This window comes from Pezoporus occidentalis, unplaced genomic scaffold (assembly GCF_034315485.1).
Source record: "Pezoporus occidentalis ecotype Australia unplaced genomic scaffold, CSIRO_AGI_Poc_V1 ctg171, whole genome shotgun sequence".
NCBI lineage: Eukaryota > Metazoa > Chordata > Aves > Psittaciformes > Psittacidae > Pezoporus > Pezoporus occidentalis.
In genome coordinates, this window is record NW_026913543.1 from 1560871 (window position 1) to 1675115 (window position 114245).

General features: G+C 41.0%; 1 protein-coding gene across 1 annotated transcript; it reads right to left on the reverse strand.

The window, feature by feature from the left end:
* Window positions 1–38415: 38415 nt before the first annotated feature.
* On the reverse strand, window positions 38416–91404 carry BCAS1 (brain enriched myelin associated protein 1). The gene is made up of 13 exons (XM_062613963.1): window positions 91301–91404; window positions 90623–90729; window positions 85863–85936; window positions 85677–85758; window positions 76246–76802; window positions 70724–70879; window positions 70137–70181; window positions 66589–66729; window positions 63451–63486; window positions 62926–63129; window positions 54313–54480; window positions 44941–45207; window positions 38416–39499 (listed from the first exon to the last, which is right to left on the reverse strand). Exons 3-13 carry the CDS (start codon window positions 85929–85931, stop codon window positions 39425–39427), a joined length of 1800 nt encoding a protein of 599 aa, XP_062469947.1. The 5' UTR covers window positions 85932–85936; window positions 90623–90729; window positions 91301–91404; the 3' UTR covers window positions 38416–39424.
* Window positions 91405–114245: the final 22841 nt, after the last annotated feature.

Below are 114245 nucleotides of genomic sequence, written 5' to 3' on the forward strand. Positions count from 1 at the left end.
TGAACTTCTTTATCTGAGCACTTATGTTTTTATTACAGGAAATTAAGAGGCTGAATGATGTGTGATTCAACTGTGGATCCCTGGACATGAAATGAAGCCATAATAAAACATTTTAATATGAAATCAAAACCATAAGCTTGACTCTCTCCTACATCTGACCTGTGCTCTGTGCAGGGGCAAGTACATAGTGGGAGCCAATGATTGCTCCTTTGTTGTATTTCACCAACAAGTCTTTAGACAGGTTATGTGCTGCTTTAAATTATAACACTGGCCATGGAGTTTCAAAGAGCATGTCTCTGTTGCACAACAGAAGGCAGCTCAGGGATGCCTGGCCAGTGTATGCCAAGATAGGATATTAGTGTGGTTCCCCATTGGCACATACTGCATGTGCACTCATGTGCCTGGCTGGTCTTGAAGCTCAAACCTGTGAGTCTTAGTCTATTAATTTACTTTGCCTCCTCCTGCACAGTAGGATGAGATGCTGAGGAGGTCTGAGATACAGATTTTGGTCTATTCTTCAGAGGGATAAAGTCAAGAAATGAGATTAGCCAAGAGAAGGTCGCTTCAAAGATGTTTTTTTGCTTTGAATATTGCTACTTAGGAAGAACAAATGCAGTCAGTCGGTGTCATGCTGCTGCTAGCTGAGCTGGCAGAGAAAAACATGTGAGAACTGTAACCATTAGTCAAAGAAATCAAGCTAATGCTCTAATCAAGTACAGCTAAAATCTGTAATGTCCAATAAAAACCAACCAGCATAACTGGAAGAGTGCCAAACAACTGAACAATACACATCGAGTTTTCCAGGGAGGGCCTCTCACAGTAAACTAAGAAATCAACAAAGACTGTTGTCTGATGTTACAGCCCAACCAGCCCAAAGGCTCATCCCACTGCAAGCTCCCTTCCCTTCCCAGTGCCAGCCTCTCTGACTGCAGAGATCTGGTTCAGAGGGCAAAAGAAGCCAGATGCTAACCATTTTTTCCTGACATTCAAGCCCTGTGAAATGACAAGGTGCCAGTGCCAACACAGGGAAGTGGCAAGAATATACATCTGTGCACCGCTGAGGAAAACCTTATCGCTAGATTGGGTACGCTTTGATGTTACTGGTCAGGTGAAGAGCAGAACTGAAGCATCCTGCCTGTACTCTGCCTGGAGAACTGAACTAGGATTTGCCACACAACAGGCCACAGCATGTGTGCAACAGCACAAATTTACACCGACTGCTTTGGATTTCTAATTGAATTACAGTTATAAATCTGAATAACCAATGGTAGAAGCAAAACCTCACGTCTGGACTTCCAGAACAGTTCTCCAGTGGGTCGTTTACTGCTGGCCTCTTGCGCTGCCTGACCTCCAAGGGAATTTTTGGAGTCACGCTAATGTTTAAATCCTGAACTGCTTCCAGCAGCCAAACACAGTGTTTCTCTTGGTCTTTGGAAGTCTGAACAAGCTACTCCAAGGTTTCTCTGGCAAATAAATCAGGTGTATGTCTGTAAGCTGGGTCCCTTTTATTCCAATTTTAATTATCCTACAGTCCCATGAGAGTGTTCCCCCCCCCCCCCCTCTTTGCTCACAACAGCTACTTTGGATAGAAACTATTCACCTGCGATCCTGGAGAAAAAAGCTCTTCCACCCTGCTCGTGCAAGTCAGTGAGGCATAGAGTGGTGATTCGGGGCACCTTTTACCAGCATGGCTAGCTAAATGGGACACCTTGCTCCTGCTCTCATTCTTCATAGGGCATCCCCCATTTTTCATGTAAGGCTTATGCTCAGAGATGCTGCATATTCATGTACCAGATCTTTGGGATAGCCCCATCCTTATTTCTTTATTAAAATGGAAATAACAAGGGTAAACAGGGATAGCAGTGTTAAGCCAATTTTATAACACGTATGTTGAAGAGGCCAGAAAGTAACAGTTCAAAACACCCAGAACAAAAGCCACTGTCTGGCACTCTAAAATGAAATAGTAATCTGGGCACACTGTAACGGGAATGTAAATACAGATGATGCAATGACACAGAGTAGGACAAACTATCCCTTACGCCAAAGTCCATACTTCAGCCCACGTGATATCTAAAGAAAATGTACATTAGCGACACCACCAGACTTGTCAAACCTGGGCAACAAAGGCAGACTGTACACTCACCCTGTGTGGGAGGGATGGTGAGGTGTGAGAAAACAACCTGAGAGAGAGATTAGTGATACCCAGCGAGGGCAGAAACAAGACATGGAGAAGTGATACAGAAACAGAGACAAGGAAATAGAGGAAAATAAAATAAAACCCAACCCCCAAAGGTTGATTTTCTGTGACTCAAATCTGAAGTGAAGTATTTGCTCTTGTTCTGTGGGGTCTTTGCCTTCTTTTACACTCCTTTCATCACATACGCTACTCAGAGCGCTCACATTTATGGTCAGAAGGATGCAAAGGACATGACAGCGACTGTTGGTTTTGGTGCAGCACCTGCAACAGTGCGTTCCTGCCCTGTGACCAACAATTAACAAAAAATAATTGAAAGACACATCTACTGGAAGAGCTGATACACTACAGCATCTTTGTCACTGCTTCAGAATCAATTCATCCACCTGTCGTGTTTAGCTTTCCATTTCCATTTAAAAGGATGTGAAATATACGGTAACAAAACAGTATTAGAGCAAATAAGCTCAAGAAGACAACGAAAAGAGGAAGTGAAAGGCTTAAAATTAAAAATAGGAATGAGAAATAGCATTTGTCTCTGCCAATATTTGCTGGTATGTCCAAATTGAAATGTCAGATGGAAATGGTGGGATTTTTTGCCTTAGATATGAGCGAATTTGTCTGTCAGATGCTTCCCTCTCATCCTTGGTAGGCCACAAAAGAATGAAACCAAGGACTTCTAACAGGATAACCTGTTGTCAGCCTTCCAGACATAATGCCATGAAGCCAAGGCTCTTCCACACTATGGGAAATTTTGGAGTAGTTTTAGTTTCCATTCCAAATTACAGATAAAGGAAATTTGAGAACATCAGAACTCTGCCCTGAAACCTAATAAATTGTCTATCAGCCAGCTGCGCTAGAAATGTTTTTCCAGCCATCTAACCAAGAAGTTCCCAAGTGGAGCTCACTTAGTTATTTTCTCCAGTTAGTTATTTCTTCTTGTGTTAGACCACAAGAGCAGAAGTAGATGGTGCTGTGCTGGTTTGCATGACTGAAATATGCCTTCCTCCAAACCTCTCCTCTCATGTGGCAGAGAAAACAGTGGCAGCTACTGAGCCATATGGCCAACTCTCATCTCTACAGGGAGGAAGACAGCAGGATATATTAATTCCTTGGTGTACTACTTCAGAATGGTTTGTGTATCACCAGCAGATCTGGGCTTCTGTTCAGACATTCACAGTTTAGTTTATAACTTATGATAGTCCCTGGAAGCCCTGAACTTGATTGATCAGTCATAAGATGTCCCAGATCTTTCACAATCCAGGTAAATGACTCATAGAGAAAACCCAGATAGCAAGTGCAGATACCAAACAAATGGTGAAAATCAGATAAGCAGGAATAGGAACCTGGCTTCCCCAAATCCCAGACATCCCATGTTCACTAGACAATATCACCTGTGCACCCAGCTTGCATGGACCAATCTCTGCAAGACTCTTAGTTCATATTAAAGCATCTACAACCTGTTGTGAAGTCTTTATGGCTTCAACCAGGCTTCTGTGCAATGCAAGCAGATTGTTGGGTATTAGAGTTAATTTACTTGGCAGCTGAATTCTTCAAAGTTTGGAGAATGCTTCTCCATTCATCATCAAAACATCTCCTTGATTCATACTGCATATTTGAAGCCTCCCAATGAATTATTGGGATTATCAGAAGCCCATTGCCCTTTCCTATGCACCGCTAAATCTATCAGCAACTCAAGAACAGAACAATGAGAATTATGACAGTTGTAATATAGGAGTTGTCTTTCCCTAATATATATGTCTTTCCCTGGATATATGCAAGGTATGTGGCCTTTTTATTAAGAAATATATTCTAGCAAGAGTGCTGAAAGGGTTTTTTTCCTAGTAGCTGATTTTATGTAGAAATGCGACTGCTAAACCTGAATGCTTTCTGATAGAGACTTAATGAAGTAACAGTGGCGCAATAGACAAGATGAGCAAAGCGTAACAGTGAAGAAGGGATTGTTACCTAAACAGCATACAACAAACAGTGTTAATGTTGTTAAATACTGTAAATAAAGTTATTGACTTGCATGGTAATGAAGGGACATTCTGGCAACATCCAAACTGTCCTGCCACTGCAAGCAATGCAAGAAACTACAATAAACATTTTCACACTTCTTCAGAGAGTACAAAATCTTTGTTGCTGTTAAAAGCAAACAAATACCAAAAGACACAAAAGAGAAGAAATCAAAGGCAAAATAGTTTTCAGAAGTGCCTAGCTCTTCTCAAAAGAAACACAAGCTCAAGCCCAACAACCCCCCTTTTGCCAACTGCCACTTTGTAGGCCTTTATAATTAGAAAGAACAATTTAAAAAGCCACAAGAAGAAATCCTTCGCTGATCTTTTCAGAGTCTTTTCAGTTATAGTGTTCAAATCTCCTGAACAAATCTCCTACGTTGCCCACCATCTTTATTCAGGGAGCCTTTCTGAGGTTATTTCTAGGAAAAAGAAACCAGGAAATTACAATATTTGCTGTTGTTTCAGTACCTTTTTTTTCCTTCTTCTCATGTGGTCACCCTGAGATGTCTGGAATGACCAGGAGCAACCCAATGCTCAGAAGAATTAAGTTCAAAACCAATTTTATCACAGACCCCCCAAAAATGCAAGCCTCGTAATTTTTCCTAATTCCTCCTGCCACAAAACAGAAATGCTTTCTGGTTCATTGAGCAAATTGGTGGGTCTGAATTCCAGAAATTCAGATATCCTCACAAAGGCAGCATTATGACCAAACAGGTTACGTGTTCAGAATTCTGGCTGGGTGCCACTTTCTTAATAAATGCAAGTGTTGAATTCAGCTGGATTTAAAGATTGTGTCCTTTGCTTGAGCAAGTCTGAAAGTGTCAGAGCTGTAAAATCATTGTTGTGGCTTGTGCTTTGAAACACGGAGACACCATCGTGGATAAAAACTGTCTCTGATCCAACAAAGAGAATCAGATGGGCAGGTCTCGCATTGACCCCAGCTGACTTCAGTGACCTAAAGCAGCGGTTTGCTGCATGGAACTATAAAAAGATTGCCCAACCTGTAATAAATTAAACACTCAGATAAACTGTGAGACATATTTAATCTGGATTTTATTATTTTAGTTCTAATTTTAGAAATAGAAGACAAAGCAGAAAAAACAAATCAGAGCTGAAGGTGATTATTTTGGGGTTGTCTGTGCTTTGCTTCATTAAAAAGAGTTTGATTTTCTTCAGTAACATGGATTATATTCCATCATCAACAGCAACAATTGACTAGAACTTTAGTTTTAGTAAAACCCTCCCAGTTGTTGGAGGTTTCTTTTGTTTGTTTGTTTGGGGCTTCTATTGCTGTTGTTTTAAGTTACAGCACAGTTGCCTGATTGCTCTAAAGAAAAAAACTCCTCTGTGTCTTAATTACACAGAGGAACGTTTATATTTTATATTATACAATGGCAGTCATCAGAGCTGAACAATTGCAGGCAAATCATTTATTTTCCTATTCTGCTCCAGTTCATAGAAAAAAATCTGAGTAACTCAAAATACATTTGTTATTCAAAATCAGTCAGTAAATACTGTTTGCAATTAGTGGTTAATAACTAGGCAGATTTTCCTTTTCCTGGGTGCAGAATTACCAGATCCATTTCACAGATTAAAACCTGAGGCAAAGCAAGGCCTCTAACCCTGCACAAAACCAGCAACCATCTTCCTGTTGAAGCACTGGACCACACCGGCCAAGTATGGTCAGATTCTTTGAAGGCAACTGCCTGTGTGCGCATTTACTTACCTGGATTTTATGCATGCAGGTACACATATATACATCTGTATCTAAGACAACACTCCAGTTTTACCAATACCAGTTTCTACATATGCAGGACTGTTAACAACTCAAGCTTTGTTTTGTACAAGGGCCAAGGAACTGCTATCACTCAAACAGCCTAGAGGCAATCCCTCCTTCATAGTACATATTAGTTCTTCTAAGTCCTTTATATTCCCTTTTACTCTTCCTAAAAATTTGAGACTGCGCTGGTGTTAACAAGAGGAATTTTTGCCCATCCTCCCCCCAGTTCTGGTACAGGGAGAGACAGGGAGAGACTCAAACTCGAGTGAAAACCTTGTTTCATGAGAAAAAGTATTATTTGATTTGAATGACTCAAATAAGAATTTTGTTCTGAATGGCTTCAGGGAAAGCTGTTCATAAAATCCTCCTGTTATTAGCAAAGATAGTTTATTATTGGCATAGTGCAATAAAAAAACCCAACACATCTGGGCTGTCACTGTCTGCAAGAGAGCTGTATGGCTCTCCCACCAGGTGCTGAATGCTTTCACCTCTGGATTAAAGCATGCTCGACATTGCATAGCTCCTTGTAGAAAGCAGAGCTGAATCTTTATAACCTGTCATAGCAAGATGCAGACAAGTATCTAGTGGGAAATACAGAAAACTCCTACTTTTCCTTACCCTTTAAATGCTTATGTATTACAAATAAGGGATACCAAGCATCTCCTAGAAAATTATGCTGAAAACTCTTGCGCTGAATGGGCCCCATAGTAAGGATGCTAATGTAGTCTTCTTTTTTTGGCTTTAACTGTAGCTGCAAACTTAGCAGTGCCCAGAGTCCTCGGACACCTGATCTGGCTACATCATCCCAAAGCCAGCCAGAAGAAAAAGAAAGGTTTCTTCCGGTGCTGGAAGTGAGTTTAGAGGAGGAGTGAAAGCCCAGTTTGAATGCTGTGCTACAGGGAGAGCTCAAGCCATTATTAACATCTCAGAGGTTCCTCAGAGCACTGAAGGGTTTCGTTGCAGCAGCCTAATGAAACTCTGCCATGCCCCCTTGCTTCTTCCTAGGGTGGGACACATGGGGCTGGGGAAAGGGAAAGGGAGGAAAACAAAAAGATCAGAAGCACATTGCTTATCTGAACACTTGGCTAGGTGCTTTTCATTACATTGTGGGAGCTAATCTGGTCGGAATAATCCAAAACATCTAGCGAGAGAGCTCACTGCTTGCACAATGGAACCTTGCAAGACATTTGCTCTTCTGTCAGGAGATTTCCACACGTTGTCCCCAAGGAAGCACGTTTAAAGTCACAGGTCCTCCAGCTGCACCTCATCGCTTACATCGCTACTTGAAATCAACACTGTCTTTGTAAATGTAAATATATTCTCACACGTACTTCCGCACAAAATACAATGTGTTTGCAGAAGTGCACCACGTATTTACCAAGCTGAATGTTTTACTTCTGTATTTGTACAGCTTAGAAAAAGGAACAGTGTAGCTTTAACATGGTTATGCTTACAGTTTTGATTCAAATACTTGGGAGATGTGTATATTACAACATCTCATCGCAGACATGTTGTACTGTCTAAGAAGAGTGGGGAAGCATTTTTATCCATAAAAATGTCACCCATGAGGGCTGTCTCACTGATGTGTTTTGTGCTTTCTCATGTGAGAATCAGTCACAAATAATAACTGGTTTGATATTTAATCAATGTCAAGATGCTGCTAGAAGTTTGTGTCTGTCCGCGTTAGGGATCTAATGGATCTATTTCAACATTAAAAATACATGGAGACACTTCTCTTACTCTAAGCTACAACAAAGCTTTTAATTGCTTTACAGATGACTTGACAGTGTATACCACATCAGTGGGCAGAAAAAAAATCCCTGTAATGACAGCTCAGTGTCTATTTTTGTTCCAAGATACACTTGAATCTACAGGGCAAAGTTCTCAGATCTTGCTTTTTCCTTCCAAATTCACCTTGTACTGCTCAGTCCTCGCAGAAGGAAATTGAAAGGGGAATCAGATATTCTATGCAGCCTGGATGAAGAATTTTGCTGTGGTGTACCTATAGATAGAGCTTTTATGGTTAACCTTCAAAAATCTCTCACTTTCTCCCCACTTCTTATCCTTAATAACATTTTCAGTATGATTACCCTACGTTTAGTTGCTGTAGTCAAAACAGAACCACAAGGATCTTAACACAGACTCAGAAGAGCGGTTCTTCCTCTTTATCATCTAAGTAGCAAAATGTCCTTAAACTAGTCACAGATCATGTTCAGGGATGTAACAATGTTCTGAGGTTAAAACAGCTTTTGCCTTCTCTTAATTTGAGAAAGATCAGATCAATTTGGTTCGATTCACTGTGAGAAAAAAAAAGAGTTCTGCAATGATTACACAACTGCAGACCTCAAGGTCTTTCTCCAAAGTACTTCCTTCACCTCAGAGCAGGCCCCTAGCTGCAGCCTGCTTGCCCAATGATTTGTTATGTTTACCTTTTGCTCTTTTCTTCCATTTTTCCCTGAAATTTAAGCTGCTAAACCCAGAAAAAAAGGAATTGAAGTTATGTCTCTTTTGAGAGGTTTGCCAAACAGAATGAGAGGTTCGCCTCCCAAATATTCAGCCCTTAGCCAGCTGAGCACCAAGCTTATGGTTTCAGCTGCTAGGCTTTTTCTTCAGCAGGTGCAGATTTTTAAAGTTTGGCAGATAATAATACACAGACTCGGGTATTTTTTTTTACCCAGTGATACAAAGGAAGTGGTTTTGCTGCTAGCAGGTACCTCATTTGGGATATGAAGATAATGAAAGTTCATCACCACAAATTGTGACCTGAAGCTTGCGTTACGGAATGAGGAGACATGCATTTATACCAGCCCTCCTAACCCTCCAATAAATCGAATTCACACACACACCCCCAAGCTGTTAGAAGAAATTAAGCTTCATATACACAGGTTTAGAGGGGAAACAACAAAAAAGTTCTCTGAGAAAGAGAGGTTTCAATGGTGTTTTACGCATGCAAATGAAAGGCTGGTTCAAACTTTAATCAGATTTAGCTTTTTTTTTCTTCCAGCATTTGCTCATTACTTTTAACAATCAAGTTTCTATAAAGGATGCATGGGGAGAGGTATCAAGAGGCAAATTTACTCGAAGAGACAGGAAACATTACACATTGACTCCCAGTTCTGCAAGGCCAGTCTCCCACCAAGACTAGCTGCTTCTACAGAAATAGTAGATTTTAAACTAGCGTAGGGAAATACAAAAGCAAAATACAAAAGCATGGGTACTTGTCTTAATCACAGCAACTGAATAACTGCACTGAATAAATACCAATCAAAGCCACTCCTAGATTTTGCAGGCACACCTATAAAAGGTCTTCTATACAGTCACTACTTCTAGTTGTTTCACAGTATGTTTAGTGCCTTGCCACTTCAGTGGGTGTGTTAAGCATGTTGTAATCTGGCAGGATAACCTGGTCACCCTGCTAAAGACACTTTCTCTCTAACCTGAAATGTTCACTTTTCCTGATTAAATTGGGTAAAAAAAACCCTAATTTATGTTGGTGGTTACAGATTAAATAGTCTGGTATACTTCAAAAGCCTGTTTATCTGTGATTTAAAACCAGTATCTTTTGATCAAAGAGATAAACTGTCTCCATGCTGTCTGGTGATCACTACTTTCCTAAGGCCCTTTCCCCTTTTAGCTAACTACTTCTAGTTTTACTGAAGTAGGAAAAGACGCAGGTTTCAAATGTTTCCATGTAAGTTTACATACGTTTTTGCTAGGGACTATCATACTGCATCGGGATAATGTTTCAGCAATTTAAGATTAACAGCTGCTGCTAAGGGCTGCAATTGGATAATCTCATAGCTGCTGCTACTTTGAAGTTGCCAATTCACAATAAACCTCACAGCTTCTCGTGAGTGCTGCGTTTGGGATTATTATGGGTGAATTGGAAGTTCTTTGGAAAATACTGAAAAGAAAACATGAAGATGTAGTCATTTTTTTTCTCTTCTAAATTCAGCTTGAAACCTGCAGCAAAACAAGCCAAAACTTTATCCTTTGTAATGACAGTGGAGTAGAAGAGATGAGAGTTTGACCTGACATCCTTTGGTGCTTGTTTATACCATTGGAGCAGAAAGAATCTCAGTGCTTGGCAGCCCACTTCCTGAGGCAGAAAAAAAAATAACCTACATTTACTACAAATTGCATTGAGATCTTGAAGCTCTGATATCACAAGTCATTGATCTGGTCAAGTGTTAAATGATAGATGTGAGACTTCCCCTTTCCAAATTCCAGAACAGGCGACAAGAAAACAACTATTTGTCACCAGAATGTGTTAAGTACTAAAGGAGGGAACCCTCTCTGAGAGAAATACACGGGTTATTTTTTAATGATTACAACAAATAAGTTGCTAAATATAAAAAAGCTGCAACTGAGCTATTGTGAGGGAATCAACTCTGATAAATATTGACTTGAAAATATGGGCAGAGTTGGGACTTAATTGAAATGCTAAAGCTTTGTTTGCTTCCCCTGCTCCAGCACAGCTGAAACAACAAAACCAGTCAGACAACTTTTTTTCCCTTTGGTCAGGTATGTGCCGAATTACTGACAAAAAGCTCTGGGGTTCTTAGAGGAGCTGCACCACCCAAGGGATTTCTCCCAGCTCCAGACAGAACGACTTCATTTAACTATCTTGGGTGCTCTTTTTGTTATCGCCTTTCACCGGCTTGGACTGAATGCATATCTGTTTAGTGGGCAGACACAGCGTTTAGTGTGAAAATACTCCTGGCACAGCCTTTTCCAAAACATTAAAAGATTTACAAATGAGAGTTTAAGACTCTAATTTGTGAGTGTAAAGGGACTGGGGTTTGGTTTTGCTGTAAACCTCCCCCTTCCCATAAATTGAGGATTGTGGAGATAAAAACTGCTCTTTCTACTGCACCCCCTTTGTTTGTTTTCCGGATAAAATGAAATTTCTGAAATTCCACGGTGGGTTGTAACATTTTGTAGAATCCTCATATTCAATAACTTCATTTTCTAAGCATTTAAAACTAATTTTTAAGCTCTTTAAAGAGGTGTCTTGAGTTGCTGTAACTACCCAAGTACATACTTCCATAAAGTACTTTTACACCTTTACTGCATAAGTGTGTTAGTGTCAAATCAGTGCTACTGTCTCAATTTTACAGATAGAAAACTTTGACACAGATCCTCAGAAACTACCTAGAGCATTTATCTTCTCACCTACTTCCCAGGCTATATGCTGTGAGCAGTAGGCAAGCCTCCGCTGAGCTCACCCAGGCAGATCCCATGGGTAGGCACACACCATCATAGAATCCCAGGCTGGTTTGTGTTGGAAGGGACCTTAAAGCTCATCCAGTTCCAACCCCTTCCACGGGCAGGGACACCTTCCACTAGAGAAGGTTGCTCCAAGCCCCTGTGTCCAATCTGGCCTTGAACACTGCCAGGGATGGGGCAGCCACAGCTTCTCTGGGCACCCTGTGCCAGTGTCCTCCAACATCCTCCTGGCCTTACCTGACTCTTTCATTGAGTCTGAGGGCTCCAGCTGGAAACAGAGCTTAATGTACTCAGGTGGAAGAAGAGGTTTCAGTGTGTAAAAAAGAAGGAGCAATGCTTTAGAGCATCCGGAATACACAGAGTAGTTTTTTCTTCCTGCTGATTCTTCACATTGCTATTGTTTGCCTGTGTTACATACATATACTACAGATGGTATATATAGTCATACTATTCCTTCACTCCGGCCTAAATTTAGACTTAAATTTCTACTGCTCCAATGCCTAAAAGACTTTTCTATCTTAGCCTAAAGTAATCCAAACTGCAAAAAATTTATATTTTTCCTCAAGATTCAGGAAAATTAAGAAGCCTAAATAAATGAACTATTCCCAGGCAAACTGACCCTCCAACTGAGATGCTTGAAGTAAACCTTGAGCTGACCAAGTTCCACAGCATAGGAAAAACATGTCACCCTCTGAATGTGTTCTACATCCTGTCTTCACGTTTGCAAGTTTTCCTTTTAGCTCTGCAGTACTAGAAACATACATAAACAACACACAGACATAGAAAAACCAAACCAAGAAGTAAAAAAGATGTCTCAGCAACAGCAGGCTTGCTTTAAATTAAATACAAAGAGCTTCTGAGATGGTACAATAGTCATGAAAACCATAGCAGCTTGAAAGATAGCAATTGTTTGCAGAGCTAATGTGGGGCACAGGGTGGGGAGGGCTACAGCAAAAGAAGTTGTTCTACAGCAGTCACAGTAGGTGAGAAAATGAAGAAATTAGAGAAATACAACATTTTTTAAAGAACACTTTTATCTGAATAGCACAAACTAAACAGAGTGAAGAACATGCTGTGTTCCATAGGCAGTGCTTTTCCAGGAAAGAGTTTGTGTAAGACTTTCCCAGTGCAGGTATCTCACCCTCTTTGCAGAAGGGAAGAGAAGAAAAATGCAAATTATTGCTTTGTGTGTGCCTGGTAATACATAAAAAATTCTCCTCTGTTCTGTACAGAAAATACTGATGCATACCAGGATGTGGATGACTCAAAGAGTAGTGTTAATATTATGCAAAAAACACATGTAAGAGATGGGGAAATAAAATCTACAGAAAAGATGCACAAAAACCATTCTGGAACTCTCATTAGAAATTCTCACCCACACAAAAGCAGACAAATATTCATGGGTTTGCCCATTTTGCAATAAGCTTTGTTTTTTTCTGTAAAGAGCTTTAAATGGCTGACAGCATAATAACCACCATCATCAGAGTGTGCCTCTTTGATTGCTGTTCCATGAGTTCTCAGGTATGGGTTTCAACTAAAGCACAATGCAGGCATTCAGAGTTTCACAAGGCTACACTCAGTACAGTACAAGACAGACCAGTAGACTCTGACCCTACGATATGAAATCATAAATCGAGATCATTTAGAGACAAATGTAGCATCTTATTCCACATTTATGGCCACCAACTACAGCAACTTAGTAAAATGATTAATGGCGGAGATAAAGGGCTTCTGTTCTGAAGTGCTGATGATATCAATGCCTTAATGTTAGGCAACATCATCTAAACATCTAAAGAGTATGACACCCACAAAGGGCAGCAGAGGTGTGCAGAGGCAGGGGATGTGTCATCTGCCTTGCAGACAAACTTTTGGTACATTGAGAACACTTAGTGTGTGTATATATATATATATAAATATATAAAATGTCTTTAATTCTCTTCCTCTTAGGGTATTCACACCTCATTCTGCAGATTTACAACCTTCTGTATTTAAAAATGAAACTACAAGATTAATGCTATCTCTGTGGCAATTTTTCATTAGCAAACAGGTTGTGCTGGGACACATTAGAAACTCGAGAGCAAATTTATAGAGCTCTGAGTTTCTAGAGTTGTGATCATAGGAGACTCTGACGTGTGTAGAAAGGGGAGTAAGTGCCTTGCTGTGTTGCAGGATAGCTGTAGAAACCCCCTGGCATTTTGATATGCATAAATATATTTGTTCTCTTGAAACACTTGTCTTGAAACACTTAGGGTTTCTGAAATAGTGGTGCAACAGTGGAAACTGGAGCTTTCTGTTGTCTTTTCAGCCAAGGAAAAACTAAACCCAAAACTGTTATTTTTTGGGGGGTGGATGTTCTCCATCTACCCAATATACCAGGGAGATTATGATGATATTATATAGTATGCTGGAAGATTCTCCACCTGCAAGTAAAACTCCTAAAAGTAATAAGTAGGTGAAAAGAATCACCAAAGTAAACACTGGACTGTAGAGAAGGAGAGTCCATCTTAATGAGGAAAAGCAAATAAAAAAGCAGCAATTTCTGAGGGCTAAACTGTGCAATCTGAATCAAAACCAGCGTGTTGTGACACTCTGAACGCCGGCCACAAACAGGGAGCTCTGTACTGCCCACCTACATTCTTCTCCTACCTTCTATTTTAAAGCATTTTATTTGCTGTTCTTACCAGAGTGAAAGCTTGTGAAGCGCTCCTGCAAATCAGTCCCCAAGCTAAATACCACTGAGAACCTTACACACCCGGTAGCACAGGGGTGAATTTCGCTCCTGTTGCTGAGCTGATCAAATAGTCTGGCACAACTGGAGGCTCAAGAAAAGTGTTCGGGCTCCTTTGTGACATACAATTTGTCACCAGGGTTCATGTGCTTTTGATGTTACGAAGACATAGCTAACAGGATGAGGAAGGCAGCGAGGACTTAATGATTTACTTTTCTTTATTTGAGAATGTCAGTTGTACCTCTTTTTTCCCATGAGTGGGAATCCATTATTAATATTTACAAGCAATTCTCTAGTAAGCAGGCAAAAGCTCATAATCAGAATCAAAGGACTGTACTCCTGATGGTACTTCATGAGAAGAGCACTTTATTAGGAAACAAAAGCTTCCAGAGAGATTATTTAATAAGTGCATCTGTTTCTTTAATACTTTAATGGCAATTGCTGGTGAGACAATTATTTTTCTTGCCCAATGTTTCCCCCCCATTCCCAGTGAGAATTGTTGTACTCAATGCTTAGAGCATAATATAATTATTCAGAGATCATTAACAGACAACATTGCTTTTCCTTTCATTAAACCAGAAGTGTGCATCTGTTTGAATAAGGACACAGAAGTCATCAACCATGCAATACATAGGTTTTAATTTTTTAACTCTTTAGGAAGGAATAGAGTGAGCCTGGCACTTACTATTCAGTGAATAGAGAAACCCGACTCCTAGATACAGCTTGCTGTTCATTGTAGCATGAGCAAGTCTATCACTCAGCACATCTGCTCCACTTCAGTTTCCCACATGTCAGACAAGGACAATTCTTCCCCAGCTTTGGGAATTTAGAGATGAAGGACAGTAAATGACTTACACTATTTTAAACTTCTGTCATGGTACTGAGGACAACAAGCATGATAAGGCATGATAATATGGCTAGAATGATGGCAAACGCCTTGTGGCTCTGTAGTCCCATTGGCTTTTTGGAACCAGGAGGAGAAAAGCTGTAGCAGTAACCATCATTTTGGAGTGCCTTTTGCCAGTGACATTCCTTGCCAACCCCAGGATTTCGTTATGAAATCTTCCTCAGCTAGATGAGCCCTTTACAAACACAGAGGTTAAGTTTCTGCATTCGATTTAGGTAAATGGAAGTAATAGTCAAAATTTTCTCCCTTGGCACACTGACTCACTGTTGGTCAGGGTGATACTAATGAGAAGCAAGGGCTAAGTAAAGCAGTGTCCAAAAAGGCAATAGGCAAATCAGGAAAGCACTGTCCTGGATAATCTCAGCACAATGTGCCTCTCACTGGGGCAGGAACAGGAAAAAACATCAGCTGTATAGGTAGTTTAAGGGCCCTGCTTTACCTTGAAATATCAAAACAGCCTTCTTCCCTTGTCTGCGCTCTCCTTATGGCACTGCAGATTAGCATTAACTCCAGTGTATGATTAAAGAGAGGATGTAACAATTTTTCTAAAACCTTATAAGTCTTCTTAAAAGAAATGCATTAATTCTGAAGTGCGATGATTCAATTTGGCCTGTTTGCCCCAGAAAGCCCTAGTCTTATTTCAGGTCCAGTTAAGCAATCAGAGTAGTGGGAAAAGAATTCTGATGCCGAGCAAGCAGACTGAGGAAAGTACTTTTACTGAATGTTCAGTGTGGTGCCGGTAATTGCTGCCAGTAATGAGGGAAAACAAGCTAACATCCATCTGCAGTTGTATTCTAGTACCACAGCACATAATACCGTTTGAGTTTCCCTTCTGTATGTTTTTGCATGCTAGGTGCTGATAAAGATCTTTACCTCTAGTTTCATGTTTGCATGGTATTCTTGTGTAATGGCCAAACCTGTTTGGTTACAGATTCCTCTGTCTGTCCTGATTAATGTCCTCCTCTTTGGACCCCATGAGGAAATCTGGGAAGCTTTTGGTGTTTTTTAGGCCATTTGTTGCATTATCTGGGCTGTCATTCTCTATTTCAGCTGTGGATTGCTCAAACCTCAGTGTTCTACAGAGAGCAGTGCTTGAGGTTTTACTCCAGAGCAACTTCTCTTTGAACTGGTACTGAAACCAACTTTACGAGTAGTAACTGTTATGAGAGTATAATGTAGATATCCTAATGCCTCTTCAGTCAAGAATCTTAAGTCTCATATCTGCAGGGAACCAAGAAAAGCACATCATTTACGAACTCCATATGATTCTGGGCTTGTGAATTCCCTATCAGCTTGTAGTAGTGAACAAGAAATTCGGGGTGCTTGTCAAATTTTTAAATGAAGAGACAACGTATAGTACACAGTACTAATAGCAATGAAAAGAGCATAATGTGCAGGCGTTTCAGTCCCAGTGTGGGGCAAGGCAGTTGTAGCAAAGTTCTCTCTTGGGGGCAAACTAACTACCAGAGTGGTTAGACAGTCATTAATTCCTATCAGCCCTAAAAAGATTAGCTCATTGCAAAATGAGTTATACCTGTCCTGTGGAGTACTACTACTTCAGCCTGAAGAACTTGGCTGTATGGGAATGCTAGGCAGGAAAAGGTGAATTAAATAAAGTTACTTTGATGTGACATCCCCATGGAGACTGTTGCTACAGCAACAAGACCTTTAGTTCCTCAAGTCACTTAAAGAATACTAGTAAAAAGAGACTTTGCTTCCCAAGTCATTATGAAGTTCCAAAAAAGAAAAGTTAACCCAAGAAGAGCCTGGGATGAGTGCTGTTATAGCTGCTCATAACCCATCCAGCAGGTGTACAGCATTCCCATGCTATAATCACAACCTTCTGCCTGATCCTTGTTCTGAGGGAATTCATCATCCTTTTAATTAACAGCATATATTATGTCCCCTTAAATATAAGAGGAAAAGAAAACAATGCATTTGGCTACCAGGTACTATTTTGAATGGCTAATAGAGAAATGAGGGAGGGTGCACGTGTGAAAAATGAAAAGTATATTTACTACTGATGCTCACTATTAAATTTGACAGATAGCATTTGCCTCCAACCTTTCAAGCCAGAAGTGGAACAGATGTGCATGAAAAGCCAGTTAATTTCCTGCCATTTGTGAACTGATTAGAAACTGAAACATTAGCACACTGACACTTCTTTATTTTTAATCTTGCTCATGTTTTGAAAGGAAAAGAAAAGAACCACCGGGAGCTAAGGTCTGGTTTTCAGATAGGAATGGCTGCACATTTTTGTTTCCTCTTTTAACTTAAACCCTCTCTGTTAAACAGAAAGAACCAAAACTGACACCACACAGCCAGTAGTGACTTGGTGTTGCAAACTGTTGCCTTCTGCATAGCTGATGCAGCGCTGCAGGACGGCGAGTGAATGAGGAAGAGCGTAGCTGCTGCTTTCTCACACACCTAGCTGCTGAGTAAATGAACAAAGAGTCCGAAGCCATTTTCCAACACGGTGAGCAAACAGGCAGCTACACTTGTACAGGTCATTGTCAAAAACTAAGTGCTCTGCCATATGAGGAACAAGGAATGGGGGACTTTTCCAGTTTTAGCTTTCAGAAGCGGTGTAACTGAGCTGCATTCATAAGAGGCCAAACAGCCTCTGCTCTAATAGTTCCCAGAACAGAAATTCAGGCCCAAATACAAATCTGATATAAGCAGGTTCAATTCCATTCCAAAGTGAACGGTGTCTCCAGATCTAATTCAAGGACAACTCACTTTTGTTATAAATATTTTTGCACTATTATTAATTCCAGTGGGAAAACTTTGGGCATGCATTATCAGTTATGTATATACTCCCTGCCCCAAGAAAGCTGAGCTTTTACTGTCTTGGGTCAGATGTAGGAAGTTAGTCAAAAGTAAAGCTGGTGAGAAACTGTCTGACAAAGTGAGGTTTTGTTGGACAATCACAATTTGCTAAATGCTATTTAAAACATCCCGGGGTTTGATGAACAGCCACTGAGCCTGGGACAGGGTCCAGCCCAGCCAAGCCCCACTGGGGCAGCTGCTGGCCAGCCTGGCTTCAACCCTGTTCTTGTCCATTTCCCCAGCAGGCTCTGGAGCCTGGGGTGCCGCTTGACAGTGGATTCAGCAAACTTCATTGTCCTGGGACCCAGAGCAAGTTGAAAATGAGCAAGCAGACAACAAGAAAAAATAGAGGAAAGAAAAGCTTGCAAACTGGAAAGCCTGCTTTTCAAGCCAGCTGTACTCAAGAGCAATTAAACCAAAACTAAACAAGATTTCTGTATCTGAAACCAAGATTTAAGAAGAAAGTCAGGCAAAATTCTCCTCTGGGTCAGCACAGCTGTCAGTATTATATCTCCTTTGCTTGTGTTGTGCATATATCTAATAACTGGAAAAACACATGCTTTCAAGCATGTAACGTATGCTTTGCTTATCTTTGCTTATCGACAGCCTGAGCAGCGTGACTGCGATTGAACAGAAGATTCAGCGAGCAGTAGATGCTGAGTGTGTGCATGCACGCGTGTCTGTGCACATGTGTGTGCATGAAGTCAGAGAACAAGAATCACAGAAATGCAAAGCTGGCGTCCAGTGAGAGCTGCTGGAAACGCTTCACGTTGAAAGACAAAAGCTGATGTGTTCCCTGACTGTTTTCTTGGCTCTGCGAGTGTTTCACCCAAGGTGCGCTTTTCTGTATGCCTCTGGAAAGGTATGCAATTGTTTTTTCTGACTGAGTTTCATGTGTTAGTAACAGGTGGTTGGACTAATCCTCCGAAAAAAAGCATGCAGCACACAAAGCTCCACTCATTTTGAATACTGCTTTTACCATACTGAATCAGCACACACCCAGCTTAAAGGTTATGAAACCTCTTGAGTGAAACTATCCAAGTTACTTACCTCTCCCCTAATATATGAACAGCAAGGATGTTACACAAATAGTCTTATCTGTGTTTTATCCTAAACCTTTAGGCCACACCTTCTGCTGGAATAAACTGCAGTAACTAAGCTGGTATCAGCAGGACAATGCATATGCTTAAAATTAAATGCTTCCTAAACCCAGAATTTTCATTATCTCCCAGAATTTAGCTCTCTTTCCAAAGGTTTGCTAAAAAGTGCACAGTTCCCCCTTAAATTCCTTTCCTTAATCCACTTTCAAGTTTTCTTTACTTTTTAATTCCTTTCTTCTTCCTACTTCTACCACCACTCCTCTGCTTCCTCCCTCTTCTGGGGGAGGGGAAAGGGAAGAATAAGTGCTTTGTTGTTACTCCCCTCCCCCAGCTTGTAAAGTTTTCTTCTTGTATCCCACTGGAAAATAGCGTTTCCCCAACCACTTGAACAAATACTGCAATTTTTAATTGACAATTAGATGTTTGGAAAGGAGGGGGAAAAGTAAAGAAGGAAAAAAAAAGGCAGGCTTTGTGGGGAGGAAGAATGCATCAGGTTTTGTTGTTGTTGTTGGACACGTGATGTGACTGTGCAGCGGGACTCTGCATCCCAGCGTCTACATTCGCAGTCATATCACTCCCACCAGTGAGAGCCCAGCAAAGTGAACTGATTGAAAACTGAGAGAAGCCACTCCCGCAGCTCCTGCAGCTCCATCTTCCTCCAGTACTCACTTCTGAGGCATTTTAGGGTTTACTTCTCTATTCTCTATTCTGCAGGAATTTCCTATTCCCAGCTATTTCGGTCCCTTCCCCTGCCCTTCCACTTTATAAAGTGATCAGCTGTTAAACAATTCCCACCGACAGGAAGTGCCATTACTACACTTGAATACTCACTCCAGACACGGAGGAAATGCAGGGCAGCCTGCAGCAGCCTCTGCCTACTCAAAGAACATCCTAATATTAGTTTAAAAATCCAAGCAGTCTCTTCAGTATTATCTGCTTACTCTTTCAGCCTTAACTACCCTCCAACAGCCAGTCAGTTGTTTGAAAGGGGCAATTTATATGAGGTCAACTGCATAATTAATGATTTCACGTAAATCATAAATGTGCTAAATCAAATCACCATTGAGACTCTGGAAAAAGAAGTAACATAAAATTACCAACTAATTTTAGAATCCTACAAATCCAGCAGCTGAAAGGAGCTCTGAGCTGACAGGGAGGAGACTGCTAGAAACAAAACAAACCACCACCAATGAAAATCACAGACTTAAGTTGCACAACTGCTGTGACCTTTACACAGAGCCTTCTGTCTAACCCCCTCAAACTTAATCCTTTCAATTAAAGAAAAGTTTATTACATTGTTGAGTATATTTTAACACTTCTGTATGAACTCACTTTGATTTTCAAACGCTCCCCCTTCCCCCCAGTGTCCATCTGTTTATAGGGTTCTATTGCTAACTCAGGGAATAGAAAAATAACTAGGCTCTGGGTAAGTTATTAAAAACAAAAAAAGGAAGAAAAAATGGCAACAGAAAGGTCGAGTACATGTAATTCGGTAAAATTATGACTAAAGGAGGATATGATAACAGCCTGAAATATTTGACATGTGTAAACATTAAAGCTTGGCATGAAATAGCGTGAGCCGAAATGAAATAAGGCTGAATAGCAGACGGTATCCTAGACTATGGAATATTTTGCTAACAGGAGTGGTGTTTGAATCACTTGAAACTAGACTGGACAAGGAACTGAAGAACATACTACATGGTTAGAGACACAGCTACATCAAAGGGTGATTTTCAGTCTATGAGTCACCGTGACAGCTGTGCCCCGCTGGGAAAATGCAGATCACAAAGCTCAGGATGAAGCACATGAGAGCCAGAGACAAAGCTTTCTCTGTCAAGGGGAGCTGGCTACGCAGCCGTCCTCACCGAAGAGATCTGGCAAATCCAGGGTCTGAGCATCACTGCAAAACTGTCTCCCTCAAATAGTCTCTGTGCTAGGAGAGGAGCACGGTGCTGACAGACCCCTGCTACTCAAAGCGCAACCAACTGACTGAAATGAAGAAAACAAAACCCAAATACACCACCAGCCTGGCTCCTCTATAAGCACAGATCTTACCCCAGAACAACTTTGATCCTGAAACGCAGAACTGACCAACACTCTATGCACTCCACTACAGACTCTCCTTCTGTGCAGTGGTGCCCACATACTCATCTCTGAATAAAACTCCTTATGCCAAAAGAAGTTATTCCAGCAAAATTATTAAATATATATTTTCAGTTTATTTTCTCTTATGATTAACCTCACAAGTCCCAAGCACAGAATACCGAAATAACAGGGAAGCAAGCTGACCATTTGACCAAACTTCTTTCTTTAAATGGCCATTTTGAAATAAAAAATGAATTGCACACTCTGCCCAGTAGAAGCTGCTGTTTAAAATCAGGTTATTGAATGAAGATAAACTGAGGCATATACTGATTTAAACTCAGAGTTTAAGTATAGTTCACAAAATCAAAGTTTACTAACATTGTTCTATTATATTTATGCTATGTAAATCCAACCTAGTCAGCCAAGCCTCCCACAATCAGTAAGGTTTGCTGTGATGATTTGTGATGCTTATATACTTCAGGTAACAACCTCTGTTTAAATGACCAGAATGAAAGCAACGGCTCCAAACAGGCTCCACGAAACTACAAGCTATAACAATAGAAATCTTCTTTCTTCATCCAAAATAACTGCATGACTGTGACCAATTTCATAATGATGAAATTCACTTTCATCTGCAAATGGGAATTTAGAGACAGACAGTGGTCATTCTTACAGTCTTACCGAGACAGAGCTGCTCCTGGTGCACTTCTAGGAAAGCTCACCCTGCTATAGCAGGGATAAACATGGCCATGAACCAGGCATGAAAATGTGTGAAAAATAGTTCTTGTGTACAAGCAAATTCACCTAGAAATTAGAAATATTTATTTCATACACTATAGTTTTAAATGACAGTATTCTTGTTCTAACGCAGTTATAGCAAAATTCATATAGTCCTTCCCCCCCTTCCCAGATACACCTAAAACCAGAAAATAAAACTACGGTTCTGCAGGAAGTTTGACTTCACTTTGGATTGTGACACACTGAATTACTGGATTTACTCCAAATGTTAAAAAAATCTTACATTGTTAGACTTGGAAACTCTGGACTTTTCTTTTTAGAATAGATAGCACTGTAGTCTAAACTAGAAACTAGACAGACAAAACCAACAACCCTGTTTTTCTTCTAAAATTAGTTTACATGTAACCTTGTCAAACTTTTCTGGTTTTGACCTGAACACAATTCTGGTTGCATTGATGTGATTTCATAAAGCACTTTAACTCCAAGAATCCTGCATATAATCAGCTCTTCCTTTCCTATGGGTGAATTGCTCAATCTGCAGATTAAACCAGATTCTGCCACCTCCCAGAACACCCCTTGCTGCTGAGGAAGTAACAGAGTATGTGCTATACTGCCTGGCCTTATTTATCGTTTGATAGCCTACAGGGTTTTAAATCAGAAACTTAATGTATATTATCCTTATAACCTGACACCTATATGATGGGGTTTGCCTTATGTGCATGTCTCCCCCCTAACCCTCTAACCCTCTTAATTTCCAAAGGTAACTGAAAGTGAACTACAATCAGCCAGTACAATTTTGCCAAGTGACTGAGTTCACTGACAGACACTGCTTGAACATTCGCTTTTGTTCTCAAGTATCTTCTTACTAAAGATGCCTCTATAAATAAAGTGTTTTATTAGCAGGCACAGAATTACTTTAGCGACCTTTTGGGGTTTTGTGTGATCTTATCTTGTAGTCTTTCATTTTCATTTAAACAAATGTTAAACGTTGTGGCTGAGATTATTAAAAAAAGCGTTATGTAGGCTACAGGAAACAAATGTGTGATTGTTTTCAGTCTCTTCCTCAAGCATCATTCATTTGTACTACTTTTTTGGTTCAATTACTAATAGACACTGATGCTGGGGCCATAACAGCACACTCACTGCAACCCAAAAGTACTATTTTTGTCCAGTCTGACAGGCCTGCAATGTTCCTGTGGCCTTTGCACAAACAGCTTCATGTCTAACTTAAATGATATTAGTGTGTGCAGTTAGTGCCAGTGTGGCAATACAGATGTGGCCCATATTGATACACCTAATGAACAACTGTCCACCTTCAAAGTTTTGACGTAGCTTTTAAACCAAGGATGCATAAAGCATTACCAAGGTGTATAAATGCAGAGAAGGATTTCTGCATCTTCTCCAGAATACCAAGGAAAAGCAGCTCTATCATGAGTACTGATGCAAAACACATGTTGGGTCAAATAGAAGAAAAAGTCTTCTTGGGACAGTTCTCAAAAGCTGGGGTTCTATTTGCATAACAGATCAGATAATGTGCAAGACCTGCCGACTCTCATTTCTGTCATCAAACAGGAAACAGAAATAGCAGAATGTGACTTGTGGCCAATCATGTGACAAAAAACTGAACAACATGAACCTCCTGGACTGTCTATGGAAAAATCACAGGGCACTGTTTGTTTGCACAAGCTATTTGATGAATCATTGTGAACAAACAGACTTGTATCAGGTGATTTAAAACCAAAAAAGGGTTAAATTAGATTATTCATGATGACTGCGATCAAATCTAAGTGGCTTATTTTATCTAATTCCACAAAGTTTTATCTAAACAGACTATCCAGTGCCTAGGTTCAAGGCTTTTAAGAATTTTGTGATAAAGTGAGCCACACTGAGTAATATTTTGGGTGAAGAAGAAGAAAGTTTTGACCCTCTTGCAGTTCAGATTTGGGTTGCTTGTTTTATTCTGCCTAGTCTGCTCATTCCAAACCCAAACCAGACTCTCACTGATGTTATAAATGCTGCTTGCCCTACTCCAGACGCTGTGAATCTCTTTTTCTTTCTAAGCACACTAATACTCAAACATCTTCTTTGTGGAAACAAAACCAGCAGTTTCTCTTTCTGTAACTATCTCTGACACAGATAGCACCAACGGCTTCTGGCACAAACAGGCAGGAGCTTTCAGATAGGTTATCTGTCACTGCACACAGGCTGAGTATAGAACCCCAAATCTTCCTGGACATATAGGGTTCCAGAATTAGGGTTTATGGCTCGATTCCATTGTCACTTGGTAGCTTTAAAGAAGGAACCACTGTTCCTGCTTCACAGAATAAATCATCCTGCAAAATATTGATCGCTCAGTTCCAATAAACCACTCTGTACCTTGCAAACTGTATTCTTGGCTGTTCTTGGTGGATCATTCTTCTTTCAGTACTCTCTTTCTCCGTCTCTCTCTCCCCCTCCAGAGTTTTATTGACAAGCCTAAAATAAGTGATTCCTCAGAGAACAGACATGCTCTTTCTAAGAACACAGATATCTCTGAAGAAAATCTGCGCCAAGATGTTCAAAAAAGCATTGCTGCATGTGGGAAGTTGCATTTCACAAGCCTCTCACGACACTGCCTCCCTTATGCAAGCCAATAAAAGAGGGCATAGCCCCTCGGAGGCAAGCACTGCATTTATTTGGGCTTTAAGCTTTGATAGAGTATTAGCTGCTGTGTGATCCTTATTAGAAGTAAGGAAACACTACTTAGTTTGTCAAGCAGTAGCAGACGCAAAGTAGTGTGGGTGAGGCTTTTGCTTTGTTACTCCTAGCATGTTCTGACAGCCCTACAAACAAACATCGGACCATACACTGTGTATCAGTGTATAATGTGCATTTGATCCCACTTTTTATTTCAAGCTTTCATTCACTATAATGGGGTTATGGTCAGAAAAGAACTATTGAAAACATGCCCATCTTCACTATGTTCCTTACTGTCTCAATCACAACTTTTATTGTATCTGCTTGTACTATGCAGATACATGAACACTGAGAGGGAAGCATATAAACTAGATTTATGCTGGTTGCCCAGATTGACCCTGGTGACACTCCCCATTTTATATAATAAATAAATACCTCCCAGAGGAGGAAAATCTGGAAGTGGCTTATAGCTGAACCTTAAACCACAGGCAGGTCTCTGTCCCCACTCAGCTGCTCATTGCTGCCACCTCAGAATTTACTGGCAATCTGCTTTTTATGACTGCGCCTGGCTCATTTGGCCTGGAACCAGTGAACTTGAATACAAAAGTGAGCAGGTTTCTGCCAGACTGGCTCCTATTGCCTGTGGTGGGCTTAGAACCAATCCCATAAGCAACTTTTGGCCCCCTGATTGGGCATGGGGCAGCAATTCTTCAGCCTCAGCTAGGTGAACACATGTATCTGTGGCCCTCTTGCCCATGGGCAAACATCATCCTGCAGTGGAGGCAGAATGTGTCCATCCTGAACACTGCTCCATACTCCCCAAGCACCCTAAAAACTCAGAGCTCTGGCCTCTGCCACCTCTTCCTCTCCAAGAGGATGACTGACTGACAGGCATGGCACTACTGATGCAAAGTAAAGCTAAGCAGGTTATCCCAGCCTTCCTTATGCTGGTCAAAGCTGTAGGGAAACGTTATACTCTTTACTAGGCCAAATGGCAAATTATTTTTCTCCTTCTCCTTCCAGACTTGTTAAAAAGAATAAATAAAAATCCTTCTGGCCCTGGTAACGACCTTTGTCCATTATAGGATTCAAATGCATGCAGAGTAGGAAATATATACACCAAACTTTCATCCAGGGACGAAAACACAGCAGATGTAAGCACAAGGACCTCAAATTAAATGCAGGTTTTCTTGCCCTATTATCTAGGTATCTGCCCCCTTCCAATAACTTCTCTTTTAACCTGGGAGTTACAGTTCAAGGGTAAACTGTTAATTGCTTCAGCCAAAAGGCTTAAATGCTTATTCTTATCACCACAGAAATCTCAGTGCAGTGATGTACCTGTCAGAACCGACTAAAGAACCTGAACATTTGCCTCATTTACACAAAAATTTGATCTGGATCCATGACTCATATCTGCCTGAACCAGAATGCTGACACCAAATACCAGGAACTTCAGATACCCCTTCGAGTAGGACCCATCCTTTATCTTTAAAGAGAGAGTTCAGAACACACTTTTTCCGTTATTAAACTGAAATGTGCATTAGTCAGTTTTAGAAAGAGTTTCACCATTTTCAGTCTCAGGAAATATCATAGCTCCTAAGAGCTGCAGCCACAAACTAGAATCCTGGTGCGTGAACTATTGTACAAAACGACCAAGATACTTTCCAAAGACAATGCCTTCTCCTATTTATAATGAAACTAGGAAATTAGAAGTTTTCCTTTATCCTAGAGGAGGGTAACTGCTAATGCGCATTCTATAAGGGCCCTGCTGAGCGTGCTTTTAAACCCAGATGAATTTGCACTAGAAATATTACCGGAAATGCTGGCAAATTATTTTTTAGCTTAGGGCAGGGACTGTGAACACTCTGGACTGGTGCAGACTGTGGGATAAGAATACTTCCTTTTAAAAGCAACTGATTCTGCAGCGGCTGCTCTGCTGAGGTTACACAGATGACAGCTAAGGATCCCAGTCATCCCAGTCTACGCAAGGCTTTCTCTGTAATAACTCAGCTGTCTGCCCAAGCTCAGCCTCTTGTGACAGGTATGACTGCACTCCTATTTTACTCATGCAGTTATGATTGCATACAGTATTTAATTAATTACATACATAACTAGGCAATTATGGATCTCACAAAGCAGTTATACTGTTATCTGACTTTTACATGAACTGAAAGCACAGAACTGGCTGTACAACTGGATATATATGGCAGATGTAAATCACAAATCAGTTGGCTTTGCTTAACTGTGTGCAATTTTAAGCCATCAATCCCAGTTATATTTTGTATGAGACATTCTTTGGTTACTTCTGTTAGGTAACAGCTTTCCTGATTGGATGACAGTGTTAGGAGGGAAAGGTTTACAGTAAGAAGTTTCATAGGTCTCAAGCAAAAACTGAAAGTTGCTTTCTGAGAAGGATATGGCAAGAGTAAACAGCACAGTTTTTTCTTCAAAGCACTGTGGTAAAGTACACAGGTAAGCATGTTTCCCCTCCAACAGCCATCTGGCCCACCACAGGCTTTGTCCCTCTCTCACCATTAGCATTGTTTTTATTTCATTCTTAACATGGACAAGGCAGTAAGAGAAGAACAATAATACATTCACAATAGCACAAGAAGTGACTTCCGTGTTATGGTGCCGACCAAATCTCTCTTGACCTTTTTGTTTCTTCTGCATTTGAAAGACAAAGAGAGAATGGAGTGGGGAATATGGCTTTTCATATACATAAGGCCCTTATTCTCATTTATCTTCTCTCTTTTTAATTTAAAAGCACTTCTGTGGCACTTGCTTAACATTCATGTCACCCACCCTGTGCACAGATAAATTTTTGGACAGAAAAGAAATAATACTGTGCCTAAAGCACATTAGGTTTTTTGCAAGGCAGCAGATGAAGAAGCCTTGCAAAGCTCTCTCACTTCCCCGTTATCATCCCCCCTCTCCCATTCAGTGACACTCCATCACTTTTGTCTGCCCCACTCCCACATTCACACACCCTACATCACCTTTTAATCAGTGGGATCCCAGAAAAGGTACCAAATGAAACCCCATCTGCAGTAACACCCTCAGCAGTGATGAGCAGGGGCTCTCCTGAGCCAAACATTAGGAATTAAACCACACTGCGGCATCGTTACACTCTTTGTGCAGGAGGGTGGGATTAACAGGAAACCTGAACAGAGATTACTGGGAGCAACATCCACTTTGAGCTGTAAATCCTGGAAAAACGAGTAGCCAGCAGCAGAATCAGGGAGGTTTGGAGGTGAGCAGTTGTCCTGTGCTCAGCACTAAGCTGTGCTTAGGATAAGGCACCATTTTGCTGAGGCTGCAGAAGCATTATTTACCCAGAGCACTGCTGTGAAGAAATTGCTCTCAAAACATTTTTGTTTTGAGACTTTCATTAGCCTCCCTCCATGATCAGAAAGATCCCCCTAAAGAAAACAGACGACTTGGAGCTCACTAGAATTGTGTGTGTCCCCAGTGCAGAGACATTCCCATCCCACCAGCACCTTTAGGCACCACTCTCCACTCCCTGGTTTCTGTGTATGTTTTGATTATGTAGATTGGTTTGTTTGGTTTGTTTGGGTTGCTTTTGTTGTTTTTTTTTTTTTTTTTTTTTTTCCTCCAGGTTTCTGTGAATGGGACGATGGGAAAAAAACAAACAAAAAACAAACAAACAAAAAAAAAAAAACAAAAAAAAACCAAACCTGCAAGCGCAACTGCTTGAATAGTTTTAGCGATTGAAACATCCGAGAACCTAAGTCCAAGTGCCCTCTACTGGCATTAGAGAGGCAGATGTGGCTGGGTGAGGAGGAGGCGTTGCAGAAGGAGGAGGGAAGTGATATTAAGCAATAGTAAAAGGAAGCTGTGTCAATAAAGTGGGTACGGCCTGAAAACTATAATCGCACAGCAGAGCTATTAAACTGTTGGCAAGCTGGGTTGTTAGTGTAATGTACAGTACATGCCAAAAAGCATATTACTGGTATGAAAGAACTAACAAGCCAGGATGTTGAAACAACTTCTGTTTTAGGGATGGGGAAGGGGAGATAATGAAACTCTTTAATGTAAGATTATGTCTGTACTCCTGGTACAGAAGATGTCTTTTTTACTTTAATTATTCTTGGCTTTTAAATTTCATACTGAAAAAAAAAATGGAGTTAAGGAAGAAAACCTTTCGGTTATTTTAGTACTTAACGTCTTTATTTTAAAGCTGAGAAAACCAGTTGTGCAACACTGACATTATCACATGAATCTAGTCCTGGAAGAAATTATATCATGTGTGCTTATGGGAACTTAATCCAGGAGGTCCCAGGAATGCTGGGATTGTATGTGTGTACATGCACGCACACACACACTGACAAAACAGTTCATGGAAAATCTGTTTCAGACAGTCATTTTTGGATAGAACAACTCATTCTTGCCCTGCAAGGAAAGCAGTGTGTACAGTTTTATTGGTACCACTGTGCTGACATTTAGTGAATTTGCAAGATCAAGAAGTACTTTGTAGTGTACACTTGTAGGGTGTACAGATTTTACTGGGCTCAGTAATCCACAGGATCTTATCAACTGCCTCAATAAAAGTTGAAACAACCCTAACGTTATTGCAGACAAACAGATTAACTGCAGTAGAATGGGAGGGCTACTTAAGAAAAGAGACTTTAACAGAAATTCAAGTGCAAGCTCTGGTAAACCAATGGTTAAAAATATATGTAATTCTGGGAAAGTGCTTTTCAAATCCTGTAGTAAGAGCAGTGACTTTTTTACTGAAGAGAGCATGTCAAGAATGGAGAGTCATGCAGCATTCACAAGACACAAAGGCGCTGGGGTAGCAAGCCCAGAACAGGAGAGCTGGACGGAGATGGGATTCAGCTGCCGCATGAGGAAGCAACTTGGGGAAGTGACAATTTTGTCTGTTTTTCTGCCAGGAAGGCAGGGGAGGAGCCTGCTCTGTACAGGCTGAATAAAGCTGGATGGGATTGCGATTACTCACTGGAAGATTGATGTGACTATTCCAAATATGTGTACAGTGTCCTTTTCCCCCTGCTGTGTCCAGAATCTGTTTCAGAAATGCCATATTCCAAGTGTTTCAGTAAGTAGCTGCAATATTTACCCCACTGGGAGAGGACGAGCACCACTCCAGATTTGCGGCATTGCCTGTTCTGCATTCTGTGATTCTGCTAAATTCACTTTAGGTAAACCTAATGTATACCAATTTAATTAGAGTACAAGCAATTCAGTTTTTGACATCTATATTATGCTAGCACAGGTTTAAACACACCAGAAATGGTGCCAAGGCCTTGTGTGAAATAAGGTTCATGCATTGTACTTTCTCCCACAAAACAAACCAAAAAATAATGTATTATGCTTTTGTTAGACTGGAACTTGAGGTAAGATCTAGTTCCCAATACGACCACCAGATCAGTCACACAATGTCAGCCTAAAAAGCCTTAAAATCCTGGTCACCTTTCTGATACAAACATAAATAAAGACAAAATTTCTCCTGCTAGCCAGTTAGCTTAGGATCTCTTTCTGTATGAAACACATGTTGATATTTGATTACTCCCTTTAATAGTGTCCATCTGTGGAAAGGACTGCAGTGCCAATACACAAAGCAGTAATCTTATTTTCATACCAAAGATTGTTTTATCTGCTCCATCTTTAACATTTTACTGCTGAGAACAGGTTGTGCATATGGTTCTGCAGCAGCTTGTTTGCAGTCCATTTCATTGTGAGCACCTCCCTTTTCACACCTTCCCTTTTCCACCTGAGCTGATGCTTTACAAAGTGCAGCAACATTCGCTTTTATATAGTGCTCATCATCTGGCCCCAGTCTAAACCTCCTTGCAGGCCGGATATTAAATCATAAACATCTCAGGACTAGTTCTGATAATAAAAGTTAAATATCCCACCAAATGCAACAGGAAAGAAAAAAAAAAGGAAAAAAAAAAGGGAAGAAAAAGTCTATTTTGCCCAAGTGTGGACATATCTCACTTGAACAATAACCACATGTGAAACAGGGCTATGGTGAGGCTGGAAATATTGTCCCCTGGAGAGAGTTACCAAGCCTGCCTTGTAGAAGAATGTCTTGTGGGTAATATACACTGGGAAATGTGAAATTAAATACATACATGTAGCTGTCTTTACATGTGATCCTTGCATACTATAATGAGAAGAGCCTGGCTTGTCCCTGCACTTTTCAGGGTCTTCTACTTGGCATGGAAGTCCCAGGTTCTGCAAGTTTCCAGGAGCAGCTCTTCATTTTGGCTCTTCTAAGAGAAGTGGTCTATAAGGCCTCCATCTGTCTCACGCTGTACTTTGAGGAGGCTACAAGGAAAACGGCCATCAACAAGGAAAGGCCCTAAGGGTGACCTGTGCTGCTCCCACCCCAACTCACAGTCCCCTCCTCTGTTGGGCCACTGCTTTCTCTATCCCTGGCTTTAATTTAAGGAAGCCCAATGACATCTATGAAGTACAAATAGGTGAAGGAACAATAACGCATAATCTTACTGGAGCTATTTTGAAGGTAGACATTGTATTAACTTGCAAGAAGTGATTTTTCAGCCAGAATTTATTTTCTTCCTCAGACAGTTAACAGCAAGATCCAACTCAGACTAACAACTGGAATAAAGATCTCACTTTAAATACACGGGATGTTTGTTGGTGATAACAACTGGATTACTCACATCGCTGCTGATTATCTCAAACTGCAAATTGAAATCGTTCAGAAGTACTTCAATACTTCATGTTCTCTTGTTGGTAGAGGAAAGATCAACTAAATGCGTTAAGAGGAAGTCAGATACAGAAAAGTACTTAGATAAATGCGATCAATGCATGGTGTCTGACAATACAATTTTGATCCTGAAAACATGAAAAGTATTCCCCAAGCTTACAATTCCAGTTCCAAACTAATATCACGTTTTTCAACTCTAACAGGAACTAACACTACAGTCTCACAAAGAGTCAACTGGAGGAAGTAAATGCAAAATAAATGAGAAGTTTGAAAGCATGCTAATAATGTCAATTTGGGGTGACCTTCACAATGTCTCACCACCAAAGAATCAGCATTCATGAAAGGTTAAGTTCGTTGAGAAGCTACAAGCCAAATAGCCCAAAATTGAAGCATGCATAATCATTAGTTGCTTAGGAAATTCTTGGCAAATGTGTGTACATAAGAACAAAGATACATCTGTGAACAAAAACTTAAGGAACACTTTCTGCAAAACCCTAAATACTATTTCCATCCTAGAGTATAGACATTTACAAGTAATTCTGCCAGTAACCAGTAGTAATTTTAGTACAATGTTTGCTTCCAAGTACTTGAAAGCACCTACTCTTGTGTAATGGACTAGGAATAGTAACTACCATCTTTACCCTGTCTACAGCAATTACTTTTAGGTTTTTTTCTCTTGAAGCTAGAAAAATGAAGCACAGACTTGATGAAAGAGACTAAATTTTTCAAAATTATTCTACTTTTAGCATATGGTTTAATTTCAGTTTTTGCCAAGCTAGAACAATATACTTTACAGGAGACAAAATGATGAATGCTTAATTTTGGGTTCAGTTAAAACAAACAACTTTCTCTAAAAGCACATGCTTTGTTTCAAAGTGACATCTGTTAAAAGCCTCAGTATCCATATTATATTACATCACTGTAGGTCAGCTATCATGACTGACACAGTGACATGGGGCAATGAAAGAAGGCAGATTTGCTTTAACCCTCACCACGCCACGTCTCCTGCATGCTCTAATCACACCACAGACTTTTGGCTCCTTTTGCACTGTCTCTAAACCTCTTTGCAACAATCAAGATAGGTAGAGATTTTTGCTTGTTGAGAAAGCAAAGAAACAAAAAATCCCTCCCAAAATTAACCCAAGAAACAATATTTCATTCTGTCTAGCAGAGGCAGGCTTTCTGATGCTGATGTGCCAAAACCCACCATCACTCTCTCATCAGAATACTCAACACAAATCCCGCTCCACTGTCTCAGTGAGGCTTGGAAGTGACATATCCCCTACTTAGAGAACCTCAGCACATTTTACAGGGAAAGGCAAGTTTAAAAAGTAAGCTTGTTATTTCTGTGATGAATGTTCCTATGTAATTCTGGGCTTCAGTCATTGCCATTAACCTTAAAATAAATATTGACAGAGGTCAAAGCTGTTTATGTTTTCAGGGCTGAAATTTGGTGGCTAAATTCACATTTAGGCTTCTAACAAAAATCTGGGGGATTGTATCGCTTCACTTGGCTATGGGTGTGCAACGCTTCCCCAAAGGGCTTGAGCTAAGCCACTGCCACGGCACTTCCACAAAAACCATACCACAAATGCCAGAGGAGGCTCAACCAGAGAAGTTTGTCAAGGAATGGTGTCTCCTTGAAGGCCATGAATAGACTCCACATGAAAGGCTGGGCACATGTTCCAGATTGAAAAGACAATAAAAGAATAACATGCTGGCCTGTCTACCCGAGAAGTGGTTCAGTAACACACAGATCCTACCTGATCTGGTTGGAACCTGGCCTTTCTTCTAGCAGCTGATGTGCTGGCTCTGTCTTCCTTCCCACTCCCTTTCAAAGGAGCTTAAGCCATCTCAGCAACTCATATATGAAAACCAACTGGGATCACTCACCCCACTGCAGTAATTAACCCTTGCTAGGTCTCTGTGGGACCTTCAGACCCCACTGCAACAGCAGATTGAAGGAGACAAAACCTAGTCTTTACTTGGCAGTTTTACTGACAGGATTGCATGGAGGTGAGAGGGTGGGAGAAGAGAGCCAAAAATGATTTTCAAGTACAGTCACAACATTGATAAAAGCCTTAGTGTGGATTTAGTCACACGAATTAAATTTGTGTAGCTGGTGTCTCCGGCAGGGGTGTGCTGCTAACACAGTTGCAAGCACTTAGCTGCAATCACCAAAATGCTTGTGTACACTGTTAGTGGGTTCCTAGTTGCAGGGAATTGATTCCCTAACACCCAAGACCAGATTCTGCTCCATGATTTGGGATTTGAATGTAGATATACATTTTGTGTCAATAAATAGGTGCTATTGAAGCTGTCTAGCTTTAATTACTGAATTTGATGAAGGATGCCTGCTAATCTGTGCTTCAGACATTTAAGTGGTTATTGTCTCCACCTACTTGTTATTCTATTCTGCTGGCAGCTGAGGGAGAGGACACCTTTCAGTCACCTCAGGTCACACCCAGGGATTTTAGTTTACAGAAATAAATACCCAAGGCTGTAAAATACTGTAGTGGAACCTGTATTAGGAGGTTTACTTCTGCAAGTCTCCTATAGTACTTCCAGTAAGAATTACCAGGCTTTAGGAACTCACCAGATATCTATTTATCTAGATGTTTATATGAACCTGATCTTCTCAGCAGCAAAGCATGGTGAGCATTCATACATAGCATGGCATCACCTTCAGAATGGTGGCAGTAAGCACCTATGTTCATATATTTACTAGAAATAGCACAAGCTATGCAGGGGCGGGAATTTATGGTCTCCTACGCAGAGGATGAGTAAGTCGGCTTTGAGAAGGAAAAGATACAGGATCTGAAACAGGCAGCAGGACATCTGCAAGCTAAGCTCTTGCTGTTCTTACAAGCCAGGCATTGTAGCAGTGATTACAGCGCTGCCTACTGCCCGGTTACCCCACGCTCCCTCCCAGCCCACAGAGGTGGAGGCTGAAGCCAGCTGCTGGCAAAATCCCACGCTTTCTTCCAAGCCCTCTGTTTATGCCCTTGAAGGGAGCTGCTCCCTGAATACAGCACTCTGTGACAACCTGCCTGCGAAGGAATCGTGACAGCAGTGTTTTGATTTGGGCTTTCTGCAGTGAATGAGTGATAGGAAGATTTTCAGTTCTACCAGACAGACATATGTTCTTATTTTTATCAGTCTTCTGCTTATCAGGGCTTATATAATCTATTTGTGTAGGAACAGGGCAGTTGATAATTACATGCTTTTCCAATACTGTGAATCAGTGTTAAAGAAAAAACAGAAGAAAGCTTGCTTCAGAGGCAAGCTCAATTTTACAAGCAAATTTTTCCCAAGCAATTCTTCTCCTCCACTTATGACAGCCACTGCCAATGCTCAAAAGCTGCAAAAAGCAAGCTTCCCGTGATGACAGTGCCTCAACGTACTGGGTTACTTCAAACTCATTTACTCAATAATACAATTTCAGTTTATAACAACTAAGAGACTATTTCTCCAACTGACTAGAAACTGATGACAGAAATAAAAGTGAAAACTCTGCAGCTTAATCCTCACTTCCTTTCTGTTTTCCAAACAGCTCTAATGAAGTAATCACAAATATCCTTAAAATTTGTGAAGTACTTCAACAACATTTTAAATGCCCTGAAGATTGTGTCCAGGGTCTGTCTTTATCATTATGATAATCATAAAGGACCTTACTCCTACTCTGTGTAAGGGTAGGTGAAGGGGTATTGTGGAATGCTGCATCACCTGCTTACAGTGGGATGTGATAAAGAAGGAATTTGGACTTTATACCTTTCCGGTTTAAACTCAAATCGCTAATACTTCCTGTGCAGAAGGCTGTTTTCCTATGCAGTTTAGTAGGTGACAAACTTACTAGGAAATCATTAAGTAAAAGCAAAGAGTGTTGATAAGGGTTTTATTCTTCTTCCAGGCTTTTGATAATTTGTTTTCAGAAAAGAATATAATCTTTAAGGAATTTAATACTCATCTTCAGCCTCCGTCAAGACTGCTGCAGAATTTCCTGTTTTTGTGTTCTCAGAACTGCTAAACTGCTGAAGTTGCCAGTAAAGACCTGGGTGTGTTATCCAGAAGAGGTGGAGTCTATAGCAAATCCGGATTCTTCACTGTTATTCCCAAATGAGTATACTGCAGCTAGAGCTATTCCATCTTTAACCTCACAAATGGGGTCAGTTCCCACAGCCACAAATCATCTGTGCACTAACCCTTTCTGTTTGTCTTCTGCCGTGCTATCTTTTCTATGTATGAAACCATGGATTTTGTGGCATAAGTCGCCTCAAAGCCTGCTGTAAACATTTACATATAAAAAGATATTAAGGTAGTCTTAAAACATGTTCTAAGTGCTGGGTGCAGAGCCAGCAATGTGAAACACACAAGCCCTGGAAGCAGCTTTGTTACTCCCTCATGTAACAGATCCTGGTCTCAAGTGTAAGCAGACTGACCCCTCATCGCCTAAAGTGAAGAATCTTGTACTTACAAGGGGCAAGATCCTAATCAGATTCACACCGCTCCAGCTTAACACCATGATGAGGGTAGATACAGGCCTAGCATGGTCAACAGGGAGAAAGTCTGTGCTCTCTAGATGCTCTCAGAGGTGTTCAAATGCACTGCGATTGATAAATACATGTCATTCAACAGCACAAATGCTTTCAGCAGACAGGCGGCTCACAGGAACCTCGGAAGATCCTGTTATACAGGAACAAGAGCGTAATTATGACATTTTCAGGCATATATCCTGCAGGAGCTGGGACAGAAACTCCTTGGCAGCCCCCTCGGCTTTAGCTGGTGCAGGAGCGGTGGGTGGAGGAGGCTGCAGGGGCCTGAGAGCATGTGGACGTCATGGGGCATGGAGGTGGGATGCTGCCCACACACACAACAGCCAGCTGCTCTGCCGTCAGCCTTCAGAGCAACGCCTCATGCATGTGGTGAGGTCTCTTGTGCAGCCCCCTAAGTGATTACTTACACTTTGTGGTTATTTTGCAGCCACCAACACACCTCAGCATTCCCACCAGAGAAAAGCCAGGCAGCGTCATGGTGGCCATCACAAACCTACTGTTCCTGAGCACAGACACGGGCCAGGCCCAATATTCGGCACTTTCCTTTTGTACCCTAAAATGTGGGGGGAAATGTGGCAGTCCCCCTGCCCACCCCGGGGACAGGGACAGGAGACTTCAGGCCAGGTGTCAGCTGGACGTAGAGACAGGGCTGGTGGTGGTGATGTGCCTGGTCATGGTAATGGTCCTGGTCAGGGTGATGGGCAGGGAATCCAGCAGGACCCCCTCAAAGACCCACCCTCCACAACGCAGAAGACAAGCAGTGGACAGGGCAGACCAAAAAAACACCAGGATTTTGGTTGTTTTGTTTTTTTTTTGTTTTTTTGTTTAGGCAAGGGTCTGTAGACAAAGCTTACACCAAATAAGTGATGGCTGCTAAAGTGCAATTACCTGTTCTGTGAGTGCTGGTAATTAGCTGCTGGTTATGCACACAATTAATGGGCTGAATGTTTAGTACCATAAATCACATTGTTCTAGTGGGGCTGTGCAGTGTAAGAGCCAGCGCAGGCAGTTCTGCCAGGAGTTATCTGCAGAAACCTTCTTGCAGTGCAGCTAAACATCTGAACAGAACAAGTGAGCTCAGATACGCTTTCATGGGAGATCATTTGCTTTCAGGTAATAAAAACCCATGGTACCCAGCGGGCTGCGGAGCTGCTCCATTTTCCATGCTGGGATAGTGAGCTGGGCTCGCCCACCAAGGGCTCATCCTGGAGACAGCCATGGCAGGGAAGCATTTCTTACACAAAACGTAGCTATTTAATCCATTCCCTGGGATTTTTATATTTATGAGACTGCACTAGCTTCTTAAAATTCTTCTGAAATGCCTCATGAAACACACCTTAAGATCATTGAGGCAGCCTGATCTGCTTCAATTCCCCTCAAAAGATCCTATGAATAAACCCAGAGCTTATTTGTTGACAACAGAATCTAAATGCAATGTATTATTTTGGCCTCTCTTTTCTTTTGTCTTGGATTGCAGCCTCTTCCAGAGCTTTGATTTCCAAATGACTTGTTAATCTTTACCGGGCCTGAACATAAAAGCTGTACTTCTATGTTTCTTACATGGCATGTGGAATGCGGAAGCTCAGCTTAACTGTGGATGCACCTCCTAAGACCTTTCTTCCTCTTGGGGCTTCATGTGTTGCTGCCTTATGAGAAAGCTGATTCGCTTCTTCAAAGCTTGTGTTACTCCTGTTATCAGAGAGGAATCAAATAAATCGGAGAGTTTCTACATGGGAGGCAGTGCCAACACTAACCGTTATTTCATCTGCAATAACAGCTCAGTGGCGTAAGGGGCATCCACAGCCAAACTTACTGATTTTCTTGTTTTTCTGCCAAGAGGATTTCCTGATTCCTGAAATTAGCCGCATTGCCAAGTGATATGGTCAAATCACATGGCCAGCAGTCCTGATTGCCTCAGGAATACAGGATTCAATTAAGGTAGACCTGCTCCTAAAGAGTGAACTAAGGAAGAGCTATTCTTTTCCACAGAAGGCCTCATCTATCCATAATATAATATTAATATCTACACTGTCTGTAATATGATTTTACATATATATATGCAATCTATAATACAATGAATTACCCAGCACATACTTTTATTTGAAAATTGCTTAAATGCTATTTTAATACAGGGGCAATTACAGTCAGCAAATAGAGTGATAGCTTATTCCTCTTTTCTGGTAACACTCACTATGCTGACATCTGGCATGTAACCATGGTGGTTGCCTCACTGTATGTAACTTTACATGCTGTATGTCCCTGTAGTACAGAGAAAGCCCAAGACTTTTTTGTGGAGCAAAGCTGGATATAACAAGCCCAGTTCTTCTCTCATGCCCCCATAAATGGGGATGTGCAGAACTCACCAGTCCCACACAGGTGTAGAAATAGGTTGTTATGAATCAGGTTTGAAATCTGTAAGCAGTCACTCTTGATTGATATCAATTTATATGGTGTGAAAGAGCCATTGTGGTAGGGAGGAGAACAGAAAGTGCTGTTGTAACTCAAAGACCTTTTGTCTATGCTCTCTGTGCATAGAGGCAGTGGCAAGTTTTTTGTCATCTGCAACCAAGTCCACAGGTTTGCAGAGGCCAGTGCAAAATACCATCTAATAGAGAAACAAGGCTTTCTTACCTCTGCCTCCTATGACTGGTTGAAATGTAATTCTGCAGATTTTACAGAATTCTCACTTGATTTCCAGTTATAATCTTTGCTCAAATAAAGAATGACAGCTATTCACTCCCAAGCAGGGCTTTTATGTGTTGATTTATGTCTTAATGTCACATCAGCCATCAGAAAGCAGGTATGTAAATAACAAACTTTAAGATAAAAGCAGCAAATTATTTCTTTTTTGAAAGGATAAGTATTTGTTTATTTAATCATAAGGAGGTCAAAATATACAGCACTGTATCGTTCAGATGCTAATGTGGATTAAAATGTCAGGCCCATGCTTCCCTGTCCAGGTTAGCCCAGGGCTGAATAAACAAAAACCTTAACTTTCTGTAAACTTTATTAACTACAGTTATTACAGGAGCCTTGTGAAGCAGGGAGGTGCCTGGACAGCCTTGATTTTGGTTTTTATTAGGATTAATTACAAGTATGGATAGCAACAAGTATCTGATGAAACACCTACGTTTTCTATCATCTGGAAAACATTAATAACAGAATTGTAGGTACAGCCTCGGAGTTAGGACGGCGGTGGGGACGCGGGTGCCCCCTTGTGTTCCTATTAGAACCTGAAAGAGTTTTTAAGTTGTTATCCCACCTCACCAAGACAAGAGAGAAGTTGTCTCAATCATATAAAGCCTTTGCACTTTAGCGTTTTAATTTACATTAATAACCAATATGAAGCATGACTTTACAACCACTGATTCTATTATACTGCAGACTTTTTGCTAATTTCAGCTCTGTCGAAAACCACGGAAAGTGACTTGGTTGTTTTTACATTTAAGTGTAACATTTATTAAAGGGGATTCTTTTTTTTCCTGGCTACTTTAAAGCTCTCCAAAGCTGAGGATTTGTTGCTCGCGCCTTGCTGCACAAACTGCATTCCTTTGTCACATGCATTTTTTCCTGCCATTTATTTAATTCACTGCCACTTTCAAATCTTACATACTCACCCCTTTATAAACTTAAAATCATCCACATGACCTTTCTTTAAATATACTGCACATTGCTTGATGACCTTTAGAGTTGCTTTCTAACATCTAATGAACAAATCCTGTAAATGATATACCTTAAATGATACACCAGTGTTTGCTTTAGCCTCAGGCATTTGATGACAGCCATGTAAAGGAAAATAATGAGTCATCCCTACTGCAAGGTTGCTCTCAGAGAGCTGCTGATCCTTCAGCAGCCAAGCATATTCATTACTTGGATTTCCCAGCAGGTAGGATAGACACTGGATCTGTTTGCACTTCTGCATCAGACGTCCTTTTGGAACCCTGTGGAATAAGACAGAGAAATTTATACAAATTTTCAAACATTCCAGAACAGTTAAGTCTGGGATTATGTCTTAAGAGTTCTACTACCGGATTTTTTCCACTCGTTTCACCTTTGCTTTTCTTAATTTACACTTTATTTAATACGCATAAATATATGAGGGCCATCTGTATCATGACAATCCCAGAGAGATACTGCGTGTGACTTTGCCTGAATGTGTTGATTATTTTAATATAACTTTCCTAGTCAGCATGGAAAACAACTGTCTTTAGAAACTGCGCTAACATATCAGAGAGATGTTGCTGTGTACTTGTAGTCTTACAGGTTTGGCATAACTGTAAAATTTTTCTGGCCTAAATGGTTCACTGAAACCATGCAAGGAGTCCTTCAAGCATGATTAATAGTGTATTATAGCCAGCCTTGGTCTGCTCTAAGTTAAAGGAACATTAAATACTTTTATGCATGACAGGCATTTGACAATGTTAGAGTGATAAAGCTTTTTTACACTACAAATATAATTCTAGTTTTGGAACTAGCTCAAGACACTAATCCAGCTTAGATGAATGAAATGCATAGATACAGCTATACCAACTACATTTTTGACTAGTAAAAATCTTTGCTTCAGTTTAAGATGCCTTGAACTAATTTTACTGGCCTTGAAGCCACGAAAATTTCATAACATGACAGCAGAATGGATCCACAAACACTGTTTCAGAGGTCACTACTAAGATTGCAGAGGATACCAATCCTGGTTGTAGCCAGATGCTTAAATCATTACATGCTAAAAAGAAAAAAATAGTGTGACAAAGTTAAAGTGACTGCCATGTGCTTTCCCTGCAATAGGAACTGTGCAGAATCATATGTGAATTGTTCTCTCACACAGTACGTTTCCAGTGGAAACCTGACTCATCACTTCAGATCACCATAGGACTATTCTGTATCAGACTGGGAGAATTAAAAGATCTCAACTTCCTCATCCCTTTCAGGGAAGTAAAAACAGTGGGGGTTTTATACTGATTAGACTCCACCTCACTCCAGGTTTGGAAACCTAAGTATAAAAATGAGCATCTAAAAATCACAATGGACTAAAAGACACCCCCCACCTCCATCTTAAACTAATTGTAATCTGGTGCAGCTCAGTGGCAATAGGTTTGCTTCTGCTTACACAGATGGCAAGTTTGGAAGATGCTCTAGACCAGAACAATTTTTTTTTTTTTTTGCCACTTATATGTAGCAGAGAATGGAAGACATTAAAAAGAAAAAAAGTACTAATTTCTAACATCCGTCAAACAATACCAAATAAGCTAATCATTCCAAATTCATCCAGCAACCCAAAAAACTACACATTAGTTCAAATATTTCCCATTCTACAAGAGTAATGGAGTCTGTCAACTGTAGCTGTTCCCATCTGATGCATGAAGGTATTAAGCCATTTCTAGACTGATCTAGGAAACAAGATGATACTATTTGCTATTCTTCCTATAAATGGGCGGAGGAAGAAGTAGAGGAGGAGGAGCTCATTTGAGATAATCCCTATTTTGACTCATTTAGCACAATTGCAGAGGTGTCATGCTATTTGCTTATAGGACAGTCCCCTACTGCACCCATTTTAAAGGTGGTTGCTGATTAAAACAGGAAGCTTGGAGGGAGACTGGCTGATGATTCTTAAACTGGAATTTCCAAGCCTGCTGTGAAATAAAGAACTTTGTTCCTGCCCTTTTAACGGACAAATTCGAGCTCTGCCCTCAGATACAGAAGCATGGGTATCACTGGCTCACATTTTGCCCTCAGTTACTCTGAAGAGCCCCTTTCAGTGCAGTGGAAGTTCCCTGCATTTGTGACAGCTAAGATGGAACCTATTATCTTGGGCAGAGCACTTTAAAGTGCACACAGAGGAATGTCACTGTATTGGAGCATGTTTTTTTCCAGCTTGTGTCAGTATACTAGATATTCTGATCAGAGTAGGTCAGAATAGTTTCCATATGCTAAGCACTCCCAGCTTCTGACAACTTAAGAATGAGTTATTCCAGCTCAGAAAACAATGTCATTAATCCTACTTTCCCCCCTCTTTTTCTTTCTAATCTAATCTTTCTAAGACTCACTAAATACCTTTGCATTTCATATAGCTTATAAATTAATCTCTTTTACCATAGGAACAACCACTGGACCTTATCACCTGTACTAAAACCATGCAGCTGGGTGGTAACACTTTGCTTGCCTAAGACGATCCATTTGTAAGAGTTTTAGCATTTGTTAGCACAACTGGAACAGATGCTTGGACTGCAGTGTTCTCATCAGCTGCATTCCTGCACTATGACATCCTCTTACTATGTGCCCTTTCCCAGAGGAATCGACAGATTCAGAAAGAGTGGTGTTAAAGTAGCTCAGCAGAATGTAGGAGGAGCTTGGTGGGCACAAGTTATGTGAGCAAGTAAAGTCTGCTGGATCCCCTGTTAAATGGCTCCTGATTCCATTTTATCAGTGTAAAGCTTAATATTTCAGCCAAGTTGTTACCAGATATTTGAGCTGTTATCTTGAAGTGGAAATTCTGGCTTTGGTTTGTGTATGTTCTAATACTTCTAGATTAATGATTACACCTTCTTGGGACTTAGTATGATCTACCTAGGAGATAGGTGGATTACTTTTAAAAAGCATTGCAGAACCGGTTTTCTTTCTTTCTGGGGATATTCAAAAGAGGTAATCATCTATTGTAAGACATCTCTTTTCCCTCCCAGTTCAAAAGCACAATAAACTGACCAAAGCAGCTATACTGTTATAATTTGTTGTTGTTTTAAAGTGCCATTTTCTGTTAATGTGAGAGGGAAGTTGTACAATACTATTGGCCTCTATAATTGCAACAGAAGAGACTATACAGCCAACTGTCTGCCTATTACTCGAGCAAGCACAAATATCTCACAGAACATCTATACTTCTTCTATATTTATTTTGCATTTTTCCCCCCCAAGTGGTCATTTTACTGCTTCACAATCTCCTCTCGGTCAAAAAGCTTTTTCTTACCCTTTGAATCAGAGGCACCTTTCCTGCCTGTCTGCCTTTCATGAACTTGCACTGGAAAACTTATTTCCTTGCTAGCTTGCAATTCCTCATATCTCCCTTTCTGGAATAATTCTAAATTTGTATCCATTGTTAAACTCTATGAAAGATTTGAAGATAACAGCTTGAATGAATGACACCATACAAAATAAAGTGCAATTGTCGACAGACAAACCCTTTCTCACACAGTGGCTACAGTGAGAACTTTGATAAAGAAGGGCTGTCAGTGCTCAATTTCAACAAATCTCCGGCCCAGAGAAACAAATCTCAATTATCTCCAGAAATAATAGAGGCAGTTAACATTTGCCCCATTTCTAGATAACCTATGACAGAAAAATGTGGCTGTTTTCCTCCCCTCCAGTTGATGTAAGAGATCTGTTACCATCATTTAAGTGGTTTAAGTAACAGAACTCCTGATTTCACTGCTGGGAGGAGGTTGCCAATACCCAGAGCAGGATATGACACCTACATACTGTGGTTGTGAGCGTCAATCAGATGTTACACGCATGCAACGTTGTTGTGCATAATGGAAATTTCTTGCAGAATTTGGAGGCAAAGAGGGTGAGGAAAGCAAAGTGTGCCTGAGCATGCGTTTGGTAACTTCAACCAGCTAGTGTCATTCACGGGTACATATAAAACAATAGCCTGGCTTTTTCACATTCAGTTAAGAAAAATCATAAAACAGTTTGGGTTGGAATGGATCTTAAAGATCAGGGACACCTTCCACTAGAGCAGGTTGCTCCAAGTCCCTGTGTCCAACCTGGCCTTGAACACTGCCAGGGATGGGGCAGCCACAGCTTCTCTGGGCAACCTGTGCCAGGGCCTCACCACCCTCAGCAAGAAGAGTGGAAGCCAGTGAAAGTTGGTAGTTACTCCAGGTGAGCTCCAGGACTTTTTTGCTCTATTGAAGCTACAGGAAAATCCCACTGGATTTTATCCCAGAACAATGGGGTGAAGCAGAAAGCAGTAGTGAACTGTCACTAATCAGTACTGCAGAAAGTTATTTTTCTTTTCTTCTTAATTCCCCTTCTAATGTGTAATTATTTTGGTAATGCAAATCTCCCTCTGTAGGATACATAGCAATTCTGTGAAATGCATGCAAATTAAACACTTATGATGTGGAAAAACATTTGCCTCTGAATGAGTCATTCTGGTCTGCACAGCAGCCTAACTTTATAACCCCATGTCCTAATAGGGCTAGTGTTCAAATCTGCACTACCATGTCAGTCTGTATTGCTTGACTTCTTTCAGACCTGGAGGACTGCCTGGCTCTTTTCCTCTCCTGACAGCCTCACAAGTAATATAGGAAGGAAGGAAAAAACAAAAAGCTGTCTGTCTCTCAAGGGAGCCAAATTCACTAGGAATCACTGCAGGCAGCAGTCAAATCTGCTTGGTTTCTTTGCACCACGTGAAATTTCTGATGAAGCTCAGTTTGCACACAAGGTTTACAAAAGATGCTAAAAATGACCCCATAGCTCTGTGCATTCATTGCTGTTGTATGAGGAAAGAGAAGCAAACTGCAATTTAGATAAAAATTCATATTATATATAAAAAGCAATGGAAATCTGCCCTCTTGCTAAGGCTTGAGTGGCAGTCGTAGGTCTAACCTGTGCTTCTGTTTCTACACTTGCCCCTGGATATGGACAAGGGGAAAAAAAAGTTTCCATCTATTTAATGCCTGAGGAACCACCATTTGCATCAGTAACACCAAGCCTTACAGAAACTCAGATTTTCGGTATGCTGAATTCTTTCCTATTTACATTTCAGGTTTCAGTGAAGGGGACACAGCAAATTTAGGGTAATATGTGACAAAAAACACAGGAAGAAAAAAATAGTATGTATTTTTTGCGTGCTCTGAGTAGTCTGCAACTGATAACATATAATATGAGGTGCTTATCTTGTGACCACTATGGTGGTTCCCACCCACCCAGTGGTCTATGTTGATTTTTTCCTTACAGGGATTTCCCACCTTGCAGGGATGTCCCAGCTGCTCTGAAGCAGGAGCTGAACCAGCATCATGGCCAGCAGGTTACTCTGGTAAACTGGCACCACCTCCACTTTTCCTTAGTAAACACACTGTAATTTGTAGGTGGTTCAGTACCTGCTGCAGGAACAGTTGAGTCATCCTCACAGCCAAGGCATGAACCTCTAAACAAGGGGTGTGGGAACAATTATAGCTCTCCCATAGTAAGCGTACCTGCCCATGAATCAGTACCCTGAGGCCCAAGTTTTCTTTGTCCAAAAATTTGCTGTTGTTTGGCTTTAGCCCTGCAAGCTGCTTGTGAAGGTGCACTCCATCTAAGCACAGATCTCACATGGCAACAGCTTGCAGGCTGGCTGCTTAAATCAGCTGAAAACCGACCAGAAAGATAAGATCAAGTACACGTACAAGGCCCTTAAAAAACCCTCCAAGTGACTGCCTCTTCTCTGTCTTCTTGAAGGAGGGTTCCTTTGAAGCATCTCCCCCGTTCTGGATGGAGTCGGTCTCGGCTGCTTGCTGCTCCCTGGAGTCTGGCTGCTCCCTGGTTTCCTGTTTGCTGCCTTTCTGCTTGCTCAGCTCCACTGTAGACTTCTTGTCTTTTGAACTCTCTTTGCTCTTTTGGCCCACAGGTTCACTTTCAGCTGGGGCAACTGGCCTCTCTGTGGAGTTTAATGTCTAAAGCAGTTTCAAACAAGGGTTATTTTTAGTGCGAAATGTAAACATTTTGGAAGGCAATCCATAAATATATTAAAAAATGAAAGGCCACCTGGCAGGGAGAAATCCTGCTGTCCAACAGGTTTTCATTTACAGAGTTTGGGATGAACTCCTGCAGCCTTGACTTAGGGAAGGACTCCCAGGGAGTCGATAGAATTACTTGCAGGATTAAACCATCCCTGCATAGACTTGCTTTACTTACATATATGTCTATGCTGAAGCTGTTTTAAGAGGCAGAGGACAGCATGGAAAGATGCACAGAATCACAAGCATGCACTGCCAACTGAGACTCCCCCAGCTTTTGCATTTCCAGGCTGTGGAAAGCACTCAAAAAGTGCAAGAGAAAGATTCATAAGGAAAAAGGAAGAAATTAAAGACACCATAAAGCAAAAGATAAAAATCAACTCCTCTATAAAACTGCAGCACTCCACCAAAACATGAACACAGGGTTTGGCTATGGAAGGTCACAGCATCATTTCACCTACAAGTACAAAAGAAGAGATAGCAAATATTCCAAAGACAAACACAATGACAGAGCAGCTGTTTATAGTAAAAGAAAAGATTCTGAAACTCAGAGAAGCAAGGGGTATGTTTGAAGTTGACAGGAGAAAAATTGTATCTGGCAAACAAAGGATGAGACAATTAAACTGTCACTGCAAGTGACTAGGTATGGTTTTAACAGGAAATCTGTTTGCAAATGGGATTTTCTGTTTTTCTTATGCAAAAAATTATACTGCCTTATTTATTAACATAATAATTAAAATAGTACATAAATTTGCAGTGTTGAAAAGCTGGAAATCTTACATCTGCCCTTAAAGCACAGCTCGGAGCTGAATGCCGTGTAATTTTACTTTGGGGATTTTACCATTAGTCTTGAGATATTTGGCTTTCTAGAGGCATAAGGTTATATGCTTACATGACAAGCTTAGCTTTCCTTAGAAACAAAAGCATTTTTAGATATCATGATTTCAGAGAAAAACCTGAAAGCAGAAACTCCAGGGAAACAGAATGCAAACACACCTCTTGTATCTATTTAAAAAACCCCTCAAGCCATTCTAACGTTGGGGAAACAGGAATGAGAGGGGGTAGCAATACTGCTGCTGGCCTGTTTTAACTTGATTCACTTTTCTTCCACACCCAATATTAACCCTCCCCCCATTTAAATTATAGAACCAGCAACCATTTAATCCATTCAGTCGTGACCAGCAGGCTAAAGTCCTCAACAAAATACGTCCTTGTATTTAACTATTACCTTTCCCAGAGAACAGACATATGTGGGTATATATTTGCTTACATCTGGATTTGTCTGCTTTTAGGCTTAAAAAACACAGTCCTGAAGCTAGTCTTTGCTCTACTTGTGTGGGATTTACATGGAGACAACACATGAAACCTGGAGGTGTGGGTCATCAGCAGTCCTACACACCACAGCCAGGCACCGAGTGTCAATAGTTTACTAATGCACATTTAGTAATGTCAGACTGCAGGAGAACTGTCATCTGGGGCTGCTCAGACACCACACACTGCCTGTGTCTTGTTCACCTTGCTTGAAGAGAGAGATCTGCCTGGATTCACTTTTGAGTGTCCGAGTGATGCAGGAGCTCTCCCAGTACAAGGCCAAGCAGAACTTCATAAACCCAGCTTTAGCTCTGCCTCTTTCTTTCTGACTCATTTTAACTATCTGAGGAGAAGCTCTCAGTTGCTGGCCCCATCAATTAGTTTGACAAGACCCTTCCTGCTCTCACTTACTTTAGTTTGCTTTTGAAATGTTTCTCTTTGGTACAACTGCAAATGTGCACATGTAGTTCAAAAACAACCACAGCACCCAAAGTACGGCTATGAAACTGGGTACGTCTGAGTTGAAAGGTGCCACAATAACTCTTATTAACACTGTGAAATCTGTGAGTTTACTCTGAAGGTGTAAAATTAGACCCAAGTCTTCCTCATCACATGTGCTTGATTGTGTAGGTACCTGAGAGTTAACAGTATTGCAGCCAAATGTGGCCTGGATGCAACAGGACTATTTCTGTGAGCAGGTTTGGGCCTTTGATGTTAGTCAAACAAAACACTTGAAAAAAGAAAAGTAATTCATAATACATTTTCCAGACAAAATAAGAAAAAAAGTTCAAATCAGATAATCCCTGAGGTGTTTCATATTAACTTTGAAAGGCAGGAAATTGGCATATTTTATATTGATGGGAGCAGCTCAGGAAACACAAAGTGAAGCCTATGAATAATGAAAAATGTTAATGTTTCTTATTCTAAAGAGGGATCTGCACCTGACAGATTGTTTTTACTCTCTCAACGTTAACAGAGGCACTGAAAAAAGATTACCAGGTTAGTATTCTTCCCCATCATGTTACAGGAGACTTTACTCCAAGGCTGCTCTTTAAGCACCACAGGCAGACCACGAAATTTCTACAGATTCTGGAAAAGTGTTGTTATGATTTCTGCAGCATACAGAATGGCAGTGATGAAAAGCAAAGGAGAATCATGGCATTCCAGAGATGCTACAGCATAACTGAACAAAACCGTCTAAATTTCACAAAAATTCTAAAAAAGGAAAAAGTCAACAGCAGATACAGTCTGCCTTGAGCTTGTCTGTGTAATAAAACTGTCCTAAGTTACACCAGTGCAAGCAAGAGAAGGAGAAAGAGTAATAATTTGACTAAGACAGGCTTGGAAGGAAATTGGCTGCTAATTGAAATAATAAAAACTAGATCCAGGACTGTAACTTTTAGTCACTTACGTAAGGTTGTTGTATGACAGGAGGAATAAATGTCACAAGACAAGACCTATATTTGGGATGTTTTTAGAGAAATAATTCATAAAGATTAACCTTACTATCATAGGACATCATGAAAACAGGAAAAGTGAGAAAATAATTTCACTGATAGTTAAAAAAGAAAATAAAAAGGGAAATTCTGAACAGCTAGTTTTCAATACAACTTCAGTTTTACTTAGGTTAAAGGAAACCCTATATCTATACCCAGAACCTGTGTTTTATCTCTCATTACTAAATGCAATTATTCTGGATACCTTGACTTGCAACAGATGAGGTCTGACTCTCTGACATTTATATTTATATTTCTGATGAAAATGTGATTTTTCTGAATCATTTTTAAAGCCATAAAGATTATACTGTAAAGGTCACATCCAAAGTTTTGGTTTACCTTTTACGAACATAGAATGCAAGAAACAAAAACTGAATAAGAAGCCTTTTCATGGCTTTTGTTAAATTGCAGTGACCAGTTTTCATTTTCACCTCCATTTCTCATCTGTAGAGTTTCCACCTAATTGGTCCCTTCCTCAGCAGACAAGTGAATCAAAGTAAAAATAATTCTAGCTGTGGGTATTTAGTTTCATTGCCTAAGCCAAGGCACATGGGGAAATAAAAAAATGGCAAGAGGGATAGGAATAAAATTGAACATGAAACCAATATTTTAAGAAAAGGAATATACCTGGATTATTTATTTTAAAAAATTTGATAGCAACCCTTTAAAATTTAATAGTATGAATAGGTAAAAAGTAGACAAGTAATGAAATATGTAAATATTTAAAGCCCAGTGAGCATGTAGCATGTTTTTGTTTCAGTGACTTTTGCATTCCAAAAGCTAGAGTTGTATGGAAGTAGGTGACAAGAACCCATTACCAAAAGATGAAAATATCCAGGCATTTACCTCTTCTGAACTGGTTGTCCCTCCATCACTGACTAAAATGACAATGGATTATAGGGCTCCTAACTGGGTTCCTGTTTGAGGCATTAATTCAATATGAAAAAACACAAGAGCCAAAATATGCAAGGTTTGATATAAGGATATTCTTTACAACACTAAACCAAACCCAGACATTTCAGAAACTCTACCAACGTTTTTGAAATGCCCACATCTCTAAGGTAGATTTCTGCTTGTTCTTTTCTATGTGAAGTGATTGTCTCTTGCAAGTCAATTTTTCCTTTAAGGCCTGAGAAACATGAACAAGGTCTCCATGGACCAGAGATCAGAGCAGACAGTAAACAAGTCAGTGCTCTCAGCCCTGTCACCGTGGTTTTCTAGGAAAGAGCTTTTGCTTGCTTTTCAGAGGCACATCTGTCTTAGAAGATCTAGTGGGACTTCCTTTCTATTTAACAATCATAATAAGTGCATATCCCATGAATAATTAAAACCTACTCAGCTTTATATATATATTTTTATATTTTATCATCAGCATCCATTTTTCCCAATTTCTCCTTTCCAGTTTATACTTTCTCTCTATATCCATCGAAGTAATGGATCTTCTTGGTGCCCACTTTTCCCAGCCCGGACAATGAGAGCAGACCCTGAGGCTGTAGCACTGGCAGGTCACTCCAATCAAACTCTGAAATAGGTTTAAGGTATGATCCCCTGTTTCTAGATTTAAAAATGAGAAAAACCCATTTGACAAAACTAGTGCAATGAATAAACATTACAAGATTTCTGACAGTTAGATTGAGGTTTAGCTACAATTAATGTTATAAAAGAAACAAAAGCAATGGTATGTATATTTTTAATTAAAAAGCATGTTAGAGAGTTCAATGTAGCATTCCCCTGAGTACCATATAAGCTACAAAGCTTAGCAGTAAAGCACAAAATAAATTCCAGAATTTCAAAGTGCCCAAATTTAAATGTCATTTTTCATTGCCTAAGTTCAATGAAAACAATGAAAGGATGTGACTTTTGTTCTAAAGATAGATCAGGCAGATTTGTGTTTTTCTGCAGCTTGTAGATTTGTTAACTTGAAGCACAACAGTATCAGCTTGATCCTATGTATGCTGTTACTGCAAGGACCAGTTTCAGTCTCTGATTTTCCTATGAAACCACAGGAAATCAATACGTAGCAGCAGCACGATAGAAAACTAAACCACTCCATGACAATTCATTACTTGTCACAAACCATGGGGGAAAATCTCTTTCTGGAACATGCCACTGCTCAGCCTCTTGCATGTTTATGCTCGTGACTCTTTATCTGTGTAACAGGTTGCAGAAATGGAGGGGAGGAAGCACAGTGTGGTCTGTCGTAACATTACAGGATAGAAACTAAGTCCAGAGTGTATGAAGATGTACTGTGATAAGATCTAGTTTGCATTTCTATTTCAGTAAGTCTTTAAATGCCTTAAAAAGAAAAAGTTTGTGTTATAACAAGAAACTACTTTGCTACACTTCCCCCCTAAAAAAAAGAAATCCCAGAAAAAAAGAAAAAAAGCTATTTTAGCCAACCTTTAGTAATCCACTTTTTTTTTTTTTTTTAATAAATAAGAGAGTATTGGACAAATTTGCCTCTTGCCTTCTGTGAAACGCATATGTAAGGATCACAAGGATTTCTCTTTAGAGCACTGCTGACCTCTTATCCTTGCTTCTGGTCATTTAGGATTGCTGCTGCTGAAAGGTTCCTGAAAGGGTTTTCTGCTTTCTGCAGCAGGGGGGGATCAGCATATCTTTAAATGGAGGAGAGTGGGGACAGGCAATAGACATGCTACATTCTCATGAATAATGAAGGAAAATTAAGATGGGACAGCATAAAACAGTTAACTTGATTCTAAATGCTATTTCTTATGTGTAAGTTTATTTATGTGCACAAGCAGGCCAGCATAGACACTGCTGAAATTTGGAGGAGGTCTTTTTCATTATTCCAGAAAGATATATTCCCCTTGGGAACATCTTCATTAACCCAGAGAACAGGACATTTTATTTGTCGAGACCGTGCTCAATGCTATCTCAGACCAACCATGTCAGCTTCCCAGCTGAGGACAAAGGCTACAGCCTCAGTTAACAGTTGGTAATTCTGATAAAAATTGCCATTTTAAATCCTATCTCCACAAAACATCTCAAACCAGACATTTTTTATTTATCTTACCTTGCTCTTTAGTTTATATTCTATGGAGAAAAGCAGTGACTTTAAGGGCTCACATCATCTGACATGTCCTTATGGGGTTCTCAGACCTGCTCACCTCTACTCAATGCTTTTAAAGAGAACTCCAGATGACTAGCTCAGGTGTAGCCTTTTCTATCAAGACATCTGCACTGGGGTTGATGTATCCTACCTTGTAAATAATAAGATAGCTCTTTGATTTTGATTAATGTGGCATAAGTGACTTTAATTTGAGAGCACAGGATTTCACATTCATGTAGGTGTGGCATAAATATTGTGGCTATGCTATTTCTTCATCTCTTATTGAATCACAGGGATTTAAACTAATACTTTCTATTTTTCTATAATTTCCCAACAGCTTTTATAGCATTAGTTAACCCTCATTTTAACCACAGCAGTGATTTTTGTGACCTTTGCAATTGCAAACAATTCATCACAAATAAGAAGAGACATTTGTACTGAGCAAGTCAGCAGGCAGTCTTTGAGATACTCACTGCCTTTTGCAAAGTAAATTACTCCTAGTTCTCGCAATGGCTATCCCTGCGTCAGTAGCGGTGACTACAGGGCTAGTAAACCTGAGGAGAATATGTAAAACCGAGGCACATGGAGAATAACTGTCTGAGGCTCACAATAGACTGAAGTAGAATTAAACTTAATTTCTGAGTCTCAATCTTGGATTCCAAGAAGAAAATAAGCTACCTTTTCTTAGACACCTGAGTGGTTGACCTGTGTAACCTAACTGTGGATGTTACCAGAACACCTTGGGACCATCTTCTGCAGGCAGAAGAGAAACCCAGTAAACAATCATATTAACATGAAATTAAAAGTCAGTTCCTTTCAGCAGCCAGAGCAGTACTCCACCTACTGCCAGAATGGGTATTAAACAACAAAGTATTATCAAAGAAGTCCTGCTTCCTTTGCTTTTCTTTGTGAGAAAATCAAGCCTGTGTTGGAGTCTTAAACATTTTCATGCATTTTCAGCACTCACCACTAGTTCGAAGGCTTTACAGAAGCTAGTTGTTTAGCACTGCCTCAAAATCCTTCTTCCTGCCTTAGGAATTGGAGGTACTGACTATCCAGTCAGCACAAAGCTGTAGAACAGCTACATAGTTCTGATTGTGTGCAACAGCATGGCAGTGATCCAGTAATCCCAATGTTATTCAGAGGAAAGAGCATGACATACTTCAAGGACAATAAATACATTAAAATAATCCACGATCTGTTTGGAATTGATAGCCAAAAGTAGAGCAAATAAATATTAAAGGTTTCAAAGAGCTGCAAAACCAGTTCTACTGTTAATACAGTTCTGTTTCCCACGTAAGTAGATGTTTGCCTATATACCAGTTCTGTCTTTCTAGGCCAAAATCTGGATTAAACCCCTGCTCTGATCAGAGCAGTGTTTTACATCTACTTTTATCACAGCTCTTTCTTCTTCCATGGTGACTAAGATGGGTGTGGAACAGCTTTATTTGTTTTAATCTGTGCTAGTTTTTTGGGTAGGGTGACATGATTTGAAGTCATGGTTGCCACAGACATGAGGGTTTCATATGCATTGCTCCTGAGTCAGCTTCTGCATGCCTGGCACGTGCCGTGGTGACAAGTCTTTATGCAGGATGACCACAAGTCCCCTCAGATTTAGAAATAAGGTTGAGATTTTCCAAACTGACTAATTTTGTAAAGTTTTATGTGGAATTAAAGGCACATTGGGTGCATAATTCTTGACTGATATCAAGAATTTTAGCTTGGATCCTCAGATACACCGGTGACTATGTAATAAAGTAACTCTGAAGAGCAAAGAAGTAAATGTACCCATTGTGGGGTGGGCTATCTAAAACCTGAAAATAAAAGAAACACCAATCTTTGGGAAATAAAAAATAAATGAGCATTTGAGCTGTTGCATGTACCTTCTATGATCTGACTCGGGACTTTTAACCTTTGACAAGGTGGCTGTTCACAGCTGTATGTACCAGCATGTACCTGTGAGCTATGTGCCTGTGCTATTTATTACAATGGGTAGTAAGAAACTACGCTTTCCACATTATAACGTATAAGCTACTCTGACACCCGCATAATGCAACTGCCTGAAAATAACCCAGTGTTGATTACAAATAGAAATCTTTCACACATATTTGTAAACTTTGCCAAAATAGATCAATGGCTATATAAATCCTGAAGGCCAACTTTAATCAGAGAAGTGTTAGTTCTGGACTTGGATTATTTTCTTTCTTGGCCACTTCTCTAGACTCTTTCAAGTAATACTGTCTGGCTGTCATTTGTATAGAAATGATAGAATCCCAGACTGGTTTGGGTTGGAAGGAACCTTAAAATCTCATCCAGTTCCAACCCCCTGCCAGGGGCAGGGACACCCTCCACTAGAGCAGGTTGCTCCAAGCCCTGTCTGACCTGGCCTTGAACATATATATTAGTGTATGTTCATATATAACATAAATATATACATACATATATATATATATATATATATATATATATATATATATAAAGCCAATCCATCAGGATAGCTTTACACAGATAACCACAAGACAACACCAGTCATGCTACCAAATCAGTGCTTTCCTTTTTCCCTCCAGTCTTCTGGGAAGAAGTATGTGTTACTCTGTGCCTTTATTTTCTGTCTAACATACAATACCTCTGAAGCAGCAATCACACCCTTTATACATGCCAGCTTTGCTAACCGACATAAGCTGCCCAAATAAGTTCCACGCCTAAAAATACAACCCCCTGAGGCAAGCACAGGGTTTAACAAAGGTGCAGCGCAGGGACAGAGGCCGCTGCCATGTCTGATGGCGACGGTTTCCCCCAGGAGCCCGGGCCTCGCAGCACGCAGTGGATGCGGTTTGGGCAGCTGAAGCCTTCCTCGGAAGCTCAGAGCCCCCAGGCCGCCCTGTGCCACCTCGCCGGGGTAAAGGGCCAGAGCGGAGCCCCGGGGCTGTTCCCGGGCGAGCCACGAGAGGGAGATGCAGAACGCGGCACGGGCGGCGGCCACGGGGCTGGGGGCAAACGGCGGCGGGGGAAGGTCCCGCAGCAGCGCGGGCCGCTGGAGGCAGGCGAAGCTCTGCTGCAGCACGCTACGGACACGGCTTTGCGAGAGATTTTGTGAAGAATTACCGCCCGTGCTCGCAGCACACACCTTGCCGTAAACTCTTAAACCGATCGCTTGCTTACCAGTTTAAAAAACTTCCTCAGGTTTGCTTTGGGGGTTTTACTTTCTTCCCTTCTGGGTTTCACTTCTGCAGCTTCTGGGTTCTTAGTGTCATCCTTGTCAGGAGCCGCGGGTTCTGAAGACAAGTCTGCTTTCTCATTGCTTACCATCTCCGCTTCTTCCGATGTGTTCTGGGGTTGGGTTTTTGGTAAATAGTAAGAAAGTGGGGAAAAATAAAATATAATAAAATTCAGGCCTAATCAGTGAGGTTTTGTTTTTTAAAAGAGGTTACAAGTGAAGTCCTGCAGCAAGGCAGTCTGTTGGTATATCACACGTGTGGCACGAAAGCATTATCAGCTTCACTCTATCTGTATGTCTCTTCAGGAACTCTATTCATCCCTGTTGAAAATGGCATTTATATAGGTTGGTGGGATTCTAAGCTCTTGTTTATTCTGAAGAAATAGGCTTTCCTGAGTTGCAGTGCCAGATCCCAAACACAGTGATTAATCTTTGATTACAGCTGAAAATATAAATGAAATCACATACAGTAATATGTTCCCTGAGTAGATACCACTCGGGCAAAACTGAGAAGGATCACACCCAGGATCTTGCGCACAGGCACACAAATGGGATTAAGTAAAACACACCATGGACACTGTTAAAACTGTTTAGCACCCTTCTTGGTGATACACAGAACATACCAGCCACAGCGTTCCCAGGCTGGCTGCATTCACGTTAGCTGCTATTCCCACTTGTAAAGATATAAATGACTTCTTGAGGTACAAGGTAGTTAAGTAGCTCATCAGTTACTTCACCTAATCCCATGGGTCACAGTCGCCCTCTTTGATAGTGCTGACCCTCATTTGAGTTCAAGAAAAGCCGGTGGGTATTCAGCAATGTTGCCTCTATAGAAGGATTTTGGGTCCCACTGAGCCTTTGTGAATTACTGGAAAGTTCCTTCTATTAAAACAGCACTTCAACCAGAGGCATGTGGTGTGTACATTCCTCTGAAATATGGATCCCCATAAGATTTATTGATTAATCTCCTGCACGTTTCATTCCACAGCCCTCTCAAGGCTATCCTGGGAACGCTGAACGTGTTTAACTGGACGAGACCTGTGCAGAGCAGAATACGTGAGCAGGAGGCACGTTGCTGCTGTAGGAGGTGGAGGCACGACTGGGCAGGAGGCTGCACAGGCATTTCCTTAGCTGACTACACTGCCCTGGTAAATAACATTCTTCTGTGCCCTCAAGAACCACTAATTAATTCCCATGCCACTGTAACTGTGTAAAGACATACCTTCCCTTCTGCCATAAACAGAAGCTATTATGCTAATAACAAGGTAATTTGACCTGGAGCAAGCCCTTGATCATTTTGCAGCCTATTACAGAAAGGTGCAGAACATTATAAAAGCAGGATATGTTATAACCTATGCCTCCAATACGGAATCAAACAGAAGCAGTTACCCTAGGTATTGGCATTTCAACACATACTGCTGCTTAAAAATACAGCACAGTTACAGCTGAAGCATATATTATGGTTACTATAGGAAAGAACTGCTGTAAATAAATATCAGAATGATAGCTCACAATTTGTACATGTACTTACAGGAACTCACGTGTAAATTCATACTTGTAGATCAGATTAATTTTAGCCACATGAACATGAAAACAATTTAAAAGGTAATACCAAAGATTCACCCCAGCCCCAGACACTGACTCTTGAGAGTGGTGAAAAAGGGATGCTCTTCCAGCATCCATATAGTACTACTGCCCTCATGTACTTTTCTAGTTGTCTTCAACTTGGTAATTCCCATATAGTATCTTTGGTTTAATAGCCCTTGATGGATTTTTTCCTACAGAAATTTAGCTAAACAATTTCCGAGTTGATGAAATTCCTGGTATCCAGCAGCACCCTGTGGCAGAAGATCCAACAGCTAAAATATGGTTTTTATTTTGTTTGTTTGTTTTGAAAAGTAGTTTATTTCTGTCACCAAATAATTTTATTTGATAGTCTCCTTTTATTTTGAGCAATGACTGATCTTTCCTGTTCACCTTTTATGTTACAGTAGTCATTCTGTATGCTCTTGTCATCTTCCTTTGAACTAATTTATGTAAGTTCTTTATAGAGAAGCCATTCAATACATTTATGCATTTTTCTCTCAGTAGCATACCTTTTAGTTCTGTTTGAGTTGAAGGGGACCCCACATGCAACATGGGGACTCCCCATGAACTTCTACAGCAGCATGAAAGATTTTGCTTTGTTCTTCACTCCTCTTTTGTGGAAGAAATGAACATTTTGGGGGTAGGGTAGAGGAAGAAAATTATGAGGGAATAAATATGCCTTGTCTCTGGCTGCCTGAGATGACTGCAGCGCAGCCTGCTTCCCCCTGGAATTGCAGATTTAATTTATATTTATGAACATCTTTGAGATAATCAATCTATAATAATTTTAATCTATATTTCTGCCTATTCATACATACATATAATCAATTCACCATCTATTTGCTTGAAGGAAATGATTCATTGCATGAGTTGAAACAGTGGCTCAATAAAGCAGCAACCTTGCTTCTAGGAGCTCATCATTCAAAGATCACAGTTTGGGATCATATTACTGCTGCACTGTTACAGCTGCAACCCAAATGAGTTTTGTCTCTCAAGCTATGCCTATGCAATGTTAGTGACACTGCTGATAACAAATGCGTCCTGGGGCAAAATGCCAAACTCTGAAAAACACTGTCTATTGAAATAAAGAGCTAAGTGATAGTCAACTATTCAGAGAGATTAATCAATCAGTGACTTTTTGTACTTTTTTCCATAGGAAGCTTTAGGAAAGTTTAAATCCTGTTTTAGAATACCTCATTTTTACCCTTTTTTCTTTTTTTTAAACTTAGATATCGACTATATTTTTGCAGTTACTTTAACTTGATAGTATTAGACATATCCAAATTATCACTGAAGTTACAGATTATCTTGTTCGAGATCTTAGCCTTGCTATTAAAAAAGTTACGATAAATTTCTTATCATTATCTCCAGGAATCATTCTCGTATACCCATCTCCTTCTGTAAGACTGGATTAATTGATGCTGAAGATTTTCTTATATGGTTCTATGGGTTTTGTGATCTCAAAGATACCTCTGGAGGCGTAGTCTAACCTCCTGAGAAACTTGTCAAGTCAAGCTTTTGGTATCTGCAGGACTGGAGGTTCCACAGCTTGTGTGCAATCGCATCAGGGTATTCAGACATGCTGGGACAAACAGAAACTCTAGAGACATCACAAAATCCTCTCAAATAAGACTGACCAAGGTGTCAGGCTCTTGGAGACTGATGATACATAATTGTGGTATATCGCATACTTTTGAGAGGCAGAGAAGGTATAGTCTCTCAGTAGGTGGGAAAACCCCTGCCAGTATAGAAGGTTTTCTGACATACTTTGAAGAACAGAGTTTTTAATCTTCGTTCCTGTTTCCCCTGAGAAACTAGAAGAAATATTTCCATTTGTGTGTTCAAGAAAACCACCAAGGTGTTTCTGGCAGGAATTGAAAGTCTAATAGGAAGAGCCTGACAAAGATGAAGTCAGTAAACTTCAAATGATGTTACATTAACCTAAACTGTTCTATAGAGCAGTGGGCTCAGTTTCTTCATTTCACATGGGAGAAAACCAAAAGTTTATCAACTTTTGTGACTAGTTTTGGGAAGAAAATGCAATTTGTTTATAATAATAATTTACAAACAGCTTTGTGAGTCTTTGATACATGAATGTTCTCATTAAAGCAAGTTATCTCTTTATAACTATAAACTACATCAACTGAGGTTGCTGCATTCATGGGCCCAAATTCCGCCTCCAGTTTCCTTAGACGTGGATTGTAAGAAACTCGACTTAAGTCAGCAGTTGTTGCTGTTATGCACCACAGAGACAGAAGTGCTGTTGGGTTATTTTATTTTTCTTCTTTTAAAGGCACTCTGCCAAGCTTAGAAAACATTTCAAGATACATTTGTTTGAAGGAAGATGAGCGCCATCCTTTGTTCTCCCTATTACAGAGCTAGCTTTGTTTTCTTTTCCAAAGTAATATTTATCTGTATTAGTGGTGTTCTAGAAGAGTTTTACTAGGCTCTTTATTTCACTATGTTTGCAAAACATTCTTCCATCTCTTAAATGACAGTGGTCCTAATTTAATCTCAGTAATAAGCTTACTTAAAATGTGGTGAAAAGTTTGTGTCTAGTCTTTAAGTCATCTTCTGGTTCTTAAAAATCCTCTTATAGTTTTGTAAAACTGCTACTATAGCATTTTCTTATCTAGGTTCTTGACCATATAAATAGTTGCCTGATGAGAGTGTAACTTATTTTGTAACCCAGATAACTTTGATAGGAGTTTTCCTTTTGCTTGGTGTATCTTTCCTCAAAATTGATGTAAACACTATACCCTACTTTGATCTTGTGCTGGAGTCTGAACTGGCACACTCCGCTATGTTTCATTAGACACAAGGAACAGTTCATGTTTTCCTGGGTCATACCGTCTTTATGAAGCAGCTTTACTTTTATCTTAAAAATATATAGGAGAGATGACCTTATGTTCAAGAAATTTCCACTTAAAAGGGCAGTCATGCTTGAGATCTGTTCCTGCCGCTTACAGACTCACAGGCAGGAAGCAGGGAGGGTTAGAAAGGCTTTAACCCACCTTCCTGCCCTCCTTTGCCAAAGGAAAGAGGTTGCTGCAGTTAAGGTAGCTCTGCTTTAGCTGTGAACATGCTTTCAGTCTTCTACCCTAAAGCCCCCTGTGACCTGCGGCTGCTGCCTGAAGGTGCCACTCAGCAGATCTTGAGTTATAACAGCTCAGACTATTAACCAATTAGTGTTAACCACAGTTAAACCACACTGGTCTGTAAACAGCCCAGGAGCTAACTCACAAATCCTACTGGTTTTATTCACTGGGTTGAGGGCCCTCCCTGATGCCAGGAAGGTAGCTATGTCAGTACTCAGATTGTGAAATGGTCCCCAAAAGCCCATTGCTTATTGTCCTCTGCACTCCCATAGCCAGGGGGAATTCTCTTTCAAGTTCCTTCACCCAGCAAAAACCAGCCAGAATCCCCTTTTCTCCTGCCTGGCAGGTGGTATATTCCAGGATAAGAGCAGAAACTTAGTAACTCATGGGTCATTTTAACATTTATCCTATACATTCCACCCAGGTATTTATCTTTGCCTTCCTATGGCAGAGTATGGTTGCAGACTCAGCAAAAAAAGGTGTTATTATGCTTCACTTAATAGCTAACCAGTTTGATGTTTGTATGATCAGTACATAAATACCCCTCAGTAAAAAGGCAGTGATTTTTCTGCATTTGTATGGCAACAAAATTGCAACAGGTTAAAATTACACTCCTTGAAAAAAATACCTGTTTTTAAAAGATAATTCCCAGAGCAGTCTAAATAATACTCCTTCAGTCACCTTCCTCCATTTACTGGTATGCTTGGATCAGATATAAATGAAGCATCACGTTTTTCTGCCCAGATCAAATATCTACAAGGTTTTGAAACCAGGTTTCCAACACAAATATTGGAAATTACTAACTCTAATTTTCTATTAATATTACTTAGTATTTACAAAAAAAAAAAAAAGAATGTTACCATGACAAACATTTGGGTAACAGTTATGAAAATTCTTGAAATTCAGGAAATGGGGCAAGCACAAAGTGGTTTCCATCTAAGGAGCTGAATTAGGATTTTTTTCTTCCCCCTTTTACATATTTATTCATCTGTAGTCAGAGCAACAGCATTAACTGCAGTGTGTTGACAGGCACTTCATTAGCTTTACTTTGAAGTGGAAGCTCATGAGAAGGTAGACGTTTAAGAGACTGCCTGGAAAGAGAGACGCTGGATCTAAATCCCACATCTATTGAGTGTTTTGATTGCTATTTGTTATTTCAAAAGAAAAGCCACACGTGACTGAATTGTACACCTATTTGAAACAGTCACTAGCTTCGATTCTCTATCTTAGCAAAAGGGCAGTACATTAAATGTGCCAGAAAGAAAGATCACTGCAGAAAAAGAAGACAGGTCTTCGAACCAAGCTGGGTTTGAGGCTGACCTGTAGTCTAAGGACTTTTTTTTCCTCCGCATTTATCCTTGGGTTTTTTTTTTTTGCTCCGAGCTGACTGGGTCACCAAGGTCTTTCATCAAAGGAAATAGAATATTATTCTCTGTCAAGAAAATCCAGTAAAGCAGCATCAGCCTTTTATAGGTAAAGATTCAATGCTCAAGCAGGTAGGTATTTTTGGGGGGTTTTAAGTTCACAGAATGGTTTGTGTTGGAAGGGACGTTAAAGCTCATGCAGTTCCAACCCCCTGCCATGGGCAGGGACACCTTCCACTAGAGCAGATGCTCCAAGCCCCTTCCAACCTGGCCTTGAACACTGCCAGGGATGGGGCAGCCACAGCTTCTCTGGGAACCCCCCGCCAGCGCCTCAGCACCCTCACAGGGAAAAGCTTCTGCCTAAGAGCTCATCTCAGTCTCCCCTCTGGCAGGTTAAAGCCGTTCTCCTTGTCCTGTCCCTACAGGCCCTTGTCCAAAGCCCCTCTCCAGGTTTCCTGCAGCCCCTTCAGGCACTGGAGCTGCTCTAAGGTCTCCCCTTAAGGAGCCTTCTCCAGGCTGAACCAGCCCAGCTCTCTCAGCCTGGCTCCAGAGCAGAGCTGCTCCAGCCCTTGCAGCATCTCTATGGCCTTCTCTGGACTCTCTCCAACAGCTCTATGTCCCTCTTATGCTGTTGCCCCAGAGCTGGATCAGACCTGCAGGGGTGGGGGGTGTTCTCCAGAGCACAGCAGAGGGGGAGAATCCCCTCCATGACCTGCTGCTCACGCTCTGGGGATGCATCCCAGCACACAGTTGGTTTCTCGGCTGCAAGCACACATTGTGGAGACCAAATCCAGTTAATTCAGAAAACTTGCAAAAATATTTGCTTTTAGCACAAATCCAGACTCAAGAAATTCTAATGACACAGAAGTGGGTTCATTTTACCCATTTCAGATTTCACATGCTATTGTGATTCAGTGCATTTGCATAAATGATTTAACTAGTCCTTTATAGTTTTGGTAGTAACCAAAACCTGTGGAGTTTTAGAGGGTTCTCTACAACACTTTCCACTGATGGAAGCAGCTGATATTCACTGTGGGCAGAACCTACATTATGAGAAACAATAAAATATCTGTAACTGGATTAGTTTGTATCCATCTTTCAAAATAATGTTCTGAAATCTTACCAAAGCCTTACCAGATCCAGTTTTTTTAAAATCGACTATCACCACCAATTTCTCCTTCACAGGAATTATTTTCACTATTTTTTCCACAGGAATATGTGCCTTTCTCATGTGCTTTTTCTTTTTTAAACGCAAAAGACCTTGTTACTTGATTATAAAATTACTGAACTTCAGACCAGATTTATTGCTCTCAACTTTACACTGAAATTGCATACAACCACCTGCCAGAAGGCCTCTTTTTTTCTTACTTCATCCTGATGTCCAATATACATCCTGCTTCCCATCTCCATTTTCAGATAAGCCAGACTACTTAGAGGAGGAGGTTTCTGGAGCAATAATAACTGTATAAAGCCCTTCCCTCTCCAGCTCTTCACAACTTTCCTCTCATTCTACACACCTGATTTGCCCAGTTCCACAGGAAATTAAGTCCCAAGTAACAAATGTCTCAAGCTTAGACTGTTTTCAAACATGTTTACTCTAAATAGCTAAATACCTTCCTTTCTTAAAATCTAAGTAACATACTCAAACCATATCTCCACTAATGCTGTTGAGCAGGGAAAATAACAGCTAAAGAAGCTGCAGGGCTAGTTGCTCAGTCAGCATCTGTGTGTTTGGAAACAGTTCATTTCTGGGATTTGGACTTGAACAGAAGCCCAGGAAAGCAGTTATTCAACGTGCAGTGATTTTGTAAAGTTTAATACAGCTCTTCTCTTAAATGAAAGAAGAAAAGTATAATCCTTCAGCTTATAAACCATAAGGATCATGGAAACAGGAACCACGTTTTCAAAGTTAGTCCTAATTTTAGTTAAAATCATTATTTAACTTGAGGAAAAATGTGTCTTCCCAAGCAATCAACCTCAGTTCTCAAGCCCAAGGACTGATCCACTCTGGTATGGAACTTTTTCTGTTGGGAAAGAATAGAGCCACCAGATTTTCAGATTCCAGGTTTTCAGACCTTGATGAAACCTAAAGCAAACAGTTCTCCTAAAAATGAAATGGGTTTTTATAGCTGCATCTATATTAACGATATAATTTGGTAAAGAATGCTATAATTTCTGTGGGTTTTTTTAACAAATGAGTTGAATTGACAGAGAACAACATTCCTGCTTCCATAGTATCATTAAAAAAAAAAAATACCACTGACAGGTTTAAAAGGCTTGTTTACAAGATTTTTCTTCAGCAGTTTATTACTAGCCATGTGCCTACGTGACTGCCCAAACCTCACGTGTTTGTACATGCATGTATTGTTTATGCCCCTCTTCCATTTAGCATATGGGATATGCTCAACTTTGCAGATTTGACAGCTTTACTATATTGACTTAAGAATAACACTAGATGCTGTGTGAAGATGGAGCTGTGGGATGGACCAGCTCTGAAATCCAGACATACCTTTTTCCAAAAGAGCTTGCTCAGCGGCATGGGGGCGGATGATGATCTCTCCTTTATCACCTCTTTGGGGGCATCGCTGGCCACTGCCTGCTGTTGGGCTGCAGCCTCGGGGGCTTTTGTACTCTGCTTAGTTGTCTGTGGCTCTTGAGAGGAAGGGACATTTTTGTCTGATTTTACAGAGGTAACAGGCTGCTGTTCAATGCTCTAGAAGGAATCACGAACACACAGGCTATTGGAAATGTGCAAACAAGATACTGCAGCAAATTCAGGCATCATCTGGTACAAGAGACAAGCACACAGCAGACCACCATTGCACAGGACACACAAGGCAACAAGGTGCAGCTCCTGAGCTTCGAATGAGTGTCTTGAACAGAGGAAGCAGATTACACAGCTACCCACCCTTTGTAACTGAAATGGTTAATTGCTAAAGAAATTAAACACTGTCTTTTAGGCTAAAAATGACAGTGAGAATAAATCCTCTTTAACTGCATTACTCATACAGATAACTTGAATCATCCTACTCACTTTGGTATTAGTTGTCTGTTGGGTCTCTTTTGCAGCCTGAAGGGAAACAAAACACAAAGACAAGTCTGTCTCCAGCAGTGTCAGTGCTCACAGTTACACAGTTCAGGAATTGTCTGTGTCACAGATTATTTTATTTTTAGTGAATGTTTGTGAAAATCCTGGCTCCTGCAACCATGGAAACTGATCTCTAGCATAGGCGAGGCTGCCTGAAGAGACTGCCAGCTCACATCCTTCTACCTGCAGCAGCGTTGCAGCCATGTGTTGAATTGCTTTGTGCTCACACTGCCGTGCTTGCAGCCCTCAATTTGTTCTTTACAACTGTGTGTTTACATATGCATTCCCAGCTTCTTCACGTGAGACACTGTGCAGGGTTTGAAGAGAGATTTCTGAGCTGTGTCTGCATCTGCAACTTCCAGCGCACGCATACGAGCCAGAGCTGGGTCTTTTCCACTTGGGAATTGCATACCAGTCAGGGACGTGCTAACGTCGCCTCTGACACGGGAAGCTTTGCTTTCTGGGATACAAAACATAGGCAGATGGCTGGCTGGAAACGAAGGGCATAGAACAGCAGTGGCTTTATAACTTAAGAGCTGCAGCTCTACAAAGAACAGCTCTGCAGGTGCTGGAGGTTGGTTCAGTCCATCCACTCACACTTTTGTGTGGGAGGTGGGATTTACTCTTTTGTGAAAAGAAATCAATCACAGTGATGGGTCTCCTGATTTCATCAGAATGCACAAAGCCAGGAAGAATCCAGTTTGTTTAAACTCCTTTTTGGCCAGTGATTCATACCAGTATCTGTGGACCCTAGCATCCAGCATAGCTTATACTCAAGACTAGTATCTAAGCCATACAAAAAGGAGCAGCAAGCCACAACCTCAAGTAAATGGGAACCTAGTACCTCTGGGTTTAGGCAGCCTGCCACATGCTTTGTGGATCTCTTGAAAGAATAGGTGAGAATTATTTTGCAGGAGCCAAGAACTTCTTTTTGTGGTTAACTATTAAACAAGGTACAAAGCAAGTGGTAAGTAGTAGTGAGATAGTAATGCCACAAGCCTTCAATACTAATGCTGAAAATAAGTAGTTAACCCTTCTTTTCCAAGTAAGGGCTCCATAATTTGGTACAGTTATACTGCAAAACTGTCATGCAGTGAAAGGCAAATATACATGAATGGGAATAAAAAGAGACAGGGAGCCAACTGTCAAATGCCATCCAAACTCAGTCTTTGAAGTCAAATGGCCAAATCACATTCCAGCAGCTTATGTTATGGTTTATATTAGGATGCACATTGCTGTTTGAAAACAACATTCACAACTTGCTTTAAAGTTAATACTCATGTAAACAACAAGACACTGAAAAACAATGGTTTTGGTAACCTAATAGTCAATCTGTTCTTAACTAAGGTACAGAGAAGTGCATTTTGGAAGACTTGCAGAGAAAGAACTTTCAGAGGACACAGTGAAGTGTTAAAAATTAAATACAAATACATATAAAGTGATAATTTCAAATAAAGAAATTCATTGCCTATTCATCCAGCTGACACATCATGCTGAGGCATTTCAAAAGAAAAGGCATAAACTACTTTTTCTTTAATTTTTACTAGAAGTGATAACTTCAGGGCTTGCCTGTTACATCAGTGCTCCAATTTGGATTTCCACTTTCAATCAACCCTACAAGCCAAGGGTTGGCACCATTCTAATCCATCTCCTTTGTTCTTAATATGTCAGAAATGATACCTCAGTTATTGCTTCTGTATTTTGTATGTGGAAGGAAAGCTGTGAAAATAAGTTTTGAAACAAGAAAACTATTTTGGAAGTAATGACATTTTATGAGACAGATTTTATTGGTGTAAAAAAATCAGTGCCGCCACATTCCTTCAAGATAATGGCCTTCACTCCAGACCAAAAGTCTTTAAAATTCTACCTAAAAGCCTAATGAAAACCAATTGTATCTCTCAACAATTCACTGCAATATTTTTAACTGTTGCAGAAGAGGCTTAGCACCTTGACAAATTCTAGCCAGGTGTGGTTTTTACCAGGAAGCCCCAGCTCATCATGAACAAATCATTCCTGCTTTAATTGTATTAAATATCAAAACTATTAATGTAGTATGTGCAAGATGAGACCTTAACTTTAAGCTGTTGGCTAGAACTGTAGATTTGGAGCCAGTGGCAGGATCATTATTCCTTCAGTAACATGTGGATGACATCTCAAAAATGAAACAGCAGCAAGAACATTTTTGTTTTGAAAATAACTTAAAGAACTCCCTTTGACTCGTGCTCTTGATTATAAAGCCCCCTACTCACCAGAAATTCCATGTGGGTGTGCTGAGGGAGCATTAAATATTAATTACTTTCCTCCCCCAGTGGAAGGGTCTCTGCTTCTGCATTCTTTGGGCTAGAAAGCTACAGTTCTCTGCTTCCCTGCCATAGAACAGCATGGCAGATTATCTTCAGAGAATGCAGAAATGCCCAAATACAGACTTTCAAACAAAAAGTTTTCAGTGATTTCTTTTTAAAGATAAAAGCTAATGTCCTCTGAAACAACCACTTGCACAAAAAGCATTTTGAACAGCTTTAGCGCATCCTCAAAAACCACTTTCCCCCTCCAAACTAAACTTAGAATTCAATCAACAATTACTTATTTTTAGTGAAAAGTAACTGTTTCTGAAGGAAATTCCATGTTCCAATCTTCTCTGTGCCGTATCAGATGCCCCAGTTCACTCAATCACCAGGCAATGTGGACCATAAAGCCTTAATTGTGATTGGACTGAACTATTACACTTGTCCTACAATTGCAAGCACTGTTCATATCTATAGCATTCATTGTTTGTCAGTACCTTTTATTTTAAGTGGCCAAGGAAGTTTAGTCAGCATTAGCAAGTGTAACTGCAAGCAGGTAGTGGGGAAGGTTAGAGGAATCGTTTCAGAATCCTGAATTCACAGATGGTATAAAGAGAAATGCTGCACACGCAGGCTGCTTTCATAATGCATGGCACAGAAATGCTCATGCCAGTAGTTTTCAGAGCACTGCACAGCTGGCCAGATGCCGATTTCAGTTACCAATTAAGTAACTTCACTCTGCGGCAGGAGCCATCTGTTACTGCTCAGGGTTCTGTTCTTGCTAGAGTTTCATACAGACCTTATGCCTAAAGAGTTTACTAAATGTACTGTGTCCTAGCTTGGGACTCTCTGCCTTCTTTTTCTTGGCTCCTTTAGTGTGGGATTCAGGTGCTGTCTTCGGAGCAGGTTGCCCACCATGGCCTTTTTCCGCTTTCGATCCCTTTTGTACAACAGCATTTGAGTACTCAGTGCAAAGTTCTCATTTGGTTCATGGAAGACATTCAAACACTCACATGCAGTATTAAACCCAGACCCTTTTAGCTCTGGACAGCAAATTACGTGATCACTCAGTTCCCCTTAGGCATTTTCATGCAAGTAGTGAAATAAATATAAATGGTACAACAATACAGCTGCCTGAGCATTAAACCACAATTTGCTCCTTAAAATCTCCATTAAATTGAGACCCAAATTCCACAAAGACTGAGACTGAATTTGTAATTTATAATTTTAAAATAGGCAGCTATCTAAGTCTTTGAAAGCACCTTCATTCTTTTTAGTGCAATATTATAGGAACCTTTAAGTGTTTTTCATAGTGCATTATTTAGGTAAAGGGAAGTATGAATATTCATAATATATGCTATCTATATACTTCAAGTTTGCTCTAATGTTCATAAAATTAGTTAGAAATGGAAGTATTCAAAAAAATATTAATTGATACTAAGTGTTGAATGAGTGCTGCTTCTTTTTCATTCCAGTTTAAATAGCTGCAGGAGGCACTTGTTTTTGGGATTCATCACCCACATATTAGAGACTGGATCTCTACAAAAACTAGGCAGCCCAGTGAAAATTCCACTAGAAAGGGTTATAAAATAAAGGAGTATTGATAGATATCTCTATGGAAAAAAGTGTCCACCCTCCAGCTAATTACCTCGTCCCTTTGCAAGTCTCATTCTGTTTTATTTTGCATTTGTACAATGCAGCTTCCATCCAATCGAAAGCTTTAAGCTTTGTTGACAAAAATTTCCAGGAATCGCTAAGTACAAAGAGACCCAAACTCCAAAGAAACAATCAGTCTACAGCATTTACCATGTGAAGTACCAAGCACTGTGGTTGACTGCAACTAATAGGGTAGAAGGTCCAGCATATGTAACACACATGAGCATGTGAAGTTGAGATCTTGGTCTCTAGATGGTTTCATTCAATGCAATTAATAAGCTCCCTACAAAGTGCTTCATACCATGGAGAGGCTGTGGCCAGTGGCATCAAAAATCAGCCATTTTTCCCTGTGGCGCTCTGTACCATTCTCAGTATTCCCAAAGGTACAGTGAAGTGGGAACAAGTCAGGATTTGCGACAGAAGGATCTGGGGCAGATCTAATCCAAATATCATGTTCATTAGTATACACTTGCCAAGGATCAATTAATCCAAGGAAGGATGACTCAACTTACATAAACTCCCCTATTTACAGAAGAAATGACAGTCACTGAGGAAGTGCTTAGGCTGCTGAAAGCATGCATGCCTTTAGCCAGCTGATTAAAGCCAGAGGCATCACTGATGACAGCATGTTGCTACAAAACTCACCAAGCTCAGCTTTGCTGATGCCACAGACCTCTGCGTTTCAGCAGGAAGGAGCATGTTGCCGTGCTTTGCAAGCAAGATTATAAGGATTTATAAGGAAGCTTGTCTGCCCTCTTCACCATGGGAGAGCCTCTGCTGAGACACACTGGGAAAATATCAGCCCTTGTGTGATAAATCCTAGCTTTTCTGTGCTAAAGGGGTGCAGGAGCAGCCAAAATGAAAGCATGACAAGGACTCAAAGACAGTCCCTGTGCAAGCCTAACCACACAAAAACACCCAGAGAGGCTCAGACTACGTGAAGGGGAAAGCCTCACTTAGGAGCATATCTTTACTATTAAGATAGAAGTTATTTCTCAGGGGGGAAATTACCATTATTTCATTATACATAGGAGCTGGAAAATCTGCAGCTTTTCTGTATGGCAGTTGATAAACTACCCTCTTTAACATAGTGAAAATGTCATTCTTTGTATCAAGAAGATAGTGAAGATAAAGGATTCTACAGAAAAGAACTCTCATTTAACCTGTCTATAAAGTTTGCATATCCTGCTGGTCCCCTGGATTTGTTTATCCTCACAGGTGTGAGAAAACCAAACCCAAACAGCCTATTTGTTTGCAAATCACATTACACCCGCACTAACAGGCACCAGTTAATAGAAACACATGGGTGTGCTCGATAAAGTCAGGTATGCAAACAGGACTGGATGCCTCAGGAGTTACCAAAAGCGCTACAAGTCTCACTGAAACCATGCAATTTGATGACCACCTTTTCTGGATATCTGAAGACCTTAGCCCTGGTTAATGATTTCCAGAGCCATTGAGCTATAATTGAGGAGTGATGTGTATCCCCCACACTTCCTGGAAAAGCTGACTTAATTTTAGTACCAGGCCATATAAAAAAAAATGAATGGGACAAGAGATGAAAAATGAGACTGAAAACAAAAATGTTGATGCCTGTAGTGATTTTGGCTACCTAATAGTTGCATGGAAAGACCATTTCCTTTTGTAGGGTTTTATACTTTATGTGTTAATTAAACTTTATCACAGGCATCACAATAACAGCTTTAGTTATTATAGCAATAACAGTGTGCAATGACATATAATCTGGAAGTTCCCTCTTATGCAGTGATATGCCTGTAAGCCATGGAAACACTGGAAGATAGAAGACAGCTTAATACAAATTGTCTCACTTCTGCTTCTGTTGAAGCTATGGTAAGTTTTGGCACTAACAGAACAGGAAAAAAGGGGGAAAGGAGAAGGCTTTAAACACCTATATATTTCCATTTTTAGATACTGTTTTCAACTTATTTTTTATAGTCTAAGCTTTTCTGCTTTATTTTACAAGATTGTTAAATACATCAGATCAATCTGGTATTTTCAATATCTCTAATAGCAAATGAAAGCTACAATAATGAAGTTTCTCTGAATTAGCATGTAAAGGACCAGCACTGCTTATGGACAATAAGAAGGACATTTCTTCTCATTAGTGGAATCCAAGAAGAAATGGTTTATAAAGAGAGAAACAAGAGGCCACACCTGCCCATTGCATGGAGGAGTGGTCTTCAGACTGGTTCTGTACCTGTCCACCCAATACAGATTTCAGTTTCCAGCAGGAACATCACACACTTGCAGTCAGCCCAATGCATTTATTAGAAAAGCAGAGTGTTCAATTCACCCTGCTTAAAACATGAAGCCCTGATCTGCATCTCTGTGTGTAAAGGGAAGAGTCCTGGGCAGCAGTTTTCTGTGGACTCAGGAGGATTTCACTCCAGGGACTACTAGTTTTAAATCAAGGACAAGTCAGAGTAACAACCAAAAATGTTACCAGGTCATCATCAACCTTGCAGAAAATGCTAGTTCAGATGTTGGCTGTAATGCAGGATGTGAAGAAGCGCACTGTTTATGCTCATCTTCCTTTCAAATTTATTCAGGAGGAAAATATTTAAAATTACTTCAAGTGATAACATCAACTGGGCTAAAAGCCAAGACAACGAGGAGGAAATAGAATCAAAAACATCTGGTGAGCAGTGACAGAAAGAGGAATCTGCCTACCTTGTCTTCAGAATCACTTTTGGCTTCAGCTTTGCTTGGGGAGACCTTAAATATATTTGAGAAAAATAATCAGTCTTGTGGAAGATCTGAAAGATCAGGTGCTTGAAACTAGGAGTTTTATTCTAACAAAGGTGAAATAAGCACAAGTACCGCATTCCCCCCCATATGGGGAAGTTTGTAATATAAATATCTGCCAACAAATTAATGGCAAAAATGAAAATATCTGGACCAAAGAAATGTTATTCAAGCTTATACATCCAATTAATCCATAGAAATGAACTTCTAGAGCTATTGAAAAATAAAGTTTCATCATACAGAAAAATTCTTAGGACAGGTGAACACCTCGAGGTCAATGAGTATCTATGCAGAAGTGTAAGTTTCCAGATTAGGTCATCATTTGATCATAACTGCACTGTACCTACACATCTCTCCATCATCTCAAATCATTCTCTAAGGTATCTGGCTTCATTACTTCTCAGTGCCCGTGGATAGTGAACACATTACATTTAGCTCAACGTGTCCACATGGGGTTTTTGTAAGCAATTTAAAGCATAGCCTAGAGATGAAAAGGAAAAGCAAAAGCTTACCAGTGTTTTAAGGAAACTCATGATGGAATTATCTACTGCAGCAGCTGTTTGAGGGCTTTCTTGTTTTCCCTCTGCTGTTTGAGGTTGTTCAGCAGTGAGGCTGTTGACACCTGCTGAGTCCTGCTGTAGGTCTTTTTGGTTGCAGGCATCTATCTCCTATAAAAAAGGGGGCAGAGTTCCCTCAGTCCTAGCTTGCTTAATTTCCAGTGGAATGCAAAAGTAACATTTGTGACTTGCATTATGTTGCCGAGAGTCACAACCCTAATTCCAACCATACTTCTCCAGCCTACGTATTCAGAACAATTGAGCATTTATACATCTCTTTCCCCCCTCTTTTCTAATATATTTAGCATTTCCCATTGGTTGAAGTAACATTGTTCTCAGCTACCAAGTATAACAAACACAAGTAAAGTTGCACACAGCATCCCAAACACCACCACTTTTCTCTTTTCAAGGCTGAACTTGTGAACAAGAACACATGCAGAGATTTTGGTCTTTCATGGCTCAGTGTCCGACTGTACCATACAAAGATTGCTTCAGATACTCTGTATTCTGCATTTCCAGAAATAATTTTTATCTAACACAAAAAGCAACAACCCAAAGGAATTCTTCTGAGTCAGATGGAGCTGCCTCCTCTCTTCCTGGAATTACAGTTCCCACAGCCCAAAAATGTTTCTTGATGTTTTCCAGTGCTCAAGCACTTACCAGTATGTAATATTAAGTCACACAGTTTTAGACACTTAAACAAGGGTCTGATTCTCAAAAAGCTCTCCTGGACCAGTTTGGGAGAGCTTGGCCCCCTTTTACACTGAATTTGTCTGCCATTCTGGCCACTTTCACCTGGAGCCTGCCCAGGTAGAATCATCACAAAAGTGCAGGACAGAGCAGCATGAGGCAAGTTCTCATGTCCCATAATATACAAGTGTACTACATCTGGCTAGTAATGTCTGTTACCAATAATCCTCCTTCCTTTTGTCTGTCTACATGGTAAGAGCAAGGCTGGCCCTGTCTATTATTAAAGTAATTTGCGCCCAGCACAGCTATGGCCTCCGCTTCAGTTGGGGATTTGAGACCTTATTGAACAGCAATCATAGCAGTGCCATAATTCTTCTAAAGAGCTGGCGATGGCAACTTCTGACAGCAGTACACATCCGGTCACTTCAGAAGCAGTGACGTGAGAAGCAGTTGTTAGGATACAAAAATGCCCAGATTAATCCAGAAGAAAAATCAGGACAGAAAAGAAAACTGATGAGCCTGCCCATGTGTCTCCAGCAAACAGCGTCTTCAAATCACTGCTCTCAGACTACCTGGAGCTCTAAATGACACCAAGGTTTTTTTTTTCCTACCCTGCCAATTCAATATAGTTCAGGGCAATTCCCAGTAGGAAAAGTTAAAATGAAGTTGTACTCTTGAGAACCTTTCCCTGTACTGGGCCATGATATTTGTATAGCATTTGCAGAGGTCATACATTTCCATAGGTCACTAAAGGAAGGAGCAGACTGAAGAGAAACATTTTAAAACTTCAGAGGGCTAATATGTCATCAGGAAAGAGAAGCATGGAGTGGCCAATCTCCATCAGCATTTAAGAAGTTAAAATGCACAAGGTTTTACTTGCAAGAATAGACTTCTGTCTACTTCTCCACCCACTGTTTTCCAAGTTTACCCAGGAAGAAACACAGCACAGCAGCTGAGAGCGCTTCAACAGGCTATTTAAAAGTTTCTTACAAGGGTCTAACACACCACTTTGCCCAGCAGCCAGTTACAGGCCAGAATAGCTCCAAGAACAATATGTCCCATGCAGAACATGCGTGGCCAGGCCAGCTTTGGCAGCCCTGTTTCCAGAGATGCCATCTAGAGAGCCTGGGTCATATGAAGAATGCTGGCTCTGTTTCAGATATAAAGGGGCAACAAAGGCATGAGGCAAGAGACCAAAGAAGCAGGAGGCAGAAGATATGTTTCTAAATAAAACCAGCTTCATAACTCAACTACTGCGTGCTATCAGACATCCTTTTTCACACACAGAAGCCCAAGCTCTGGTGGTGGGCTGCACTGTGTTTAGGAGGAAAGAACCTTTTGGCTCAGTACTGCAGCAAAGAGCAGTTAGCAGCAGCAGGTACCACCTGGGACAACCGCAGTGGTGATAGGTACCACCTTTGGTAATACTAGTTGTTCAAGGATATCTCCGTGGAACACACTTTGCCCTGCAGAAGTGAAAGCTATTGCAGCCTATGCAGAGCACAGCAATCACACCACCACCAAAAAATCCCCAAGCTCTGACTTGCAGAACACAAATGGGTCCTATAATGGCCTACTACTGCATGAGGAACCCTACTCCAGGATTCCCAAGATAAGGCTGCCATTAGTGACTGAGATACAACTCAAACCTGGACTTTGATAGATGCTACGATCTTGGCCTTTCGCAGGAATACTGCTGTAGCAAGGAGCAGAGACTCAGGCCATCAGCATATATATAAATCAGGCAGAGATAATGTGGACTCCTACAATGTCACATTTTCAGAGCCATAGTCAAATAACCATAAACCCCTCCCTCTGCAGCAGCTCACTGCAGAATACACTGTGCAAAGCCCCAGAGGAAAATAGTGAAAGAAAACTAGAAATAACAGAAGTCAGCATTAGAAATTAACAGATACCATGTAAATGTTCAGTTCATTCCTCTGAGGAGCTAAATTTGGGGGTAATAAACATCTTAAATACTTCTACTGTAGTTTCAGTTCACTCATTAGAAAAACATATCAAAAGAATGTATCCTTGCCAGCACTTTTGTTTGTATGAATCATGGCTCAGTGAAACATTTCAGGCATATAATTTATCTTTTCTTTGGCTTACATAGTAAATGCTTCATGAATTCATGAATTCTGTCCTTGTTTTAATTATGCTGTGTTCTGAATGTAGTTTTGTAGACCACAAAAATAAAGAGTGGTTCACCAAACACAGAATGTTTGTGCAGCTCTTAAGCTACAACTGTGGAGCCTCTCTCTTACTTACCAGCAATGCTGTTTGTTTTGTGCTGGCACTCAATTCAGGGAAACTTTGCTTTGCTTTTAGCTTTAGAGATACTACAAGTCATAATCCACAAAAAAAAGGGGGGGGAGAGGGAAGAAATTGTTGGCAGCAATATCTGGATTTTTAGTACGATTATTTGGTAACAGTTTGTAGTTACTACAGTAACAGCAATTTAATTAGACTTGGTCATTCACGCATCCTACAGGAGAACCAGCAACTTTAGTGGGAACAGAAGGCAACTGTGCTGCAAAGCAGAATCACAGCCTTTGTTTTAGAAATGAAGTTAGTTTGACAACATATCAGAAGTGCTTAATCACAGAATGGTTTGGGTTGGAAGGGACCTTATTTTTCCCAGAAAAGGTCCTTAACATCTATCCCATTTCATATTTGAAGAATCAAAGATAGAAATACTCCAGAAAATTAAGGATAAGGTTACAATTTCACTCTCTCCTGTGATACAGTTCTGCCATTCACTTACTCTGAGCAACTCAAATCTGATTTTGAGTCCTCAAAAGATTTTTTTTGTGGTACAGCTTTAAGAACACATGTAAAAGATGCACAGGCAATGCTGTTACATGAGAGACCTGTCTTCAAGCATGTCAAAAGCTGTTGTGTGGGCTAGGATCCTGCAAACACACACATAACAAACACACCCTACAGCTGATGAGTGCCCAGGATTTCCAGATTATTTCCATTAGTGAGGGTCAGGATGTGATAGATGTAAGCTGAGGACTGGAGCAGAGATTCAGAACTAATGAGAAAGCGAGTCATTATTGCTAGGAAAAAAAAACTTTATCTGAGAGAATGCTTCTAATATCTGCTTGAAACAGCAGAAAAAGGCTTAGGTTACCTTGTCCTATTGCTTGTTACAAACACATACTTAGCTGAGCTTTCCCAACATAACTATTTGCTACCAGCAAATGTTTAACTCTGACTTGTGGTTAAAGCTGCATCAGACTGCTATTCCACTAGAGTCTCACACTCTATTACTTTAACAGCACAAACTGTGACCTTTTGCACTTTGTAGTTTGCAGTCATGGCAAAACAGAAAATAACAAAATTCTACATTTAATTGTAAGAGTAACAATTCTTGTGAGTCACAGGAAAAGCTATTCTTTGTGTGCATTAGTCAAAAATATCTGCAGGAATTTACAATGTTGAAAAGCTTCAGTCTTATAATCTACAGGCAGAAGTATCAGTATGCACTGAATAGATTATTCATTCTGAATTATGCACCCTGTACTGTTTATGTAGTGAATGACTTGATATGCTGTTAGGTTGAGACTACAGACTCTTTAAATGCGCATATATAGATGTCTGAAGTACCAGTGATGGGTGCTGCTTCTGGAGGGCAAATGCAACTGTTCAGTCTTACAAATGACTTCAGAAAAATATTACAATTTATGTAAGAAATATGATCTTCAAATGGGAGGAAGCATAAGATAGAGGAGACAAGGTAGAACTGAAATTGAAGAGACTTTTGCGCACACCTTGCAACATCATCAGTGCAAGCAGTGAGCGTCTTGTGAACTATGTTCAACACTATTCAAAGCATTACCAATCATACAGCAGTCTTATTTTTAAGCCTGAACAAGGCCAACAAACACAGTTACTATTAAAATGGCATTTGCAGGTTGTGATGAGGGAGCCATGCAGGTAGTTTCTCCCTCCTGCTCCTGCCATTGGACAGTATTTGAGCTAGATCACCAAGTAGTGCCTGCTGGCACCTCTCCAGCAGAGCTAAGACAAGTTATGACACTTATCCCCATCTGCAGGATGGGCTTTTTTCAATAGTTAATTACTTGAAAATTAACTCTAGAGTATATTTGCTGATATCAAACTTCGCAGGAAGTGCAAAATCTAAACCCAGGTCTGTTTTCAGCTCCTTTGAGTAACATGCTTTCAGGCAAGTTAATTTCTTATATCACATTCTCATCCTGTAAAATCAATTCTAAGGGACCAGGTTTCCTTGACTATAAAAAGGATAAGATCACAACAGCTAAGAATGCAAAAATTGCTACTGCATAATATTCCTTACCCTGTTATGTAGGGCATGCAAAAAGCAGCCATTGCTGAAGAGTGACTATTTTAAAAATGACACAAAACACACAAGAGAACTACTGTAAAACCATCCAGTGTCAAACTCCAAGCTTCCAAACCACAAGAAGCAATTTTACGTTCAGGTATTTTTGCCTTCACTCGTAGCTGACTGCTGTTCATCATCCTGGCAATTGAAGCATGAACACAGCTATCTTGCCTAGACCTTTCAGAAAATTACAAGTGAATTTAAACTCGAGGTCAGATGCTAGCATTTAGTCATGAGGCAGACATCAGAGCTGTTCCCACTCTGCTTTAGGTTCCTCTCCCGTACCTCTATTCAGCCACCCCGCAACACTGACTCAGTCATACAGCATCACAGCATTACGTTGTCCTGTGCTAGTAATATTTCTAAGGGGTTTCATTAGGAATGAAATGGATATTCCTACTCAAGCACTTGCCTTTCCCCGTGGGACACTGTTTGATGTGCTCTGTAATCCAGCAGCCTCTTTCACTGTGATGTGCCCGTCAGGAAGGTCTGAAGTCTGCCTTTCCTCCTGGGTATCAATTTGCACTTTACTCCTTTCCTTTCCCTTCTCCAGCTTGAAGATCCTGTCAAAGAAGGTTACTTGTTTTGGCTTTGAGGCAGCTGCATCCTCTCCCTCAGGTGCCACTGATGCCACAAGACCGATGTCATGAAGGGATGGTGCCACTGGGGCCTGGGTCAGGTTTTTATGTGCTCCTTCCTCCCACCCAGCTGCCGGGGGAACCTCTGTGCTGTCACTTGGTGCTTTGTTCACTCCAGGCGTCTCTGAGCTGACATCAAGTTTCCCCGCTCCAACTGATGAATCTGTAGCTGGATCTTCAGTACGCCCTGGTACAGACCAGGCAAATGCGAAGACGGAGCGGGGTTTAGCAGATGGCAGAGCTCTGCTGGCAGCGCTCCCAAGGCTCTGCTCCATTGTCTTGGGGGAAGAAACGGCCACATTATCCTGTGCAACACTTGCCTTTGCATCCACTACAAACAGAAGCATAGAACTGTAATTATCCACCACAGCAAAGGAGTTATATCAGTTGTACAATTAATTATGGAGACCTCGCTCTTTAATAAACTAATTGAGATGTGGAGCCTCTGGGAGGACTACACAGAGTGCATCTTGTTGACAGACCCCGTTGTCTTCCTGCGCTAAATACAAGCTGCCGCTCACTGATCAGACCTGCCTGTCTGATTTTCTTCTCTGTCACTCCTCATTGAAGTCAGTGCAAGTTTAATGTCCTTCAGTCCCCTCTCAACTACCAAAGTCAGGTAACAGCCCAGGTGTTTGACTGCTAAGCCCAGTGGACATGCTGAAGGTATTTTACTTCCAATAAAGTTTAAAGAAGTGAGGTGCAGGTAAAACTTGAGACAAAGTTATATACATATTAATATATTACGCTTTCCTCTGTCAAAGCTGAATGGGAAAAAAAGGGTGGAAACTGCAAGGACTGATCTTGTTTCCTGGCTTGCCAAACTCCTCACAGGCCTTGGCAGACATAACTTATTTCATTCATTTTTCCAGTACTCTGCCTTGTTGCCTGCTCTCCATAGTGCAGTTTCTGCTTGCACTCCCCTATTGCCTGTAGGTTAGCTTAAACCTGATTTGAATACTTATAAATCACATCTGAGCCAGGCTTCTTATCCTTGCATTTCTGACTCTTCTTACCCACAAACTGCTCTTAATCACGTCCATCCCCCCCCCCAATTCTCAGAGATAATTTTCCCTTGACAGTCACACTTCAGATGTGAAAAAATCTTTCATCTTAAAGGTATATGCTATGATTTTATATTGCAATGGCACTTTGATAACAGAACTGAGGTGAAAGTCCCCAACACTCTGTATGCAGACAGGGGAAGGCTCCTGCTTTACAGAAGACAAAAGAAACAAGACAAGAAAATACAGCATTGTATATGCTTTGTGGATGGGAGACTGAATCACAGATGATGTGGTGTTTACTGGGGTTTCACAAGAGGAGGCTTGTCAAGAGGTAAGCCTTACAGCTTCTCCTCAGATGAGCTGCTCTTCCCTACTTTGACTAGAATATAGATCTGATTTCCCTGTCAATCATCACCACAGATTTCAAGGATGGATGTAGATCAGCTTCATTATAAATGAAAATCTGACAGTCTCAAACTGACTTGCTAAATTACAATTTTAAAATTGACAGGTTTGGTGGAAAATTTAAATTATTTCAAATGATAATTGCAATAGTCTAGTCAATATTATGCCTTCACATTTTACTTTAACAGCAATAAAGCCCCAGATGCCACCACATCCTGACTCAAACACCTGCCTTTCACAGCACAGACCTGCAGTGTTCAGTTTCCTTTTTAAGGTAAGGAAAGCAGAATATCTGTAGATCACAGCTTTCAATACTACCCCTCAGCTCTTCACAGCAAAATTATCCTATTTTTCCACCCCCTGAAAGATTTTGCATAACACCACACAAATATCAGCAGATGCCGTATGACACATCCCTGCATCCCTTTGATACTGTCCTCCTGTGGCAGCACCCAGAGTCCCAGGTCATGTCCCTGAGAAACGAAGAATAGAGATCCAGCATCCAGATGTGACATCCTCTTCCTCACAGCCTTAACTCTGTGACTGAGCATCCCTGCTAGACTCTTGCTTCACAGCTCAGGGCTGGTCCTGACAAAAGGTGGGAGCTTCCATAAACCATAGAGGTGAGAAGTGCCAGCACAAACGTCAAGTGACTTGACTGAAACACTGGCAGCAGCAGGGGACAAAGCAAGGGCTGTGGTGGCAGCACTCAATTGCAGCCAGCATTTTACCAGCTGCTGGGGAGCTGGCTCCTAACTTCTTCACTTCTAACCTTAACATGACATTTGCTTTCTTATTGTGTTTTGGTCATATTCAAGCACACAAAGGAACCAGAGTGCCTCAGTACAACCTGTTCTGTCCAGGTAAACAGATTTTTATTCCTTTGTGTGCACTCTAATTGAGAGAATTTCTTCCCCTGGATTCTCTCTGTTGCTATTTATGTGAGAAAACAACTCACACTGGCAAGACCCTTTGACAATAATATTCTGCGATATTTCATGAGTACGTTTCAGTGTACTGACATGCAAAGAAAAGGTACAAATAAGTAGCTGCCCAACAACCTATTCAGCTCTTCAGTCAAGGCCACTAAGTATCAGTTATAGTTTCCTAAGTCTCCTGTAGTACTACATGAAAAAAGTGAAGCACCAAGTTCTAATTATAGTTGGAAACTTGGGAAGGAAGCAAAAAGCAAACCCTTCCTCAGCTAAAGAAAGCAGAAACAATATCCATTGGAAAATAATTGTAATAGATGCTAAACTTCTGCTTTATGTAACAGATTAAAAAAATGCACAGGAAAACTGCCTTTAGTATAAAAATAGGAATATAAGCTCATCATTAAGAAAACCGACCAACCAAAAAGCAGCTCATGAACCTATCAAGCTCCTTTTATCTCTAATTATCATGGAAGGAATGAAAGACCTGGAAAATATCACCAGCATGAGCTCTGCAGCGTGTCTCTTGTGTCAAAACAGTTCAAACTGTTTCTGCTCAGACACCAGGCAGTGCAGATCCCACCACCAGAAAGGAGATGCTGCTGTGGTGGGGTGAACACAAGAACTTGACTCATACTGTATTCCCAGCAAACCATGAAGGAGAAAGGCTTTGAAATGGCAGTACTTGGATGAAAAGTGCATGGTATTTTTGTTTTTAGAGACACAGATGTGCCATTCTTTCCAAAATTATTCCACATTCCAGAGGCAGAATTAAGGATAGAAGCAAAGCATCCTAAATTCTAGGCCAGGTCTGCAAGTAGATCAAAGCTGCTCACTTAATGAGATTAATAACTGCTCTGAAACTAAAAATCAATATACAATTTGCAGCACTGCTGCAAGATTGCATTTCATACTACTACTACACAGGCATTTCCCTTTCAAGTATTTAATAAGAGACAGTCACAGTGCAGATTTGTCCTTCCTTTAGCTTCACTTTATCAGCATGTTGAAAGGCAACGCTGTGGCTGCACATACCCTCTCTTCTGTAAGAGCATACACAAAATAAGATTATTTATTCTGAAATTTGCTAGATTAGACCAAGTTTTTTCTTTAATAAAAACTCTACAGAAAAGAGTAATGGTTAGTGCAGTATTATGTCAATACCATTTCCCTGCTGAGAAGTAATTGCTGACAGACTTTCTCCCCCTTCCTTTTGTATCCTTGACTTCAGCATTTTAAGCACTTCCATAGGCTGTGGATAAAGAACAGCGCTAAGTTTGCTGACACAGAATGCAAACAAGTCCGCAGAATTAGCACTGCATTTTGAAAAGCAAGTGCTCAGGTTCTAATAAACAGAGCCAGCAGGTAAAATATTGTAACAGACAAAGCCTTATGGTGAGCACAGGCTTCAAGATGACCATGTGAGCTGCACCGACCATGTAGGTGTGGAATTATTTCTTTCTCTATGGGACCCAGGGTGCCCAGAACCCATGGGCAGGCAGTTTTGCTCAAAGCATCAGTGTAGAGTGCTAGCAGTGAAGCACCTATTTTCCATGGGTTTGGGACCAAGATGCAGCACTCAACCAGAGGGAATAGCAAATGGGGATAGGAATACTGAAGATGCGACTGACACGAAAGGAAGTTCAGAGCCACCAGTCCAACACAAATAAGAATGCTAACCAAGCTTTTTTCAGCTGATTTACTTTTGCTAATCAATGGGAATATAACCAGACTTCAGCCTGGTGCACAGAACAGATGGCAGCCAAACTCCCTTAAGTGGAACCAAGATCATTCCTGTCCAGCACTTCCAGATTGCCTTCTCCACTCCTCCTGGCTTTCTCTGAATCTTAGTTTGATCTTTGTACACCTGGCAACAGCCTAAGCCACATACTTAGTAAGCATCTATTTTTGATGCTCAGTTTGCCCAAGTTAAAACCTTGCTTTCTTAAAACATGCTCCTTTTCCTTAGCCTTTGATTATTAGTCTGGTTTCAGCAGTTACATGCACCCTCATGTCTTAATACTTACACACAGGAAACAGGTAAAATAAGGTCCTGTGATGTCTTATGCTGGCAGCTTTTCACCTCCTGCCATTTATCCTGACTCTTTCATAGTGCAAGTAATTTTTAGCTGTTGAGTGAGGGACAACTTGAATTGGCAAGGTCTTCAGCACAGACATCTTCCCCTGTAGGCCACCAGTATGGGAACATGACAAAAAATAAATGCCAGAAGGTGTTTTTATATTTGTCAGTAGAAAAAATAACCAGCTACAAAGAGGGTTTTAGTAGCTTTGGCTATTTTGAATACAAGCCAGTTAGAAACAGGTATTTTGCTTAGTAATGTAATTATAGTACCACAGCATTAGCTTGTTCCCTACAGTTCCGATAATCATGGAGACAATAGATACAAATGGCCATGAAGGAACCATTAAGGGCTACAAGGCAAAAGTTGGCACCAAGATGTCCATCAGTGTAAGCTAGCAAAATGAATTACTGCAGCAAATACTAGCCTTAAAAATCTAAATAGCAACAAAGAGTGAATTTTTAAATTTCTGGTAATTTTATAGGTATAGCATAAGTTATTTTTTCCTTCCATTATTTAGAACTGAGTTGGTGTCATAATGCTATAATAGCTGTAGAATTTTCAGATCTTCAAATATACCTCATGTTTGCTGGGGAGATTCCCAAATACTTGTGACAAGAGTGAATAACTGAGTTTTCAGAAGCATTAGAGAATTCAAAATAAGACATTTCCCCCCTTTCCTAAAAAAGGCATACTAATATTCTTCCACAATCTTGCTTGACTACTTCCAGCAAGTAAAGTTGATGGTACATTTATGCTCCAAGAATAACTGTGTTTCACTAAGTTAACTACCATTGTTATTTACCCAACTCATTTACCAAAATGAATGGAAATCAGAGAAGAAAAACAGCAGGAATAGTAATAATCATTCCTTAAAATAAAACCCCCACAAACCCAGCAGACTACAGTGCGTTGTGTTTCACACCTTACAGGCACATAGAGTTATTGCAATACACTGATTTCTGCTAGATACTGGCTAGTAGCAGAATTTGCTTGCTCAGATTTATCCTCTAGAACAAAGGAGTTGCATCTTAAACTGAGCTTTTTCTTCCTTGCATAATCTTTCCTTTTTATAAGCAGGTTATTGTTTTAATCTGCATGTGATTACCACCCAAATAACAAACAAAAATTGTCCCATTTTGTCCTCCTGATACATTTCTGATCTGTATAGTGCAAATCTCAGAGGTACATGGCTTTTAGTTCTGGTCTTCTTCTCTTTACCTGCTGCCCAACAAGTACTTGTATTAAAGTTCAACAAAGGAAACACAAAATATTAATAAAAGCCAGGATCAAGTTTGCTCTCCATTTGCTTGCAAAACAATGCATCATGGAGTAGCAGTAAGGGCACCCCTACTCTTTAAATGGCATTACAGGAGAAGAAGGTGAATGTGCAATGTCTGCAGCCCTGATAATCGATAGGAGCAGGAAAGGCAAGTCATGGAAAGAATCCCCAGGTCCACACATCTGTCAGCCTTTTTGAGGAGAAGCAGCAAACACAGGGAACCAGTCACCAATCTGCTCACCCAGATGTGAAGCAGATGGTGACAGGGCTCTTCCAAATAACATTACTTCCTCTGGTCAGATTAAGTTAACTCTCTGGATTCTTTTCTCATTATATTAGCAGATATAGATTTCATAGACTCATTTATCAACTCTACCATTTAATGCACAGCACATGGTCAGATCACTGGCAATCACAGAAATGCAAACTAACTAGACAAAGACCACAAACATATAACATTATTAATAAAATCCTCTTGCTTCACTTGCTTTTTTGCAGCCCTTTTGTCTTCTTCGGAAGTGCTCACTTCATGACTATTAAGTAATAACAGTACTAGTTCTTGCACTATTTCATTTTAGAAAGGCTATCAGCTACATTTTCTATAGGAGTAACATTCACCTCCAAACATCCCTTGCAGTTTTATTGCACCAGGACCTGATTACATTGCAGAAACCAGTGAGACTGCAGCGATATCTAAACAGTTAATTATTTTAACTGCTTTTTAAACATTAATAAAGTTAAAATAGAAGTAATATCAACACAGGACAGTCCAATTCTTCAATTTGCTACTTAAACTGATTTAGTAATTACATTAATTTAGTAATCCATTTAAGTAAAACAATGCCATATGCTTCCTTTTATGTAGTAAGAGTAAAATGTACACTTATTTTCTAGGTCTTCAGACAATGTAAGTCATCTGGCTTTTATTTGCTTCCCAGAGCATTGCTGGTTTACACTAGCAGAAACACAGCTACAAGCTTTTATTTTCTAGTAGGCAACTGTTTAAACTGACTTATTATAGCTAGATGGCATTAGGAAATTAGCCATGGAACAGAGATTCTGGACTGTAATCGGTACCATCTGCATATTGCCATACCAGTCTTTGACTATTTGCGCGTAAGCTTAGATTTTTCAACTGGATGTAACAGGCTGAGAAGGTTCTCTTAAATAAAACAGTACTTTTTTCTTTACAGAGATTGGACAGAATTGTTGGTTTTATTGTATTCTGAAAATAGAAAAAAACCCAGCACAAGGCAAAGAGTGGCAGAATTAATGTGGCTGAATCTGCAGAGATGCATTACTTCACTTCACTGCTCCAAATGAATGCTGCCTGAATGCAGCTCAAAAAGGCTCCAAAGCCAACAAGGTATGCAAGGTGAAATTAATGAGGCACTGAAAGGTGAGGAGGGAGACACATGGGAGCAATTGCCCATGAATAAGTGGAGATACCATCTCAAAACTACTTCTTAATGCTCAGGCCATGTAGTTCCCACCAGATATTTAGGAGATCAGCAGTGGAAGTGGGGCTCAGCTCCTGACAGGCACCTTTCCATGGGCAGCTCAGGGTCCAGCCTGCCACGGGTGTGATCACTCAAAACCCCAGTTTCTGTCCTGCTCTGAACACCACCCAACTAGGTCTGAAACAGGATTCTCTTACTGAGTAATGATTTACACATACCCCCACCAACTATTCAACTTCTACACCAACACCCTTAGTTCATATCAATTTTATTTCATGAGTATACAAAGAAAGAGAAACAAGTCATCACCCCCCCCCCCCCCCGAAAATCTCTTCTTGTCCTGGCAGTAGTTCAGTAATATCTAATACATCCTATAACAGGATCAGGAAAGGGGTGGTCAGGGTTACAACATTAGTCTTGAGACCCAGTTTGAATAAATTCTGGTAAATAGGACTGACCTTTTAGTAATAATGCTGTCAGGCCAGGCTTGCATTCCCAGCTCTATAGCTGTCTGTGCTATACCCTAACTTCTCTAGAACACAAACACAGGCAGTCCACACAGTTATATTTTGTTTCTAAATATTTCCCTGCAGATTAGACACACTCTGCTCTCTTCAGGAAGGACTGCCACTTCTAAAATGACTGCAAAGTAGATTTCTATATATGAAAGGTACCAATAAGGACCAGCTCAGGATCAGAAGCGACAAAACTCTAGAGGTCTAGAGCAGCATCCCTACAGCTATAATGCCTACCACCTTACAGTACTATCCACAGCCAATCACTTTTTCCAAGTGACAAACAGGACAGAAAATCACATCCCTATACATATTTAATTCTTAACAAATAATTGTTTTGGCATCTTTGAAATCAAAGCCATGCACCGACTTGGGAACACAGGACCAGAAGTCAGAGAACAAGATGGAAATATTTAGATGAACAAAAAGGTGCTCACATTCTATCATAGCATCTGTTGAAATTGCTACTGAAAGGATCAGAGCTGTGGTGTCACAACAGAAGTGCAGAGGTGGCTTTTAAGACTGTGCAAACTTGGGGATGAGAGCATGCAGCAAGGATCTGGATTTTCAGTTTTATTTCAGTTTTTGTAACCAGCTTGCAAACAATTTTGAAAAACATCCTTTTATTAAACTGCTCAAGCCACCCCCAGAAAGCTGAGTGCACACAGAACATGTCAGAAGGATGTCTTTTATTGCAGACACCAAAAGAAGTCCCATTCCCCCCTCCAACAGCTTCCTACTCCCTTATTCCCTTTGTCATCTCAATACACTGTTACTCTGGGATTTTAATAATTTACACCATCACATTGCTTTTGGGCTTGCATGATTTCATCACCATTTGCTACACTCAATGTTGTAACAGCTTGGGTCAGCAGCCCTCAGAATCATGGCAGAGCAGCAGAATGAGCTGCTGTGCCAACCTCAGGCATCCCTTGAATTGCCTTGGTCAAGCTCCTTATGAAACTTGAGCCAAGTGAGGTTCATTGTTAAGCAGATCAGTGTTACCAGAGCAATGTGACAATAGTAATTTCTCTGGCCCATTACTGTTTTACCTTCTTTATCCGTACCAAGATACTTGTTTCTGCAAATCTTTGTAGAAGCCTATCTTTAGGCATCATTAATAGGCAATTTGGGGATAGACCCTTAAGTCCAGGGCACATTGCTGATTTCTTTTATAAACAGAATATTGCAGTGGATCTCCAAATAACAGCCTGGTCTCTGTATAGCCCAGAGTTGCTGCCGCTGTGACCAGAGAAGGGTTTGGCAAAGCAAGGCAGCCTGACCAACAGCACATACGCTTCAGTCACAACAGTTACTCCAGAGGACTTGGGAAATGTTTTCCTGTTTTACCATTCATTATCTTTAAGCTTTCAGGCTTCCGAAAAGCCACACAAACTGATCCACGAGGAGGAGCTGTTACACGGGCTTGAGGCCATGCAGCAGTATTTACTACCGCTCCAGCATAAACCTCTCTCTGCCTGCCTTGTGGCAAAATAAGTACAAGCATGCCACCCAGTACATACCTTCACCATTCATTGCAGGACAATGAGCCTGAACAAATGCAACAGATCCATTCTTGATATTGTCAGGAGATTCAGATAGAGCCTGAAATAGCAAAAAATACAGTTCTTAGAGCTGTGTACATAATAGGATTTGAAAATTACAGTATGCAATAACCAGAGAAACGCAGTTGGACAGCTCTTGTTTACCTGATAGCTCTTTACTGTGCATGTATTGTCTTCTTCAGTTCTCTCTGGGGTGCTGATTGTATTCCCCATAGCTCCTGAAAGATAGAGGAGAAGAAGAAAAAACCCCAAACTAACCAACCCTCAAACAGCCTTTTCTTTCACGTATATATGATTCTCCTGCCTAACTCAAATTAAGAGCCAGCCAATGATGACAGACTGCTTCAATTTCTCATAAACCCCACCTGCTTTCCCCAAGGCACCTACCCTTATAGTCACAAGGCTGCACTAACCATCCTCTATTCAACCTAATTATGCACAGGGGCTCTCACCTGCTCACCAAACCTGGTACAACCTAACAAACTTTCCTTGTTTGTTGAGGAAAATGGGGTGCAATCATACCTGCATCATCCATTAAGACTGACCAGATAGTAACATGGAGTTAGTAGCAGAATAAAGTGAAAAAGACCAAAATAGATTAATAAATCACAGTGGCTTGGTGAGGTTTTATGTGTTTGGTTGGTTTCCATTAAAAAGAAAAAGAGAGAGAAAAGAGGTAGCACATAAATTCATCATGTAAAACCGGGTCCTGTGCGTCCTGCAGCTATGTATAACAAATTCTCGGGGGGAAATTCTCGCCTGTGGCTTTGGAAGTGTTTGTCCTGCTCTGCTCTGGGTGGCCTTACCGGTCAACTGCAGCTCACACAAGTAACTGAGATACGTTTCCATGGCCAGTTCTAGTGCAGCCAAGACTGTAGCTGTAGCAGGTCAGAAACAAGTTGAACCAGGCACCATCATCCATGATCCTGGATGTGTTTTTCAAGCATCTTGTGTTGCCACAGGTGCAGCACTATTGATACCCAAGGTAGTCAGTTTCAAACGGCTTGCTTATGTTCATACCTCTGGAGTCACAGCTCTGACTGAAGTCCAAGCATAACCTTATCTAGTTATTTACTATTAGTCCATTAGATTATTCAGCACTTGGTGAAACTGTTCTGATTTCTTTCAACTTTGTTTCAGGAGCAATGTGTTTGATACGATTTTAGCCTCTTTCCTATGTACAAGTACACATAAACCTGTTGGTTAGTGGTATTTTCTTTCTTTTCCGTTTCTTTTGCCCTTAATTAAAAATACATTTATATAACCTATATATATATATGCTATGCTTTAGGACTGTGAATTCTTTGGAACCAAACACACTGCAACATGGTTGACAGGCAAACAAGATTGAAGTCAAGAGGAAGGTTCCTATTGACTGGCTCGGTATATATATGTATCTATACTGTTAAAGCTACACAAACAAACAAAAAGGGCAAACTATTCTGAGCCACACCTTGAAAGAGGAAGGTTGGGGGTCAGCTCCAGCCTCAGTGCTCCTCCTGTTGGACGTCCTGCACAGCCAGTATGGGTACCAAGTGCCCTTCTGTTTTACTGTTGCTCTGGTTTATGCCTGTGCAAATTAGTGAAGCTGCAGAGGTATGGATGAGAGCAACTTTTGGGGAGGTTTAGTTAAAGGAAAGGAGTAGTTTTGCTAACTTGCTTTCAGTAGAATCTGAATGCAAGAAGGGGGGGCAGCTCTCCTTTCAGCCTCAAGTGTCTGCTTCCAGTTACTGTTTACAGAGCTCAGGCTGGTTGTGGGTTTTTCCTAGCCCCAATCAACAAACCTCTGCTTTACAGGGATGGTCCAGATCTGGTTTCTATTTTATGTTGCATCCTAGCTGCCATGAAATCCAAGCTGGGCCTCTCTCCAGAGATGGTTATTGTTCTCTGCTAAATGCCTAATGCCGTGCTGGACGCTGAACGGCCCTCACTGATGCTGAAACATGAAATGCAGTTGTGCACTGCTGAGAATCACTGCATAAATAGTGGCTGTAGGGCTGAGCCTTGATTTCAGAGTGCAGTTATTTTACAGGGGTTTAATCTTCTCAGCTGATATTTCCACTATAAATCAGAATTTCTGATTTATGGTGGAAAACAGCCAACGCTTCCTCATGGATGTACAATGGCCTCTTGTCCTTGCTATGTAATTCCGTTTCCTAGCAACTTTAAGTATTATCCAAATGGAAGAGAAGAAAACAAGATTCAAACCCTAATGCTTAGTCTCAATGGTAAATTTAGTGTCTGGTTGAATCTGGAGGATTTACTTTTGTTTTCCATTCACAAGGCCACCTGGTTTATGCCAGGAGACAACTTAAGCAGAGGACGGAATATTTGCAGGTTACGTGCTTCCTTTTCACATGTACTGTAAAATCAGTGCATATCTGAAGGGAGCAAGAGAAGAAAATTCGTCTTTAATTTCTTTATTCTGTGTGGCTTGATTCTCAGTTATCCCAGTTTCCTGTTGGTGCACCTCTACTCCCATCAGGTAAGTTATCTTTAACTGGTACAGAGCAGAGATCACAGGCTCCAATCTGTGTCATATTTTGCTCTAGGAGAGATTACCCATTTTCTACCATCGAGTTTACAATTCCCACTGAAATAAAACACACACAGTGGTCATGTGGAATTTTTAAGGATTTTCACTCACCAGAACTCTCCCATAGAAAGCTGGATAAGACTTTGAGGCTATTTTTGTTTAAAAATGGCACAAACTTGCTACATAATCCTCTTGAAATATAATCCTGAAACACTCAACACAGTTCTCCGCCATGCACATATATATTTCTGCAGACTTTTCCTGTCCTTGCAACAGTAATCGATTATTGTTTTGCATTGAGGTTTGCATTCTGTGCATTACAACTTACTATGCATTGTATTGCAATACAACTGCATGTTTGCTGTGCGCTGGGGTAAAGTGGCTACTGAAGAAAGGTGACAAGTGTGTGGCCATTCCTCGGGGTGCAGAACTCAGTCAGCGGCACAGCCTCACAGTCCTGGCACAGATCCTTTGGTAAAATTAATAAGATAGACATGTATGTGTGCTTCTGCCCTATTTTAAAGAAAAAATGAAAGGTCACTGCCACCTATAGACAAAACTGAGTATCAGCAGAAGTGACAATGCACACACACAAAATGGTATCGAACTGGCAGAGTTTCAAGTTGCCAAGCAAGTAATGTCACAGCTCTTTGCTTCTGGATAGCATCTAGAAACAGCTGCTGTAAAGACTATTGTGTCTGTCACACCCATGCGTGAGTCTAGACTTGTATAAATGAGCAACTCCATGTCATTAACATGAAACTGTTATGTTCTTCCCAAAGTGCTCAGGCCTCCAGTATGAAGGCATCAAATTTTCCCTCATTTGAAACACCTTCTCTCAATGCTAAAATTACTCAGTGTGCAGCCAAAGAGGTCTTGTGAAAAATAAGGGGCTCCCGCCTGGGTCTCATTGGTGCCTTTCTTCACCAAAGACCACCATTTTGAATAAGAGCTGCCAAAAGCTGAGCACCAATCCCGATTTTGGCACCCAGCTAAAATCCTCACATGAGCAAATGAGTTTATAGAAGAAGCTGAGGTTTCCCAGTGTGCAGGGACTTGCCTGGGAACTGGGAGTCATCAGGAGCTCTTGGGCCATGTGCTTGTTCCCAATGGGGAGAATCAGACGCTGTCAACCACTGAGGACCTCTCTCCAGCTGTGAACCCTGTGCTATCTCTCGTGATGCTGCCTTGGTGTCTCCATTGGGTGTTTGTGCTGTCCGGGCTATCATTTATGGTTATTAATTCATGGTACAACCACCAGATATGACCCATTTGTGCTCTTTGTCCTCCATCTGAAAAGCACCAAGCTGGTCTCTGTAGTAAGCTGTGAGTACGGAGCAAACCTTCACCAGACCTGGGAGATGCTGCTGGCAAGGTGTCTATTTTATGAGGGTTTTTTGAGGTTATTTTTGGGGATTAAGAAGGGAAAAGAGATGATGCTGATGCTTTTTTTTTTTTTTCACTCAAAATGAGAGGAAAACCCTTCAAGCTGAGAGGAACCGGAGTCAGCTCATTCTCATCCTTAAGCTTCCTTTCTAGATACAGATTGTTTGATTAAGTTTCAAGGATATTATCCTGGTGGGGGGGCTCATTCAGACCAGCTGGAATGCAGCCCGACTGGTTTAAAAAGGAACATGAACTACCAGCCTCCGGATCAGACACAGCTTCCTCAGTTCCCTTCTCAAATTATGCTTTACTGCTTCTATTGTAGTGCAGAAAATAATCCAAATGGGAAAATGTAATTTTTAGATAGATTTTTTTTTTTTGCATTATATTATCTATAGTGTACCCCAGCATGAGCTCAAGGCTTGGTAAAATTCTCCTTTTTCTCTCTCTCAAAAATCATTGTTTCAGTGAAAGTTTTGAAAACTATGAGAGAAAATTACAACAAACCCATGATCTGTTGTGTACTCTGGCTAAAGCCAGACAACCTGACCTTTCTAATGCATTGACATACCTGGGATATTACAATCACCTGTGCCACAATGTCTATTAATACACAGTTAAAAGTACACAGTTAATTCCTCACTGAAACTTACCATGAAATAATCAATCTGATTTAGCTCTCTTTGCATCTCATTTCATTGCAGATATGTCGACTCTGTGGGTGTTGGGGAAAGACTTCATTAAACTCGATTCTACTCCAATGGCAGTCACTAGCACTTATTTATTTGTGCAATAAGCAGCCTGCCTTGTGGCTGGATCCTTAGCTCTTTAGTCAATCCCTACCCTTTATCCGGCCTCTTGGAAAACAGGTGAACATGGGGACATGTCAGCGTCCAGCTGAGAAGGCAGAAGCTCCTGCTCTGATTCATGTGGAGTCAAGGAAGGACCCATAATAGGACAGAGTTTTAGAAAGTGTCCTTACCTTCCTTCAGTGCAGCTCTCAATTGCTCTCCTGCAGATAAAGGTAACTCAGACACGTGTTGGGTATGATGAAACCAGGGGACAAGTGTGTCTGAGCATTGTCAGTGGCTATGGAGGAGAAAAGGAAACACAATAGACCATAGTGAAGGGACAGGAGAAGGAAGGCTTGAGATGACTCACCTACAGCAAACAAGAAACACCCAAGAACAATTTGAATAGCCACCTGGCAGCTGGCCGTGCATCCAGGACATGCAGAATTACAGCCCTGAGTGCTCCAGGGGCAGTTTTTAATACAGTTCTTTCAGTCACTCTGCATTGAGGCCAAATGGGAAAAGCAGAACAGTTCAAACATTCACACCCTGGCTTTCAGGGAGGGAACAGTTCAACAATACCACAGAGGTGAGCAATCCAACCTTCTGGTAGAAACACTCTGTCTAAGCTGATCTTTCTGTTTTTCTGCCCTTCTGCAGAAAACCCAGTGCACTGAAAGGGAAAGTCTACACCAGGCACTTTAAAGCCCAAACAAAATCAGCCAAGCACATGTGGGAGCTCCCAAGATCATTTAGCACCGGAGCACATACAGGGCTCTATTCCAGCATGGGGCAGAAGTGACAGCAGAGGAAGAGCAAAAGCAAAAGCCAAGAGAAGCCAAACCAACAGCAGCAGCAGCAGCAGTTACCTGGGCAGGGTGGGAGCTGGAGCTGGTCCTGGTGAGGTGCTGCTGGCTCAGCCCCGCAGCTCTGCCCAGGGAGTGCTCACAAACACTGGGTGCAGACACACAGGGGTGGAGTAGTCCACCCTGCCAGCCCTGCTCGAAATACTTTCTCTTCTTGAGTGTTCTGGCCACCCAGACCTGTTCAAACGCATACTTGACTTTATGGCTTTGGGGCAGCCCAGCATGGACACTGTTGCTGGAAACTGTTGTGCTGAACACCTAAAAACCTCTTGTGGATTTTCCCCTCAATGGCAGAAAATACCTAATTCCATTTAATGACATGACTGTTTGCTGTAGTCAAAGTGGATCTTAATATCCTCCCATAATGTGCAAACTGACTAAGTGTTTTTATTTCAAACCTCTTGTCACAATTTACTGCTCCCTTACGTGAGTCACTAAAGCCCATGCTCAGACTGGGGGTGTCTGAAGAAGGGAAAGGCTTTTTGTTCACACCACCTCAGCCAATAAAACTTGGGTTTGGAACTGGGGTTCCCACAGACTGTTGCAATACCAATAAAAAATGCCTTATTTTATAGTTTGAAAAAGCAATGGCAAAGAGTTGTGAAAGATTGACACAAGGCAATACCTTAAACCAGTCTGGGCACTGGCTGGAGCTCTTGTTGCAAGGCTCTGAGAGAGACCAGGATGCTCCCCAACACAGCAGGTGACAGCAGCACTGCTGTTAACACTGCTGTGATGTGAAGATGCTAAAGCACAGTGTCAACTTCTCCTTAATTATTAAGGAAATATCCCCAGGCCAGTGGTTCCCATAAATTCTCTTTAGGCTTCCCTTCATGCAGGTTTGGTGTGCGCAAATCACTGTCAGCTCCAAGTGTTCCAATATATTAACCAGCTTGTTTCAAGTAATGTGTTGTCTGTACGCTATGTCTCGAGATTCAAATAAACTGGAATACCATACCCATGATCTTTCTCCCTATTGACTTGCTTATATCATCTGGATGGCACTTTTATTTCTGTGTTACTTTATGGTTCTGAATATAATTCTGTTATTAGTCATGATATAGAAACAGAAACGGATCTGTAACAAGGGTGATGCGCTGGCTGTGAATGGTGTCAGGTGCTTCAAAGGATGGCGAAGAAACTGTAATCATGGAAACAGAGCTTCTGATTACATCCACCACCTCAGCAGTGCATGGGAAAATCAATGGATATTCCAGTTCCCCGGGACTTTAAGCATTGGGTCATCTTTACCATTTTCACTTATTTTATCACCCTAGATATTGCAAATCCTCACCTACTACAAGCTCAGATAACCCCACCCCACAAGTTCAGTTTCATAATCCTGTCCAGAGAAAGAATATGATTTTTGGAATGGTCTCTGGATTCACTTTTTTTTTTTAAACTTTACTTTTTGGTTGTTCTCCTGCGGTTCAAATATCATTATGAAGTGATTCTGAAACGCAAGATGTAAATATTTAATTGCAAGAATACTTCATTCCTTGAAGAAAATGTCACTAAGATTCAGTACATGCTTGTACCACACTTTCCTTTCCATGGATCTGTTTGCTCCTAAAATATCATCAAATTCAGCTTTAAAAACTTAATGTGCATCATGAAGGAAAATGATTTGGATTATCGTATACTTCACCTTACGTGCTGTGAATATAAGAATAAAATACACATTTCCTTAAAAAAAAGGCTATTAGAATTAAGCCCAAACAGATGGTAGTTAGCTGAAGGATGTTTGCATACTTTATTTTCCACAGAGTTGTGTTTGCCATTATTCATCCAGGCATTTTTTCACCTTCATGACTGGAATTGTGCAGGAATAATTTAGATACTTTTAAAAGAAAAGGTCACTGCCCAGCTTTGGGCATCTAACACAAGCGCTTCAGTGAGAGGACAGATCTCCTTTGGGTGCTCCATAGGCTATGCTGGACACATCAGGAGGTGGTTGTGACACTTGCCTCAAGTGCATTTCTCTCTCAAGTCTGATCCCTGAATTTTGGCAGCTGAGTAGGATACTTGCAACCAGGCCATGTGAATCCTCTCAGTGTCCCAAGTGTCTTTCCCCATTATTAAGGCTAACTGTGTTGAGATCAAAGCCGTTTCTCCCCTCCTTCTCCTAGCTCATCCTTCTCTGACCTGGTTTGGCAGCACTTAAAACAAGAGAAATAACTACTGCAAATATCAGAGGAAATGTCTTTCTGCTGTGACTCCTCCAGCATCAGTGCAATTACACTGAGAGCTAATCTGATGTTCAGTCACTGAGATGCTCTTCTTGATTACACTGGTGTAGCATTATTAAATTAGAGAGATCAGAGTGAGGTTTATACCGATGTAATTTTTCCCAGTTATGTGATCTTAATGGACAATTAACTATCCATTCTTTGAGGTATATTTCAGCTCTGTCTTTTTTTATTCTTTCATAGCCATTTCAAAGACATCCCATGTATTCATCGAGGACAGAGCAGAGTGGTACACAATGAGTTTTGTTTTGCCTTGTGCTTGGGAGCTGGGTGGCAGAGGTGGGGAGGATGAAGGCCACAGCCGAGAATCCTCTTCAAAGCAAACTCTGTGCTGCTTTCATGATTTTTCAGTGATCAAAATGCTGTTTTTTTAGATCTAAATTCTGTAATGAAACTGTCACCAAATAAATCTTTCTCCCCAGCAGGAAATGATCAGCTTGTGCATCTGACAGCTGCAAAAAACTTCCTGTTAATTAATGGCACAGAGCTCCCAACAATTACATATGATTAGCCAGCTTCTCTTATTACTGTCCAGAATGAAAGCCAACACCATTCAAATATTGACAATTGAAGAGCAGATTAATATCGGCCTGTCTTTGCATCTGCTTTTGCTATATGTAGTCTTGAAAGGGGCTGATGTGTTCATTTAAGGTGAAGACTTCCATCTGGCTGTTACGGTCAAGGTTTATTTAGCAGAGCAGGAGGAGTGAGCAGCAATACACCCTTAGCAACACTAGGGAGAGCTAAGAGACGGAACCTAAAGGAAGACAGCTGGGTTAAAAAAGCAATTAGGCATAACTCCAGTCAAATACTGACAGTTTCAAACAAAACCCAAATGAAGCTTTGACTCAGCCTTCCCCATTTCAGTCCCAAGAGGATGGATGAAGTGAGTCAGGGACTTCCTTCTTCTTTCAGATGAGAGAGGACCAGCCTAACATTTGTGTTGCTTAATCTACCCCGAGCCGGGAGAGATGTGTGAGCCATCCAGATCCCAGAGCCAGGCCAGACCCTGGCGGGATCTCAGCACCCAGGCAGGTTAGGACACACCTGGCTGCCATCATCTGCCATCATCTGCACTGATGGCTGGAGAACAACCGTAAACAGGGATGAATTGTGAAATGGAAGTGCTTTGTTTAAAGTGAAAAATTCCAAGTGCATCGAGTTCAGTTTAATTCCTGTCCAAGAAGGCTGGGGAAAGGGCAAACTGGGTATGTTTCTGCCTTATTTGGTCAAAGAAACAGGATGGGGCATCCTGCAGGGCTGCAAGTCTGAGGTAGGGGATTTTGCTCCAGCCAGCGCTGGAAGAAAGCAGGCACCAAAGTAAATGGAGTCAGTAGCATAGAGTCACTTCTCATGGAAACTCAATAAATCCATCAGGAGCTACATAGCTGTCTCCCTTTACACCATTCTGTGGTTTCAGCTTAATCTGAACATCCAAACCACATTTCATATCATCTGAATGCTCCAGTGGGAATTTTTCCCAATGAAAATGTTGCCCAATGTGTCATTTAACACTGTGCCTCAGGGGAGGTTGTCCTGGCAGTGAGAGCTTTTGCACTCCGGCACAGTCACTTCAGAAGAAAGGGAGACTGTCCCATTCAATGCTTCAGTGCAGACAGCAAACTACCCAGCAGCTCCTGGTCTTCAGATGTGACCTTGCATTACTAAGAAACTTTGAGTGAGACCTCTGAGGTTTCTGTTTGTCCGATCAGTGTAAGTTTCTCCAGTAACCCACCGCAGAGTAGGATTCCAGAAATTCAGAGGCAGTGCAATGACTGATGTTGTTACAGACTAAGGGCTTCAACAGCTGACACGGATGCTGGCACTCCTAAAGACCTAATGCCTGGAGTGAAATCCATAACCCTTGGGACAGACATGAGCTCCAAAGGTGGTGCAGAGATAGAGGCAGACATCACACCAGCAATGCAAACATCCCCTTCTTTCAGATAGCAGATGCTGGTTTGAATTAGACAAAGAAAAGCACATCTGAACTTATTTGTCTCCAAAACTGAAGTGCCTGACTCAAAGTTACAGCAAAAACTGTTTCTGCTTAAGCTCTGCTTAAGTTTTAAGCTTTATTGGTTCTGGCTTCTTTACAGTTAGCGATTCCTAGTGATTACTGAAGAATTATGCTTTCAGCAAGTAGCTTTTCCCCACTGTCTCTTATGGAGTCCATATTAATTGTTGAATCTGTCTTGTATTTAGCCAATGTGGTCTGAATGGTAATGAAAAGGAGAGAATAATTGGTTCAGTGCGGGGAGCTGCAGGGAAGCAGCATCATCAGTAATCATTACCATGCTCCCCGTACCTCTCAGCGGGGACCGCAAGTGAGGCTGCAGCCATTGCTGCTGTGGTCGCACCCTGAGATAACTCCACCAAACCCAGTGGAATCCCACTAATGTGAAAGTAGAATTTGTCTCGTGTTTCAGCTGGATGAGAAGCACTTGTGCTGCTTAACCCAAAGAGCCTGAACATCGTTTTCCAAGCTATGTTTTGCAACCTCTAGTTACTCCAGACACTGGCAGTGGTTCACAGTGTTGATGTAGGAAGGGAACTGGTAATCTGCTATTGTCTCTCCTTCCCCCATCACAAAAGAACACATTCGTGCTGTCACTGTATTTTTAAAGAGAGAGAATTACAAAATATATACCAGCTATTTCTCCATGTGGGAGCTTCTAGAACAGATAAAAGGATTCTGTGTCAGGATTGAAACAGAGAGTTATTGTACACATTGTGCTTCAGTGGGTGGGACAGGCATTTGAACCACAATTATTCCTCTGCACGAGCATTTTATGTTTCCATCAAATATGCACTGATGATAACAATACTATGTTAAATATTTCACTTCATTAATACAGCTTCTGCAAAGGCTGGGTCATGACTTTTGCCAGCTGTCACAGCTCTCAAGTATGCTGGCTGTCTGCTTCCCTTCCCTTCCTTCTCTTTCCCTTCCTTTCCCATTAATGTTCCTCTTCAGTGCAGGAGAGGAGCCATCAGTCTCTGAAGGATTAGGACAGCTGGAGACAATTTTTCCTCCTGGAAAAAACATGATTTTCTCAAGTTCTGTCAAGTGAAAACATAAGCACAGGTAGCTCTAACTTTACTACACTGAAGGGATAAAAGCTTTAAAAGATGCAAGAAAACATTAATGCCAGTGAATGGCTGTGAAGTATAATATTATACGATGTTATTGTTAGCACTGGAAATGAGCTTCAACTGCAATATCAGGTATGACCTCTGCCAGCTCCTACACTGCCCCTTTCCCTTCGGAAACCATCATCTCAGCACTGCAGTTAAACTCTGTGACCCCACTGAATTACTCAGCAAGTTCTTGGTTTTTATGAGCTAAAGCTTTATTTCAGGATAACTCCCGTCTCGTCCTTCAGCACAGCTCCATGGAAGTCAGCGACATTACACCAGCATTAGCTCAGCACATAAGGAATGTGACACAAGTCAGCTGGGAGAAACAAAGCAGGAATTTCAGGCAGCACAGGACAACTTCCTTTAAACCCTCCTGGTTCATGAAAACAGTTGTTTCATGTGCAAAACCAAATATGACACACGTGTTGGGATTTCATAGTGTCACTGATTCAGAGGTGCTTGTATTTGAATGCATTAAGAAGCATTTTGAGAGGTTTGGGTTTTTTTAGTTATTTATGAATGTAAATAAAAGTAATACATAAAAAAGAGGTAAAGAGGAGTCATCAAATACTCAGAATTCATACTGCAATTCAAGAGACATACACTCTAACTGTAGCTCATTATCAGTAAAATCAGCAATACTCAGATCCAGAAATATTATACATTTTGAAGGCAGCATTATTACCATATAGGAACTTCATCACTAAGCTTAATATTTAGAACTATAAATTCTCAAAAGCAAAAGCAAGAGATGTGCATAAGAAAGCCAGCAGGTAAACAGACTTCCCCCATCCACAGTTCTGGCATCGCAGTTCAGCTCTAACCTCCCAGTGTGATTCCTCTCACAAGTGATCTCTACATTAATATTGGTGTGAGCAGCAATATGTCTGGGTCAGGAATGGAACTGAGTTGATTTTAATTTGTCACATCTGAATTCAAAATTAGTAAAAAACTGAGAATACTTCTAGTCTCAATGCAGCTTGGAGGGATTTCTTCCGGATTCAAAGTCATGAATCACTTCTTGAGCTTTAAATGAAAAAGATTCACCTATTTAAGTGGAGTGACAGGTTACTGTCTGACACAATGTGCCATTCAATGATGAGGGCATGACCTGACCTGTCCTCCATGGCCAAAGCTTGGGATGTGGACTTTCCATGTAACCTTCAACTTTGTCCTTCATTTTGCCCACTTGTAAGATGTAATGACAACTTTACCTTCAACCACATCAGCATCAGTTTGCAGAAGCACTAAGGTATTACTGCAAGGAGATTCTCAAGTGACAAAGAGAAGCCAATGCTCAAGTCACCAGAGGATTTGTGTGACTTTAGATGTTGTTTTAATTTGCTAACATATTCTAGAGTATATTGGCAACTGCATTGGAGGTGCTGATATCACTGTGACAGAGGCTTTTCTAATGCAGAACAGGTGGCTGTGTGGTATTTAGAAAATACGCCTTTTGTAGTTGGGCTCTTTAGAGCTAGTTCATTATATAGATGAAAGACCAAACTAACATTCCCTGGGTTTAATGAGCTTGTAAAGTCACAGACTTTAAGATTCTCTCTCATTATACATCTCTAGCCAATAATGTCCGGATTTCTAATGCTTTGGTATAGTATCCTAGCATGTCTTTATAAAGGAAATACAATAAGGAAACATTAAGGAAATACAATAAAACAATCCAGGTGATAGCTGAATGAGTAATGCTCACAAAAGTGAGCAAATTATAGATCTGATAAACTGAGCATAGAAGCAAATGTGGGCTGGGAGAAAGCACCTATCAGTCTTGTTAATACAGAGGGATTGCACTTTGCCTTTGGGAACGTTGCCAAAGGGAATGCCTTCTGGGTGGAAAAGCATGTCTCCTGGCTAGCTTTAGTACTGGCTTGGGTTGAGATTATGCAGTGAGTTTCTCCACTTTTAATCCTGTGATGGGGAGGTGAAATGTCAGCAACACAGCTCTAGGCAGAATGGATTGTAAGAAATGTGTGTTAGCCCTCCCCTGGCAATAAACACCAGTGATACCTGCTATGCTTTGGCAAGCAGCACCATGTGCAAGGAATCAGCCCATGTGAGTGCAGGTGCACTGGTTTTGGCTGGGATAGGGTTAATTTCCTTCATAGTAGCTCATATGGGGCTGTGCTTTGGATTTGTGCTGCAAACAGTGTAGACAGCACGGGGATGTTTTCATTACTGCTGAGCAGTGCTCGCGCAGAGCCAAGGCCTTTTCTGCTCATTCAGGGAGACAGCTGGGGGGCACAGGGAGTTCGGGGACACACACACAGCCAGACAGACAACCCCAGCTGACCTAAGAGATACCCCTTAGCGTCATGCTCAGCAATGAAAAGCTGGGGAAGTAGAAGAAAGGGGAAACGTTCAGAGTGATGGTGTTTGCCTTTCCAAATAACTGTTGTGCACCTTGCTTTTCTGGGGATGGCTGATCACCTGCCTGCCCATGGGAAGCAGGGAATGAATTCCTTGGTTTGCTCTGCTTGTGCATGCAGCTTTTGTTTTACCTATTAAGCTGTCTTTAGCTCAACCCACAAATTGTCTCACTTTTCCCGTTCTCTCCCCCATCCCACCAGGGGACACTGAATGAGCGGCTGAATGGGACCAAGTTGCTGGCTGGGGTTAAATCACAGCAGCATGAGAGGCCATCCTTCCACCTTCGTATGAACCCCAATGTGCTGCAGCTCGAGGCTCACCTTGATAATCAGAGTTAAGTAAAGACATAACTGCAAGGAAGCAACTATGCTTAAAACCCACACACAGGAACCTAGGGTAGGTTGTTGTCAGAGAACTTCAGCACAGTAAGAACCATACCAAGGTGCATTTACTGAGGCTGCTCCCAGCGGGGGCTGTTTGCAGAGCGGGGAGTTGGTGTGCACCAGCATCCAGCCCTGCCTCTGACTGGACTGGGTGGCACCATGCCATTTCCCTGCTCAGAGCACTGGTCCTTTGCAGCTCCTGGGTAGCCTCAATGTGTGTGTTTGTTTCACACGCAGGGGACAGGGTGCCTGTGACTGGATGTGACACTGGGAGCTGTTGTGCACAACGTGCTCTTGCAGGAGAGCTAAGACCCTGCAAAAGATTCTTGGCAGATTCTTTCTCCATTTTACAGTGAAAAATAGGCAATCCAGCTGTAAAACATTCAATTAAGAGGATTTCCTTACATATCTTAAAACTAGGAAACAGAGTGCAAATATCTGACTCATTTACCAACCTTTTTTCTCCCAATCCGCCCTTTGTAGGAGTAGCTTAAGGGCAAGAGATGTGTAAGAGATTGTTTCATTGACACCTTTGTCTTCTAATAGACTCGAGAATGTCTTCTCACTTCATGATTTATTTCAATTTAATAATTTTCTGACAACTACAAACTACCCAACTTTTCCTTTGATACTTAAACATGAGGAGTTCTTTTTAACATTTCTTTTTCTGCCAAGCTGCTGTTCATTTCCAGTGCTATTCTTGGGTCTTTCTCTAATTTGCCAATTTGGAAATGATACACAAGGACTAAATGGATAAATGTCACCTTAATTCTGAAGGAAAGTAGAAGAAAGTTAACTTGGTTTTGTGAATGCAGCTTGATACATATTTAAAAGCCTTTTATGTACTTACACTATAAGTCAAATGATGAATTTGTTATTCTTTGTTCCTTGTGCCTTTTCATATTGAGTGTAACCTGCTTTTCTTCTTCCCCATACATCTCTAATTTGGAGCATGGTTTTTGGTCATAGCTCTGTTCTGTCTTGTTTCTATTCTTTATCCTCTAAACTACTGTTTTTTTTCCCCTGCTAATTCAATATAATGAAAGTTTACCTTGAACAAGGTGAGTCAGGGCTAGTGAGAAATCACATGAATTAAGCACAACTAACACTAAAGACAGGCTTTCTATAGCTCTATCATGGCAAATAGATCTGCTCAATTCTTCTATGCCTTTAGTCCCACATTAAGATTGAACGGGGTAGGAAACAACGTGGGCTGGGGTTTACATGGCACAAAGTGCAGGGGAATGCAAGTCCAGAAATGTAGTTTGAAGATCCTACTACATTAACTACCATCAAGTTATTGGTAGTGGCATGGTGGTTGGGGTTTTTAATTATGAATGAGGGAGATTATGACAATTTTAATGCATGAGACTAAGTAAAAATTTATAATCCCCTTCACCCCCTCCCCAACTCCGTACTGCAACAACTCTGAAACGCAGAAAAGGTCATGAATTCTCCAGCAGACCAGGGATGCTGCTGCCTGTCCCTGGCAGCCCGACAGCAGATGGCAGCCTTAGGTCGCCTTCAAGGGAGAGTCTGCACCGAGCTCTGTATTTATAGGCCAAAAGAGGCAGCAGTGAAACATTGCCTGGGATCTGAAAGGCAGCATCCTCTTGAGAGGTTTTAGAGTCTGAAATCTGCTTTGGAGCTGAACCTCACTGCTGTCTCACCGCTCAACCTTCCTAAGTAGGTAAACCCACTCCTGGGTGCTGATGCTTTGGGTGGCAACTGAGTAGTTCAACCTACTCAGCACTAGTGTGAATGGTCAGGGATGTTCCCAGTAAGACAAAATACCTTCAGACAGCAAAGTTTCCCATTTGAGGTATTAGACTAAAAGATGGAACCCCCTTTTTAATTTTGTGCATAGTTCTGTCGTGCGTTCATAGGTGACTCAGGAAACGTCTCTTAACAACGAGCATTGCAGTTACTCAGGGTTGACTCAAAATGAAAACATTTCTCAAAAAAGTGACAAATAAATCCTCAGATTTATTTATTTATTATCCTCTGGAAGGTTTCATCTGATCAGGAACTGCATTGCATAACCCACTCGAACTCATAAAAACCCCAGATGTCAAGAAATGACAAAACGAAACCAAAACTATTGAATTTATTGGAATACTTTTCCTACCTTTTTTTCTTTTTCACAGGGTTTAAGTAGTTTCATCCACATCTAGGAACAATTTCCCTCCTGCTTCATTTGCCAGAGTTAAGATTTGCCTGCTGAAAATAATCCATATTAAACATGGAATGATTTTGGCTGGACGTTCACACTCCATACATCTCTGCATGTGTAACCTTACCCCAATGACATTGTATTCATCTATTTACAAATTGGCTGTGCCCACGCATTGCGATGCAAGACCTCAACATTTGGGCCAGACAAAAGGTCATTCTCTATCACCACTGCTGCGATGACAGATGTGGAACTCTTGCACTTGTTTGTTCTTACAGAAAGAATGACCTAAGTCAATGGGATCCTGTTGTCAGGCAGTGCTGGCATTATAAGTGCCACTGCTGCAAATTCTGCATATGGATTTGGGAAAACATGTGCTTCTGCTAGTTATAAGTGAATGATGTAGGCAGCTGAATTACAGGTGAGGATTCTTGGAAGCCAAACTCTTGCTTCAGTCTCCTGCTGGCATTTCTCAGTGTCGGTGTTTAAGCCCAGCCAGTAACTCAGAACCACTCGCTCACTCCCTCCCTTCTTCCTCCCCCTGCTCCCAGAGGGGTGGGGAGGAGAATCGAAAGAACGTCAAACCCACGGGTTGAGATAAGAACAGTCCAGTAACTAAGGTATAACACAAAACTAATACTGCTGCCACCAGTGATAACAACGATAAGGCAAACAACAGGGGGAGTGAACACAGTTGCTCGTCACCTGCTGACCAATACCCAGCCTTACCCAAGCAGCAATCTGTGCCTTCCAGGTGACTGCCCCCAGTTTTTTCACTGGGCATGACATGCTGTGTTATGGAATACCCCTTTGGCTAGTTTGGGTTATGTGTCCTGTCTCTGCTTCCTCCTGGCTTCTTGTGCTCTTCCTCACTGGCAGAGCATGAGCCTGAAAAGCCCTTGATTGGAGTAAACATTACTTAGCAACAACTGAAAACATCAGTGTGTTACCAGTGTTGTTCTCAGACTAAAGTAAAAAACACAGCGCTGCACCAGCTACTAAGAAGGAGGAAAATGACTGCTACTGCTGAACCCAGGACACTCAGTTACTCCATAAGCTGGTGAGAGCTGTAGGCAGATGACTGACAGGAAGGAGCTATTCAGTGGAGTACGTGCAACATCATAAGAAAGAATTGTGAAGGGCAATGTTAAGGAAGCAGTATCTGGGGAAAGAATGGAAAATTGGCAATCAGCATTTCTCATTGATGCTGTCTGCTGCAACAGTGACTCACTGGGGAGTGCCTGGAACACTGTGTCTCGTTTGCATTTCACTTTCCCCATCTATTGGATTAATAAGGTCAGCTGCACATTTCATGGGGTGGTCCATTTATTATGGACTTGGGGGTTTTTGGATTTAACGATTAGAGTGCTATTTCAATTATGTATATCTGAGTCATTGTTTGGCTCCTTTATATCCCTGATAAGCTGTAGAGCTTATCATAGAATCATAGAATAGTTAAGGTTGGAAACGACCTTAAGATCATCCAGTTCCAATCGTCTGTAATGGCCAGGGATGCCTCACACTAGACCATGTCACCCAAGGTTCTGTCCAATCTGGCCTTGAACACCACCAGGGATGGAGCACTCACCGCTTCTTTGGGAAACTTGTGCCAACGCCTCACCACCCTCACACTAAAGAACTTCCTCCTTACATCTAACCTGAACTTCTCCTGTTTTAGTTTAAAAGCATCACCCCTTGTCCTATCACTACAATCCCTAATGAAGAGTCCCCTCCAGCATCCTTGTAGGACCCCTTCAGATACTGGAAGTTGCTCTGAGGTCTCCATGCAGCTCCTCCATTCTGAACAGCCCCAACTTCCTCAGCCTATCTTCATACAGGAGGTGCTCCAGTCCCCTGATCATCCTTGTGGCCTCCTCTGGACTTGTTCCAACAGTTCCATGTCCTTTTTAGGTTGAGGACACCAGAACTGCACACAATGCTCCAGGTGAGGTCTCATGAGAGCAGAGTAGAGGGGCAGGATCACCTCCTTTGACCTGCTGGTCACACTTCAGTTTGGCAAATGCCATTCGTGCTGCCACACCTGACTCCTTCAGAAGCTCACACCATGCATTTTTAGGTTTGGCATCTCCTTTTTTCAAATGCTAGTGTGTTTGTGAGCACAGTGACCACCACAAATGGCAAAGGTTGAACCATGGTAGTTATTAAGTTATTTTACGATTTAAGACAATCCCTTAATAGACAGTAAGAGATGTTTAATAAGGAACAATGCCTTTGGTACCTAGCTAAAACCATCTTGCTTCTGCCTTGCTTTGAAGGTCTTGAATCATTCTTGGAGTCAGTGGGATAATTGACTGACCAAAAGTCTCACTTGGAATAGGAATTCCAATGGTCAATCTTCTGTTTGTTCAATAATTTAGATGACATCTTGGTAACTATAGCAAAGAAGAACATCTCTAGCAACAAACCATTTTCTTTCATGTAATTTCCGCTAATTGAGGCTGCTGTATCCATCAGAAAGTTCCATTGTTCCAGCAAGCGTCAATGTTGTCCATTATTTGGTATTTTCTTCCAATCCAGGTTCAAGTTCCTGGAGAACATTACAGTGATTACAGTCTGAACATGTGGACTTCTGGCCTTCTCAACTCATCCTGCAGGTATGACTTTGGAAGTTTGTCTTTCCAAATCTGTTTGGTCTGGCTCATAGCTGCCCACTGTGTTTATCTTTGTGTAACTGTTTTGCAGTTAGTTTATGAACTCTGGATTAGAAAGAACTCAATGCCTCGAGTGAAGTCCCGTTAAAACCACCATTTTTTTTGCAACCAGTTCATTTGCTTAATTTCCCCAATGGAACCCCCCTTTCAGCCATATGATGTACTTGACACCAAGCTAAAGGCCACCTGAAATGTCAGACTGAGGATTATCAGGAACACAGATTTGGATTGTGTGAGAATCTGGCAGAGGTTTACCTTGCCATGGGATCTCAACTCATTTGGCAATTGGTATAGGGGAGTCTGAAACTAAGTTTGCCTAATCTGTCCTCAAATCTGAGTGTCAGCAAGGGGCTGAGGTTCAGGACATGCTTGTTACAACTGTTTCTGGCATCTGTGTCCTGCAGCTTCCATTGCCAGAAAACAAGCCGTCCCCTGCCTTGCCTTTTCCTCATGGATAGCAGGTGTCTTGAGGTAATCAACCTCATTTTTAAGTTTCTGAACATTTCTGTGACTCAAAATGGGGTATTCTTATCCAGTCTTGTGGCTTTCCAGCCACTTCCTCCCTCCTGCAAGAGAATTTTCTATCTGTTCTCTTTTGTCTTCAACCAAAGACAAACATGCCTCATTTTAATTGCACCAGTATGTGCATGTCTGTATGACTCCAACTGGAAGTGAGATTTCTACTATTTAATTGCTGACCCTGAAAAAGACTCTGCTTTTTCTTTATGCTGCTACAATGCCTGCAGTTTCCCTTCTGTTATTAAAATAAACAAATTGTGGTGGCTGAATGGAGAGTTTAACTGCAAAAGAGCTGTTCTTGTCATGACATACTCATGGCCAGGTCTGTTTTTAGCATCTGTAGTAAAATCATAAGTCACAGCTGTGAAAATAATAGGTAGGTATCATCAGATCAAGGACATAATCCTATATCCTTAAAAAAATTAGGTACTCCCCACAGCATAATTTTAATTGTAGTTTAAATAAAACCCCAAAACCCAGGGGAAGCTCAGAATTTTCTTTTACGCTCAGCTAACAAAGACTAACTTAAATATTGCTCTACCTGACTGTCAGACTTCTCTCTAGCATAGACTGGATGGGACATGAATGCACCAGCTGTTATGATCAACCCCTTGGGCAGCCAAACTATTTCCTATTCTTCATTCCTTTGTTCTCATTTTGAACAAAAACTTCAATTTAGGAATGAGAAAGCTTCTGAAGATGCATCCACCCCCCTGTCTTGTCATGCCAGGTCCCACTGTGCATAAGCCAAGCCATGACTCAGGCTGTCTCTCAAACCACAGGACTGGCTATGCTTGGTCTGGACTAGTCTCATTCTAAAGTTAGCTTTTTTTCAGATCAAGTTTTTGTGTTGTTAAATTTGCTGCCTGGGGTCATTGAGTCCACGCTGATGTTTTCAGGTGGGGTTAATGATTTAATGTGACTCATATGTCAGAGCTAACTCACTGAGCTCTCACAACAAACCCAACTGATGACTCAGGAAGCCTTTTTATCATTGTATTTAGACGATGTTTGCTTACAGTGCCCAAGGTTTCTAAAAGAAAGAGAAGTTATATATATTTGGCAGGGTTTTTTTTGTCTCTACTGTCTCTTTTCAACTTTGTGAAGTGATTAGATAGCCCTTATCAGAAGCAGACCACATCACCCAGAAAACACCAGGTTATGGCCTCCCTGCTGCTGATAGTGGGCTGGGTTTAAAGAGGACATCATGGTTAATGGTTTTGCAGTTAGCATGTGACTTCAGCCAGAGGGGACGCACAAGTAGGAAGAGAAAGGGGATCTGGGTATCATGTAGCACCATCAGGGTTGCTGAGTGCAGAAGACAGAATCATTTCAGGCCTTATCCAAGCATATTCAAATCCAATAGAAAGGAACCCACCAATTTTAGCAAGCTTTGGACACCACCTCTAATGTGCACGAGGATTAATACCAAGAACATTATAGAATAAATACTGTTGTGTTTTGCAGGCAATGGTGTGCACAACTTTGGTATTCAGATTTATGCTCAAACACAAGAAGAACGGCCTCCAGCTTAGACGGATCTCAGGTCCATGCCAGGATGAGGCCTTTGCACAGTTCCTTTCACCCTACTACTGATTTCCCTGGGGTATGGTACAAAAAGGAGCCATAGGCTATTCCAGACGGATGTAGTTACACCTGGCTTGCAGTTTAGATGCAGCCAGTAAGAATTCCAAGCTCCACTGGGGAATCATTTATATGGTTTATGGTAGAATACCTTCAAGTATTCCTGCTTAATTTCTGAAAATGAGCTAGAATAACTTTTTCTGGGCACAGCCAAAAGGCTATTGAATGCTGCAACTAGACACTGAAAGCTTTCTTAGCACTTATCTTTTGAACAACTACAAAGCAAGAACTTGGTTACAAAGCATTGAATTCAATTAATTCTCAATATGGTGCTGAGTAGGGATTATGGTAGATATGACTGCCATATATCACTGTACCTGTTGCTTTGCCAGAGGCAGAGATAGTACAAATAGAAGCTGAAGTTTTGGTCAAAGTTAAAGAATGAGTTTGAAATGTTGAGTTATAATAGATACCACATAGGAAAAGTATGCACACATGGCTGAGGCATGGGGGTGGCTCACAAAACAAGACTTCCATAGCAAGTATTAGTAAAAGCTTAAATATTGTGTTATATAAATATAATTCTTTGTGATGCTGGTGAGAGATTGGGAATAATGTTATTCCCAATATTATTTTACTGGGAATAATAAAAGCGTCCTTATTGTATTTGTGCATCCTGCAATTTCATATGAAAACACTTCCGAAGGATGGCCTTGATATTTACCTAACTGTGGATTTTTAAGAGTTATAAATAACTGGTAGGAAGTACTACACGTACCACTAGTTTGTGTAATATTTAAAAGAGGTCAGTGTGCAATGAACTCTTCAGGTAACGGAGTCCAGTAGACAATTATTGCCTGACACTTCAGTTTTCTATTTGGATAAATTGACCTTTTAATTGAGCACTTAACCTGAAAGTTTACACAGTTTGGGGCCACTTTCAGGGAAAAAAAACCCTCTACTATCTATATTCTTCTCCAGTTTTCCAATTAAAAGGAAAAACAATTGAAAAGTGCAAAGGTGGTGATGGCTGGTGTTAAAGCTCATGTGAAAAATACAGGGGTGTTTTTAACTTCAATTGGTGTTGCCCATGTTTTCCAGCAGGGCAGAGTGGGTCACGAACTCGTGTCAGTGTTGGGATAGGCTGCACTCTCTGGCCTTTCCCTTATCGCATGAAGGATTCATGCTGTCTATTTGTTCTGCACACACATAGTAGATCCAGTGTGAGGGGGGTTTGCTGTGCATACACAACATGGCCATATTTCATGTTTTCCCAAGAGGCAATGCTTTCCTGGAAAGACTGGATTTGCTCTGTGTGTGCAGTTCATTCACTCAGCATATTCTTAAGGCCATGCTTGGAAAAGGCTTGAGGAGGCAGCAACCGGGACTGGGCTGTTCCTACTGCCCAGGTGATCAAGCCTGCCTGCAACCTGCTCTCTTCACTTCCCAGACTGCTCCCCAAAAAAGGCATTTCAAAGACTGGGCTGAGTACTCTTTTAATTGTCTTGATGATCCAGATACTGCTTGCAAGTTGTAGGCTGAGTTGCATACCTAAAGATTGAGACTGGTTATAAAAGACAATTCTGCTGAAAACATTGTTTGTTTAGGAAAGCCACATCTTGATAGAAGAAAATTCAATCCTTCGTGTACTCTCTGCAGCAGCTGGTTAATTTTACAGCTCTTACGGACTGCCCAGCTGGTAAAATGGGTTGTAACTCTATGAAGAACTAACACGAGGTTTCTGACAACTCAAGTTCCAATGCTGGTGGTTTTTTCTCACCCTTAATAGTGTCTAATAAAAGATAAAGGATGAGAACCAAACTGTTTTCCTTTAGATCAAGGACTACTGAAAGCAAGGGCAGTGCTGTTACTCATAAGCAAGCTTGATAATCCCAGCAAACTCACTCATCCATTCTCTGGGACAAATATATTCCAGTTCAGATCATGCAGTTCATTTCTGGTAAGAAGGTGGGACAAACTTTTGCAATAAATTCCTATGAGCTGATCACCTTTTTCTACTCATTTTTTTCCTAACAGGTTGCCCAATAAAATTAAAGGTAACCCCAACTAGACTTTGAACATCACTGACTACCCAATGCTTTCGTTGGCTGCAACAAACCTGGACTTAGAAGATTTTGTGCAACAAATAGGTGGAACGGGTGGTGGGGAGATAACTTAAAATGCAAAACCAAACTCAGCATTTAGGATGTGGGATTTAGGATGCTTCTGCTTTCAGTAAGAGAGGGACAGAGAGAAAGAAGTTTGACACAGAACTAGTTCTAGAAAAAAATTCTCAGTGAAATTCTAAGGAATTCAGGAAGAAATGGTTGTGGAAGATAACTTTTATAGCAGTTCTCAAAACATTGGCATGGCAAAAATAAAACAGTGGCTATAAAGACTTTCATGTCTTTGTTGCCAGTTAGGCTCTGACTATTTCAAGCATCCTCTGTGCAGTAAGAAAATGGTGTTGACTTAAACCTCCCTGAACAAGGTGTCCACAACTGTCCTGATTGGCAGTTCTAGCTAAAACAACAAGCAATTAACATGCAAAATTAATGATAAATTCTCTTCTAGAACAAGACTCTTGAGCTAATGGAGTTTTTATGAAGTCTGTCTGGAAATGGTCATTTCCAGCAGAGCCAGACATATCCCTTTTACCATCAAAACCAGGAAAGTAATGTTGTGCATTTGGGATCTTGTATGTCGTCATAAGATGGAGATATACAATTAATGGAGACATAAGCTTTAAATCAAGGTAAACGTAAAGAATCTTGTTTAACAAATATAGCAACTGGAAGCTCCTCCTGCTGTGCTGGTGACAATGATCAGACACATTGCCTTGCACTTGCCCCGTTTTCTTTCATAATAAACCATCCACTAAACCATGAGTGGAAAATAAACAAAAATGGCAGAAAAACACTTTTCAAAGAACAGCACATAGCTACATTCCTTTTTTCACACACCACTAATAAATAACTTGCACTGACTTTGAGTTGGGTTCCTTGGGCTGGATCAGAACAGGCAGTTCTGTCAGTTCTCTGGGTGAGGGCTAAATCAACTCCTGCTTAATTGATCAGAGGTGCAGGAGTTCATATGAGCTAGCAAAGGAAAGTCATAAGCTGCATGTGTTTGTTGTGCGGTCAGTCAACCCATTCTGGCTCTAGCATTGCCCTGAGACGCAGCCATCCCAAACCTTGTGCTCCCTCTGTTCTGGCTGTAAGACCCTTTTCACCTTTACCCAAGGAATGGTATCTGTGTGCTCTGAACTGATAAGGTAGAAATCTTGCTCTGGCAGTGCCCGTGAGAAGGAATGTTTAACTCATAAGAGCAGGGAAGAGCATTCTGTGTGTTTTTATTATTTGTGTCTTAATCCTGTCCAGTTTGGAAAGTTTAAAAGCAAAGGATACTTTATTCCTTATGTGAACACAAATATAGATTAATCCCTCTGACCTTACAGGAAAACTGGGGGTGCTGAGGGACCAAAAGGAGGGGAAATCTGTATGGGCCTGAAAATACATTAACATTTTTGCAAGTAAACATAATGTGTAGTCAGGTAATAAAAGCTGCTGCATTAGTTCAATATTATTCTTGGAACAGAGTAGCAAGCACTCAACTTCTGTTTCTCACTTAACCTTTCAATTAAAAATAACATTAGACATGAGAGTGTCATATATTGCTGTGACATAAATGCAGCCCTCCTGGCCTGGTTTTCCTACCCAGATTTTCCTCCTTTCTTCTGAGCTGTGTCACCTGCACACTGATACTGACTCCCACTTGCTGCACCACAACCCATGGTGGCATTTTTGTTTTACACACATGACCCACAATATTTTTCTGCAACAAGGCATCTTAAATGATCCGGATCTTTTATTTCCTCTTAAATCAGGACTATTCCCTGCTTTTCAGACTCAAACCAGCTCCTGACACACTTGTATTAGGGCATCTGGGAAAAAAACATGCAGCTGAGACTTGTGGTCCTTCATCTGCCACTTGTCCCTGCATCCCTGTGAGACATTCCATCCCTGTGCTGCTGCCCTCCTACATCAACAGGCGGGTTGAAGCAGGCAGCTTGTGGCTATTGGCCCCGGTTCTGACTATTGAGGCTGTGGATGCTCGGTCACCAGCCAGGAAGAAGCTTGTCACCCTGGGAGCAACAGCCACCCCCCCCTCCCCAGCATGGGGGTGAGTCCTGGCTGCACAAGGCACCTGCTCCTTCTTGCTCAAGCATCCTGGCAGAGCCCTCTATTGTTTTTTAAGTGGACATCAAGTCATAAGGTTCACAGAAGCAAACTGCAAAGCAGTGGGAATGTATTGCCATGCACTGTCAGACTGGTTACTTATTGAGATCTTTTCTATTAATAGTAAAACACCATCCAGAGGTCAGGAGTGCAAGTTCAGTCGGTGCATTTTTCAGCTGAAGGATGCCAAAAATAGACACACAAAAGTCCAATCCTGATGAAATTTTAATTGTTTTTAGTACAAAACACATACTACACTGACTCCGTGAGCCCTGGAGGCACTGATCCCTGATACTCACTTGCTACTTCCGCGGAAGTTACTGAGTAAACACTATGTTAAAAAAAGCAGGTGAGCATCATCTACTTTATCTGTAATCTCTCTTTTAGTAGTGTTTACAAATTAATATAGATCAAAGTTCATTTCTGCTTTTCATCTGATGAAATCCTCAATGTTAAGTTCAGGGATTTTTAAATGTATTTTATAAACTGCAGTCATTAAGCAACTGTTAAGTCAATTCTAAACCAAGTAAGGTATTGGATTTCAGATTAAATGTTATGAAGCTGCCAAGATTCATCTATGACTGCAGTCACCCCTAGTTTAGCACATGCTGATGTACCTAAGAACCTACCCGTTCCCAAAGATATTCCACTAAGGACCCAAACCTACATTTCTTGAACTTACAAGAAATCTAACAGGCATTTTCAGCATTCAAGACAGGATCAAACACTGCAGTATCTAAAGACAAACCAGACTAACCAAAAAGTTGTTCTCCATATCCGAGGAGCTGTTCACCCTAAGCAGCAGAACTTTCAGGGATTAACAGTGAAGTAGTTAAACCTCCTGTTTCTGGGATGTGCTGAATAGCAAAATATTTGGTATAAGAGCTGCTCCAGATCCCTCCAAACACAATCCTAACTTTTCTCCATGCCCTTCCACAGGGAGAAAGAGTGACAAAAACAAAAAGGAGAAAGGGCTTAAAAGAAAGGAGTCGTACGAGCTATACCCTGTCTCCTCCCCAGCACTTGTAAGACATTGCAGAGATTATGAATCATTGCTTTACCGTCTGTAAATTTCTCTTCTTGAAGCAGATCAGAAAAGACGCTATGTGGCATAGTCCACCCTTTTTTCACATCTCACCTACTGGATGCCATTCATCAATGGCAGCAGGTTCGTATTCTTTTGCAGTCACCCTCCACAGTGTCCTGCTGGGGCAATAGCTGTGCTAAAACAAGCCTTCTGGCCATCCTAAAGTAGCTCAGTCATGGACACTGGCAGAATATGTTACCTTCATTACCCAGGCTGGTTTTGCTCAGCTTGTCTCAATGAAGATAGGGTGCAGGCTGAGAAAACATCACAGGGAATGCTAGGAAGTGGGTAGCTGAGTGGGGATTATCCAAGAGCAAAGGAGAAAGGTGTCTGACAGGCTGAGATAAGCACCGAGGGTGAGAATTGATGGATTCTCCATTTCTATCCAACAGCATGAGATAAATCTGGAAAGGTGCAGCATGAAATGAGTGCTCTGTGGAGACACAAAAGAGATAGCACCTGCCCGCTTTTGAGCAAGTATGGTATTAACTTTCAGTCAAATGCTGTTACCAGAGCTTTTAAAACCTCTTCCTGATTTAAGTCACTAATAATAAAATATTTATGCTTGCTCTGCAAGCAAATAATATTATGAAGTCCTGCTCAGAGTGTTGGAAATGTCTCAGAGGACAGGTTTCCCCCGTGAATGACACTGCCTAACTAAAGTGTGGTCCTCCAAGGCAGGTGTCACAGAAGCAAAACTCTAGCTCTGGGTTAGCAACCAAAAGTAAGCTAATTGACTCTTTGTGCACATACTAAGACAAGAGCATGTAGGAAAGGGAACAATGGTTGTGTATTTCTGAAGACTTCAATGTTATCCACACATAAAATAGATGCAACCTTTGACAAGTCCAGTGTAAAGTTTTCTGATGACTACTCAGTTATTCAATGGGAAAAATCTTTGTCCTGGCATAAATTCTTGTAACAGCCCTGCTACTTCTTAAAAACAATTCTAAGGAATTGTTTTCCCTGGAAAGAAATCTAAAAGTTTCCTACTTCATTTTTATTTAATCCCATTTAAATTTCCAAACACAGAAGAATTTTGTATTTCAAGATTGGCCAAAATAAATATCAACGCTATTTCCCATTCTCCTTCAGCTGCAATGGAAGTCACCAGCCCTATGCAAGATGTAAAGACAAAGAGCTGTCAGCTTCAGGACACATAGCACGAACTACAATATCCCTCCAGAAAGAAGAATGGAAAGTGAAGGATTTTGAGTGTGGCCAGTGTCAGGCATGTTGTAAGACTGTGAGCACCCTGTAAGACTGTTGGGGAGGATAGCACATGTCCGTGCTTTGCATAGTGTGTTTTGTTGTGGCTTTACAAGCATGTTCCTTGGCACTGCAACTGTCCCTGTATGTTTGTGCCATGCAGGTCCAGGACCCATCTCCCATCCCTGGGCACCCTGCCCTGGCCATGATGGTGCTGGGAGATGGGAGCTAGGGGATGTAGACCCTGGCGGTAGCTGTGCCCAGCACAAGCACTCAGGCTGCCAAACACAACATCCACTTCCTGTTATAATCCCCATCAGCTTTGTACCTGATCTGTTAGTGACTGGTGTGTGACCTGTCTGAACACCCTCTATTTTAACCTCCCTTATGAGCATGTTGATTCCATTCTGCAGGATTCACGCCTTTGTTTATTTGCCCAGCAGCTCTCATTTTCCCCAGAACTGCCAGTTTCTACTTCAATTGTTTGCCCTGGATCCCACTGACTGCTATAAATAGCACAGTTCCCTTCATGTTCTCAGAAATCTTTTGCCTTTTCCAGTGAAGCACATTGGGTGCCAATCACAACCCAAGAGGGCTTGGAGGAAACAGTGGCTTCCAAGGGGTCACTGAATATGCAGAAAAACGTGTGCTCTGTTTTCCTAAGGGCACCTGCCAGAACCCTTTTGTTGGATCAAAGCACAGATCAAATATTTGGCATCAGCAGGTAGTATAATATGCTATTTTTTAATATTTATTCCATTCATTTATATCTACACGTAAACAAAACTTCTCTCCCTTCCCGCAGTGCCTGGTGAATATCTGCACACTGCTGGCTCAGAGCTACCTCTTTGATTCCTCAAGGATTGAGCTGATCTGGTTTCTCTTTCAATTCTGACTTTGGGCAAGAAAAACTTTGCAGGAGTTATGAGTCAACTGTATTTGAAGCCAGTCTCCTTTCTGGAAAATGTCCTCAAGCACATCTTCCCATGCATTAGTTGCCAGACTTCCTGCTGTGTGTGCCCCTTTGCTGGAAATCTGTTTTGCCATGGTTCAGCAACAAGAACAGCTTTCACAATTACTTCTTTTCTGATTTGTTCAAAACAGAAGCAAAGTTCCTGAGTGAAACTTTGGCATTTAGGGTAAAAAAATTCCATAAACCCCCAAATGAAAACATCCTCCAGAATTCATGTAAATATTTAATAATCTGAGGGGTTGCATTGAAAACTAAATGATTCAGCATCCGTATTTCTCTTGAGTGATCCTGGGAGTCAACTGCAACTACAGGTACAGTTATATGGTTCCTTTGAGTAC

Coding starts and splice junctions, on each gene's coding strand:
- BCAS1 (XM_062613963.1), bottom strand. CDS start 85,931: ATGGGGAATACAATCAGCACCCCAGAGAGAACTGAAGAAGACAATACA. Junction 70,182..70,723: donor TGAGTTTCCTTAAAACACTG/GTAAGCTTTTGC, acceptor AATATATTTAAG/GTCTCCCCAAGCAAAGCTGA. Junction 45,208..54,312: donor TGAGGAAGTTTTTTAAACTG/GTAAGCAAGCGA, acceptor AAACTGCTTTAG/ACATTAAACTCCACAGAGAG.